This window comes from Salvia miltiorrhiza, chromosome 5, assembly GCF_028751815.1.
Source record: "Salvia miltiorrhiza cultivar Shanhuang (shh) chromosome 5, IMPLAD_Smil_shh, whole genome shotgun sequence".
Classification (NCBI taxonomy): domain Eukaryota; kingdom Viridiplantae; phylum Streptophyta; class Magnoliopsida; order Lamiales; family Lamiaceae; genus Salvia; species Salvia miltiorrhiza.
In genome coordinates, this window is record NC_080391.1 from 15,319,925 (window position 1) to 15,464,103 (window position 144,179).

At 37.3% G+C, this 144,179-nt stretch overlaps 9 protein-coding genes and 1 long non-coding RNA gene across 15 annotated transcripts; 4 read left to right on the forward strand and 6 right to left on the reverse strand.

The window, feature by feature from the left end:
- Positions 1 to 4,826: 4,826 nt before the first annotated feature.
- Positions 4,827 to 15,407, reverse strand: LOC131025564 (uncharacterized). The gene is made up of 2 exons (XM_057955361.1): positions 15,229 to 15,407; positions 4,827 to 8,457 (listed from the first exon to the last, which is right to left on the reverse strand). Exons 1-2 carry the CDS (start codon positions 15,405 to 15,407, stop codon positions 4,827 to 4,829), a joined length of 3,810 nt encoding a protein of 1,269 aa, XP_057811344.1.
- Positions 15,408 to 27,479: 12,072 nt separating this feature from the next.
- Positions 27,480 to 30,507, reverse strand: LOC130986314 (piriformospora indica-insensitive protein 2-like). 2 transcript variants are annotated; one of them, XM_057909691.1, is made up of 3 exons: positions 29,969 to 30,507; positions 29,177 to 29,483; positions 27,480 to 28,747 (listed from the first exon to the last, which is right to left on the reverse strand). In XM_057909691.1, the coding sequence occupies exons 2-3, from the start codon at positions 29,384 to 29,386 to the stop codon at positions 27,560 to 27,562; spliced, it is 1,398 nt and encodes a 465-aa protein (XP_057765674.1). In that variant the 5' UTR covers positions 29,387 to 29,483; positions 29,969 to 30,507; the 3' UTR covers positions 27,480 to 27,559. The 2 variants fall into 2 exon arrangements, with proteins under 2 accessions (XP_057765674.1, XP_057765675.1); XM_057909692.1 differs by having other exon boundaries at positions 29,177 to 29,471; positions 29,969 to 30,244.
- A 907-nt stretch (positions 30,508 to 31,414) lies between these two features.
- Positions 31,415 to 36,746, reverse strand: LOC130986315 (nuclear matrix constituent protein 1-like). The gene is made up of 8 exons (XM_057909693.1): positions 36,183 to 36,746; positions 35,436 to 35,645; positions 35,087 to 35,340; positions 34,728 to 34,998; positions 34,564 to 34,647; positions 32,270 to 34,263; positions 31,924 to 32,110; positions 31,415 to 31,829 (listed from the first exon to the last, which is right to left on the reverse strand). The coding sequence occupies exons 1-8, from the start codon at positions 36,456 to 36,458 to the stop codon at positions 31,599 to 31,601; spliced, it is 3,507 nt and encodes a 1,168-aa protein (XP_057765676.1). The 5' UTR covers positions 36,459 to 36,746; the 3' UTR covers positions 31,415 to 31,598.
- A 9,931-nt stretch (positions 36,747 to 46,677) lies between these two features.
- On the reverse strand, positions 46,678 to 47,883 carry LOC130986316 (clavaminate synthase-like protein At3g21360). Its single transcript, XM_057909694.1, has 3 exons — positions 47,495 to 47,883; positions 47,175 to 47,428; positions 46,678 to 47,114 (listed from the first exon to the last, which is right to left on the reverse strand). Exons 1-3 carry the CDS (start codon positions 47,858 to 47,860, stop codon positions 46,769 to 46,771), a joined length of 966 nt encoding a protein of 321 aa, XP_057765677.1. The 5' UTR covers positions 47,861 to 47,883; the 3' UTR covers positions 46,678 to 46,768.
- Positions 47,884 to 52,100: 4,217 nt separating this feature from the next.
- LOC130986317 (probable transmembrane ascorbate ferrireductase 4) lies at positions 52,101 to 53,345 on the forward strand. The gene is made up of 4 exons (XM_057909695.1): positions 52,101 to 52,379; positions 52,463 to 52,514; positions 52,658 to 52,854; positions 52,930 to 53,345. The coding sequence occupies exons 1-4, from the start codon at positions 52,230 to 52,232 to the stop codon at positions 53,242 to 53,244; spliced, it is 714 nt and encodes a 237-aa protein (XP_057765678.1). The 5' UTR covers positions 52,101 to 52,229; the 3' UTR covers positions 53,245 to 53,345.
- A 1,145-nt stretch (positions 53,346 to 54,490) lies between these two features.
- Positions 54,491 to 59,451, forward strand: LOC130986318 (protein CHUP1, chloroplastic). 4 transcript variants are annotated; one of them, XM_057909696.1, is made up of 9 exons: positions 54,491 to 55,535; positions 55,704 to 55,795; positions 55,885 to 56,643; positions 56,723 to 58,042; positions 58,132 to 58,263; positions 58,415 to 58,596; positions 58,698 to 58,809; positions 58,971 to 59,114; positions 59,201 to 59,451. In XM_057909696.1, the coding sequence occupies exons 1-9, from the start codon at positions 55,427 to 55,429 to the stop codon at positions 59,297 to 59,299; spliced, it is 2,949 nt and encodes a 982-aa protein (XP_057765679.1). In that variant the 5' UTR covers positions 54,491 to 55,426; the 3' UTR covers positions 59,300 to 59,451. The 4 variants fall into 4 exon arrangements, with proteins under 4 accessions (XP_057765679.1, XP_057765680.1, XP_057765681.1 ...); XM_057909697.1 differs by having other exon boundaries at positions 54,747 to 55,535; positions 55,707 to 55,795; XM_057909698.1 differs by having other exon boundaries at positions 54,749 to 55,535; positions 55,704 to 55,798; positions 55,894 to 56,643.
- A 2,812-nt stretch (positions 59,452 to 62,263) lies between these two features.
- LOC130986319 (uncharacterized) lies at positions 62,264 to 63,249 on the reverse strand. Its single transcript, XM_057909700.1, has one exon. It carries the CDS (start codon positions 62,855 to 62,857, stop codon positions 62,405 to 62,407), a length of 453 nt encoding a protein of 150 aa, XP_057765683.1. The 5' UTR covers positions 62,858 to 63,249; the 3' UTR covers positions 62,264 to 62,404.
- A 17,181-nt stretch (positions 63,250 to 80,430) lies between these two features.
- Positions 80,431 to 83,304, forward strand: LOC130986320 (uncharacterized). Of its 2 annotated transcripts, none has more exons than XR_009089233.1 (3): positions 80,431 to 80,840; positions 82,115 to 82,588; positions 82,876 to 83,304. It is a non-coding gene; the product is annotated as an uncharacterized LOC130986320 (long non-coding RNA). The 2 variants fall into 2 exon arrangements; XR_009089234.1 differs by having other exon boundaries at positions 82,124 to 82,588.
- A 15,228-nt stretch (positions 83,305 to 98,532) lies between these two features.
- Positions 98,533 to 101,325, forward strand: LOC130986321 (uncharacterized). Its single transcript, XM_057909701.1, has 6 exons — positions 98,533 to 98,672; positions 99,209 to 99,271; positions 99,362 to 99,441; positions 100,068 to 100,176; positions 100,260 to 100,419; positions 100,497 to 101,325. The coding sequence occupies exons 1-6, from the start codon at positions 98,670 to 98,672 to the stop codon at positions 100,997 to 100,999; spliced, it is 918 nt and encodes a 305-aa protein (XP_057765684.1). The 5' UTR covers positions 98,533 to 98,669; the 3' UTR covers positions 101,000 to 101,325.
- A 7,308-nt stretch (positions 101,326 to 108,633) lies between these two features.
- LOC130986323 (transcription factor CYCLOIDEA-like) lies at positions 108,634 to 109,959 on the reverse strand. The gene has a single exon (XM_057909702.1). It carries the CDS (start codon positions 109,623 to 109,625, stop codon positions 108,783 to 108,785), a length of 843 nt encoding a protein of 280 aa, XP_057765685.1. The 5' UTR covers positions 109,626 to 109,959; the 3' UTR covers positions 108,634 to 108,782.
- Between the last annotated feature and the right edge of the window lie 34,220 nt (positions 109,960 to 144,179).

Consider the following 144,179-nt stretch of genomic DNA (forward strand, 5'->3'; position numbering starts at 1 on the left):
ACTCATAAGTGGTCCCCCACTCTATAGAGTAAGGAGCTTACTCAACCACTATGGATGCTCTTATTAACACTCTTTTTTAACTTCAGTTTTTATTTCAATATTTCCATATCACAGCATGATTTCAACACCAAATAAAACTTTCAAACCAAACAAACACATATAGTATGAGCTTTATATATTGTGTATACAATTGAGAAAACAAGAGATGAAATATAGATTGAGCATGTATGGAACTAGCCTTGTGATCCATAAAAATTCGAACTTGTTTTGGTTGTTGGTTGTTGAATGTTGAGTCTTGCTGTGATGAGAGTCGAGTCTAGAGGGGAGAGTAGCGGCGGCTTCTCGCTAGGAATCAGAGGTAGAAGGAGATATAGAGAGAGAACCATAGGAGATGGGGCACGCGGTCGGCGATGGCTTCGAGCTCCTGTCCGGTCGGAGTGTGCAGAGAGAGAGAGAGATGAGGCAGAGGGATCTATTGCTGTTGTGTCGGCGGTAGTGGCTTGATGCTGCTGTTGTATAACAGAGATAGAGAGAGAAATAGGGTGAAGCTGGTGGTCTTCGCCGACTGGAGGCGGTGCGTGGACGCGGTCGCCAGAGATTCCCATTCTCACTTTTGACATCATACTTTTAGGGTTCGATGATGCTCAAAAGTTTGTCCTCATACGTCAGATGTATGGTCTTTCAAACTTCAGAAAATGATACACAAAAATTCGATAACCAATAACTAATTTCATTTTTAAGCTCCAAATCAAATTGTAATACCCGGGCTTTTAATGACTTGTTTAATTGCTTAAGTTTGAGTAATTAAGGTTTTAGCCCACTCCTTTAATTTTATAGAGACATGAGAATTTATTTAGAACTACTTTGATTTACAGTTTTTGAGAAGTCAGTATTTTATATCCGGATGATGTGGAATTTTGTATCCGTATTTGAGTATGAGTATTTGAATAATTTGAGATAATTATTTGAATGAGAACGATGAACTCGGAAGTCAGATATGAGTCCGTTAAGACGCTTTTGAAATTTTAACATTTTGACGATGAATAGTAATAATTGCTATTTCGTTTTTTTGTCGACTTTCAAAATCTTATGTGCGCGTCGTCGAGAAATATTCTTAGTTTTTCGATACGAGTCCAATAATGAAAGTTTTTATTTTTGGACGACGAGTAAATAGTAAATCGGAATTTTTCGATAAACGAATAGAGCTCGTTTATTAGAATTTCGAGAACGAGCTTGAGTTTTCTATATTTATATAGAATTACGAGTGTAATGAAAGTGAGTACAGGTTGAGAGGGCGAGTAACGAAGAGTATGGGTAGTTAGTCGTTAAAACGAGACGAAACAAGATATCTAACGATTAATAAAAGGATTAAATTCCTAAATATCTACCTACCCTACCCTTAACCACCCCACCCAACCGCCCAAAGCCCCCACTTACTTAAATATCTTGGCTAATGCAGCCAAACACTTAATCACTTTAATCACACACACACCACACTCACGCCTATTTCCATTAAAACTTGGGTGTGGAGCTTTTGAGCTCCGTTTTGAGCGAGGAGACGAGCCCCGATCATCTTTTCAAATACGTATCTAGGTAGGTGTCATCCCTACCTTCTTTTTTATGGTTAAATTTTCGAGTTTAGTCGACGTCGAGAAACGTCGATTTCTAGACTTTATTTTGAAACGATGTCGGATCGTTGTGAATTTTTAATATGTTGTTCCTAGCATATAGTTGAGCATGTTTAGTGAAGAAAGAAAGAACGGAACGAACTGTAGCTACGCGACCCATGAGGGCAGCCCCGTTGTTCGCCGTTTAGCTCGTCTTTCGATTTTTGTTTGATCGTTTTGACTTGATATTTGTGCTTAGGAGTATGCTAGGATTGTTATATTTTAAATTCGTATTTTTCCAAGCATGAAATTGTGTGAGTTTTGTAGAGCATGATTGTTAATTTCGTGAAGTGTGGGACGATGTATGATAAGTATTTTTTGCGTATATGTGTTCTAGGATGTCACTTGAGCATGCTAGTTGAATTTAGAAGTTTTTGAGAAATGATAGGAAAGACAAGGATGAGGACCGAATGTTTTGCTGAGCATGAGTAAGTGTTGAGCTTTTGAGCTGGAGTGAGAATTTCAGCTCTGCCGAGATTGTCAGCTCTGGCGGCGGAATTCAGCTTTGTCGAGTTGGTCAGCTCTGGCATGTGAATTCCAGCTCTGCCGAGTTTGTCAGCTTTGTCGAGTTGGTTAGCTCTGGCGTGTGAATTCCAGTTTTGCCGAGTTTGTCAGCTCTGGCGGCGGAATTCAGCTCTGTCGAGTTGGTCAGCTCTGGCGTGTGAATTCCAGCTCTGTCGAGTTTGTCAGCTCTGGCGGCGGAATTTAGCTTTGTCGAGTGGTCAGCTCCGGCGTGTGATTTTCAGCTCTGCCGAGTGGTCAGCTCTGGCGTGTGATTTTCAGCTCGGCCGAGTGGTCAGCTCTGGCGTGTTATTTTCAACTCTAGCGTGTGATTTTCAGCTCTGTCGAGTGGTCAGCTCTGGCATGTGATTTTCAACTTTGTCAAGTTTGTCAGCTCTGGCTGCCAAGTCAGCGCTGGCAGGGCAGTAGAGTTAAAATTGTTAAGTTTTAATTCCTTATTTGAGTTTAGGTTAATAAATGAGTTTTCTTTTATAATGACCCTTCTTCTCTTCGATTCTTCATAGCAATGAAGGTCCTTTTGGTAAGTAAATACGTGGGGAGAGAGTTATATTCCCCGTTTATACGAGACGCAACGAGGTGGGCTTTTCTACGCTAAAATCAAGATGTTTATGCGTTTTATGTATTGATGTATGATTGAACTGAAAACCTATTTTGAAGTTATTGCATTGCCAAATATTTGATGTTTTAGTATGTTATCTATCTGCTTGAGATGAAGAATTCGGTCCTATGTTAGTGTAGATACTAGTAAGGATTTGTGTACACTGAGGTGGTCGTGAGTCATCTTTCAGGTTGGCCGATCACAGTGCTGCAGAGGGAGGCCTCCCTCTCAGTACTTGATGTTATAACAGATATGATACTTTAATGATGAGATAGCTAATACAGGGCCTTACTACAAATTCCTGCTTGAGATGAAGAAAGTCTGCGCAGACAACTTTGAGGAAATGAAAATGAGTTTAGCTAATACAAGGCCTTACTACAAATTCCTTGTGTTATGCATATGAAATGGCAATGACAATATTTATAGCTTTATAAGAATGAGATGTTTGGCATGTGTTCACTGAGTGCTTTTGTACTCAGCCCTGCATATATTTTCTAAATGTGCAGGTTGGGCCGATGTGGTGATGGTGCTGCAATGAGCGGAGTCTCCAGGGTTGTTAATAAATGAAGTTAACCTGTCTAGAATATGTCTTCATACATATGTCTAGCTACTTTCCGCTGCAAAATATTTTCGATGTTATGTTATGTTATGTCGTACTTTGAGTCATAAGGGAATGGTTTCATATGATGTATAACTTGAATTAATAATATTAATTAAGCTATTTATGTAGTCTTTCATAGACTATTTAATTTGAGTTTTCTTTAGTTGAGTATGTTTTACGGTTCTAAACGATGCCCCCTTTCTTCCCCTTATTCTTTAATCTCATCCCTAGTCGTAGATCACTCGACTTAACTATCCTTAGTTAAAGCGGGCTGCGACACAAATAATGCTTAAAAGATCAATGCTAAAAAAAATTATGTGATCTTTTGAAGTGACACCTCGCTTTTGACGTTCAATACTCGTAAGTCAAATTGATGTTTTGAGCTCGAGAAGATGGTGATTAGAAACTACAAATTACATGATGCTTGGAACCCATTCATGCTCCAAAACATATATACATAGTCCTTCAACCTCCATATGAGACATGATTAGAAGTCCCATAATTTGAAACAATACTCCCTTCGTCCCAATCCAATGAGCCATATTTCCTTATTTGGACGTCCCATTTCAATAGACCACTTCTTAAAATGGAAAGTTAATACATAACAAATATCCTCAAATATTTCATTATTTACATCAAATGTCATTTGCCCCACACATAATGATATTTTTGTTATTTGTCTCTCCTACTTTCTAGACAAATATATCATCGAAAAAGTTATTTTCTCTCTTCGATTTTAATATAAACTATTTGTTTCTTAATATCCGTGTCCAAACCCTGTGATCTATTGAATTGAGACGAAGGGAGTATAATCTTTCTACCTCCAAATAAGTTGACGGTCAAAAAGTCTAATGTTGATTTCTTCATTCTTTTTGTTGGGAGAACACAAAAAGCAACCGGTTTCTGCCGATGGCGAGACCGACCTACTAGAGAAACCATCAAACGAAGCAAATAACTACGATTTTCCTAATTTCCTTACATTTGAATCCCATTGTCGGGAGAGATGTATATGGCATACCGATGATGGGAACGATTTCAAGTCGAGTCGGCACAATTCTTCATTCTGTGCAGTGTCATAGGTAATGACCCGATGGGATTCCAACCTTACCTCAGCAGGTACCACAACGTTTGACCCATATACCAAAGTAAAAGGGGCTTCTCCCGTTGCAGTCTTCGGGCTAGTTCTGAGTGCCCATAAGACTGTGTCTAATTCCTCGGCCCATCGTCCCCTACTTCGTTCGAGTCTTTTTTTGATCCCTTCACATATGGTGCGGTTTGCCAGCTCTACTTGCCCGTTGGCTTGAGGATGGGCTACTGAGACAAATTTCTGCGTAATATCCATCCGAGAACAAAAATCCTCAATCCTCTTGCTCGTGAACTGGGTTCCGTTGTCCGAAACCAAGATCCTCGGCACCCCGTACCGACAACAGATGTTTTTTCATATGAACTTCTCCATTGTGCTATCATCAATTTTGGTGACAGTCTCTGCTTCGATCCATCTAGAGAAGTAATCTACGGCAACTATAAGAAAGCATTTACCCCCCGGGGCAGTCGGTAGTTTGCCCACGATGTCGATTCCCCATTTGTCGAAAGGGTGCGCTGCATACATGATCCCCATTTCTTCCCCTGGTATATTGATTTTGGGGGCATGTTTTTGACAAGCCTCGCATTTTTGCACGAAGGCCTTCGATTCCTTGCTAATTCCGGGCCAGTAGAATCCTGCTCTGATTATCTTTCTTGTCAAATCCCTATGTCCACCATGGTTACCGCAGCACCCTTGATGGATCTCCTTTAAGGCAAATTGTGCTTCTTCGGGGGCCAGGCATTTCAAAAACGGGTGTGTGAAGGACCTCTTATAGAGCTGATCGCCAATGATGCAGTAATTCTCGTATTTTGCATATCTCGAAGTATCCTCTTTCATCCGTTTACCATTTTTCAGATAGTATATGATGGGTGTTCTCCAGTCATCCTTAGTTTCGATGTTGCACACCTGCGCAGCCATTTCCCTCTTAGGTTCGAATACCAAGGTAATGTCCTCCCTCCAGGTTTGTTCGACTGCGCTGGCCATTCTAGCCAGGAGGTCCGCTCGCTGATTTTCCTCTCTCGGCACTTGCTGTATTTCGAGTTTCTCAAACTTCTTCCCTATCTCCTGGACCTTGTTAAAGTACTGCTTCATTCTTTCTTCTTTTATCTCGTAGCCTCCATTCAACTGTTGTGCCACCAATTGAGAGTCGGTTTTGATCACCACATTGTCGGCTCTGAGCTCCCTGAGTATGTGAGCTGTTCTCAACACTGCCTCATATTCAGCTTCGTTATTAGATAACTTATCCTCGAACTTGATAGCAAATTGATAGACTTCCCCTTCAGGCGAGGTGATGTAGATTCCCACCCCACACCCTTCTTTGGTGACCGATCCATCGACCTGCGCTACCCATGGTCCCCTCATAGGCCACCGTATTGCCTCTTGAATAAAATCCGCTAGTGCCTGTGCCCTGATGGCAGTGCGCGGCTCGAACTCGACCTCATACTCCCCCAGTTCTATAGCCCATTTCACCATCTTCCCCGCCAGATCGGGTCGTCCCAGGATTTGTCTAAATGGTATTATTGTCCTCACAATGACCTTGTGTGATAAGAAGTATGGCCTTAACTTTCTGGCCGTGATCATGATCGTGTATGCGGTCTTCTCGACTTCGGTGTAGCGCAGCTCCGCACCCTGGATGACCTTGCTTACAAAGTATATGGGTTTTTGTTGCCGATTCTTCTCCCGGACCAGCACTGAGCTCAGAGATTCAACTCCCATGGAGATGTATAAGTATAATGGTTCCCCCGGAGAGGGCTTTGTCAATACTGGTAGTTTGGTCAGGTAAACTTTTAGGTCTTCGAAGGCTCTTTGGCACTCACCACTCCATTCAAACCGACTTCCTTTCCGTAGAACCTTGAAGAACGGGAGACTTCGCTCAGCTGAGCGTGAAATGAACCGACTCAACGCGGTAATTCGCCCATTGAGTGTTTTGATTTCTTTGACATTCCTGGGTGAGGTCATGTTCAGAATAGCTTTAACTTTGTCATTATTAACTTCGATCCCCTCCGGTGTTACCCTGTAACCCAAGAACTTTCCTGACTGCACCCCGAAGGTGCACTTAGTAGGATTGAGCAAGAGTTTATTCTTGCGGACTACTGAGAAGGTTTCCTCCAGATCGGCCACGTGGGAGCTGGCCTTAATGCTGCGCACCAACATGTCGTCGACATACACCAAGATATTTCTCCTCAGCTGTGTCCTGAAAATTTTGTCCATCATACGCTGGTATGTGGCCCCTGCATTCTTGAGGCCGAAGGGCATGCTTTCCCACCCGAAGACTCCTGTGCACATTGCGAAGGCGGTTTTGGCTACATCATCCGGATGCATCTTTACCTGATGATATCCTTGGTATGCGTCCATCATGGACAAGAGTTCACACCCTGAAGTAGCATCCACCAATTGATCTATTCGAGGGAGCGGGTAACAGTCCTTAGGGCAAGCTGCGTTGAGGTCTCTGTAGTCCACACACATTCTCCACACCTTGACCTTCTTTTCTACCATGACTGCATTAGATATCCATTCGGGATATTGGATTTCCACGATATGTCGTGCCTCTAGGAGGGCTTGGACTTGTTCCCGAATAGCTGCATCCTTCTCCGCGCCAAAGTGTCTTGTTTTCTGTCTGACTGGTTTAACCATTGGGTCCACATTAAGACGATGTTCGGCTAGCTCTCTGTTTATCCCTTTAAGATCAGAAGTGTTAAATGCGAATACATCCGCGTTCCTGCGCAGGCATGCGGTAACTTCCCTTTGCAGGATTGGTGCCATTCCCGCTCCAATTCTGGTAGTGTATCCTTCCTTGTCAGGGAAAAGTTCAATGAGCAAGCATGCATCACTCGTGGAAACGAGTGGTTGTTTATCAACTCCATCTCTGAGTTCCATGATTTCTCTGCGTTCGGGGTTTGACGCGGTGACTATCCCCATCTTCTCCTTTCTCTGATCATTAGGTTCCCCCGGGATTTTTGCTTGCTTTCGTTTCTGCTTTCGGGTGTTGGGATCGTTTCCAACACTATCATTATGTTGAGTTAGTGTTTGCACATGACATTGCTTCGATGTAGCTTGATCCCCCCACACCTCCCCAACTCTTCCACCATCTATCGGGAACTTCATTTTGAGGTAGAATGTGGAAACTACTGCCTTGAAGGTGTTAAGCGCGGGCCGCCCCAAGATGATGTTGTACGTGGGTTTCAGAGCGTCTATGATCAAGAATCTGATTGTTCTGGTTTTATAACCCTGCAATCGTCCCAAGGTAACTGGCAGTTCTACCATTCCGATTGGTACTACTGACTCTCCTGAGAATCCATAGAGTGGTGCATTCGTTGGTTCAACATTGACATCTGAGCCAAGGGCCTTCCAGCAGTTCCAGTACACAATGTTCACCGCGCTGCCCGAGTCCACGAAAACTCGGTGGACCAGGCATTCAGCCACGTCTGTTGAGAAGACTAAGGCGTCATCATGGGGGTACATTAACGGTGTGGCATCTTCCGGGCCGAAGGATATGGTGGGTTCGCTGGCTGCGCTGGTGATAGCCATGACCTTAGAGTTAAAGTGTCCTGTTCTCACAGCCCTGACAAGTTGTTTCTTCGCTCTGTTTGATGTGGGTATACCATTTTCTCCAACGATCATATGAATTTCCCTCTGGAAGGGTGGTCGTTCTGGTGCCTCATTCCTTAATTCTCTTTCCCGCCTGTCATCTGGGCCATTCCTTCTCTCCCCCCCATCACGCCTATGGTTATCCCGGTCACGGTTGTGCCGTTCTCCGTTCATTGCTCTCGGGGGTCCAGTGACGAATCTGTCTAGTCGACCTTGCCTTACCAATATCTCCAACTGGTTCATCAGGTGTCCGCAGTTTGCGGTTGTGTGCCCATAAGCGTTATGGTATTCGCATAGTTGGTCATTTTTCCCTGGTTTGGGATCACCGCGGGTGTAATTCCATGGGGCTCGGAACCAAGTTTCATCTTTGACAAGATGGAAAATCTCGTCAGCAGGCCTGTCCAAAGGGTGACGCTCATGTGTATTGACTCATCCAAAAACACCTAACGGATGGACTCGAATTTATACGAGGTCGTCCTAGGGTGGTAAGGTGACTCAAGTCGTCTCACAAGGAAGACTTAGCAGGGCTCTAATCGTATTGCTCACAAGAAACTTAAAAGAAACCTAAACACTCTAATCGGGTAATTGGGTCTGACACTTTCTCTCCGATTAACTAATGCGTAATTAAAATAAAGCATATAAGTTAACTAGGCAAAAGATAGGAAGCCAATAAGAATGCAAGAAGGAAAACAAAGCTAAGGTTCTAAACTAGCAATCTAGAAAGCAATCATCAACTCAACACCATAAACAATGATTATCTAGGCGAAATAACATATTAACATTTAATCAAATGAATGTAAAGCAAACACACACAATCCAAGAGAATTCCGCAAGCAACTCAACGACGAACTAACTAGAACATGGTATTTGAACATTAACGAAATCAACAAGAGTTTCCAACTCCAACACTAAACCAAACGATCATAAACTTGTAAACATCAAAGATTAATAACTACCTAGGCAAGAAACTAAATCAAGCATAAGATTCGAATGCAAAGAAAATCTTAATCTCCATAAAAAGAAATCTCTAAACTTTCACCAACAAGAAGGGAAAAACGTAAGCAATAGCAACGAACTACGAATCACGTAGATTATCTAAACTCAACAACAATCATCTCTAATCCTTACATCCATCAAAAGTATAAAACAAGGATTCAATTAACCAAAGAATTCATATAATCAAGATTATCTAAACTCAACAATAATAATCTCCAATCATCACATTCATCAAAGCATAAAACACAAAACTTAATTAACCAAAAGATTCATAAACAAAGAGAATCAAAGGGAGTTCTTACAAAACATAGCAATCCAAGGAAATCCAATCGGATGAAATGTTAATTGACATCCAAAGCAATCCAATGAATCCACAATCGAAAGTAATTGATTTGAAACTCTAAAAACCTTAAGAAGAAGGTGGAAATCGCCTATGGAGGCTGCTGGGTTCGTGAATGATAAAGTAAAACCCTAGAAAGGGGTTTTTAAACGCAAAATCGTACTGTCGGATCTGCACAGAGGCGGCCGCCGCCGTGTAACGGCGCCGCCGTGAGGGCCTTTCGCAGAATGGGCACGGCGGCCGCCGTCCCACGGCGCCCGCCGTCTACTGCAATGCGCAGCATTTTTGTTTTGGTCCGTTCTCCCTCGTTTCAAGTCGGATTTTAGATCCGTTTTCGCCTACGAACTCGTATCGAGACGAACTTTGATTCTTCTTCAGACCATTCAACTAAATTCTGACTTTAATTTTGTTCACATATCAATCAATGTGAGCACAAAATCCTGAGACAACAAAATTAGCACAAAAGCTCAAATCATTCAACTCTTAAGTGAAAGAGACCAAAATAAAAGTCAATATAACACGTAAACACCCAGAGATTCATCACAAAATAGGGCTAAACAACCCCCCCACACTTGATCCTTTGCTTGTCCTCAAGCAAAGTCACGACACCAAAAGATAGTTCACAAGAAAACTTCCTCACCATTCACATCTCCAACCAATCTAAGTCTCTTAGCCATTCACATTACTCACGAGATGTTCATTGTTAAGATTTTAAGAAGCAACAACCACATGATACAATTCAATCCAATCAGACCCAATTCTCCGCTAGAGGTGAATTCCCTAATGTGATTGCCTTTATAATCAAATCCCATTTTCCTTGAAGATGATAAACATTCAAACCAAAAATAATTTTATACATCTTTCTTTTAAAGGTGATGTTATTCCATTCTCAATAGATGGGCCAACTTTCGTGAGATCAACACTTTTGGAGGTAATCCAAAATGTTCTCACGTGGTTTTCCATGCTCATAACACAACCGTCAGAGGAGCAGAGACCCAGAGCTATAGAAAACTTCACAACAAACCAACATTCAAACTCAAGGGATAAGATCGTAGGCTATCACAATGAAAACACTCCCTCTAGCATCTACCGGACAAATCACGTCAAGAATAGCTCATAAGGGTGTTGCATCCAAAACATTAAACAACTTACATCAAGAGAGGAATATGCATAGCCTGAGAGACAAAGATAGCAACCAAGCCAACACAAAGCATGAAATTTACTTGTGAACAAATCATCAAAGTGTGCATTATTACTTGAAGCCAAACAACAATCAAGATAAAGGAGACCATTTGCCCCACACAAGAAAGCCCAAGAACACAACAAAAAGACACCCACAGGATTCACAACTACCAACAAACACCCCCCCCCACTTAAAATCTGGCACTGTCCTCAGTGCAAACAAAAAGAGAGGTGAAAGAGGAAACTTCCCTAAATACCGATCCAGTGGTGAGTCTGTAGTGTCCCACGATGTCTGCCTCTCTCTCATCCATAGAACAAGCAGTCTCCAACGCAACAACCTGCACCAAACAACAGAAGCAACAAAACACAACACAAACAAAACGAAAGAAAAACGAAACAAGAAAAAGCAAGAAAACATGGGTTGCCTCCCATGCAGCGCTAGTTTTTAAGTCGCCAGCCCGACTAAGAGAACCCCTTAACCAAAATCCGATTGAAGATCCAGCTGCCTTAGCGCCCTTGTAAACACATGTTCTTGAATTGCAGCTGCGGGTCCTCCAAATGAGTCCTCCATGCTCGTATTCTGGGATGGCCCTCTATCCACACATCCCACGAGATTGAATGACCCAACCTCATCAAGCTTCTCTTCAAGGAGCAAGGCACACAGAAAGCCTTGCTCAATATCACCTTCCTCGTGCAGCTTATCCAGAGATTCCTGCTCAATGTCAGCCTCATCCTGCAGGTTAGCAAGGAATTCCTCCACGATCTCGTCCTCCTCCTGCAGCTGATTAAGGAATTCCTGCACAATATAGTTCTCATCCAAAGCATCAAATGCTTCAACATAAGAGCAGGTTTGAATTAAGTGAGTGGGGGTAGTAGGTTTTTTATCAAAAACAGAGAATGTTACCGCTCTACCCGCCCCCTACCATACTTACAGTTCCCGTACCCACATCGATGCGAGTACGGGTGGTAGCCATAAAGGGTCGGCCAAGTAGCACGAGATGCCCATTCTCGCCTCTAATCCCTTTTCCCTCATCAAGTACAACAAAATCAGTGAAAACACTAATCCCCCTCACGACCACCTCAACATCCTCAACAAGGCCTCGTGGGCTGCTAATGGAGCCGTCAGCTAGCTCTATCTTAATGTTCGTGCATTTCAGCTCTTTATTTCCCAACCTCTCAAAAATATCAAGCGGCATCAAATTGACTGCCGCGCCCAAATCAAGCATTCCCAAAACCTTTTCAACCCCACCTAAGCTAATATCAAAAATAAAGCTACCTGGATCTCCTTGCTTGGGTGGTGGTTGGTCTAGTGCAACAGTGACGGGTGGCAGTGGCTCACTGGGGCATTGGGTAGCCTTGATTGCCTGCACAGTTTTGCTTCTCCATCTCCCCATGGTTATTGGGGCCTTGTCCTTGACTACCTCAACGGCATGAGCTTGATGCGGCTGTTTGTCCTGGTTCGGGAACTTTCCGGTCGGCTGTTCTTGCTGCAGCTGATTCAGGGCTCCTGTAAGTTGCCCAACTGTAGTCTCGAGACGCTTGATAGTAGCACTCTGAGACTCCATGTTCTGTTTGGTCATCTCCATGAAAGACTGCATGGTGTCCTCGAGAGACGGCTTCTGTGGTTGAGCTTGCTTCTGAAACTGTTGGGGAGCATTCTGGTATTGCTGCTGCTGCTGCTGCTGAAAATTCCCTTGTTGTATAGGAAACTGTTGATACTGCTGATACTGCGGGGGCTGCTGTTGCTGATAAGCTTGAGTGTAGTTCTGCTGCTGAGCTCTCCAACCCGAGTTAGAATTTTGTTGCCCTTGATTAAACACGGGCCTCTGTTCAAATTGAGGCCTCCCCGGATAGCTCTGAGCAGCATAGACCTCTGCTTCTCCTTCAGGTGTGCATTCCCCCATGCGATGGCACGCGTTGGTTCCATGACCAAAATCGCCACATATGCCACATCCTTCTGCTGGTGGCGCATGAACTGGTGGAGCCTTCACCTGGTTCATCGTGAGGTGTTGTACTTGCCTCATCAGGTCCGCTACTTGCTTCTGAAGCTCATTGTTGGGAGCTACTGCATTGGCTTCAACCCTCCTTCCTCTAACTGATTTCTGTTGAGAACTCGCGGCAAGTGTTTCGAAAATCCCTTTGAGCTCATCAGCTGTCTTCCGGGCAATGTTGCCCCCTGCTGTACTGTCCACCATAAACTGTGCCGTCTGAATCAATCCGTCATAAAAGAACTGCATCAACATGACAGGTGATAACTGGTGCTGTGGGCACTGGCGGAGGAGCTCTTGGAATCTCTCCCAAGCCTCGTGGAGAGGCTCGTCAGCTCCTTGCATGAAGTTCATTATTTGGCTCCTAATCTCTTGAGTCTTATGATTAGGGTAGTACTTGAGCATGAACTTCTCACACGCCTCTCCCCATGTAGTGATGGAGTTCGGCGGCAGGGACAGCAACCACGTTCTCGCCCGGTCCTTGAGTGCGTAGGGTAAGCACTTGAGTCTCAACTGATCCTCGGTGAGTTCCAGCAGTGGGAAGGTCTGCACTTGGGTGCAGAAATCACGGATGAACTGCAAGGCGTCCTCACTGGGCATCCCATAAAAGAGCGGCAACAGGTTTGAATCATTGGGCTTCAGATTATAATTTCGGACCGCCGTGGGAAGCACTATAGCTGACGTGCTAGTGGTCCCAATAACTGGCCTGGAAAAATCTCCCATGTACTGAACATTCTGCTCCGCCATTGCTTCTTGGTCAGGATTGGGCCAAGCTTCTTCTTCTTTTTCAGAATGCACTGAAAGTGTCTCCTCAAAAGCTTCCAGAATGAGATTGGAAGCAATTCTCTCTTCACAATTTTTCTCTCGAAACTGTGATTCCACAAAACTTCTCGAACTGGACTCGGACTCCTTCTCCAGGCTTGAAAGAACCTCCCGAGGTCGATGAATGTTGTCGTAGTAAGGTGCAAGCTTTCTCTTCAAGCTTCTACGTCCTTGCATACACAACACGAACAAACAAATCAAACGCACCGGAGGGAGAAAATAACCGAGTCAAAAGAAATAAACAAAAATAAACACGGAAAACAATGCAACACAATCAAATGCCTAAAGCCTTCCCCGGCAACGGCGCCAAAATTTGACTCATCCAAAAACACCTAACGGATGGACTCGAATTTATACGAGGTCGTCCTAGGGTGGTAAGGTGACTCAAGTCGTCTCACAAGGAAGACTTAGCAGGGCTCTAATCGTATTGCTCACAAGAAACTTAAAAGAAACCTAAACACTCTAATCGGGTAATTGGGTCTGACACTTTCTCTCCGATTAACTAATGCGTAATTAAAATAAAGCATATAAGTTAACTAGGCAAAAGATAGGAAGCCAATAAGAATGCAAGAAGGAAAACAAAGCTAAGGTTCTAAACTAGCAATCTAGAAAGCAATCATCAACTCAACACCATAAACAATGATTATCTAGGCGAAATAACATATTAACATTTAATCAAATGAATGTAAAGCAAACACACACAATCCAAGAGAATTCCGCAAGCAACTCAACGACGAACTAACTAGAACATGGTATTTGAACATTAACGAAATCAACAAGAGTTTCCAACTCCAACACTAAACCAAACGATCATAAACTTGTAAACATCAAAGATTAATAACTACCTAGGCAAGAAACTAAATCAAGCATAAGATTCGAATGCAAAGAAAATCTTAATCTCCATAAAAAGAAATCTCTAAACTTTCACCAACAAGAAGGGAAAAACGTAAGCAATAGCAACGAACTACGAATCACGTAGATTATCTAAACTCAACAACAATCATCTCTAATCCTTACATCCATCAAAAGTATAAAACAAGGATTCAATTAACCAAAGAATTCATATAATCAAGATTATCTAAACTCAACAATAATAATCTCCAATCATCACATTCATCAAAGCATAAAACACAAAACTTAATTAACCAAAAGATTCATAAACAAAGAGAATCAAAGGGAGTTCTTACAAAACATAGCAATCCAAGGAAATCCAATCGGATGAAATGTTAATTGACATCCAAAGCAATCCAATGAATCCACAATCGAAAGTAATTGATTTGAAACTCTAAAAACCTTAAGAAGAAGGTGGAAATCGCCTATGGAGGCTGCTGGGTTCGTGAATGATAAAGTAAAACCCTAGAAAGGGGTTTTTAAACGCAAAATCGTACTGTCGGATCTGCACAGAGGCGGCCGCCGCCGTGTAACGGCGCCGCCGTGAGGGCCTTTCGCAGAATGGGCACGGCGGCCGCCGTCCCACGGCGCCCGCCGTCTACTGCAATGCGCAGCATTTTTGTTTTGGTCCGTTCTCCCTCGTTTCAAGTCGGATTTTAGATCCGTTTTCGCCTACGAACTCGTATCGAGACGAACTTTGATTCTTCTTCAGACCATTCAACTAAATTCTGACTTTAATTTTGTTCACATATCAATCAATGTGAGCACAAAATCCTGAGACAACAAAATTAGCACAAAAGCTCAAATCATTCAACTCTTAAGTGAAAGAGACCAAAATAAAAGTCAATATAACACGTAAACACCCAGAGATTCATCACAAAATAGGGCTAAACATGTATCCCCACCTCTGTTGCGTCGATCTGGCTGCGCAGGTCTCGGGGAGGGAGGCCTTGTTTCGACCGCCATGGCTGGCGTTCTCGGTGGCAGGCCCTTATATGGTATTCTCTGAGAGTGTTTTTCACCGGGGTGCATCCCGTTGTCACCTTTCTTCACGCGGAGTTTATCGGCTTCGGCCCTTCGTGCGGCCTTAGCATCCTCCAATTGCAGGTATCCTGGTAATATAGCCATGATGTTGTCGAATTACTTAGGCGGTGTTATTTGTAATGCGTCGAAGAGGGGACCTTGCTTTAATCCTCGAACGAACGCGTAACATTTGATCTGTGATTCTGCCTCTGGTGTGTCTAACACGGCCATGTTGAACCTGGCCACGTACTCCCTTAGTGATTCCTGTGGTTCCTGTTTGACATCCATCAAAGATATAGCGGTCTTTCCCATTCTCTTGGAACTAGCAAATTGTCGCATAAACATGAGGTATAAGTCCCCATAAGAGTAAATGGAGCTGGTCTTCAAGTTGTGGAACCATCTCTGGGCCATTCCTGATAAGGTGGTGGCAAAAATTCGGCATTTTATGCCTTCTCCATACTGGTGTAACGATGCCAGGCCCTCGAACCGTGCCATATGTGCCTCTGGATCAGTCGTCCCGTCATAATCGAGAGAGATTGGGCGATAGTTTACTGGCAAAGGTTCCAGTAAGATCTCATCTGAGAATGGACTATTGCTTAGTCTCGGCACCTGTCGGTGAGGTGCGTTCCTCCTTCTTCCCCCAGATGTGCCCATGGCCCTGCGCTTGTGTGGAATTTCCCTTCGAGGCTCTTCCTCCTGTTCCTCCGATGAATATGCTTCCTCGTCGGAGACTTCGTTTCTTACGGTCTCTTGGGGATGCTCTCTCAGTTCCGTTTCTAAGCTCTTCAGCTGACTTTTAAGGAATGATACTCTCTCTTTGAGTCTGGTGTTCTCCCTTTGGGTGCCCCGACTGCGCTGTGGAGTAGTGCCACTTGTAGAGTCGCCTACATCCTCGATTTGGACACTGTTAGTGACAAACTTCCTCTTGTTCTTCCCTTGTCCTTCCCCGGTATTTCCCATTTCCTTTTGCGTGACCGGGTGTGATATGTTAGGTAATTCGCGATCCCTGTCCTGGGCTGTGCTGTGGTGGTTTTCTTGTGTGTTACGGGCTCGACTTCTCCCAATGCTGTCGGGATAACGGGAGGGGGCTGCATCCCTGCCAGTTGCCGGATTGTGGCATAGTTGAGCATTGCTAGCATTTGTTCAGTGATCGTGACATTGAGGAGCCCTTGTGTGGAAGTAGGCACTGTACCCCCTGGTGCTGAAGTTCCGATCAGAGACTGTGTTGTTCCCGGAGTAGTCCCAGTAGGCCCCGAGGCGGGGTTGTTGAAAGTGGTGAAACCTGATGGTGTAAGTTCAGACAAGTTAATCCCTTGGGTCGAAGGGATCCCAGCCTTCCCGGTTCCTGACTCTCCCGCGACTGTGTCAAAATCCTTAGCCAGATTCTTACAAGGATCATCAATTCCCATGGTTGGTACCTGAGAAAAATAGATGCCTGCATAAGCATATATGAATAATTGTTATTGCGCAGCCGTACTGCGCAGCCCTGTCTCCTCTATCCTTGGGATCATTGACCGCAAGGGTGGGGCCCGTAAAACCCTAGAGAAACCCTGGAGAGATTCTTGAAACGAAAGATTCATAGAAGCCCGCGAACTTCGGCCCATCAAGCCATTCAGGATCAAACGTACGGATTTCTCGAAGAGAAAAGTTGCGTAGAAAACCCTTCCTCATAGATATTCATGAGGAACATCAAGTTTTTCTGGGAAATAAACCCAGAAAAGATATTTCCACATTTCATCACCAAAAAGGAAAAAAAACCATTATGACAATAAGGAGCTCAGTTATATGGTAATCATTACCAAAGAAAACAAACGTTAGTGAACATTGATATCAGGGAAGTGAAAGTTTTAAGCAATCTTTAATCATACATCAACAAAGAAAAACCCTCAAGATTATACCGGAAGCCGCTACCTAACAGAGGTGTTAGGCAGGTAAACAGAGATAGGTGTGAGTGAACAGGGGTTTATGCACAACAACATGTAAGAACAGAGCATGCATGTAAGATTTCGGAACTCTCAAATCAACCAAAACTCTCGCCCCAACTCAACTGTTCCCATGTGCATACGAATGGTAAGTGAACCTCTACGAGCGAAAAAACTCATCTAAAGAACGAACACCCCATCCCAAAGCTACGATTTACAACAAATACATTAGGATCTAAGAATCACACGAACTCAGTAGGCATCAAGAAAATTTTTCATGTCTTCTTCCAAGATTTTTCATGCATAACACGCAAAGAACTCAGATCAGAACACACGTTTGAAGATTTTCCCCACAGCATACTCGTACACCATAGATCTCCACTTATATCGAGCAAGAACATGAAGAACAGAACCCCCAAACACACCCAAAAACTCACGCCTTAACTAGCATTTTTCCCACAGACGGCGCCAGTTGGTGATACACGGAATCACCAACACCTAAACTAGAAGATTGATAGCAGATTAAAACCTGAGAAAAATAGATGCCTGATGTTTCTTTCACTCTTCAATGGAACAGTTCTTTACAGGGATCAAAATGTGCATGTGAAACTTAGAGAAAAAGATCCGTCGTTTGGCTATTACAGTCATGCTATTTATAAGAGAAGAAGGTGAAAGGGTAAAATTGTCTTTTCCTCCAAGGCACGTGCTCGGTACGTCCTCGATGTCGTTGTCACCGGTGATTGTCCTTGCTCCAACGGCTTTGCAGCTTTTGCATCTTTCAGAAAGTGGTTGGAGAACTTTTCGCCTGCGCCAACATCTTCAGATGTTTCTGCCCGCGCTGCCTTCCCAGAAGGGTGCCTCGGGCTGCGCTGCCTTCTCCAAGGGGCGCTCCGTCTGTGCTGCCCCTCAGGAGGGTGTCTCTGACTGCGCTGCCTTCTCTAAGGGGCGCCCTGCCTGCGCTGTCCTCTCAGGAGGGTGCCGGTGTCTGCGCAGTCCTCTCGTAGGGCGTCGAGGTCTCCGTTATTTGCCCTGCACTGTTAGTTTTCCTAGTTTGTGCAACAATCATTATAACAGTTGACGATAATGTTAGTAACGTATGAGGCAAAGGTCATAGACTGCGCTGATGAGGACCTTATCCCTCATCAGTGGTGTACACTTACCAAAATAGAAAATGGATACTCATTTGGTAGACAAACCAAAAATAAAATATGGATACTTATTTAGTGGACTGAGGAAGTATTAAAGGTGTGTTCTTTTTTGCTATAAATTTATTATGAGAAAATAAAGGATAAAAAAATCTCCCTTTAAGTTTCTTATTTTTTCACTCTTATTTTCTATAAAAGAAAATTTGCCATTCCTCATTCCTCATTTTCCTTTACAAAGAGGGATAATATTATCACCATAAATAAATGGATAATATTATTCCCTTTAGCGTGAAGAAAATGAAAAACAAATGGTGAAACCTTTTTGTAGAAAATGAGAAAAATCAGATAACAGATTTAAATAAAGATTTTTTTTATCATTTCTTTTCCATGATAAATTTACAACCAAATACAACATACCCTAACAGTAAAATTGTCAAATTATATATGACTAGTGTTATAGAAAGTGCATATATTTGAGGGACGTATCAAAAATAAAAGAAATACATAATTTGCTAATGAGGCCCAACTCAAGTGGCAAAGCTGAGCCACTCAAATACTTTCCCTTGCGAGAGATCTTGGTTTGTTCTCGTCAGCGAGCGATGTAGTTTTCCCACTTTTGTGTGGGTAGTATTCTCATTTTTGCGTGGGTAGTAGTCCCGCTTGCGTGCGATTATTTTCTCACATTTGTGTGGTGTAGAGGCCTCATTGCTTATTTGATTATATTTAGATTTATCTTGTAATTATAATTCAAAAAAAAAATATAATTTTAAGGGACAATAGAAGTATATAATTAAAATGACGGGATTTTGATTGTTATATGAATTTTAATTTCCCCATGTTAGATTTAATTTTGAGAAATATTATAATTTTAAATAAGTTAAAATTCGTGTATTTAGATGTGAAAAAAGACAATTATAGTCAAATAAAAAAAATCTTGAATTTCATGTAATAAGATTCTTGTATTTCTTAAAAGGGTAAATATCACTTTTTGTTCTTCGTTTGGGCGTTTTCTCAAAAATATATCACCTTAAAGGTAATTATAAAATAATACCCATCATTTCATTTTTTTTTTCTTGTTAATATATATTACGTGTTCCGACCAATTGCCAAGATGGAAGCATACGTGAAATAAAAAAAAAAAGAAAAAACTAGAAAAATTCCATATGTTTGAAAACACATATGAAGCATGGCGGTGGGTAAAGGGCGGCAGTGGAGATGGTGGTGGGCGGAGGAGATGGCGGTCCACCGCCGCCTCTGAAATTCCAGCGAGATTGTTCGGTCTCTCCCTTCCCCGGCGAAGGGCGCCGCCTTCGGCCCCGCCACCACCGTCATCTTTTTCTCTCACCTCTTGCCTCTCGCCCGTAACCCCCTCTCTATCTCTCTCATTTCCTCTTCTCCCTTGCTCTGCCCCACCTCCATCTCCGACGAGGGCCACCATCGGCAGCCACGCCGCAGCGCCTCTTGCTCGTGCTCCTACTCCTACCCTCTCAAAACACTAAGACCCCCAAAATCTACAAATCCCTAATTTTATTTTTCTCTCTCCCTCGCCGTGAACAGCAGCTGCCTTATCTTCTCATGGCGAATGGCGAGAATCGTCGCCGCCTTCTCCTCTTCTCTTGGTCGGACAACAACAACCCCATGGCCACCGCTGCCACTCTCCACCACCTTCATCTCCCTCGCTCTCTCATCGGAACGGGTTGCAGCCTCCGCTACCGTCGTCCTTCTTCCCCCTTCTTAGTCCCGACTGGACTCACGCCTCACAAGCACTCCCAACAAGAATCAAGCACAACAAGATCAAAGATATAAAGACTGAAGTTTTAACAAAATTTTAAGGTTTTGTTCTTCTATGTGTTGCTTCAATCCCTTCGCCATATTCCAATTGTAAAGGTTCAAGCTTTATCAATTCAGTAAATGCATTTCCTTAGTTATTATTTTGTAATTATCGTTAGGGTGATATATATTTGAGTAAACGCTCAAACGATGAGCCAAAAACTGATATTTACCTTTCTTAAAATGATGGTATACTTTGATTGTTATCAACTACTGTGCGCAATGTTTAGTTACTATCTATACTGATATAACACAAAATATAGACTGTGTATTATGTTTTTATTACATAAAATTTAATTTTAAGGATATCGTGTAAACTATATATTATATATTTAGAAAAATATATTAGTTTATTAAATATTAAAATACTAAAAAAATATATTAACTGCATTGCCTTATCTAAAATCTATTTGATATGAGTATATCTGAAATTCTTATGGGATACTAAAAAAATAAATATCATATAAAATCTAATTACTTAACTAGACAAATAATAATAATATATCACTATAATATAATTAAATTGATATGAGTATATCTTGTATACACTAATATATAAATGTTATCATGCTTTGATATGTATTTATTTGAAAATTCGATTTCTTAAAAAGAAATACAATAAAATCTCTATAAATTAATAACTTTTGGACCTAAGGATTTTATTACTTTAGAGAGATATTAATATAGCGAAAATTAATTATTTTTAATTTATAGACTATTTTGTTAATTTCAGATATTATAATTTTAAATTAAGTTGTAATGTATAAAAAAATGAGAGATATATTTAAATTAAATAAATGCATGTATTTATTAATTTATTGTGGCTAATAAAACTGAAGATTGCAATGACTATGAAATTGAAAATGATTCAACAATAGGTTATTAATTTATACTCTCTCCATCCATGGAATTAGTACCCATATTTCCTTTTTAGTCTGTCCACGAAATGAGTACACATTTCTCTTTTTGACAAGTGTACCCCACACAACCTTTTAATTAATACATTCAAAAAGTTGGACCTTTATTATACTTACACCACACTCAATACATTTCTTAAAACTCGTACCGTCAAGAAATGAGTACTCATTTCGTGGATTGGAGGAAGTAATAGTTACGGAACCTATACATTTATAAAGGGATTCTCTAAAATCCCTCCGTCCCATAAGAGTGTGCACTCTTTTCCATTTTGAGACATCCCACAGGAGTGCACTTTCCTTTTTTGGACTGGTTATTTCACTAATAAAAGTGAGCCCCTTCTTCCACTAACAACACACTCATCTAACATTTATGAAAACTCGTGTAAGTATCAATCATGCACACTCTCATGGAGCGGAGCGAGTATTATTACTATTTTATTAAAAATGACTATTTTTTGAATTGACCCTAAGTCAGAACCGAAGAAATTTGTTAGTTTATAGTTTTTATTAATTTATTGAGTATTATTTTAAAGAAATTTTATTATAATTGTACATTCAAATAGAATTGTAAATTTGTGGGTCCCTTTCTCTAAAAAAAATACGCGGGTCCCATTCTTCACTCACTGACTTAATTTTTTTTTTTTCATTTGTGGACTCATTTCTCCACTTGATGAGGAGTAATATATGCAGAGCAGAGGAATGACCTTTATCGGGGAAACGGACCTCGCCAGAGGAACAGATGTCGTCAGAGAAACGGTCTTCACCAGAGAAATGGCCTTCGCCAGATAAGTCACTCTCGCCAGAGGAATGACCCTTGTCAGAGAAATGGCCTTCGCCAGAGAAGTCACTCTTGCCAGAGAAATGGCCTTCGCCAGAGAAATCACCAAAAAAGTAGCGGAATCCCCCGCTTGGGGGCAAATTTACTATTATACCCTCGACCACGCGGAAGGCATGCTTTGAAGGCGAAATTACTCTTTTACCCCTAACATGTAATCTATAAATACTCATGCGCACGCACTCTGTAATTTACGCTATCTCTACTTTTCAATACTACTGCAGTCTTATTCTCGTGCTCTCAGCAACTTAGCAATTCTTTCACTTGGGGGCAAATTTACTATTATACCCTCGACCACGCGGAAGGCATGCTTTGAAGGCGAATACTCTTTTACCCCTAGCATGTAATCTATAAATACCCATGCACACGCACTCTGTAATTTACGCTATCTCTACTTTTCAATACTACTGCAGTCTTATTCTCGTGCTCTCAGCAACTTAGCAATTCTTTCACTTTTCCGATCAACCACTAGGTATAATTCACAATTCAACAATAATTCACCGATAAAATGACTATCCGTTCATTCATGCTTTACCACCACTAATTAAATAAACAACACAAATTTTCTTAAAACTCGTGTCTCTCATCCTTAGTACAATATTTTGTGGACGGAGTGAGTATATGTTATGTTTATATTTTTTACTTTTATCAAATAAAATAATATTAATTTTGCGTATTATGTATGCTCTTTCTTCTAGTATTATAAAAAGCTATGAGATTTTATTTTATTTTTGATTTGGGGCGGGTGAACAGTGGGGTTTGAACTCTAGACCTCACTGTTTATATATAAAAATCCGCAACACATGAATATCTCCTTTGAAAATAAAATAAAAATAATAACTGCGAGTTTGAACGTTCAATATGGAAATTTGATATATTATTCATAATATAGCTTAGGGAAAAAAAGAAAAAATCTTCTCCGAAACGAAATATATAAACTTCGCTATCCCATTTACATACAATTGGTAGATTAAATAAACCTATATTAGGTGTAAATAGTTGTAAATTTGTAATAATGCTATTTATGAAGCCAATTACGAGACAGCTAATAGCCAGAAGAAATGTAATGCCGGCCGGCCAGCCATGATTTTGGAGGAGGGAGGAGTGGTATAAATCGTCATAATACAAATTTCATATAGTAACGGGAAAAAAATAGTTAATCTAGAAAACGTTCGGTTGTCGAGATAGAATAAGTCTGAGATTATTTGAGATTAAGTTGATCCGAGATTAATTTTATTATAGAGGGTAAATCATGACTCACAATCCAATACTATTTTTACATGACATTGTCCCAAGATTGAATACTGGACTGTATCTACTCAACCAAAATATTATAAGATTAATCTAATCTAATCATATCTAATCCTTCAAATTAAACGATCCTAGTATAGGAATTAAAAAAAAATGGAGAATTAAGGTGGGCTTAAGTAGAGCTGGTAAATGATCGGGCGGGGCCAAACCCACAGTTCAAATGCAGTCATAGTATTAGTACGGGTGATTTTATTCATTGCCACAATTTTATAAATTTATTATTTTATCTTTTAATTAATAATCATTAAATTCTTTTTTAAATTAATAATAGTCACTAAATTATATATTAATAATAATTTAAAAATAAGGCTATCATATAGCCCCCAAAATTTCTAGAGATGGGCGACTATAAGCTCTTGCAACGACTTAAATCCGTTGGAATCTTACCCTCCAAAGAGTTGGAGAAGAGGATCGCTGGAACAAATGCCCCGATATGAAGAGATTCATCAGTAATTTTTCAGGTAAGATTATTTGTAGAGAGGTCTAACAATTTGAAAGTGTTGCCTTTTTGGAGATCTTTAGATATTTCACCGAAAAATCTATTAAACCATAAATGAAGATCTTGAAAATGTGACACGATCATAGTCTCATAGAGCGTGTTGAAAAATTGCAGAAGAAATCAAAGGAGATCGGAGAGTTTCGTACACCTACATTGCATAAAATTTTCATTCATCTAAAAAGTAAAAAAAAAAAAAACATCAACTAAACCACTATAGCATTTGGGATTTTTCCTAAAATATTATTGAAAGATAAATGGAGAATTTTCAGATTTTGCATATTCGTAATCATCTCATAAATCTCTCATCACAAGAGAGCAACACTAATTTCTCGAGATTGAAAATAGGTTTAGGAATCGGATTGATGAGCTTGTTAAAGTAGAGGAAAAAGTGTTCAAGCACGAAGGGATTTTGCTACTGATATTGTTGTATATGAGATCAAGATGTGACAACGTCACCAACAGACTGATTTTCTCCGCAGTTTTACAATGAAACTTATTGTACCCGAGATAAACCCGCCGCAAACTCTTCATCTCGCCGGATGCAAAGATTCTTTGGAATCTCACTAGAGAACTAGTTTGATGCCAGTGTCAACAACTACCCTCTTAGAACCCGCAACGCTCTACTCGATCACTTGCACTCGAGTAAGGCGTTGCAGGGGAGAGGGGTTACTCGAGGGTTGCTCGAGTCTTCGGGTATACTCAAGCAAGAGGCGTATTTGGCGCGTTCAAAGCACGCGCTTGAATTAGAAAAAGAAAATGAAATTTTCAAAATTTGAAATTTTTTTGGCTGTTGCACTGTCTTGGAACTCGGTCTTTTGACCGTTCCAATTTTTTTATTTTTTTTATTTCTCTTCTCCTCTTTAAAAATCCCCTCTCTTCCCTTTCTCCCTACCACATTGAACATCCTTCCTTCTCCAACTCTCCCCATCTTCAATTTCTTTATTCCTCTACAATTTTCATGGATCCACACAACCCCTACTATTATGATCCTAATTGGTGCCCCGATCTTTCCGCCGATTATCACCCCGATATGGGGGGAATCAACTTGGAGGATGCCCCACCAAGTGCCAAGGAAAGTGCCTCCAAACTGAAGAAAGGCGGTGGAAGGAAGGCTCCGTCATACTTATCTTCCCGAGCATACGGATCTCATCGTCCAAGTTTGGGTGGAGGAGACGAACGACACCATCCGTGAGACGGATCAAAAGGGGGAGGCGTATTGGGGACGGATCCGCGAACATGTCAACCCCATCATCGGCGCCAACCTTAAAATCCGGCAAATTCAAGGACACTAGGCCCGAGTGAGCGCGGATGTGCGTCTCTGGGAATCTATTTGGGTGGAGACGCGCAACCAGTGGCCTTCCGGCCATTTTGACGATATGCTCCGGGACAATGCCCAAATCCTCTTCAAGGGTCGGAGCCCACAAAAGGCCGCATTCAACTATTGGAACGCGTGGAAAGTTCTCCGGAACAACCCCAAGTTCAAGTCGATGTACCTCGCCGGAGACGTGCATTCCTCCAAGAGGACAAAGACTACGGAAGAGGGCGCCTTTAGCACCTCGGCGTCGGGCGAGGAGATCACCTCTTCACGGCCCATTGGCAACAAGGCGGCGAAGGCGGCGGCGAGAGCGATGAAGGGGAAGGCGTCGGCGTCGCAGATGAGCTCGGAGCCTCCACCCGAAATAGTGGAGAGGTTGGACAAGTCCGACCAACATATGAGGGCATTCACCGCCCAGTACACCAGGAAGAACGATATCAAGGAGAGGAAGCTCGATATGCAGCTCCTCAACACGGATACGACGCACATGTTGGACGCACAAAGGGCGTTGCACGCGTCCATGGTCTTCGAAGTGCTCAAGCGTCATGGTCTAGACTATGATTTTATTTATGTAATTTTAATTATGTTTTTAGGTGGTTTTTATTTTTATGTAATTTTTAGGATTTTTAATTTAATGGAGTTTTTAATTATTAGAAAAATGTGTTATTTAAATTTGAGTAATTAATTTAATTGAAAAGCATAAAATCAAAACTAAAAAAATCAAGTAGGCTATCATGTAACCCCAATGCAGCACTACTTACTCAATGTGGTCCCCCACTATCAAGTAGGCTATCAAGTAAGCCCATTGCGGATGCTCTTATCAAACTGGTTTCTAAAGGCTATATGATGGCTATATTTTTATTTTAGGATGTGTTTATTTTGGTTGTAAAATGTTTAATGCATAAGAAAAAATGATAAAATATTACTCCCTCCGTCCTGCGAAACTTGAGCATTATTCCTTTTCGAGTTGCCCCGCGAAGCTTGTGCAGTTTTCTTATATGACAAAAAAAAATTCCTTTATTTACCTTTACACTTTTTCACCCACCACATTTAACACACAAAATACCAATTTCTTAAAACTTGTGCCGACACAAAATACTAATTTCTTAAAACCTGTGTCGAAAAGAAGTTGTTCAAGCTTCATGGGACGAAGAAAGTATATTTTTTCCTCATTTTATCATCTGTTTAATTACTAGAGATAAAAATATAAGAAAATATTGAAAAATATTTTCACATCATTACTCAAATATAATATTTTTCAACATTGTAGAGAAAATGAGTGAAAAGAAGTTGCCCAATAAAATATTTCGTCTTGCCCAAAGAAAATTTTGTATGATAGTGAACATACGAAGATTGTGGAAAAATAAACGCAATCTTAATATTTAGTTTGGGACTATGGAATTGAAGGTAAAATAGTATATTTATAATTATTTTATATTCTCTCCATCCACAAAAAATGTGTGTTTATTAATAATTTTCGTCCGTCCACAAAGAATGCATTTTACCTTTTTATAAATTTCCTCTTATATTTTAAACTTCATTCATATTCAATAATTACAAAATACTCATTTTTTACTTTTACAATTTGGTGGGATACTACTCTCTGTGGGACCCGTTCAATACTAAAATCACATTTTTCAATTATTTTATTACAACTCGTGCCATCCACTCCATTTAACACTCTTTGTGGACGAAAGGAGTATTAATTTAAATAGAGAGCTATGCTGAGTAAAATGTGAGTTATGAATTGAATTAATCTTAGTAGACGAGATGTAATGTTTTTATAGCCCAAAAACACATTATAGTGTAGAAATTTGGGGGCAGGCAGGTGTGCAGTGCAGGGGCCCCGTAGGCTGAAGAAGGCCAAAACACAACACTAAAATCTGAGTTAGAAGAAGTTGAAAATCATGAAATAATACCTTGAGCAACAAATTCTGAAATAAAACCACAGCCTGAATTCTGACACCTTCAATCACTCTGGCATTTTACTGCCTTTTCTTAATCTCTATGATTTTTTATCTTCAAATGGTCCACCACCACTTCACTCTCATCTTCAACACAATCTATATACTTTCATGGACCACATTTCAGTATATTTTATGTATATACACACATGCATATATTTGCCAAAATTTATGTGACTAGTGCGTCTGTGTGTTTCAGAAACTCTACCCATATCGCCAAAACAAATTTACAGCCTGTTACTCCTATTGCATTTCATCTTTCGCTTTCCTCACATTTATAATCATCTCTACCATGCCTCCATCAAGATTCAAGAACCTCTTCTTCATCATTCTAATTTATTTTTTCCTTTTCTTTTTGTCGTTTTTCTTGCGTTTATCCTTGGTTTCCAAAGCCAAAAATTGTCTGGGATATTAAAAAAATCAATGCAACGAATAAATATTGTTGGAATTATAATGAGTTTTAAAATTAACTTGATTCCCTAGTTACCATTACATATACAACGTGGAATTTGGGCAATTTTAAAAATGTTGCCAAGCTAAAACCAAGAACGCCTCAACTACCAAAACTAATCCACTAACACCAAACATTTTGAATCCGAAAGAAGCCATTGATGATGAGGGATGATGGGTCCAATTTCTGTTGGAATCCAGATACTTGATCAATTGATGTGGACACGGTTTGACTCCAAAGGGAGCGTTGCTAGCTGACTCGAGCTCGACTTGATAGCAGAGGTTGGGGTTTCCCCATACCCCGAACCGCCGCCCCATCCGGCCATAGAAGAGCTCCGAGAAATTAAGCTCGCCGGTGAGATTGTTGCCGTGGAGATAGATTGCACTAACATTAGGTAAAGCTGCAATCTCTGAGGGTATATCCCCTGTTAGCTTGTTGTCATTGAGCCCCAGATACCTTAGACTTTTCAAATGTGTAAGAGATTCAGGGATGCCACCTGTCAAGCTCATATTGGACAGCTCCAAAGCAGTAATACACCTCAATTTTTGCCATCCAATGCCCATTATGTTTCCACCAATGGGATTGTTTGAGAGGACTAATTCTTGCAATGAGCTCAATTCTTCAATCGAATCACCCAATCCACCGCTAAGTCTGTTGTCACTTAGGTCTAAAAGGGTGAGATTCTTGAGATTTCGAATCTCTATTGGAATCTCGCCCTCTAATTGATTACAACTCAAATCAAGCTTTAATAGGGCGGTCAGCCTTCCCAGAGTGGCGGGCAGGGTGCCCGAGAGCGAATTCCCGCTCATATCGAGAATCAAGAGCCGGTTAAGCCCTCCGATGCTGCCCGGGACCCTGCCCGTGAAGGAATTCCCGGCAACATTCAAACGCCTCAACTCCACCAAATTGCCAATGCTCTCAGGCAGCTGCCCCATTAGGCCATTTTCCGTTATCACTAAAGATTGGAGATTTCTGAGCCCGCCAAAAACGTCGGGAACCGCTCCGGTAAGGCCGGAATTGGACCGGAACTCGATCGAGGTCAAAGTTCCGGCCCAATTCCCAGTGGGGATGGAGACGGCGCGGCGGCGCGGCGTGACAAAGCAATTGATGAAGGATAGTGATTTTAAATGCCTTAGTGCAAACAAATGGGGGCTGAAATCCACATCTTCACCACAAGTTAAAGAGTTGTCATGAACAGGTCCAATGCTCAAATCGGTCACGTACCAAAATCCATCATACAAATCACAAGAAACTCCCTGTGCATTAATAATAACACAAAGATTAATTTTATGAAGATGTTGATCATTTGTAGCAAGTTTTGTCTTGTATTACTGATTATAGCAGACAGATTGAGTCAGATAAAGATGGGAAGGTGCATAAGCAAAAGATATTTTTTGTTTCAGTCAATAAAACTAGGAATAGAAAGGGGAAATCTTGAATGTAAGAGAGCTTCTGCGAAAGTGGGCATGCCCAAAAATATCAGAAACGACATAGTTTTAGTTAGCAAGGAAGGGAATCCACAGCATTTTCAAGCATATAACGAAAAAAGTTGCAGAGCTCTGACTCGGATTTGACTGCTCTTGCAACTTAAAACGAGATCCTAAAAAAGCTGGATATTCTACTTTTCAATACAACCTTAAAACTGGATAAAAGATTCAAGAAAATGTGTAGAGAGAGAGAGAGACCTGAATGGGGGTCCAACCGCAGGGATCTGGATAAAGATCAGAACCATTCCACCATTTCCCGACGAAATCTTGAAGAGTATTATACAAAGCTTCTTGCTCGGCTCTCTTCATCGGAGAACCTAAGCTCTCATCTTGTCCAATGCACGGCACAGTGGAATGAAGAAGCCAAACAATAACAATCGGGAAACTCAAAGACTCGATCTTTTTCATGGCTTGTTGATGATAAAAATCGCACAAAAGCAGCAACCAAGAAAACACGAACAATGGGGCTTCAAGGAAACAACAAATTCCCCATCTGCATCACCACCTTAAATGAATCACAAGAATGTGAATAAATAAAAATGGCAGATTTTTCTCGAAATGGAAGCGCATCAAATAAACTCTGCGAGAACTAAATGCAGAAAGTGCGAATTGGAAGGAATGAAATGTGGAAAGATGGGATTTTTTGAAGTGGGATTGCAACAACAATAAAGCAGTGAGAGGCTACAGTTCGATTCTTGCAAGAGTTTTATAGCAAAAGCTAAGGTAGTAAATGAGGAGTAATGAAAAGGGGGCGTAGACTGTAAGAGCGGCAGAGTTTAGCAGAAGTCTGAGGAGGCCTAAGGCATCTTTTCAGCTAATAAGTTTACAACCACAGTTGTCAGTTCGTAAAAGAGAAAACACACATAGCAATTATGGTAACGTCAATAATACTAAGATCTAAACAGTGGCAAACAAAAATGATCAAGGAAAACTTTGCAGCTTCTAGTTTGTACAAACAAATCTACTTTCAAAAGGGTGTATCTCTTATACCTTCTCCGAATCAACCAAGTTGCTATAACCCGACTTCTTGATCGGATTAGTATCACTGTATATATGAGAAAACCAATGCAATGCAAAAGGGATGCTAGTTTAATCAATGGGTAAACAGTTGGGAGATTTATTGTTGGATATAGGTATCTAGGCTTCTGATTAAAGGATTTCTAGAGAGATGGGGTGGGTGGGTTAGGGGACCATTTTGATGCACAAATTAAAAGTGAAAGATGGGCATGTAAATACATGCAAGACAAAGGTAGTTTTTGTCTCCAGGAAACTTGTTCTCACCTTTGGGCTGTTGGGTTCAAAACAGATTTTGCTCTAGTGAAAGAGGACAAAAGGAGTGGGCATGAATTCAGACATGGTGAAAGACACTGCCTTTTTTTTTATCTTCTCTCTTTCTTGCCAGTTCTAAACACTTGTAATAATAGTGGGCTTCAATTAATACGTTTCATTTCATTACAGAGCCTTCAAAGTAATGTCAATTCTCAAACCCAATTACAAGAAAAAAGGCAGAGCTAAATTATTGCTTTTTGAACTGTTTATGCTCAATTTTGTGGCTAAACAACAGTAACAACAGCAGCACCACAACATATACATATATTGTATGCAAGATGTATGTATTCACACACAACACACACTAGTGGGAGTGTGTGTGTGTGTGTACTATGTTTTTTTTGTGAGGGGACCAAGGAGATAAATGCAGTGTAATGGGGAGTTAATGAGGCTTTGGTGTTGGAGAAAGGGCAAAAAAAGGCTACTAAAAGAGAGAGGGAGAAGGTGCTAGCCCACTCTACAATCTCTCTTTCCAGACCTAACATTGTGATAAGTCATTTTCTTAACTTTCTTCTACTCTCTCTCTTTTTTTTTTTTGCTAAGCTCCTTTTCTAATAAGATTAATGCTCCCAAATTTAGCATTTGATTTTATTTCTTCTTTGATGATTTGTCACTTAATGGGGGAAAAGGATTGGCCATTGCTTTTCTTGATTTGTAATTGTTATGGGGCTGATGAAAATAATTGTGGTCTTTTTCTTCTTCTTGAATCCAGGCCATTTCTTGCCATGTGCATGAAGAGGGGTCCGCCTATTTGCTACTATTAATTAGCTTCAACTAATATGAATAGTGTGCCTTTGCGACCACAAAAATATTAGATCAAGAATTATGGTCAATTATGAGTGAAGCAGACACATAATTGCCACCTTTTAACGTTAGTAGATTGAATTATTAAGACAAAATTTTGAAATTATTTGTCAAACAAACGGCTTAGCCCATAAATGAAGTTTATCACCCTAAGTAGCCCATAAATGAAGTATAATAATTTTGGGCACATTTATTAGCTTTAGGTAGATTTATTTACTGTACAGTTGCGATTTTTTTTTTGACAAAAATCAATTTCGCCATCCTTAACAAAAGCTGATTATTCTTGGTTTGAAAAAATAAAAATAAAGAAAAATGAGGTTTTGAAATAGAACCTGATTACAAAACCGAATATGCTGTAGGGTTCTAAACAAAAAAGAGATCCCAACAATTCGGAATCCACGACTTACCTATGGATATTACACAACATTTAACCTTGTGCAGTTCTAATACGTCTAAAATTAAAAGTTACAAGTATCAAGAAACGCCATCACGATGTGAAGAATTTCCAAAGCTTTCTGGGCACTGAAGCTTCACCCGGATTATCATCGTCGTAGTCATCTTCGTCTTCCTCTTCTTCTTCCTCGCGCAATGGGCTGTTGTGCTCATCTTCGTCGTTGTATTCTGGTGTTCCATTGACCTCCTCGCTGACTATTTCCACATTCTTCGCGGGCATGACAGGATTCGAGTTTTCATCGTTATTGGCTTCTGATGGCACAAACTGCATTGCGATGTGCAATGAGTTTAGAAACGAATGCTCGAGGAAGAGATGTGATGCAATCATGATATCAAGCAGAGGATCAAGCGAGACTTACCCTGACTACTCTATCAACCATGACCGTCTTTGTTTGTACACGTTTATAAGACACGACCTGAGCCGAATCCTCGACTTCTTCAATTGGTGTGGAAGTAATTTCATTATCCAGTGGTGCAGCCACATCACCAACTTCTTTATCTGGTCTTTTCTCAGAGTCTGTTGAGGCAGCGATACCTTTGCCCTTACTGGGGATAAGAAAAAGAAATCGAGATTTTAGACGTAGCAAAGGACCAGTATTGCTGTCCACTTCAAATATGCAAAAGGAAATCAATTTGAAGAATGATTCCTCAACTCATACTCACAGTAGTTATTTTCATGAATGAGTAGTGAGATTAAAGACTTACACTGTATGCCGTCGAAGGTTATAACGTGACTTCCCAGCATCTTGTACCACTGGAGCAGCTGTTTGCCGCCTCTTCCTGCGGCCACCCACACTCACGCTTTCTGACTGACCATCACTTTCATCGCCATCACTCATTTTAGAAGATGCTGCACGAGCTCGCTTTCTCCGAACGGAACCGACTCCTTTACCAGTAAAGCCAGAATCTCCTCTACTATCCTCGTTGGCAGAAGCAGGGGCGTCCTTATTTTGCTGCTCATTTGGCTCGCCATGTTTTGATGTCCTTCTCAAGAAAGCTTCAGCATCTTCAACTACTGCTTTAACAGAACGTGTTCTGTGGATTCCATCCCCTGGTTTTCGAGCAGATTTTCGTCCACGATGCGTCATCTCTGACTGCTTGGAATCTTCTGAAACTTCTGGTACTGCACGATCTATTTCAGGAGCATCAGATTGAGCAGAAGCTCCAACCGGCGGCATGCTGGATTCTCCAACATTTTGAGCAGCATTGACCAGTGTATCAGACAATGCTTGGTCCAAGTTTTGAGAAGGCACGTCTTGAAGTTTCTTGGTTGGAGACAACTTGAAGACTCTTGGAGTGCACTTCCTAAGAAGCCAGGAAATACGCCCACCAGAATCCGGAGATTTTCTATCATTCTCACCACGAGGTGTCTTAGCCTTCAAATCATATGAAGCAACTTTTTCCAGAAGTTGTTCTCCCATTGCCTGAAGGGGAGAAGCCTCGTTTTCGTCCAGTTCAGTAACAAGAATGTCAGCTAGCATGTAGTCGCTTGCCATGCCCCCACAGTTTTGACAACTCTTTATCCTCTCAAGAAAAGAAACAAATCGGCTTCTCTCGTTGATAAATTGTTGCCTCTGCGACTTAAGCTTTTGACTTAAAACGCCAAGTTCATTAATGTCATTTTGCATTTCTAGCTGCTGTTCTTCCAACTGTTTCTTATTCAGGGCAATATTCTCTCTATCCTTCTCCAATCTGCTTCTCTCTGACCTCATATTTTCAACTTCCTTATCAGCAACGTCCTTCAAATGATTTATACTGCTACGTTCTTTCTCAGTCTTCTCCTCAAATGCTCTCTCTCTTTCCTGAAGAGATTTCTCAAACTCCTCATGGTTATCTCGCATTTCTGCCTCAAGATCCCTCTTACGAGTCTCAAAATCATGAAGTAACTGATTATGCTCGTGCCGAGCTTTTTCTGATAACATTGACTGCTCATGCTTCATTGTGGCAGCAAATGATTCTTTCTCGAGTCTAAGAGTCTCCATCTCCCTCTTAATGTAGTTTTCGGTGGCAATTTTATCTTCTTCCAATTTCTTTTCCAAAGAATGTTTCAATTTTTCAATTGCTTTTTTGTCTTCGTCAAGTTGTTGCAACTCTCTAGTAACTTCAGCTCTTTTTTCATCAAGAACCTCCCACTCTTCCTCAAATCTCTTCCTGTCTAGCTTCAAATCATCACGTTCCTTACAAAGCAAATCCTTCTGATGATTGTACCTCTGTATCTCCTGTTTCAATTCCTCTATCAAATGATTGTGCTTCTCCCTCTCTTCTTGAGTAATTCTAAGCTTCTCTGTTTCATCATTAATCTGCATTTCTGTCCGACTAATCTCAGCTTTCATCTTCTCAAGCTCATCTTTGAGAATTTGTAAAGCTTCTTTCTCAGAATCTGTTTCTCGCCTAAGAGAGTTTAGATTCTTCTCCTCCAATTTCAGGGCCTTATCTTTTTCCTTCAACCCCTTCGACTTTACATCAATATCCTTCTCTTTCTCCTTGACTCTTTCTGATTTCTTCTCCAGAGCCTGCTCCTGCTTTTTCAATTTTTCCACCATATGGTTGATTTCGTTCGCCTTTTTACCCAATTCATCCATTTTGACTCTAAACTCAGCCTCGAGCAACTTTCTCTGCTCTTCCATTTCTACGTCAAGGTCCTGCTTTTTTATCTCGAATGCAGCTCTGTGCTCATCAACAAGGTTCTGAATCTCCACCTGCAAAGTATTATGAATTCAATTCAATTAAAGTATGCCATTTTAATACCGAGATGATGCAAAATCTATGATGTAAGCCACAAACAAATTTTCCAAAAAGAACCAGGACTGCACCACTGAGAAGTCACTACGCAAAACAGTTCTAATCCTTGAAGAGATAAAATGCAGAAAAAGGGTTACTACCAGATACCATTACTCAATAACCGCTAATTATTTGGTTCATAAGACGGGTTAACAAAATCAGAAAATGCAGCAAAACAAAAACATAAATCTGCACGCAAACTAAGGAAAGCTATTCACCCTCTCTCTCTCGCTCAGCTTCTCAGTCAACGCACTTAAATCTTTTTCCTTCATCTCTAAATTTGTTCTAAGAGCTTCAGCTTTCTGCAGAGAAGTCGAACCAAAGTTAGACATTAAAAAAGTATTAATTACAGTTCGAAAACTAGATATAATCAGAAGCTTACTTCCTCTTTTTCGATCAGCTCGGAAAGTTTTTTATTGACCTCGTCTTCTTTCTTCTTAAGGTTTAAATTTAGAAACTCAGCCCTCTTCTGTTCTTCAGCAAATTCACTCTCTTTATGCTTTAACATCCTATTAAGTTCAATTAACTTCTCCTCTCTCTCATTAATAAGTCTCCTATTCTGACAAAGTCTCTCTTCACCTTCTTGCAGCTTCCGTTCCCACTCCCGCATATCTTCTTTATGCTTCATAAAAGTTGCTTCGTGTGCATCCCGCCTGGTATAAAAGACAAAGGTATTTACAAATAAAAACATGAGCTACAATCAAATGAGGAAAGTGAGTAGGATCATCGCATTAATCATACTCAGAGATAAAGGACATGCGCTCCCTTTTAAGAACACTTTCCCGTGTCTCAACCTCCTGCAACTTCCTCTCCATCTCTAGACTCTTCCGGCTGGCCTCAGCAAGCTTTGCATCAGCAGCAAGCAACCTTTGTTGCACTTCCAAAGACCTATCTTGAATTCCGGCCACCAAATGATTGGCATCAGCCAGCTTAGTATCAGACGTTATCTTGATTTTGTCACGCTCCGCATGTATCTCACGCAGAGACCTCTCAAGCTGCAGAATGTAAGGTTTGGCATTTCATGAGGACAAACCACACATGCATGGAATTTACAAGCATAACATATGCAGATTCAATTAATTTACATCACCTCTGCCACACACTGTCTCTCAACCTCCAAAGCCTTTCTCAAATTTGTTTCCCGTTCCTCCACTTGAGTAACTGCAATCAAGTGAGCTGCCTTTTCACGTTTGAGGAGCTCCTGCACTTCTAGAAGAGATTCATGAAGTTCATCGTGCTTTGAAGTCCACTCTTTATTCTCAATTAGCAGCAATCCCATGTTATACTGATAATCGTGAAGCTGCCAGACAGAAGATTAGATAATATCAAATTTAGTTCCAGTACCTGCTGCATCTTAAAAGGACCAATATATGGCAACTTTTTTAATAATTCCAGATACAAAAGGTTCATACTTTCATCTTTGACAAGAGCTCATTCACCTTATCGATGTCTCAGCTCATTATGTTTATCATTCTTAGCATTATACAATGTTACTAGGACTTAATTTTCTGCTTTACTGGCAATCATTTTATTTCTCAGTGAGATGGCAGAATTTCCAGCATGCATTACACAACTATATGAAAATCTAATCACAAGTTCTTATGCCATAGTATTCCCTCATACATGTATATAATCACCTTGATCCACCATCTACCAAATTTCACGATTAACGATTATCACAAAAGAAATCGAACTCATAAGCGATACCAAACCAAGTAGCAACCTAATGGACATTGGGAATAAAATTAAACGAATAAACAAAGCAGTCTTATATAAGACCAAACATTCAAACTGAAAAAAAAGCCCCAAAAAAGAAGTAAGATTTTGCCCTTCTAACCTCGCTTTCGAGCCTCTGGGCTTTCTCAAGTAATGCCTCTCGATCGCGCCTCTCCAAAGACGCCTCATCCAGCAGCCCCACCTCCCGAAACCTTCGCCAATCATCCATATTCTCCGTCTCAGCTCTATCCCCATTGTCATTCAACAAGGCCCTTGGCGGCGGAGGGCCGTCGATAAAAGCCACCAACTTCTCCTTGCCGGCAGTAGGGTTTGGCGTACGTACTTCACTCCTAGGTGTTCTCGAGGGCCCCTGCCACTGCCGCTTCGGAGTGAACATTGCAGCTTCGATTTCCGATAGAACCTCAAAAATCCAATTCTTGGAAAAATTGGATGAAACCCTAATTGAGAAATTTGTAAACAACGGCTAGAAAAAGTGAGGTTTTAACGGTTACTAAACGTTAGCGGGTGGGTGTAGTCAGTTAAACACGGAGAAGCTATCAGTGGACGGAATATTCGGGCTCCGGCGAATATTCAAAAAATTGTGTGCTTCTTAAACAGAATGAAAGAGAAAGGAGAAACCATTGCGACGCGGAAAAGCCTCTGTTTTTCTGTTATGTAACCGTGCGGGGACTTTACTTTCGAATTCTTTGGCGGTTTGAATTTACATGTATACCCTTATTTCTTGCTTCATGCTTTTTTCCATTCATGGGCTTATAAAGGGTAATTTCGGTATTTTACAATATTAAGAAATTTATTTAAATTATGTACTCAAGACGCATTTCATTTGAGATACTACAAGTTTTTTTCTATTTTCTTTTTTTGTGCTTCAGCAGAAATAAATTCTTTTTTGCTACATTATTTTGTAAGATACACGGGCACAATATGTTAAAAAAGGATATAATTTTAAACGATTATTTTGAAAATCTTGTCTATTGGATTTGGAGCTCAATTATTTTTCGTTGCCAAACTTTTATTATTAATGTTGATGATCTTTTTCATTATTCCTTTCAAGATAAAACTAAAAGCACCATTCAAATTGCACGAGAATACCATATATAGGTCGATCATTTTTTTTTTTAGAAATATATAGGTGGATCATTAATTATGACAAATATACCTGGGAATACGTTGGAGAATAATTCACAGATTCGGAAATACGGCCGATAATAATTCACATTCATAATTCACACATTTTAAATTATATATAACCTACTTTTCCAAAAAAAAAATTATATAACCTAAATCATTGTATAAATGCGCCCGGTGACAAACATGATTTTCGTACCTCAATATCGCATGAATTGTTGTCATTTTCCCCCATGAATTGATTGATAATATGTGTTTGTATCCCAATTTTGAGTTTTGTTGAGTTTTGATTCATTGGTGTAGTTTTAGAGTGATTTCAGAGAAAATCAAGGATTAATTGGAGGATTTTGAAGACATGAGATCGAAGTACGTCTCGATTGGAATTCGTGAGCGCAAACGGTGACCAAATCCGAGTCCGGACGAGAGAGAACGGAGCCGAACAAGCGGACTGCGCATAAAGCCCAGACACCCGCGGTCCGGGCCGCGGCCACGGGCCCAACCGCGGGCCTCTGCTCCAAAATTGCCCAGTAACCTGCGGTCCGGGCCCGACCGCGGGCCTCTGCTCCAGAGCAGTCCAGAACGTTTTTTACAGTCACCCGCGGTCCGAGCCGCGGCCGCGGCCCATGACCGCGGCCTCCCCTGCTTCCAGCCGCGTTTTCAACCGCGGTTCATGCTGTGACCGCGGGAAAGAGGCGGGGATCCGCCTTTTGGTGGGCCCAGACGTGATTTTTAGCCCAAAACTCCATTTTTCCCCTCTTTTCTCATATCAAACATCACACACACCCATTTTTCCATCTTCCCCAATTCCTCAACACCAAACCCTAGCCTCCATTACTACATTCAACCACCAAGATTGGAAGGACATTGCAGAAGAGAGAAGATTGAAGGAAGCTAATTAAATAGGATTTGTCACCTCTTACTCTCTCTCTCTATTTCATTTATGAATTTCCTTGAATTAAGTATTTTGATTGTAAGCATGATAGGCTAAAATCCCCCCTTGATTTGGGGATTAGGCTCATGGATGATGTAATGAATTGATTATTATGCTCATTATTAGTCTTTGATTATACCTTCTTCATTATCTTTTCAAGCCCTAGTTTTATTCCTTGTATGAAGTGTTGGCCACTCTTTATGCATTTCTAATTTGTAATTTGATTCGGGAGATGATAATTGCAATAGATTAGGTGTTTGAAACATATCGACTCAATAAACCGGGAGGTTGAGAGTTGGGTGAGAGTTTATCGATCTTTGTTGTGCTTTTGGGAGTTATATGTTAGAAGTTAACCGGGGACGGTAACTATGACCCGTAATCTACCGTTTTAGTCGTCCGGGAGGGGGCTAGAACTAGTTGGGAGATCACTCTAGATAATAGGTAATATCAATACTAATGTTGAGCTAATTTGAGGTCCATTACTAATCCATTGATGTCTAGTCCCTAAATCGTCTTAATCATCATATTAATCCACTTGCTTATTTGATTTTATTTGTCTTTGAACTTGTTAAGTAATTAGTAGATAATCAAACCAATTACCTTATTGTTTAGTCTAAATAGCTATAGCATAATGACTTAGGATAATCAATAGATTGAACTACTAATCCTTGTGGGATACGACCTTACTTCCATATATTACAACTACCCGTATACTTGCGGCGTGGTGAAAATATTAGCGAACACCCGGCAATAATTAACACAACATATATACAAACTACTTAACAAGCTCAAACATTGATTAACTGAGCATAACATAATTGTATAAATTCGTCAAAAAAAAACATAATTGTATAAATTGATTTAAGGGTAAAAAAAGATAAGATGTTTGAAATTAGGTATAACATAATATCGTATAAATTACATTAAGGAGAAAAATAGACAAAATGTTTAAATTTAAATGCAGACAATTCTAAATACATATTACCTCTTCCTTTGACTCTTTCTTTGTAATATAAGTGTGTTCGACAAATATAATTTGTGAAAAAATAAATTATGTTGTGTGTTTCTTTCTATCCTCCAATATATAGTGTAATTCCTTAATTTATCCGTGAATATATTGTGTTTTGTTGAAGTTGACAATTTATTCACGTGAAATTTATTTCAATACAATGCAATGGTGAAAAAAGGATACATGATGTGATATAAGAATAAAAGGGGAAAACATCCCGACAATGGTATAAAAAATTTAATGATACCATCGTATCCTTTGGATTTAAGGAAAACATCGTTGATTGATGTATATATGTAAAAGTCAGTGGGAGTAAGATCGTATTTCTGATTTTGTATGTTGATGACATCTTGCTTGCAACTAATGATCTTGGTTTTCTTCATGAGACTAAGGAATTTCTCTCCAGTAAGTTTGAAATGAAAGATATGGGTGAGGCAAGCTTTGTGATAAGAATAGAAATATTTCGAAATAGATCACAAGGAGTGTTTAGGCTTGCCTCAGAAAGCGTATATCAACAAAGTACTGGATAAATTTAAAATGAAAAAGAGCTCAGCATCACCTGTTCCAATTCTTACAAAAAATAGAAACAATATAATATTATTGGGACAACCTAAAAAGGAAAATATGGCACGATTAATGGGACGGGGGGAGTATATTAGATACACACTTTTTAAAAGTTGGGTTGTTTTGCAAACCCCCTATATATACTACAAACATGTTGAAATATTTATCATCATGTTTATGTGAAATTTTATCTAATTTTGGATCTTTTGTTATGATCACCAATTTATTAGTTATAAAAACTGCAATTATAACAATGTAATTGTAGCAATAATCAGCAAGCAGAGTATCGTATCCACGAGGACTGATAAACAAAATCACCCTAAAATAAAATCTCAAACAATAATCAGGCAACCAAACAAATATGATGAATCAAAATTAAATCTCAACTAGAGCAAATAAAAATCAAATAGAAACTCAGATAATTAAACGACTGATCCTAGGGATGTAACTTCATTAATCAAATTCACACAATCAACCTATTAATCTTATTTACCAATTTAATCCAGTTCTGATGAGAGATCACATATATAATCACACGCTCTCGCTAGAACATTTTGTGACAGTAGATTAATAAATTCTCTATCTCCTTTAAGTCTCAATAAAATATACTAACTCCCAAAAGCTCACAAGAATAGCTCCTTATGATTCACTTATCTCCGTTAGGTCTCAAGGTTAAAATTAAATCATACATTCCTGAATCCGCTAAACAGTTATCTCTGCTAGGTCTCAAACTGAATAATTAGACATGCAAATTATTGATCATGTAATTAACACAAAATCAAGCACCAGGCATTATGAAACGAAAACTGGAAGGCAAAATATATCAATAAGTCAATCACATAATATTATCTCCAATGTTGGATAATATTATCTTCGGGCAATAATGTGAAAAAAAAAAATCAACATTTTTTCATCTATAATAAACATATGATAAAAAAATAGTAATAAAAGATAATATTTTCTCATTTGTTCTTATTTATCATTTTTCAAAGGAATTTTTATAACTAAAGTAAACGCACGTTAGTTGATATTCGAGGAGATGAATCGATCTATACATACCCTAGTGTCCTTTAATTGTATGATATCTCGCTCATAGATTGTACTCACTCTTGTTTTGATTCTTGTGTTATTAGAGCATCCACATCGGTCAATTCATCAGTGGGGACTCGAGTCAATTTTTGGATGAGTCGACCGATGTAAGCTCCCTCTTACTCGAGCCTTACTCATCCGTATGAGTAATGCACTTTCCCTTTCATTTCTTTATTTTTGTTTCTCTATCACAAAATGACTTCGTGGTTCGATGATACTCCATCTTCGTCCGATGGGGAGACGAAGGAAATCACGGACATCATCGTCCAATCGCAAAATATTGTTGCTCAATTTTTCACTCCCCAACCACAACCCCAACGACGGGTTATTTCCAATAAAGGGTTCGTTTATTGTGATCGTGAGGCTGCCCATCAACGGCTTCTTCAAGATTACGTCAACGACAATCCGACGTACGGCCTAACATCTTTTCGACGTCGTTTCAGGACACAGGACATAGTGCGCCTAGTAGTAACTCGTCTGAAGAGGCTTGATTGATCACACCTAGCTTCGAGGAGTACGTGCATAGAGATGCAATTCTCAAAGATAGGACGATGCATGCCATGCTCCAAGCGGATTTGATCGAGCACGTTTCAGACCTCTAGGGCCGGAATAGTTATTTAGGTGTTTATTTTAAGCTATGTTTTATTTTATTTTTTTAATTTTATGTAATTTAAGTTAGTTGCAATTTTAATTTCAAATAATTGTGTTATTTAAGTTGGTGCAATTTAAATTAAATAAAAAATGCATAATCAAAACTAATGGATATGAGTCATTTGGATGAATCTCCCCAATGCAGGCTACTGACTTATAAGTTGGTGCAATTTAAATCTATACCTATTATAAAATAGCCTTGTTTTACAAAATTTGATTTGCCTATTATGTCCCTATTTTTTATTTTATTTTAAGGGCTATAATGTAATTACGATTAAAGTTATTATTATTATTATTATTATTATTATTATTATTATTATTATTATTATTATTATAGAAGAATCTCACACTAATCACAATACTTTGTATTATTTTTAAGCGATGCTAATCATTTTTTTTCCCCCAAAATTTCATCTTTAGTCTATTCCTATTTGTAATAATGTAGTTACAGTTAAAGTTATTATTATTATTATTATAGAAGAATCTCACACTAATCACAATTCTTTGTATCATTCTTTTTTCCCAAAATCTTATCTTTATCCTATTCTCTCATTGATTTCCCAAAATCCCATCTTTAATTTATTAATTTTTGTTTCTCTCATTCTCCTATTTGTAGGTATAGATTAGTCCGAATCACTCAAACACAACTCGATCTCTTTCTCTTCACATGCACACTCACACAATCACAATTCTAGAGCAGTATTTGACATAGAAGAATCTCACGCTAATCACAATTCTTATACTTGAATCCAAAGTTTTTTGCGGTTGCTGGACCCCGTCTTGTGTGTGAGGCTCCACGTGTACGGGGTCTGCAGTTCACCAGGTAAGTATGTTTGTTTATTTACTGGATATTACCATTTTTTTAAGCTGATACATACAACATCTCGTAGATCTTATCTTTCATTAATACTTTGATGAAACACTCGCCGGAGAAAGATTTAGGAGAGAATTACGTGTACGGGGTCTGCGGTTCACCAGGTAAGTATGTTTGTTTATTTACTGGATATTACCATTTTTTTAAGCTGATACATACAACATCTCGTAGATCTTATCTTTCATTAATACTTTGATGAAACACTCGCCGGAGAAAGATTTAGGAGAGAATTACAGGTGTATGTCTACATTATTATTGTATGTCTATTTGGTTCTTATCGGTGTGATGGTTTTTAAAATGTCGGGTTGTAATTGAAATTTGAGATGCATGTTGGTGCTAGATTCATGCATGATTATGCTAAAACTATGAAATTTTTTTGGTGAAGATACAATCTCTGCTCCCAATCTGGGTACTAAAAGGTGTCTTATCAGTATGACAATAATGTGCGATTCTCTACCTCGTTGAGTGCAAATTCTTTTTCCTTTTTCATGAGATGTAGACTTTGTTATTCTATGATTCTATCTGAAACCACTTGACATTTCTTATACTCGTGTTATGGCAGTAAACTTTTTTAATTTTCAATCTATCAGGAGAGAATTACAGTTGTTATAGATAGGTAAAGTTCATGTTATTGTATGTCTATTTTTATCGTCAAATACCGTTACGTTAGCACGTTCAATCAAACCCATGGTGTTGGGCCACAATATTAGTTTTTTTGTTTTTTGCATTATTATTTTTTTTATAATTAAAAATAACATGAGTCAAAATAAGTAAAACTTATTTCTTCAAGAATCTTATTATTATAAATAGAGCTATTATAAAAGAAAAATGAAAAAGAGGAATCTTGTTTTACGTAAATCGGATTGATGCCTTAAAAAGTTTATGATCAAAGATAAGTAACTTTCCGTTAGATTGAATTCTATTGCACTTTCGCTTGAAGCCTTGAATAGTTGAATGTAAGTTTCATGAGTATACAAGATATATAGATGCAACAATTCATTATATTTAAATGGTTCTATAATGTATACATACGTAAAAGGTGGGGATGAGGCCTAAAAAAAATGGCTTTCTAATTTTTGTCATATTTTGGTATCCGATGCTTCTCACAATTCTATGTTTGCTATTTTTTTTTGATAATAAGTTTGCTATCATATTTTAATCAATTATGATTCAAACCTCAATATTACAATTTTTTTCTTCTTCTTTGTGCTGAAGTATGAGTCCTTAGAATTTTACTTGGAATTTTTTGTCTACATCAAACTCACTTCCAGGTAAAAAAAAATCTTAAATATAATGCCAATATAGCTTGATCAATCTCAAACATGTGTCCTTAAACTGTATCTTAATTTCATGAATTGGATTTTTTTGCTTAATTTTCTTTTAATTTTATATGTGATATTATTGCAATAGAGGTATATCAACAAAGAAGACTTTTACAAATGAAAGGAAACGTTCGAACTTAAAACAACAGAAATCATGTGATATCAATAGTAAGTAATACAATATTTTGAGAATTGTATTTATTTATTGATAAATAATGTTTTATTAAATTTAAATTTATTGTTTATGCATTCAGGTTCTATACTAAATGAATTAAAAAAGGTGTTTGATTGCATTTGTTGTGGAGCTACAAAATTTCAATACGAGCCTCTTATTTTTTTGTTGCGATAATGGAAAGGTTATATTTTCATTTTTTGAAATTCCCGAAGAATTATATGAATTGTTTACATCCGAATCACAAGAAGCTATGGATTTCCGAAAAAATATCCGCTCATACAATTGTATATTCTCATTTACTTCATTTGGAGTGAAATTGGATAAAGAGCTTACATCTTCAAGACGAGGAATTTATTCTTTCCGAGCACAAGAAATGGTTTATCATGATCATCCGGGATTGATAGCACAAGATTCAACCCCCGACTTTTTTCAATTATATTTTTATGATACAGGACGCGAGGTAGAGAACAGAATGAACATAATGCAAAATCAAAATATCTCAGAAAATAGTAGTGAAGAAAATCATAAAAATTTTGGAAGTCAATCCATATGCAAAAGTTTTTCGAAGATTGAAAGATTATCCTTCAATGGATAATGTTCAACTTCATGTTTCAAAAGATGTGAACTTGGATCAATGAGTATATAATTCTCCACATGTAAATCAAGTTGCAGCGATATGGGTCGAAGGTAATAATGATAACATACCATTTGAGCGAGATATTGTGGTTCATGCTCATTCAGGCGAGAGACATAGAATAAAACATTAATATGGATGTTATGATCCATTGCAATATCCACTACTTTTTCCAAGAGGCGAAACAGGTTGGCATCAAAACATCAAAAAGATAATTGCAACAACACCTTTCGTTAGTAACAAGAATCTCAATACTACTTCATCACTATCAACAAGTATATCATCTTCATAGAAGAACAAGGGAGTCAGAGGGTTTTTTAGAACAATAACTTAGGTTGATTTGGAAATTAGGACAATAACTTTCGGACTTGTAAAAATAGAACACTAGCTAATTAATAAGCGTTGCACCCGCATGACATTTATGGGCCAATTATTGGATTTTGGGACTTTTTTGTACGGACCAAGCACATGACAACCAGCACGGAGGGGTTGATTATGAGGCAAGCATGTTGAAAGACCTTAAAGAAAATCAACATATACTGGTGAAGGTACTTGCTAACAAATTGAACAAGCAATAGAAATCGAATTGAATAATCTTGCAAATGATTAGTTGCTTATTTTTTTTATCTATACTATATACTTAATTTAAGGTCAATTGTATAATTTAATATATTATACATATAATATATCTATAAATATATTATGGCTTATCCTTTATATTTTAATAGTTATTTAAGTAGTAGTATCCATTAGGACTCTTCATCATATAAGTTACTATTTTTTTATTATATAATTTTAATAATTTAGAATTAAGAAATACAAAGAATTACAATTTTAATTTTGCTAGAATCTTTGGAATTAAAATTAATTAAGATGAAACCTATAAAATAAATATGAAAGACAAAAATAGGTGATGTTTAATTAAATAAAAATAAAATTTTATTTTAATTTTATGAGTTCTATAACATTGTACTATTAAAATATTAATCAATAATTGGTTCAAAAAATACATTAAAATGAGAAATATTGCTATAAAATAAAATAAAATATAAATTTACACGCATAACAATTTATTTATTAAAGTAATTCCTTTTTACGTGCGAACGCATAAAATTCCAGGTATAGAATAACATTAAATGTCATACAAGGAGATTATGATGCAAATATTACAATGTTCGATGAGGTTGCAGCAGTATATATAGGATGCTCGGTGGATGAGTGTATTTCATCAATCAGTCACGTAAGTTTTTATTTTTTTCGTCAATAATTGTTTGTCAAAATAACAAGTATCAATTTTAAATAAATCTACTCATGATGTTAATTTAAATATCCAATTTCCCAGGATGAAAACGATTCTTCGTACTATAGAAGTCTGGGCACTCAAAATTCAATAGAAATACGTTTTATGACTACTATAAAGCATGCAAAAGTCAATGATAGGGGAAAGCTAACTCTTATAGCAAGTGCAATCCAAAAGATAGAATGTGACCCAATGAATGTTGTAATCAAATCGATGGTACCATCAATTGAAGAATCAAAAGATCATGAAGAAGGAAGGGAAGAAATAGTTAAGAAGGCACCCAAGACAAAACAAAAGGTCGGAAAGAAAAAAAATAGGCAAGAAGGCCATGTCAAATGAAGTGGGAGAAATAAAAAAAAAATAACTAAAAAGCCCAAGCAAACTGGCGTGGTGGAATTACAAGTGCAGTCTCATGAAGTGCAAGGAAGGAGGATACGAAAAATCACAAGAAAACTTCTTGATGATTATATTGACATTACAAGTGATGACAATGAAGATGATGATGATTGCACGTTGAAATTTTTTATCTCAGAAAGCAAAAAAAAAGAGAAAAAAATTTCTCCACCAATCAAAGTCAAAGTAGAGAAGATTTGATGTGAATATAGATTCACATGTAATAGTTTAGACTAATTAGTAGTTGACATATTCACTTTTTATTTTTAATTTTTTTTTTATCAGCAATATTTGACTTTTTCTAATTCAATAGGTAAATCAAATTTTATTCACAGTCATTTTTAAATAATATTTTGAGTATTGCATTAAATATGATGTTAACTATTAGCATAATGTTATACTATCAAGCATAATACTTTACTCTGGTAGTATAAATAAAAAGTGCATAAATCAAAACTAATGGATATGAGTCATTTGGATGAATCTCCCCAGTGCAGTTTCACAGAATTCTGGACTCAAGATATTACATTTATTTTGTAATTAATAGGGAAATCGTGTGTTGGACACAATTTGATGGGCATAGCATGCAGCTTATTCTGGTAAGAAGCTAGCGTCCATCTTATTTGCAAGTAGCAACTAAAACCTTTCTAGGTGGAAGTGCTGGCCTCCTACCATGCAGCGTAGCATAATTATCCAAGAAGAGCACATCACCCTTTTGCCACTTGAACTGGATGCTCTCCTCTTCTATTATCTCCTCACACCTCTTCACCACATGGGCCGGTATCTCTGTGCCGTCGGCCATGGTGGCGGAGCTCAGCTCCTTGCCGTGCATCCCCACCATGGTGTTGAACCACATCCTCCTCCCCTTCCTCCCCTCAAACACCCTCGTCAAGCACCTCGGCCCCAGTATCGTCTTTACCCCGCCATCCGCCAGCCATTCCACGTCCATCCCTAGTGCTCTCGCCCTGCATCCTTGTTTACTTAGATGGATTCAAAGTATTTCGGATAAAAATACTCAATCATACCTTCTCTCGGCTTCTGCAGGGTCGGTGGTGGCGAAGGCGTCCTGCCAACCGCGGCCCCTCATTGATGCCTTGTTGTCGCTGCTCAGAGCTGTGAAGGTGTACCTCAGCCCCTTCTTGTCCAACTCCTCCACGAACTCCGGGAACTCCTCCACCATCCGCTCGGTCACGCGGAAACTCGGCACGAAAGGCGTCTCCCCGCCTTCCGGCGAAGGAACTTCACAGAAGAGTATCACCTTCTTCGGGAATTCCTTGATCTGGACCAAAAACTCAGTAATAATATAAGTGAGGAATATTTTGTGAGGGGAGATGATGCTACTTACCAAGACCATCTCGTGGTGGTAGTAGATGAACTCCGAGAGGGGGCCCTCGTTGGCCGTCCAGACACGCTTGTGGATGTGGGTGCGGGGCGCGGGCCCCACGTAGCGGATGTCTTCCCAGCCGAGGGTCTCGACGATGTCGTTGAACTCGGCCGCGTTGGCCACGTCGAATCCCCTCAACAGAACCGCGCTGTTCTTGGTGATCATCTCGTCGAACCACTCCTTGTTCCTATCCAACACCTCCAACAGCGACTTCACGTCGCTCTTGCCCTCGCTCGCCGGCTGCAGCACCAGCGGCAGCGTCTCCCCATCCACCTGCTTCTCGCCTTCGCACTTCCCCACCTTCAATTCCTTGCACCTGAACTCCATCTCCCTCTTTGCTTATATATCTCTCACCGTGTGTTTGATGATTTAATACATTTACAAATACTGCTATTTATAGGAACCAACTGCTACTCACGATCATCACTTTGTAATCGATGTTATTTGTCGTTTTGGGCCAAGATTAATATTATTAATTCCACTCTAGATGTAGGGCTTTTAATTTAAAGGCATATATCATAGATTGCGTTAATTTTATCGATGGATTTTGCATTGCAGAGAATGGCATCTGTTGTGGCCTGTAAGTATTTAAATTAATCTCGACCGCCGTAAAAATTTGATGCCAACAAAGCTAAAGCTAGTGTGTAACGACGACACCAACAACGTTGTCGCAGACAAAATATATACACGACGACCATCGCATTTGTCGATTTGCGTGTTTTGTTTGAATTTGAGATTTGGCTTCAGCTCATGTGTGTTTACGAAGAATATGCATCTTGGGGTTGCAGAGAGCTATGTTATTATCTACACCCCAAAATTTGTTGTATGAGGACAAACAAACAAAATAAGGAAAAAATCATTCAAATCGAACAAGACTCAAATTCGGAATCAGCTTTCATTAATTAGTCTTTCCTGAGATTGGATAAAATCAATGTTTACCTTCCCTATATGCAGAGTGTATGAATAATAGTGTCACTTTTGTCCGAAAAAATTATAGATTTACATTAATTTTGAACTAATGTGGTAATTCGGCATACAATCTCTCGCCGTTGAGATTTTCATCCTGCTAATAATCCATCGAAACAATTAGAAGCTCTCCAATTATATGAATCCAACTGTGTCACGCTGCATCGATGTTAGGACGAAAAAAACAAAACAATTCCCTCAATTTTCTTTTAAAGAGATGTTTGCATATTATTTAACTTTTAGGATGATTAGATGTGCAGCCGAATTATCAGCTATGGGCTCAATTAATCATACAAACCAAATACTTAATTAAAGTAAATTATCTTATCGTCAATCATGCCTTATCACTGGATTGATGTGTCTTGTACTATCAAAATACATATCTATATACTATATTAAAAAGCTAAGATTTCACTTCTCCAAAAAAAGAGTTAAGATTTCAATTTGAAATTAATGTCAAATTAATTTCAAAATTGAGTGGTAATTAATTTTATAGTTATAATAAAATTTAAAGTTTATTTGTAAACTATATTTTTTCTTGAGTAAAATTTTGAAGTAGTCAAAATGAAGCATAAAACACAATTTATGGCCACACATTGAAAAACATAAAATTTGATCATTTTTATTGATTTGAACGTTTTTACCCTTAATATGACACTATTAGTGCCACATAAGTGCCAATGGAAATTCAAAATAAAACTAAGTAAAATGGTCCTTTTGGCACTTATGGCACTAATAGTGCCATAAGTGTCATACGTGCAACAGAAACAACAGTAATAGAATAAAGAAATCATAAATGGATCATCTAAACCCTAAATGGATAATCTAAACCCTAAATCGAACATCTAGACCCTAAATGGAACATCTAAACTCTATGGGTAAGTGTTTAAAATGGTTCCTTTGGCACTTATGGCACTAATAGTGCCATACGGAAATCCAAAATAAAACCAAGTAATAAAATGATGCGTATGACACTTATGGCACTAATAGTGCCATAAGTGCCATACGCGCAGCGGGCGATGGCTTTTCCCCGCAAGCGCGTAACCCATCCATAAGCTTCCAGCGGCTGTGCAATCATCCAGCAGTCGCGCAATCACCCCAGCGGCCGAGTAAAAAGGGCAAATTAGGCATACCACCTAATTAATGGTCATATTTTGATGTTTTAAGATTAGGGGCCAAAAATTGATTTTCAATCTTCATTATGACCATTTGACTACATTGTTTCTTTTTTCTCTATCTTCTTATTCTTTTGTTTTATTTTCTAAAATTATGAAATTTGACTAATTATAAAATATTTAATATGCATAGCAAATTAAAGATCACGATAAGAGCTCTAATTTGATTTATTTTATGTAAATATTTGATTTAAAATGTAAAAGTTATATTTATTTAAAGATTAATATTTTAAAATTTCTCTCTTGGCCTCTCTCATCTTTTGTTGAATAAATCTTTTTTCAATTCTTTTCTATTTTTTTTGCCTTCTCATAATATCAATTTTTATTATTGTGAATATTGTTTTTTCAATATTCAGCTAAAAAATATTAAGTTAAAATTTGTATTTTTATTATATTTATAAATATGATAATTGAGTTGATATTAATTTTATATAAATATAGAAATATAAAATCGTTTATCGTGTATTACACAAGATGCAAATGCTAGTATCAGTAAAATGGATAATTTTTCTCTTTTTACTTCTAATTATTACATTGAAAAACTAAAAAAGTAAAGAATTTATAATAGAAGGGCAAAATGAGAACTTATCATTTTATCATGAAATTTTGAAATGGGTACCACTTATTTGGGACAAAATTCATTTTTTAATAGGACATTTGAAAAAATGGAGGGAGTATTTTGTTTTTAGAAAAGCATATGAGTATCATATTTGTGTGACTGTGTCACCTATTATTTTCTCGAACAAATTAAAAGAATTGTTAAATCTATTTTGAATCAATACTACTTCGTCCCAATAATCTTATCCCACTTTCTTTTTTGGTTTGTCCCAATAATTTTATCTCATATCCTTTTTAGGTAAATTTTAAAAATTAATTAATTTTTAATTAAACATGATTCTAATTAATCCCCCCTCTAAATCACACCTTCACGGCTCTCTCTCTCTCTACCACCTTCCCCATTCCCCTCTCTAAATTCACTCCACCATTTCCCCTCTATAACTCCACCGGCGGCGCCGCTCCCTTCCTCTCTGTTCTGCCGGCGTCGCCTCCCCCCTTCCTTCTCTGTAACTCCACAGGCGCGGCCGCTCCCTTTCCTTCTGTAAATCCACCGGCGCCGCCTCTTCCTTCCCCCTCTATTCCGCCGGCGCCACTTCCCCCCTTCCCCCTTCTCCCACCTCCAGCCTCCGTCCTATCGCTTCCACCAATTGTGCCACCATCTTCGTGTTGTCTTCTGTGTTTTTTTTTCAAAAATTATGGCTCGTCGAAAATTAGGGCTCGCCTCTTCCCACGCCGATTCTCACTGTCAGTTGCCTCTGCTCAATTTGGGAAAATACCTTGTCGCGGCATGGCTTAAGTCGGCATCGGTAGCAAACGCGATGAGCTTGTGCAAGACATCAATACTATCATGGAGTCCATGGGTGAAGACGTGAGCTTGGATCTGCTTGAAACAAGCCATGGATTTGCAACTATCTTCTCCATTTTTCAATACATGAAAAAGGTGTTTTTTTTTGTGCTTCTGAATTATCGAAGTGTTGGGCGGCGGAAGAAATGAAGCAGCGGTCGCCGGAAAGGGGATTAGGGCAGTCGGTAATTTCAATTGGGTTTTGTTTGGCAGAGACAGAGGAAGGGCTGTTTGAGAAGGGGGGGGCTGTTTTATTGGTTTTAGATGAGAGGGAACACGAAGAGTGGTGGAAGAAGTGATGGGGCGGATGAGGAGAGTGGTGGCGGTGGCTGAGCAGAAGCTATAGGCTGTAGCACATGTCTCGTCGGACAAGAAGATTTGCAGATGCATAGATGAGACGAGAGCTAGTTACATTTTACCCTAATTAAGCTATACTTAATTTATTCTTAAACATGTTTGGCCTTATAGTTTATAACACTAATTCCACACTCCTTAATCTCGGTGCCCAAAAGAAATGGGACAACATTATTGAGACGGAGGGAGTACTTCTGTTCTGCAGTTCTGCTCAGACAAACAAGAATTTCAATAATTCAATTAATTACTCCCTCCGTCCACTAATTGTTGGCCTACTTTCCTTTTTGGTCCGTCCACCAATTTATGTCCTACCCATTTATAGTAAGTCTTTATAATTTTTTAATTGATGGGTCTCAATAAACAATACACTTTTTCTCCACTCAACTAATAAACAATACACTTTGTGGGTCCCTTTCTTCACTCAACTAATAAATAATATATTTTGTGGGTCCCTTTCTCCACTCACTACACTTTTTCTTAAAATTCGTGTTTTGCCTCCTAGGTCAACAATTAGTGGACGGATGGAGTATTTGGTGACCCACACCGTTTCACTATATTTGCCGAGTTATTAAATTATGAGTATGATACTCCACTCCAAATAAAGCAGGACCCCAACAATAAATACAATAAGTTTTCATTAATCATGTAAAAATTGGTGCCCTACTTCAAAAATTGAAGTTGAAATGACATGATGTCATATTTTTATTATTGTGTCGGTGGTCACCCCTCTCTCACTAGCACTATATCGACACACAGACACTGAGAAAGTAGTCTAAAAAATCGAGGTTACTTTGAGCCCATGGCCGCAGCTTTGTCTTCCTCATTTCCTTTTCTGATTTTTGCAAGATTTTCAGCTTGTTTAGTTGCACTTCTTGTAGTAATATGGCCTCTTCACTTCAAGGATAGCTTCATTTCTCACTCCCCATTGCAGGAAGACCACATTTACGCTGTAAAAAAAATCTAATTTCCTGATTCTTATAATGTAATGTGCATGTATGTTTTTATGGAATTTCTGTGAATTTTTATGAGCAGGTTATGCACCCTTTGCTAATGGTGATCGGCTTCATCCTCATCAGTGGAGAAGGTAGAAATTGTTGTTTTAGTCTTTTCGCAATTGGGGAAAAATGGATAATTAAAAGATTCCAAGTATCCTAGTGAAAGTTGTGCAAATTGAGGGAGGTATATTCTGATAGATTTCGAATTAGGCGTTTATTTTTGTTTTTTCAGCCATTTTGGTGCACAAATGGTTGCCTGGTTCAAGAAATTTGAAGAAATTGGTGCACCTGTGTCTACAAGGTGTGGCTTTGGCATGTGGGATTTTTGGGATTTGGACAAAATTTGAAGGGCAAGAAGGAATTGTTGCTAATTTTTACAGCTTGCATTCATGGATGGGAGTAGTTTGTATTATCCTGTTTGGGGCTCAGGTATTGTTAGGTTTGATGCGATTACCTTTTGCAACATTATAATATTATGATGAAAGTTCCATATAATGGGTGCAGTGGTTGTTTGGATTCATGAGCTTTTGGCACAGGGGCGAGGTACGAACGACAAGGCTAAAGGTGCTTCCTTGGCATGTCTTCGTAGGTTTGTACACATATGGTTTAGCAGTGGTGACAGCTGAGACAGGCCTTCTTGAGAAGCTCACTTTCTTGCAAACTTTGGGAAACTTGTCTAGGCGTTGCCCGGAGACGGCGCTTGTCAATGCTTTAGGCCTCGGCTTGGCCCTGCTCAGCAGTGTTGTCATTGTTGCAGCACTTACACCAACCCACCCAACTCTCTTCCAACTCAAAAACAATGTTGTTGTTGCTTTCTAATAATGCCAATGCTTCTCTTCTTCATTGTACAATTCACTTTGCATCATGCCTTGTCTACTTTCCCGATTTTGAAATACAACATTTCGTCTCATCAAACTCAATGAAAGGCCTCAATGATTTGCCCAATTTTTGCTACGCTTTTTTGCCTATTTTATTTTGAATGGGCCAGAAAATATTATACTACTATAATTTCACCAATTTTGTTAACTAATTTTTAATTTTTAATATATTTTATATTTCATTTAATGTAATATCGAATTTTAGTTATTTAAATTATTGTAATGTTTAATTTTAATTCTTTGTTTTTTACTTTTTGTGGTAAAATTTGTCAGTTGTTTTAACGACCTTTAAAACTGTCTGATATTGTTGGCCCAATTCCAGAACCACATGGTTGTAGCCCAGATATTTCTTTGAACCATTGTTGGCCCGGATGCAATCGGGACTTAATTTAAAATTTCAGATTTGATAACTAAATTATTAACTAAAATATAAGTCGAACTATTTCAAATCTCAATAATGTTAATGTTATCATAAATGAATTATTTTATATGTTGAATGCATCTACTTTGTACGTTTTGTCCAAATACTTTATAAATTCTATGCAAAGATTCTCACTTTCTCATGATAAGAAGATTTTTATTTGAACTTCATCCTATATATATAAGTGTTCACCCACCATTCCACCTCATCAATTTATTTAGCATGTCCTTATTTTTCCTCAGAATTTCAATTGTAACACACTTTCTCTTTTCTCCGTTATATTGGTTTGCAAGAAGCTACAATGCACTCATAGTCATATATCATTGCTTCACCCTTGAATATTTAACTATTACAAAATGACTTATTTATATTTAACAATGGATAGATATAGAGACACTTGATATTAATAAATAAACGAGACTTTTAAGGTTGGAAATCTAACATATAGTTGTAGTTTCTAGAAATTGAGGCGTAAGTCTCTGGTTTGGTTTGATTGCCTCAAATTTCTTCAAAAATAAATAAAAACAAAACATTTGAACAACCCTAAGCCCCTTGTAAATCTTGGGCTAAAGGCCCAATTATACACTTTACGGGCCCACGGCCCAATACCACCCGGCCCACTCTATTTATTCACATTGTTTGGAAATTGCAAGAGCTTTTAGGCTCGTCATGGGGTCCACCAGAAATGAATTAAATATTTGTCGGATTTTAGTGCGAGCACCCATGCTTTGTAGTCTCACATTTTGTCACATTTACAGAATAATACAAATGCAGCCAAAAAAACTTGTCAAATAATATACGCAAATTTTTGGTCTAATCTACTTTTGTTATGGATAACTAACTCTATCCATCCATCCATACGCACCAATCCACTCACACACAGCCACCAATTGAATGCCAATTTTACCTTTTTCGAAACTATTATAATCATAATGAAAACAAATCCTAGTGCTCTAAAATAAATCATTACTACAAAATTTCAAAAAAAAAAAAAAATTACTACAAAATTTCAAAGACGAAAGCAGATTAATTTACGGTGTGTTGCCAGCTAGAAGAAAAAAATCCCACTGGTAGCCATTATTTATGGCAATGCAGAGAAACATTGACAAAACCTCATTATTAGTTGTAACTAACCACAATTGCTCAATGAAACTGGAGCAGGATTCAGACAAGTCGCTTAATTCTTGTCCAAGACTACCTCTTTCATTTACTGTCGTCATTTTTGAGTCCATAAATATATCTTTCTTTTTTTTATCTTCAGTTATCCGCTGGTCAGCTAGTCAGACCCACCACCTGTTTGTTGAAATGCAATCCTCTTGGAGGATAACTGACCACTCGAATATTGGTGGCTCCTGTAGCTCCGTACTCCACAGATTGTGTTGCAAAATTCTATTTATCAGAACTTTGTTTGCAAGCATGTTTTTGCTTTTTTTCTCATTTTCTGTGAGGATAATGCTATTGATACCAAAATGTACACGCCTGTAAGAAAAAAAGGTCATGTCTTTTATCGTTTGATATCCTAGGAAAGAAGAAACCATCTTCATCGGAATTTGGATAAATCTAGGTTTCTGTTGTTTGTATGGATTCTTGGACTGAAGCATGAGATATGGGGTTGAAGGGATATGAGGGAAAGCCTTCTTGGGGCACTCTTTTTGTTAGTATATGAGTGGAAAACACAGTATTTTCCATCAACAATACCTACATGATTGTCAGGTTAGGCTTTGTGGTTGCTGCTTCTATTGCAGCATATGCAGTTAAGCAGGTTAGTGTCAAGAACTCGAAGCCGCCGGAGAATTCAAAGAAGCGCCAAGGTATTTCTTAGTTTTTCAGCATGCTCTTACTTGTTGAATGTTTTGTCTAGATTCTGTATTTGTCATGATATTGTATGCCAAGAATCAAAAGCAGCTTCATTTGTAGAGGCTTGTTATTTTGCATGCTTGTTTTGTGTCATTCAATTAAAATCTGGTTGCTTTGAGCAGTAGAAAATGATGAAGCACCACTTGAGAAGTCTTGGAATGAAGGGGAACAGGACAAGGAGCATGTTGTGTATTCGGACAGTGATTTCAAGGAGGTGGTTATAGCTATACATGTATACATGTGATTTCATGATTTTGTTTGTTGTAAATTCGACATTTTTGTAAGACATTCAAAACGCTGCAGGAGGAAGAGGAAGAGGAAGAGGATAAAGAAGAGGTGAAGTTGATCAACAGCATCATAAATCCTGCTCTAAGCAGCCCTCCTGATTTCGAAGATGAGTTCTTGCCCGAATTCGAAAGCCTTTTGTCTGGAGAGATTGATTTCCCCTTGCCTACTGACAAGTACGACACGGCCGTGAATATCAAGGCAGAGAAGGACAGGGTTTACGAGAGTGAGATGGCTAACAATGCAAGCGAACTGGAGAGACTGCGTGATCTGGTGAAAGAGTTGGAAGAGAGGGAGGTGAAGCTTGAAGGGGAGCTGCTTGAGTATTACGGACTCAAGGAGCAAGAGTCGAGTATCGCTGAGTTGCAGAAGCAGCTCAAGATCAAGACAGTGGAGATTGATATGCTCAACATAACCATAAACTCTTTGCAGGCTGAGAGGAAGAAACTCCAAGAGGAGCTGTCTCAGGGAGTTGCTGCTAGGAAAGAGCTTGAGACGGCGAGGAAGAAGATAAAGGAACTGCAGAAGCAGATTCAGCTTGAAGCCAACCAGACAAAAGGCCAGCTCTTGCTGCTGAAGCAACAAGTTAGCGGGCTTCAAACCAAGGAGCAGGAAATTGCAGAAGTCGACAAGAAGCTTAAAGCCGTCAAGGAGTTGGAGGTCGAGGTGATGGAGCTTAAGAGGAAGAACAAAGAGCTTCAGCATGAAAAGAGGGAACTAATAGTTAAACTGGATTCTGCTGAATCCAAAGTTAGAACCCTTTCCAACATTACTGAGGTAAATAAGTTTGCAAACTACATAATTTTGTACTTTTTCTAGCATATTCTTGATATGATCTAGTTTTGTGCTTCTTCAGACAGAAATGGTGGCCAAAGTAAGAGAAGAGGTCAATGAGCTGAAGCATACAAACGAGGACCTCGTTAAGCAAGTGGAAGGGCTTCAAATGAACAGATTCAGTGAAGTTGAAGAGCTGGTGTATCTTCGTTGGGTGAATGCGTGCCTAAGGTTTGAGCTCCGCAACTACCAAACGCCCTCCGGGAAAGTATCAGCACGTGACCTTAGTAAAAGTTTGAGCCCGAGATCCCAAGAGAAGGCTAAACAGCTCATGTTGGAGTATGCAGGATCAGAGCGTGGAGGAGGGGACACGGATATGGAGAGCAACTTCGACAATACCTCTGTTGACAGCGAGGATTTTGATAATATGTCTGTTGATAGTTCCACAAGCAGATTCAGCAGTCTTAGCAAGAAGCCTGGTTTGATCCAGAAGCTCAAGAGGTGGGGAAAGAGTAAAGACGACTCAAGTGCTCTCTCTTCTCCTGCTCGATCTTTTGCAGGTGGATCACCGAGCAGGAGCCTCAAACCTAGGGGGCCCCTCGAAGCTCTGATGCTAAGAAATGCAGGAGATGGCATTGCCATCACTAGTTTTGGAACTGGAGAGAATGATGAGTTTAATTCCCCTGAAACTCCAAAACTGCCTCCTAGTGATTCACTCAACAATGTAGCATCATCTTTCCATTTGATGTCTAAATCAGTTGAGGGCGTTCTAGACGAGAAGTATCCTGCATACAAGGACCGGCATAAGCTTGCGTTGGAGAGAGAGAAACATATCAAGGAGAAAGCTCAGCAAGCAAGGGCAGTGAAATTTGGTGACCCTTTGAGGGTGGATACCAAATCTGTTTCTCTGCCCCCAAAACTTGCTCTTATAAAAGAGAAACCTATCATCTCTGCAAGTTCAAATGACCAGTCCAATGAGAACAAAACTGATTCTCCGATAGTTAGCAAAATGCACCTTGTAGAGATTGAAAAGCGCCCTCCAAGGACTCCCCGACCACCCCCTAAAGCATCAGGAGGTGCCTCCGGTGACTCTAACACTAATGCTCCAAGTCGGGTGCCAGGAGGTCCGCCTCCACCACCTCCCCCTCCAGGTGCACCTCCGCCCCCGCCCCCACCCGGTGGGCCTCCTCGTCCTCCGCCTCCACCAGGAAGTCTCCCCCCCAGAGGGGGTGCAGGTGGTGATAAAGTTCACCGGGCTCCTGAACTAGTCGAGTTTTACCAGTCATTGATGAAACGCGAGGCAAAGAATACGTCCTCGTTGATCTCTACATCATCAAACACCTCAGAAGCAAGAAGCAACATGATTGGGGAGATTGAGAACAGATCATCCTTCCTGCTAGCTGTATGCTAAATTCAACTTCCTTTATTCAGTAATTATATCACTCACTTGACAAAGCTAACAATGCAACAAATCTTGAAATCTTGCAACAGGTTAAAGCTGATGTGGAAACCCAAGGTGAATTCGTTCAGTCTTTGGCTTCTGAAGTCAGAGCAGCTTCTTTTACAAACATAGATGATTTGCTGGCATTCGTGAACTGGCTAGACGAGGAGCTCTCCTTCTTGGTAAATTGCTTTGTTCTTGATGGAAAAATGTATTGTGCTTAAAAATGATTTGTGTCTTTGATGAAAACTGATCATGTTAAAATCACACACAAGTCTTTCATGCTTAAAAAAGATAGTGTTATTGAATATTTTGTGCTCGTATCTGTGCTAGGTCGATGAACGCGCTGTCCTCAAGCACTTCGACTGGCCAGAGGGGAAAGCAGACGCGTTAAGAGAGGCAGCATTCGAGTATCAGGACCTCAAGAAACTGGAGAGGCTAGTTACATCATTCACCGATGATGAGAATCTTCCTTGTGATGCTGCTTTGAAGAAGATGTATAAGTTGCTCGAGAAGTAAGTTCTCCCTAGCAAGATAAATGGCCAATCAAACTCTAAAATGAAGTTTAGCCTTTCAAACTTATTTTGCTTCTTTTCTGCAACTTTCCTCTTCACAGAGTGGAGAATAGTGTATATGCCTTGCTACGAACACGAGACATGGCCGTTTCACGATACAAAGAATTTGGCATTCCGGTGGACTGGCTTCTTGATTCTGGCGTAGTAGGCAAGGTAAGCAATCTCACAAACTGCAGTTAACCAACTCCTAGCATTCATGAGCAAAAATGGGCTAAGACATGCAACCAGCATTGATAAATTCGAGTTCATTTTTATGATAAAAATAATACATAATATGGTTCATCTATGCTTGAAATGTCTTCACTGGTGTGCAGATCAAGCTTTCATCAGTTCAACTAGCACGAAAATACATGAAGCGCGTTGCAACAGAACTCGATGCAATGAATGAACCGGAGAAGGAGCCTAACAAGGAATTCTTGCTCCTACAAGGTGTCCGGTTTGCTTTCAGAGTGCATCAGGTATCCACATTTTTAGATGCTAACGAAATGAAAGTAGTTGAAAAATACGGAATTGGAGCTCATGACCTTTCAAATAATTGTCTCAGTTTGCGGGAGGGTTCGATGCAGAGAGCATGAAGGCTTTTGAAGAGCTCAGAAGCCGCGCCAATACTACTAAAGCAGAGAATAAACAAGAAAATGAATGAGGAATTCTGAATTTATTTTTATTTAATATATATATATTTTTTAAAGATGCTCTTTTTGCATGTCCAGATTATAGTTGTACATTTTATCATATGTAAGAACACAAATTTGTACTTAGATCAGATATTAAAATAATATTATTCCCTCTGTCCTATAAGAGTGCATGATTGTTGGTGACATGAATTTTAATAAATATTAGGTGAGTGTGTTATTAATGAAAGAAGAGATCCAAAAAAGGAAAATGCACTCTTCTGAGATGTGCCAAAATGACAAAAATTACACACTTTTATGGGACGGAGGGAGTAATAATAATGAGATTTTGCTGCCCCTTTTTGCTTCCGTGCATGTTTCATGCTTATATGAAGAAGAAAAAGGAATTCTAATATTTAGGCATGATATTATTGTGTGATCTTTGCCTATTACTACGTAATATGATTTTTAGTCAACTTTAATCGGTAATTGTTTTCATCATCTTTGAATGATAAAGATGAGTTCATATGATATCATGAAATCATTTACGCAGTATATAAAACTACAACATGGTCACCATATATACTAAGCTTTAACATTTAATTATTTCGCCGTCATTGAACAACTCGTGTTATGTCAACTATTGATATATTTTATTCTATGTTAGTGACGTCTAAAAATGATGAAGTGAAAAATTCAAAAGCAAAACTTGGATTTGTGGTGACTGAAAAATCATAAACTGTAATTTCATGGTTTTCATCCGAGTTTTCTTCAAACAACCAAAACATACCCATAAAGTACAACCCATTAATTATAAACGTTACAAATAAGCACTGAAATTATATAAAAATTAATTTATAAGTTATACATGGTCTAATTGATCGATTTATACATTCCATTTATATAATTCTCTAAGGTTAGGTCAGCTAGAGCGAATGTAATTAATTGGATTGACCACGTAGCTGATAAATCCTGCACGAAGCCAACTTGCTATAACTACGACGAGGCTAAGAGGGTGTTTGGCTATGCTTATTTTAAAGAGTACATTTATAAGCTCTAACATCTTATAAGATGTTTCAAGAACCTATAAAATGTAATTTCTAGAGTTTATAAATTGTTAAAGTTTTTGAATGATTGAGCTTATAATCGAGAGAGAGAATTTTTTGCTATAGAGAAAATATTATTTGTTAAAGGGAGAAAATCGAAGAGAGGAGAATTATAAATTATATATAATGAAAATAATAAATTATAGTTGAATAATATTTATAAAATGATTGTTGCATATAAGACTATGAAAAAATAAGTTGGAGTAGAGAAACTTATTTTTTTGAAGAGCTTTTTAGAGCGTATAAGTTGTTTAGGAATTTATTTTGTCAAACAATTTCAAGGAGCTTATAAACTCCTAAACAACTTATAAATTATTTTATAGAGCTTATATATATATATATATATATATATATATATATATATATATATATATGAATGGGATCATATAGATCCCAATGCTTATAATAGATCCGTAGATCCAAATCTAGACCACACATTTATGACATGTGGCGCATCAAGATGCATAAAGGCATTTCAAGGCAAAATATGGAGATGGGTAAAATTGGAATGTAATTTTCGGATTTAATAATTAAAAAAATATATATTTTTTAGATTTTTTCAAAATAGATATATTTTAGATGCATATAGTTTCCCACGAAGATGCATAAAGTTTTCACATGAAATGCATGACTTTGAACAGAAAAATGCATTTGATTTTTACAGTTTTGGTATTTTCACCACCCCACCCCGCACCACCCCCCAACCCACCCCACACCACCCCCCAACCCTCCCCATTACCACCCCCCCAAAATAGTCATGTTTCACATGCATATAAAATCAAACAAAAGTGCATAAAGATTTTACATAAAAATGCATTAAATTATACAAAAAATGCATTTCATTTTAATAAATCTGGTATTTTCGCCACCCCATCCCTGCCCCACCCCCCACCCCACCCCCCACCCAATTTTTTTTTTTTAAAAAACTGATTTTCTGACCACTTACCCCCCACCCACCCACCACCCCCCACCCAATTTTTTTTTTTTTATTAAAAAAAACTGATTTTCTGACCACTTACCCCCCACCCACCACCCCACCCCACCTCCCCACCCATTTTTTTTTTAAACTGATTTTCTGACCACTGACCCCCCACCCACCCCCACCCCCCCCCCCCAAATTTATTTTTTTTTAAAAAAAAAAACTGATTTTCTGACCGCTAACCCCCCACCCACCCTCTAGCCCAAAAAAAATTACTATATTTTTTCAAAAAATGTAATGCATTTTTGTGTGAAAAGTATATGCATTTTTATGTGAAAGTATATGCATTTCTGTGCGAAAGTATATGCATGTAAAACATGTAATTTTTTTATGCATGTAAAAATCAATTTTTAAAAAAAAAAAATTGGGGGGGTGGGGTGGGGGGGTCAGTGGTCAGAAAATCAGTTTTTGAGAAAATAAAAAAATAAAATAAAAAAAATTTTTGGTAGGTGGGTGGGTGGGGGGTAGGGGTGGGTCAGTGGTCAGAAAATCAGTTTTTAAAAAAATTTTAAAAAAAATTTTTTGGGGGGAGGGGGGGTTTGGGGGGGTGGGGGTGGGGTTCTCGGGTGGGGTGGGGTTCAGGGGTGTGGGGGGTGGGGTGAAATCTTATGCATTTTTTTATGAAACTTTATGCATTTTTATATGAAAGTTCATGCATTTTCGTATGAAACTTTATGCATCTAAAATATACCTATTTTGAGAAAATCTATTTTTTTTTTTTAATTTCGAAAATTACATTCCAATTTTACCCCTCTCCAGATTTTGCCTTGAAATGCCTTTATGCATCTTGATGCGCCACATGTCATAAATATGTGGTCTAGATTTGGATCTACGGATCTATTATAAGCATAGGGATCCACATGAACCCAACCCTATATATATATATATATATATATATATATATATATATATTGAGAGGGCAAAAGCAACAACTATTATTGCAATAGTTTACCATGAAAAAAAAAAGATGAAACAAACTTACACAAACCACTGAAAAGAAAAAGAAAAAAACTCTACTCCAAAAATTTCCCCAAAAAAAAAAAAAGTGGACATCAATAAACAGAAGTGTGATTATTGTGCGCCGGAAAACTAATATTCTTCAAGGGCGTCATGGAGCCGTGGCGCGGCGACTTGGGCATCTCCGCTATCCTCTTGCCATCGTAATCGTAGTAGATGACGCCGGAGAATTCCGGCGGCTGGCACCTCTCCCCCATCAAGATCGCCTTCTGCCACACCCCATTCTCCTCGCCGGAATCTGCCGCCGCCGTGGACTTCTTGCCGTGGATCAGCGGCGACATCGCCTTCTGACTTATGGTAGCTATCAGCTGCTTCGGCGACGGCAGCGGCGATCTCGCCGCGTTTGGATGGTTGCTTTTCGACCTCATTTGCTTTGCATGTTTCGCACACAAACCTACCAAAAGAGACACCGAAACAAACAGGCCTATTGCTACTGGGATTGCTGAGAAGCTCTCACTTCCATGGAAGATTGGAATTGGACGAACCATTTTTTTTTGGGTATTGTTTTTGTGGGTTCTTGAATTCTTGATTAATGTGGTGAATGGAGTGGAGATGGAGAGAGAAAAGTATTGTATGTGTATATATATATATGTGTGTGTGGGAATATTGTTTATATGGGTAGGAGTTGGGAAGTGGGAAAGGACGAATTCAACTTTGATTACTTGTGGGATTAATAAATGATGGGCATTAGTGCTTGATGAAAATTTGAGGTGTTTGGGTCATTTCATGATTAGGCAAAATGGCATTAACAAATTTTAAGAGAAATTAAGTCGATTTGGAATAATGGGCCACTAAATTTTTGTCATGCTTTTGGAAGTTTGACTTGGTGGATATTAAAAATGAAATCAAGAGTATGTAGTAAAATATTGATGGTTGTTATTGTTAGAATATTTTTGGTGGACAAATGGATGGTTCTTGGTCACATACTAAAAAGGCCCCCAAGATGAGATAAAGTGATGAGTAGATATATCAGATTGCAATTTTGATTTTTATATGTAAGTGTTAAGTAAAGTATTTTTGTATACATTACTAATTAATGAAAATAGTAAGATATATAGATTAGCATGGATGGTATTGGTATAAGTAGATAAGCAAGAGACATGAATAATTAATTAGGCAAAAGTAGGCAAACAATATTTGAGGCAGTGCAGTTGGGTCAACTGCAAGTTAATTTAGAAGAAGTGGCATAGACCAAGTCATCTAACAATATATCATATCATATGTAAGGTAGCTTTGACTATTCTTGGCTGTCTTAACAATGACTTCGAGCGAGGATGTGTAGGAGTTGTCTTTGTCCCATTAATTTGCAAATTGGCAGGTTGGGGGCTTATCACTTTTTGAGAAGCTAACGCTAATTACTGATCGATTTCAGCTAGTAGTTTATTATTATTTTTTAGCACAGAGTAGTTTATTATTTTAAATACTCCTTCCTTAAAACATTTTCCTTTATTTTCTTTTTAATCTATTTTTTAAAAAATGTCCTCTCATAATCTATTTTTAAAAATAATTCCACTAATTATTGAAATGCAATTTGAAAAATAAACTGTAATAAGTACTAGGGATTATAGCCAAAAAATACACGAACTTTGATAAAAATTGCAATTTTCACCTGAACTTTCAAATTAGCCAAAATATGCCTGAACTTATATTTTTTTGTTATAAATTTCACCTGAACTTGCAATGATTGAACTCCGTCGAGGTGAAATTTATAACAAAAAATATAAGTTCAGGTATATTTTGGCCAATTTGAAAGTTCAGGTGAAAATTGCAACTTTTATCAAAGTTCGTGTATTTTTTGGCTATAATCCCTAAGTACTATAGTAAATTTACATTTCACTTCAGGTATTTCTGCACTAATTGGCCTTATCTATTTGACAAATTCAACGAGTACTTGAAAGTTGAAAGCTTTGTATACAAGGGTTTGGTTTTCCATGCAATAAATGCCTCATTAATTAAAAGCGTTGAAGACTTGGAATTTATTTACATGATGCATACAGGGACGGATCCAGCAAATTTTTATTACGAGACACAAAATATAAGTATACTATAAATATAAAATACGTTAAAAAATAGAGTAATATATAATAATTCAAGTCTATTAAAATTAAAATTTACGAGTTTTCATTGACTGAAATATTTATATGATCGACTATCAAAAATCTTTTTCGTAATATATACAATCAAACTATTATTCATCTATTACGATTCTGTATATTCATTGAAAAAAATATCCTTTCAAATTAAGTATATAATTATTGGGGATTGAGATTTAAAATTTTACTTATTTATTATATTCTTTAATTAAATATATATAGGGAGGGCTACGGTATAAACACTTCTTAATGTATAAATTATAAACTAATTAAAATGTATGAATTTTATGTAGAACACCTATGAATTATCTGTGTAAATGTCTGAATTACGGGATTTTTTTTTTGCTACCTTTGGGATTCGAACTCAGGACTATGAATTCATCTCACAAGGTAATGAATCAACCGTAAGTCTTGATGATCTAAGACTAAGAGCTAAAAATGGTTCCTATTTTATACTTTAAGAAGTGTTTTTATTTTAGCTCACCCCTATCTATATACATATATAGGGTGTGGTTTTAGTGAGAACTATATTATTTGTGGGAACGTGAGAACCATTAAAACTAATGCATCCATTATAAAAAATTAATGTATTTGCTGTTAAAATTAATGCACTAAGAAAAATAAAATTTTGCTCCCTCTAGGATTCGAACCCAGGTGATGCATTCATCCTACAAGATGATGTATCCACCGTAGATCTTGATGATCGAATGGCTGAAAATGGTTCTCTATTCTTATTTTATTTAGTGGTTCTTACTTGAACCTCTCCATATATATATATGCATTAATCATCTATGTTCTGTCTTTCTTTGTCTTTGAAAAAATATTTGTATCTTACAAAAAAATATGATACATTAAAAAAATTAATTATTTTTGTGTACCAAACTTGATTGTTGTCCTTAAAATAAAACTAGACGTGTTATAATATTATCTGATTATTACGGAGTACTACTGAACTTACGCTATGTTCTAATACAGATGTTACGATTAGGCCCAAACAACCTTATGCCCCATATAGGAAGGGGAGCCTTAATTTATCACTATGGGCCCAAACCCACCTTAATTTAACTTAGCATCTAAAATTCAGGCTCATTTAGCAATTAAGTATGCCTACCCTTTTTTTTTAAAGGCGAAAAATACTATATGTTTTCTAACTTTTCTTTTAGATAGGAGAAAAATATTTCCTTCGTCCCACTAAGTATGACTCCCTATTTTGGGATGAGATCTACTGTCCCACAATTTTATATTGGTCATTGTGTCCCATGTTTATATCTATTATTTTAAAAATATTTTTTATAAAAATAAAATTTATTTATAATACAATGAACTATATTTAATTTTTATTTTAAAAAATGAAAATTTTTAAAAAATATATACCATCACTTTTAATTTATCAACCTATATATTATTAGATAATAAAAGTGAAATTAAATGACAAAAAATAATTATATACCCTAGATTGATGGAATAAACCCTAGTTAATAATCACAAAATTAAATTAAAGCATACAAAGTTGAAATTGAAGAAAAAATATATAAGAAAATGAACAAAATTGAAAGTGGGACATAAAGTGTGGTACACTGAATCTCATTCCATTTTGGCACGGTAATTAATCCATAACTTTTTGTTAGATAGAGTAGTTTCTTTTTTTTCGGAAGGGGCCATTATTAATGGGACATATATATTAAAAAGAAAAGAGAATCATTATTAATGGAACGGAGAGAGTATGTCTTTAAAAGACTGTGTGACGATGAATTTGAATATGAGACTTTTAACCTTAGACATTAATCACACACTGTGCCTACTATTTTTTGTTTACTTGGATTGAAACCTATTGCTTTCGCAAAAGGTAATTAAGGTGTCACCGTTTGTGATGTTCTTGTTTTAATCCTGCTTGGTGGTTGAAGAAAATGCATCTGGTTAATTTAAGCACATACCTTGTCAGCTTGTCTCCGAATTTTTTTACTATGAAGAAGAAATTTTGAGTTACAATTAAGAAGAATAAGTGTAAACTTTTAGTAATTAGTAGAATTCGGATCTGATCCCCTTTTTTCCTCAAAAGTCCGGACGTACCTTTCAATAAATAGGAAATAGGAGTATGGGAATATTCAAATTAACTTCAACCTTTCTTATAATTAAGCATCACATCTTCTAGTAAAATACAGCTAAACATTGTTTCTACTATCAATTTAGACAATATACATATTCCATAATGTATAGGTAAGATTAATCTTGACGATAATATGAACTGTAGGGGGTAAAACAAGAAAAAGTTTAAAACTTTCACAATGAGGGTGGCGAAATTTTCACGTAAATATAATAGAGTAGGACACACCGTGTCTGATGTTAACCAAATTATACATTAACTAGTGTGTGTGTGTGTGAGAGAGAGAGAGTCTGAAATCAAGACCTGCTGCTGTATATATATATTGATGTACACCAAAGCCACGACACCGTGTAATTGAATATACATATAATATCAGTGGCCCCTCCATCTATATATATTATGATTTATGAGGTCAAATATTACAAAAAAATCCCCTTTTTTCTGGGTGCCTATGTTGGAAATATGGTTTTAATGCCATATCTGGAAATTATTATTTAATTAAATATTTATTATTTAATTAAAATAATGATTGGATGTTAATCTACATCTCGAGTAGATCAACGTGATATACTTGAAGTCTCAAAACCGATTTCCGATGAGTGAGATATTGTATGTCAAAGTTTGGATGTTGAAGAGGGAAAATAAATGCTATCCCACATTGGAAAACATAGAGATGTTTTTCATGTATAAGAATAGCAAAGCACATGGAGTTAATAAATTGACTTGTGGGCTTGCTAGTGGGCTTGATCTAAGTACTAGCCTCGCGCGCACACACACACGCGCGCCGCCGCCGACGATCGATCGGACGGACGACGCCGCCGCCGCCGCCGCCGCCGGACGGGCGGGTCGGGTACGGGCCGCGGCCAAGGACTTGGATCTTGGCAATTGGTGCTTTGGGACGACGCCGCCGCCGCCGCCGCCGCCGGACGGGCGGGTCGGGTACGGGCCGCGGCCAAGGACTTGGATCTTGGCAATTGGTGCTTTGGGGCCCAAACTATTTTTTGGACCAACTCCATTGGGCTTTTAATTTTTGGCCCAACAGAATTATTTTCTTGGCCCAACTGAATTAATTCCCAAGCCCACAGCAACAGTCACAGCAGCAGAACAAATCAGCAGCAGCAGCAGAAGCTGGAAACAGAAGCACGCCATTACGACTTCTGCATGGCAACTTTAGCACGCCATTACGACTTCTGCGCCCACCGGCCACAACTTCAACCTTCCAGCCGTAGGAGTGGAATTCAAGGTATTGAATTCATACTTACCACATGTCTATAAATAGACTTGTGGAGTGCATGCAGAAACAACGAACAACACCAACAAATTTCTGCATTCTGCCATTTTCTCTGCAACTCTCTGCAAACACTTGTGCTCAGTTCTTGATCCTATTAAGTTCGCCGGAGCTCGCCGGATTGTGGTGCTACATCCGCCGAGACGTAGTCGTTTTACCTTTGGGGAAGATACGCCAAACCGAAGAGCACTACCGGGGCGATAATCTTCTTGCGGGAAGAGATTCATCTCGACTCGACTTTATTTATACGTATAATTTATTTATACAGTGTATTTCAGTTGTATCAAATTATTTGAGTTGTAATTTCTCAAATTATTTACTTTGTAATATTTCAATTATTTTGAGTTGTAATTTCTCAAAATATTTATATTGTAATATCTCGATCGTGTACCCGGTTATAACAATCGCAAGAAGATTATTTCTCTGCCGTTGATACACGTTCGAGAAATGGCTCACACCGACGTCAATATGGATGGCTCCACCACCTCTGCAACCATCGGTTCAACCACGTCGTCAATATTTTCCTCGTTTGCATCAACGGGGGTTTCATCGTCAACATCAAGAACTATTGGTCTTGCCGAGAAACCATCAACGTTCTCAGGCAAGAACTTCAAATATTGGCAAGAGAAGATGCTATTCTACCTCACAACCGTGGGGTTTGCCGGATTCTTAATGGAGGATAAACCTCCAACCCCGAGTGAAGAGGAAGGGGAGACAAGCAAAGAAATTCGTGCCGGATATTTGAACTGGTGTCGCGGCGACTACTTGTGCCGTAACACCGTTCTCATGTCTCTGGACGAACGGCTCTATCGTGTTTTCAAGGTTCATGAAACCGCGAAACAATTGTGGGAGGCCCTTGATCTGAAATATCAAGTGGACAAGGCAAATACTACCAAGTATATTGTCGCCAAATGGTTGGAATATAAAATGGTCGACTCCCGGCCATTGATGGACCAAGTGGAAGAGTTCCAAAATCTTTCACATGAGGTTCAAGCCGAAGGGATGCCCTTGGCGGATGCATTGCTCGTTGCAATCATCATAGAGAAATTACCTCCTAGTTGGAGGAAATTTCAAAACCTTTTGAAGCATGAGCGCTCGGAGATGTCCGTGCCGATATTAATATCCAAGCTTCAAATGGAGGATCACGTGAGAAGTCGTGATCAAAAGGGAAAAACTCCAATGGAGGCAAAGGCCAATCTCACCGAGAAAGGCGGTCCCTTCAACAAACGTGGTCGCCCTAACCCTAATAATAAGGGTAAAGGGAAGCAAAGCGGTAGTCAACCATCAAAGTTTGATGGCGTATGTTATAATTGTGACAAAAAAGGTCACATGGCTAAGGATTGCCGCAAGCCAAAGCGGAAGAAAGCAAATGGCAACGTGAACAACGTCGAGAAGGACTTCGACGATTGGAACCACGATGACTTTGCTGCCATGATCTCCGAGGTGAATCATGTGGACAACCCGAACGCTTGGTTCGTGGACACCGGCGCTACCGTCCATATATGCATAAATCGTGAGTTGTTCCACAACTACAAAGAAGTGGAAAACAAAACGATAATGGAGGCTAGCGAGCGGACATCCCAAGTCCTTGGCATGGGAGATGTGATTCTTCAACTCACGTCGGGCGTGGAGATCACATTAAAAGACGTATTACACGTTCCAACTGTCCGAAAGAATTTAATTTCGGGCTTTAGGCTTACGAATAAGGATTTTGAATTGTTTTTCAAATCTGATTATGTTGTAATACGCAAGTGGGGAAAGTTCCTAGGGAAAGGCTATGCCTCCGAAGGACTTTTCAAACTTGGTGTAAGAGCTTGTAAGCCTGCCAAGGCTAAGATCAATAAAGATGCATCAACCTCTTCTGCTTACTTGATTGAGTGTTCAGATTTATGGCATTGTAGACTTGGACATGTTAATCTAAATGCTATAAAGAGATTAGTAAAAATGAATTTACTAAAAGTTGATGAATACAACTCACAAGAAAAATGTGAAGTTTGTGTTGAAGCCAAAATGGCTAAGTTACCGTTTAAATCGGTAGAAAGGAGCACTCAACCATTGGAACTTATTCACACCGATGTTTGTGATTTAAAGTTCGTGCAAACTAGAGGTGGCAAGAAGTACTTTATCACCTTTATAGACGATTGCACAAAGTATTGTTACCTTTACTTATTGAAAAGTAAAGATGAGGCTATTGAAGCTTTTATAAACTTCAAAAATGAAGCCGAGAATCAACTTGGATGTCGAATTAAGATGGTTCGAAGTGATAGAGGTGGAGAGTATGTAGCTCCGTTTGCTGAATTATGCAACGAAAGTGGTATAATCCATCAAACGACAGCTCCTTATTCACCACAATCTAACGGCGTTGCTGAACGCAAGAATCGAACTCTTAAGGAGATGATGAATGCCTTGTTGATTAGTTCAGGATTACCCCAGAACATGTGGGGGGAAGCTGTTTTAACGGCCAACTATATCTTGAACAAGATTCCACTCAAAGGGAAAGATGTAACTCCCTATGAGCTATGGAAAGGAAGGAAACCTTCGTATAAATACCTCAAAGTGTGGGGGTGTTTAGCCAAGGTAGAAGTGCCTTTACCAAAGCAAGTTACAATAGGACCTAAAACGGTGGATTGTATCTTCATTGGTCATGCACTTAATAGCAGTGCCTATCGTTTTATAGTGCACAGATCGGAGATACCTGATATACATGTTGGGACAACGATAGAATCAAGGAATGCTATATTCTTTGAAAATATCTATCCTAACAAGGATAAAGGTACATCGAACTCTAATGATGGAGTTGATGGTGATGCTACAGGTTCTAAACCTATGGAAGTAGCAAGTAATTCTACTCAAGTAGATGATGCCACGGGTTCTAATCATGTACCACCTAATAGGAAAAGACCAAGGTCTAAACCTATGGATGTAGAACCGAGACGTGGGGAACGAGTTAGAAAAGCTAATGTCTATGGACCGGATTATGTTGTCTTGATGCTAGATGGCGAACCGGTGACGATTAAAGAAGCTATGTCTGGCTCAGATGCAGCTCTCTGGAAAGAAGCCATCGATATTGAGATTGATTCCATTATGAAGAATCATACTTGGGTGCTAGTAGATCTACCACCTGGTGCTAAAGCTTTAGGATGCAAATGGATCCTAAAGAAGAAGTACAAATCTGATGGTACTATAGATAAGTACAAAGCCCGACTTGTCGTTCAAGGTTTCAGACAGAAAGAAGGGTACGATTTCTTCGATACCTATTCACCTGTGACCAGACTAACATCTATTCGGATGCTTCTCGCTATTGCTGCCTTGCACAATCTCGAGATTCACCAAATGGATGTGAAAACTGCGTTCTTGTATGGCGAGTTGGAAGATGAAATATATATGAAGCAACCTGAAGGGTTTGTAGTACCTGGGCAAGAGCACAAAGTATGCAAACTTCAAAGGTCTTTATATGGGTTGAAGCAAGCACCGCTTCAATGGCATTTAAAATTTGACAGTGTAATGTTGTCAAATGGATTCAGAATCAATGAGTGCGATAAATGTGTCTACATTAAGAATTCTAATAATGGATATGTTATTGTTTGTCTTTATGTAGATGACATGCTCATCATGGGAAGTAATTCCCGAGTGATTCAAGAAACCAAAGGCATGCTAAGTAAAAATTTTAGCATGAAAGATATGGGCTTAGCTGATGTTATCCTTGGAATTAAAATTCTAAGAAGACCTGATGGTATTACTATAACACAATCTCACTACGTTAAGAAAGTGTTAAAGAAATTCAACGCTTTTGACAAGCCAATAGCTAAGACACCATGGGAACCTAGTGTGCATTTGAGTGTACACAAGGGAGAACCTGTTGACGCGACAGAATATGCGAAGATTATTGGGAGCTTGTTGTATCTAACAAATTGCACTCGTCCCGATATAGCATGCTCGGTCAACAAGTTGGGCAGCTTTACAGCTAACCCTAGTAATGAACATTGGAAAGCTCTTGAAAGGGTTTTGAGATATTTGAAATATACTCAAAACTATGCGATTCATTATACTAGGGAACCCTCTGTACTTGAAGGGTACTGTGATGCAAATTGGATATCTGATGCCAAAGACTCGTTTTCAACGAGCGGTTATGTATTCACTGTGGGGGGTGGTGCTGTGTCTTGGAAATCCAAGAAGCAAACATGTATTGCTAGATCGACCATGGAATCAGAATTCATAGCTTTGGATAAAGCTGGTGAAGAAGCCGAGTGGCTTAAAAATTTCCTCGAGGATATTCCATGTTGGTCGAAACCGGTGTCGTCCGTGATAATTCATTGTGATAATCAAGCTGCTATCGGACGAGCACAAAACCATTTGTATAACGGTAAGTCGAGACATATTCGTCGACGTCATAATACCGTGAGACATCTGATCACTAGTGGAGTTATCACAATTGATTATATAAGATCAATTGATAACATAGCGGATCCTTTGACAAAAAGTATCCATCGAGATCAGATGTATAAACTGTTAGGGGGAATGGGATTGAAGTCCACAAATTAAGGATAATCATAGTGGTAACCCAACCATGATGACTGGAGGATCCCAAGAACTTGGTTCAATGGGACAACTAAGCTATGAAAATCCGTGTGTTGAACACTCGAATTGCCTATTCCTTGTAGAACAGTGAGTGTTCGGAAACCTGCACGTGGTGAGGTTAAGTCTTTGACTTTTAATGACTCTAGAACTCCTCGAAGAGGACAAGTAAAGCAGGATACTTGAGTTAAGAGTCACCTATGTAAGTGTGAAGTGGGGCCGCTTCGATTGAAACACTTATGAATCCAAAGAGGTGTTCCAAGGCCTGTAATGGACACAAACGTGAGAACGAATAAGGATTGAAGCAATATTGTGTCAATATTGTTGACTCAGTATACACCGAGGAGGACTAGTTCAAGGAACACAATCCACTAGGCCGCCGGTATACTCGATAATATTGACTATGGCAGGTTCAAAGCCACAAGCTACCTTTCCAAATGCAATGTTGTATCTTAAGAGGACTGAGCTAAGTGTTTGTATACTTTCGCATACTGTTTTCTCACTCATGTGGGGGATTGTTGGAAATATGGTTTTAATGCCATATCTGGAAATTATTATTTAATTAAATATTTATTATTTAATTAAAATAATGATTGGATGTTAATCTACATCTCGAGTAGATCAACGTGATATACTTGAAGTCTCAAAACCGATTTCCGATGAGTGAGATATTGTATGTCAAAGTTTGGATGTTGAAGAGGGAAAATAAATGCTATCCCACATTGGAAAACATAGAGATGTTTTTCATGTATAAGAATAGCAAAGCACATGGAGTTAATAAATTGACTTGTGGGCTTGCTAGTGGGCTTGATCTAAGTACTAGCCTCGCGCGCACACACACACGCGCGCCGCCGCCGACGACGATCGATCGATCGATCGGACGGACGACGACGTCGTCGCCGCCGCCGCCGGACGGGCGGGTCGGGTACGGGCCGCGGCCAAGGACTTGGATCTTGGCAATTGGTGCTTTGGGGTGGTGTTTGGGGCCCAAACTATTTTTTGGACCAACTCCATTGGGCTTTTAATTTTTGGCCCAACAGAATTATTTTCTTGGCCCAACTGAATTAATTCCCAAGCCCACAGCAACAGTCACAGCAGCAGAACAAATTAGCAGCAGCAGCAGAAGCTGGAAACAGAAGCACGCCATTACGACTTCTGCATGGCAACTTCAGCACGCCAGTACGACTTCTGCGCCCACCGGCCACATCTTCAACCTTCCAGCCGTAGGAGTGGAATTCAAGGTATTGAATTCATACTTACCACATGTCTATAAATAGACTTGTGGAGTGCATGCAGAAACAACGAACAACACCAACAAATTTCTGCATTCTGCCATTTTCTCTGCAACTCTCTGCAAACACTTGTGCTCAGTTCTTGATCCTATTAAGTTCGCCGGAGCTCGCCGGATTGTGGTGCTACATCCGCCGAGACGTAGTCGTTTTACCTTTGGGGAAGATACGCCAAACCGAAGAGCACTACCGGGGCGATAATCTTCTTGCGGGAAGAGATTCATCTCGACTCGACTTTGTTTATACGTATAATTTATTTATACAGTGTATTTCAGTTGTATCAAATTATTTGAGTTGTAATTTCTCAAATTATTTACTTTGTAATATTTCAATTATTTTGAGTTGTAATTTCTCAAAATATTTATATTGTAATATCTCGATCGTGTACCCGGTTATAACAGCCTAAAGATCTAAAGTTTCTGGTTTTATGCAACTTTATTTTCTACTAACCATAATTACAATGATAAAATCTATATACACAGCCATGGAACCTACACGTTGGTTTCATTATGTTGTTTTATAAAGCTGTTGTAACTTTCTATTCTTTTTCATTATCGCTTGGGTGAGTCTTTTCGATGACTTTCGTGTATGTATAAACATTAGTAAAGTCATGCCAACACCAGATAAATTCAGTGTGATGAATTCATGATAGAATATGCTAATTTTATTTTATTTTTGTTTGAGGGGTATAATGGCTAGGAAAATAATTTTTTCATGTTCATTTAAATATTGAAATTAATATTTAAAATCAATCCATGATATATTGATAACAAAGGTTATGGTAAGTGGTTGCTCAAAATTGAAATAGCTTATAAATTTTCAATGTATTTTTTTTTGTTCAAACACCTGAAGGGTGAGGGGGTTAGGCATACCCCCAACCTGAAAATGTAAACTATGCGGTAATTAAGTTATTCAGTTCTTTTATCGATCGGGATTGTGCATATTATATGCGTCAATTTTCTATCTTTTAGTACATACAGAAAGTGCAAAAATTGAAGCCAACAGAAAGAAAACAAGAATCCCAGAAATTAATCTGCAGCTACATATGACTTTGATCAATATCATAACAACCAATCAAATTAAGTATATTAAAATAATATTCTTTTAAAAGGTTTGCAAGAATTAATTTAAGGGCCTATCGGAGACAAGGGTTTCGCCACATCGGCAGCCAGCTCATCACGTGCGGTGCACACCCAAAAATAAATAAATATGTAATCAGAGCTCCCATTTTTGACCAAACAAAATTAATTATACCAATAATTAATCATATGCTATCTATTAAAAAAGAAGGCATTTTCCCTCATCTGCTGCCGTGCCGTCACAACTACTCATCTTTCTTGAAATTTCATTCATCGTTACATACATAGCGGCGAGTAAAATGCCCATAAAACTTTATTCATCAGATTCAAAATACATGCATTACAATATTTATCGATCAATAAGCGAAACTAAAAAAATTAAAACATATACTATATAAGAACAAAAAAAAGAATCATTCATATATCGTATCTTCTATATCCAATAAACTCTAAGCTTAATTAATTCTCATCATCATACAAATATACAACACGTTGACGATTCCCAAAAACTCAAATATATTGTGACTACTAAAAATTAATTGGTAATAACATATGACATATCAAATATGAGCACGCACGAGCAACGCTTTCGAGCTCGAGCTAATGGTGCAAGGGATTGGGACCCGTCGGTACCAAACGCTTCTCGACCCCGTAACGAGGGTCGATTTCGCTCCCCTCATCCGGCGGTAGGTGGCGCTGGATGAATGGAGTGAAATCAAACTTGTTGCTAGCTAGTGCTCTCCGACGAGGGAGCCAAGCCGGAGGCGAGGATGATCCGGCCACCGGCATGGGCTTGTCGGGGTGGTAGAATTCATGAGAGAGGAGCAAGAGAGAGAAGCAAAAGGAGTATAAAAGGAGAGGGATTTTCATGATCACAATAATGTGGGGAGTGTTGTTGGTGAGGGAGGAGAAGGGTTTGAAGAGGAAGCATGGAGCAATGAAATGGGGAGAAAAATGAGGCCACAGAATTTGTATAGTGGGATTGAGAAATTTTGAAGGGTTGACAGCTTGAATCTTATGGAGAAGAGGGTTGAAATTTAGAGGCCTTTTGTGCTTGCTTCCATGTGAGAATTAAGCTAGTTAATATTGTAATTTAATGAGGGAGAAAGAGTTTGGGGGGTGGGGGCAGTTTCCAATAAATGTTGCTTAGAAATCAAGAAACTAAAAAAGGGTCATTATGTGGATTGTCAAAATCCTGAATTATATATTGTTTGATTATGTTTTAGAATTGAATGTTATAACTATTTATATCTTGAAAGTGGGGAGCATATACGGTAGTCAAATTTTCTTCTCTTTTTGCGAGTAAAAATAGATACACTTTTTCAAACATCTACCTTCATTTCATTGTTGGTTCGTCCCCATAATATCTTCTTATTTCTTAATATATTTTTAGAAATAATTTCATTAATTATTACTTTTAAAATTATGAAATCTTTTATCTTCTCATCAAATACTGTCTCACGAATCTTGACATATTTGATTTCGGCACGGGAATTAAGGAGTTGTAAATTAAGTGTTTTAAGTGTGTAGTTAATAAAGTGTATAAAAATGATAAAGTATGAGATAAAAGGTAAAAAAGTGATAAAGTAGGAGAATGAAAGTAATAATTATTACCTTATTTGAAAATGTGTCAAGATTCATGGGATGACCCAAAAAGAAAAATGTGTCAAGATTCGTGGGACGGAGGGAGGAGGGAGTACATAATTAATTTTTATTAACTTCGTGCTGCCTCCCCTCAAAAAAATGTTTGAAGAACGAAAGAAATATATATATATATATATATATATATATATTAATTGTTGCGAGGAATAAACTATAATAATGCTTTGGAAATATGTTGTACGAATATAAGCTCACGGTCAAATCCAATAATCAAATTAGGAAACGAGGATCGAAGGTCACCATCGGTTCATGTCACGGTATGTACATATTATGCTGAATACAATGGTACAACTAAGTGCTCGTATTGTTATGTTAAATATTTTATTATCGTTTCATTTTAATTACTCTCTTCGTTTCAATAATAATGTCCCCAAAATAGGACATGGAGATCAAGTAAATAAGGAGAGAGATAGAAAGAGTAGTAAAAAAGTAAGAAATTGATAAAGTAAATAAAAAGAGAGATAAAAAAATAGATAAAGTATTTTTTTTTTTAGATTGAAACATTATAAATGAGACGCTCAAAAAAAAATTTAAAATGTTATTACTGGAAAGGAGGAAGTATATTATAAGATAACTATCCCGTAATTTTATAACTCGATTCTTTATAAGAAAAAAATCATGTGCATGATGGTGGTGAAATGCCGACATGTGGATTTTACATAATTCTTAGACCAAGAAATGCATGAACTGTTTGAGAAAGTGAAGAAATCATTAGCATTCACGGAAGAAAAAATAAAGATGAAGATTGACGAAGAAGAATAATAAAATGAATATCTATGGTGAGGGGCGGAGCCAGACTTTTGATTCAGGGGGGTTCAAAAATTTTTTAACGTACCTTTGAAAGTGTGGCAAAGTAAATCACTCATCTTTTATAATTTTTGCAATTTCATTCCCCAATTTTTTCGATTGTCGAATTGTTAACTTAAAGTTTGTGTGAATTATTTCTCCATGTAATATTCATGTTACGATGTATTTTTTAATAAAATTACTACATATTGAAAATTATGGTGCAAATACAAGATACAGTCTCTTTGTAATTCGGAAAAAAAAATTAATTGAAATTGTACGAAACGACGTCGTTTAGGCCTCACAAAAACGACGTCGTCTTTACTAATCCACGTAAGTTGCAATTCAACACTCTGACGATCTAAAAAAACTAGGGGACGTAATTGAAAAAATTGAAAAAATAGTGATTTAATTCGCCACAGTCAAAAGTCATGTTAAAATTACAAATTTGAAATAGTTTGTGATTTTATTTGCAAAAATCTCATAAAACTTTGTAAGATAAAGTAACTTTCAATATCAAATTAAAAAAATAAATCTCTAAAATCCAATCCAATCATGATATGTATAAATTAATTATGTGTTCACTTCTTCAAAACCTCTTAACTCTAAATATTGCATACCAATTACAGTTTAAAATAGCTCAACATAATAATAATATAGATAAAATTATATATTTTTTATTTTTAATATAAAATTACGAAAATACCCCTACTATTTTTTAAAATCCCAGGGGGGCCCAGTGACCCCCCTGCCCCACCCCTAGCTCCGCCCCTATGGTAATAGATTGTTCATGTCTCTCTCTCTCTCTCACACACACACATTCTCTGTTTGACATATGATCTTTAGCTCCTAATAATGTACAATCATGAAATATCACAAAGCAGAAAAAAATTATGAAAAAGTTAACGATTACGTTTGTGCGTATTCCATTGGCCACTTAAAATTCTTAATAATAGTATCTATTTTTGCCTACTTTTCCACGTCAATTATGAGGTCGATAATAATTAATTAGAACTTAATAGCTATTATAACACGTGGGTATTCATTGTTATTAAGTTATTATTATTTTTAAAAATCGCTTCAAACTTCTCAAAACTTTTTGAGAAAACATCGAACGGGTGTGAGATGATGTTATGGCGTTTTTCTAAATCTAATTAAAAACGTATACCTACATTTTTCAAAAAAAAAAATAGATATATAGTCACAATATCCTTTTGAATTTCAATAACATTGTTAAAGATACACAATATTCTTTTGGCATGTGATCACTTTAATTTTATTATACAATATTTCGAAGGACTGTTTATTTTCTTTTACAAGAATTAGTGTTGCCCTTGTGCTGCACGGGCAACACTTTGTTCTTTTAAGTTTTATGTTTTTCGAATATAAAGATTGATATATTAGTTCAAACATTTAAATGTATTATAAATAGAAATGTCAATCGGGTCGACTTATTCATTTTTCGGGTTATTTTAATTTGAATTAATCGATTTTTTTAGTCCGAACGGGTTATTTTAATTTGAATTAATTGATTTTTTATTTTTCGGACTAAAATATTTTCACCCAGATTCTAATCAATTCAGTTTCAGGCTAGCCCATCGGGTCCACAAGTTCACAAATTCTTTTACATGTATAATTATATTTATTGATAATCATATTCTTATACGAAAAAATTAATAAGCCGTGATTATGAGTAATACATGTAACAACCCTAATAACGACACGTGTGCAACTAGTCAAAGATGGTCAATGGACAGAAACATTGGTCCAATAGATTATATTATAAAATATTCACAGGGCTGGATATCTTGCTGGGTCGAACATGTTCACAAAGATAGATCCCTTATCGAGCTGGACCCTTTGTAAATCTAAGTATCTTATAAGGTCCGAGACATCACAAGGCTGAGAGTCTCAATATACTAAAAATACCCTACAGCGTGATGGAAATACATGGTCGCACCCCGTGCATGGCTGCGAACTTGATCCCCTGTATTGCTTAACATGCTTAACAGCCTTGCCATAAGAGGACAAATGGCGAATTGGTGGAGGTGTGCACTTGACTCTATAAGAGCCTAGCTACTTAGAAACTTGAATCATGGGAAAATGACATGAATGCCCCGATATGTAGAGTACATAAATAGCTCACTATTGTATCTTGTAGAGACTACGTGCAATATACCTTAGCAATTTACTTTCTCTCTCGAGCATTCTTCACCTGTTTCCGCAATATTCGTGATACTGTAACAACAGGATGATTTGTTGTTGATCTCACCATGTTATTCAAGATTTATAATTATTATCTCAACAGGCTGTGTTTTTGTAATCAAGACACTTCACTTTGTTTTAGATATAAAAATTAGTTTTATTTTAACCTAAATTTACATAATATGTAATAAGTAATTAACTTCGTTATCGATAAAAAATTGTTATATATTTAACATAAATGACTATCTTTTTTTTATGTCACAAATGTTTGTTATTAATCGGTTGAGAAAACCAAAACACATTCCACAAGTATCAAAATCGTATTATAGTATTAAAAGTAAAGTAATAAAGTTTGAAAATAAATTATTAAGCAAAGTTCGATTAATCAGGCCAACCTACTCGATTTTTGGGTCATTTTCAGTTCGGACCAATCGGACTAAAAACTTTCAGCCATACCCCTCATTTTTATCGGTCTATTTGAATCAGTTCGTCAATTTCACACTTTATTGACATCCCTAATTGTAAGCAACAATAATAAATTTATGCATCAAGAGTTGATGTCCTACAATTTTAAAAATTAAGAAGCATCTAGTTTCAATTGATTTTAAAATTATAGTAAATTATTATAGGGAATGGTTCCAATAAGATCCCTCGTATATAGTGAGATCTTAGATTAATTTGCAGATGTTGATTTAATGTATCATATGACTGATATTTATCTGGGGGAGGGGGGGAGGGATTTACCTGGATTCAAATCCTAGAGGGAGAAAAATTTACTAATTTTTTTAATATCGCTATTCAACACTACGTATTACCTTATTCATCATTATATACTGAGTTATTCATTAGTTTCACATCTCGCGAAAAATAGCAATCTCACTAGAACCTAACCCAATTATTATATTATATTATTTGGGTAATTTTAAACATAGCCCCCAATTGTCTCCTCATAGCCTCTTATTAAAAAAAATAATAAAAATAATTAAGATTGTACTAATATACCCTTATAACCCCACTTAAAAATTATAATAAATAAATAAGCTTATAAAAAATAATTTTCAAAGACTGGCGTACAATCTCAAACTTTTCATAACCCCAACTCAAATAATTCCAACTTATTTTTGTAGCCCCCACTAAAAATTTAAGAACATGAATCAGAATAATGGAGAAGAACATAAATACTTTTGTAGCCCCTCCCTGGCCGCCATACGCTCGTCGGCACGCCGGAGCCGCTCATGGGCCTCAGACCCAAGGGCGAGCGGACTACCGCCAAATTCTCCGCACCAAAAAGGGCTTTCGTGGGATACGGTGTGACGCCGTCGAATCGCTGAGGATTTTGAAGCCGGTGCCCTTGGATTTTGATCAGTGTACGCCGGTGAAGGACAGGCCTGTTCGCTATTTTATTAACACGCCGCAAGTGTACGGGTGCAATTGTGTACAGTAGCAAGCAAGGTCGTATTCCACAGAGACTGAATTAACCAATTCCTATCCTAAATTATTCTACTCTATCTGGACAAACGAAATTAAGAGTTTTGTTTTTAAAACTAAATAAATAAATAACAGGAAACAAAATAAATCAAGCTGTGAAACAGAGAAACAGATAAGAGAAGATTTCTCAAGGCAAAGGTTTCAACAGATTCTCCTCGCTAACATGTTCAATTCAATTAATAAGATGATTCCTAAGGCAATCTCTAAACTAGTCCATACCCACTCCCGTGGCATACAAACCGTTGATTACATGCAAGGCTACCATCCCTGGATCGCACTTGTAACATGTAACTCCCAAAAGTTCCTAGGATTAACGCCCTCACAATTATCAATTCCCTTTAGAATTAAAATAAATGTGTTCTATGTTCTTAGTTCAGGTAATAATTATCATCTCCCGATCTCAAATTAAAACCTATGATTATGCTAAATTGGTGGCCAATCAATAAAGCAAACAATAATAACAAGAACATAAAATGGAAAAACAATCTCAATTAATTGAATCAAACAGTCATAAATTCAAACCATGTCTACTCCTTAAACCCTGGGAAAAAGGGATTCTAGCCACACATAGACATATGAACTAGAATACAATTCTCAATCAAATAAATAAACATTCAACAAGAAAAACCGTAGTAAAATCGAGAATCTTCAGTCTTGCTCTTGCTCTGTTCTCCGTCTCTCTCAGCTCTCAGGAAAACTAGTATATGATATAAGATGATAAAAGGTTCAGAGAATAAGTTCTTGGGGAGTATTTATATGCCCTAGGTCTTGTAGCTCTCAAAAATACCCAAAATCGCTAAAAAAACGAATTTTGGGCGGAAATACGGCGACTCGCGCGGCCACGTCGCGCGGCCGCATGGCTGGCCCGCGTGACGAAACAGAACTCCTGACAGCTTTGCGCAGCGATTTTGTTTTGGCTCGTTCTCCCTCGTCCGAACTCCGATTTATGATCCGTTTGCGCTCACAAACTCGTATCGAGACGAACTACAACTTGTATTTCAGACAATTCTTCCAAATTCTTCTTCATTATTTCTGAAAATTCGTTCAAACACAAGCAAGTAACAAGTTCTTGACCATAAACGAATATAAGCTCAAATAGACCATCAAACACACAAAATCCTCACAACTAAGCATAAAAAATGACACACCAAGAGGTAAAAATGCATGTTTATCAAGGTCGTCGAGTGCGGTGAAATTCTCCGGGAATTGTTTGATGTCGCCGGCGATCAGAGGGCGGGCGATGAGGGATGGGAGCGCCGTCAGGTCCTCGGCCGACGGCGCTCTCCTATCGAAAATGATGGAGACGCCGATGATGAGGAAGAGCTGCGTCATCACGCCCTCTGCGTATAATACTCTCGAAGCAGAAGGTGAAGCCGGTGAAGTTGCGGGAGCCGTTGGTGTCCCCATTTGGGCCCGAAACGATGGCGAAGCCGTGTCTGGGGCGGAGGCCGCTGCCGCCCAGCAAGAGAAGCTGTCGGATTTCGATTGGTTTAAGCTGTCGCCGACTCATAAAAGGGCGTGAAGCCGCTCCAGGCGCCCGGACCATATGTTCCCGGTTCTGGGCCCGAGCATGTGAGCTCCAAAGAGGAGATTCTTGGGGATCCCATTGACTAAGGAAGAAATTCAGGCGCTCAAAGAAAGCAAATATGGGTGGGTAAAGATTGTATTTTTAGTTGATTGTTGCCATGTGGCTTGGTTTGTTTGGTTCTGTATGATCTGTTTTGCTAGTGATCTAGTTGTTAAGGGGTCGCCAATCAATAGTTAACCGCTTAGCTGCACGTGCACTACGGTTATTCCCTGATCCCATTCAAAGCCCCTTCTGGATGTTCTCCTCTTCTATTGCCTATGATTGGGCTCTGTAGTTTTATGATGAACCAGGCCTCTTTGTTGTTCTGCACTCAAGCTTATGGCTGCTAAACCATAAGGGATGCTTGCAGGTGTGCGCACTCCCGGAACTAGGGTCGAAAGAAGAAGTCAGCCCGGAGTTCCATTCGTCTCTCACGCCGCTTAAGCATTTTCTTGTTCAGGATTTATATCCTGATAATCACGTGATCTTACGGGAGAGTTCTCGATCACCGGCGCTCCATGAAGGTTTTGAAGTGAAGAAAAAAGGTGACAAGGAGGAGTTCAAAGCAATTATTGGTTGTAGATGGTTTGTTTGGTTCTGTTTTATCTTTTTTGCTAGAAGTCTAGTTGTAATCTGCAGCATAGTTTTGATTAATGTGACTATGGTCTTCTTTTTCCTGCATGCTGCGTATGTTCTCGCGATGTTCTTCTTTTCTCTGGGTCTGTTCTTGCTTTGTTCTCTGTGTATAATTAAAATTTTGAATTAGAGGCTATATATACTGATGGAGTTATTAGAGTTATTTATAAGTAAGAATCAAGATGGGGTTATACGTGATTTATCTGCTAAGAGATTTTACGCGTTATTCTTTTCAAATTAATTTTTATAAACTTTACTTCATTACAAATTTTCAATAGGCTATAAGGGTTGATGAGGAGTAATATGTGCAGAGTAGAGAAAGGATACAAATCAGAGGAATCATCCTCACCAGAAGAATCATACTGGTCAGAAGAATCATTCTTACCAGAGGGATTTCATCCATCAGAGACAACTCATCCACCAGAGGAATGGCTCTTGCCAGAGAAGTCATCCTCGTAAGAGAAGTCATCCACGCCAGAGAAGTCCTCCACGCCAGAGAGGTCTTCCACGACAGAGAAGTCCTCCATGCCAGAGAAGTCATCCACGTCAGAGAAGTCCTCCACGCCAGAGAAGTCCTCCACGCCAGAGAAGTTGTCCACACCAGAGAGATCACCTCCATCATAGGTATCACCAGAAACGCGGAAGACTTCCCGCGTGAAGATGAAATTCCGGATATACCCTTCGACCACGCCAAATACATGCGTTTACACCAATTTTACCATTTTACCCTTCCCTGTACTCTATAAATAGACCTCATACTCGTGTATCGTAATTACGCTATCATTCGCTTTTGAATACAACAGTTATATTTTGCTCTCGTGCTCAATTCTCCGATTGTTACTTTGCTCTTTCCGATCAACTTTACTAGGTACCATGGGATCCTCTGATGCTCACCGGAACTTGGAGAAGGAGTTTGACTCCGCTGCTGTCACTACTGAGGTGCCTACCTCGTTGTTCACTGGCCTTCAGGGCAATCCTACTTTCACAGTGCCACCAGGTTTTTAGGCTATCTCAGCCACGCCGACAACAGGGCTGAATGTCAGTGCACAGAGGTTTGCTTTGGTCGCCCCGGGTTCTGATCTGCCAAATCTGGCTCCCGCGTCTGGAGGAGGATCGATTAACTTTGGGCTGGCAGAGCAAATGATGGCCTTGCTCAGCTATGCTAACATGCGGCAGGCACTGGGAACCCCGATGATGTCCGTCATCCCTACTGTGACTACCCCGGTGGGAGCAGCCAACCTGCAGGGCACTGAGGCCCCACCTCCCGCTGCTCAGGAGGCAAATATACTGGCGATCAACAAACAGGCCGTGATGCCTGGAGAAGGACAAGGGGACGCTGTTGACAGAGAGCTGGCTATATCAGAGGGGAGCCGCGTTAGGCTTAACAGTGTTGTCAGGAGAGAGCGGGTTGACGAGTCTGATAGTCAATCCGTCTCCCTGGTGTTTGAGGAGGAGAGACCGAAGGAGAAAGCACGGTTGAAAAAGCAAGTATCACAATTGAAACATCAGCTTGAAAATCTGGAAGAATCGCTGAGGGAGAAATCCCAGAGGGAAGACAAGGAACAGAGATCTGAACGGTCCTACAGAGTAGAGAAGTCTCATCGCCTGGAAAAATCACGATACACCGAAAGAGGAGAAGAAAGGGAGCTGGAGTTTTCCTCTGGCAGGCCAGGGCATCGGGCTCACAAACGTCATGACCGAGATATGCCAAGGGACAGAAGGGAGCAGGGAAGATATAAGGAAGACAAGAGGGCTAAGACGTCAAGGTTTCATCCTATCAACAACCGCAGTCCTTTCTCTGACGATATCTTGGCAGACACCTTACCGAGAAGCTACAAGCCCATCTCACTGGATTATGATGGCACTACCGATCCAGAGGTGCACCTCAATCGGTTTGAAGGGTTGGTTACGCTGCACATGTACACTGAGGGCATCAAGTGCCGAATTTTCTCAACTACTTTGACCGGACCAGCTCAGTTATGGTTTGGAACGCTTCCGCCGAATTCTATTTACTCTTTTGAAGATTTACAGACTCGCTTCCTACGACAGTTTGCGAGTTCGCGGAGGGTAGGAAAGTCAGCCCTTTCGCTGATGGATATCAAGCAGGATCAAGGTGAGACGTTGCGGGAGTATACAGCAAGATTTAACCTTGCTGCTCTGGAAGTGCCAAAGGCAGAATCACAAATAAAAAATTGCGCCTATGTCAGAGGACTCAAGCCGGGGATCTTCTTTGACGAATTGCAAATCCGACCAGCAAGGGATTTTGATGACATTATGGCAAGGTTGCCAGGTTACCTGCAGTTGGAGGATGCCAAGATGGCGAGAAAGGTGGAAAATGATAAGCATAGGGTCAAGAAAGCTGAGGAAGCACCTGAGAGACAGAGACACCAAGATAGGGCCCCATTCAGAGGGTTGCCTCCGAGGGTATTGCCACCCCAGGGAGGAATGCCATCTCAACAACGCACTGTAAATGAGGTTACGCGGTTTACTGAGTACACGCCCTTGAATAAGCCGCAAGATGAAATTTTCCATTTGATAAAAGACCAACCGTTCTTTCGGGCACCGGGAACCTACCGGAATGGGCCGCCACAAGAAGGGTCCAATAACAAGTTATGTGAGTACCACAATGCCTTCGGTCACCTTACAAAATATTGCAGACATCTCAAGCACCAACTGGAGTTGTTGGTGCGCCAGGGATATCTCGACCAGTTCATGGACAGAGGAAATGAGGGCCAGAGGCGGACTGATCAGAGGGATCAGCGAGATCAGAGGGATCAGAGGGATCAGCGAGATCAGATGGATCAAAGAAATAACCGGGATCAGCGACAAGAGCAGGGGAACAACAGAGATCGCAGGCCTGATGACAACCGGGATAATCGCAGAGAAGGGGCAGAGAGGCAAGCCCCTCCTCCACCGTATAGAAGAGAAGTGCACATGATTTGCGGAGAGAACGGGACGCCCACATCAAATCGGGCTAAAAAGAAAGTCATCAGAGCAGTAAAAACAGGGTATTATCCTAAAAGGGTCATAGAAATTACGGGTGCGGCAGAAGAGCTGGCGATTACTTTTGGAGCAGAGGATATACGTACATTAATGTACCCGCATGATGATGCGCTGGTCATCACGGCGAACATAGCGGGCTGCATGGTTCACCGTGTCTTCGTCGATTCAGGGAACGCCGTGAATATTTTATACAAGGAATGCCTCCAAAACATGGGAATAGAAGTGCACATTGAGCCCACAAATGCTCATTTGTTTGGGTTTGGGGGAGAGATGGTCATGCCGTTAGGTTATGTGGAGCTGCCGTTGATCCTCGGCAGTGCAGCCAATAGCAGCAGAGCAAGGATGGTACGATTTTTAGTTGTGGACATGCCCAAACCTGCGTACAATGTCATACTCGGACGACCTGCCTTGACGGCATTCAGGGCCGTGATCTCTATGTTCCATTTGAAAATGAAATTCCCAGTCGAGAGGGGAAGAGTAGGAGAAGTTTGTGGGGACCAAACAGCGTCGAAAGCATGTCACGTCCAAATGCTTGCACACTCATCGGGCCAGAAGAGGGAAAGAGGGACAGAGGGATCCGATACACGGAAGAGGGGAAAGGTGGGCGAGGTGCATGCCTTAGCAGAGGAACGCCAAGAGTTGGCGGATTTATTAAAAGACAGAGATAGCACAGAAAAAACCGCGCTGGTGTCCACCAGTGATGTCTGCAACATGATAGAATTGTTTCCAGGGAGAGAGGGTTTCCAGACAAAGATTGGGTCTGCCATGAGTGATCAGGTCAGAGAGGAACTCATTGGTTGTCTTCGAAGAAATGCAGACGTGTTTGCATTCAGTACCACCGACTTAAAGGGGATTGACAGAAAGTTGGCAGAGCATTGCCTCAACGTGGACCCTAAGGTGAAGCCGGTAAAGCAGAGAACAAGAAATTTTGGGGCAGAGAAGGACGCGGCAATAAGGGAACAGGTCTACGGATTGTTGGAAGTAGGGCACATTATGGAAGTGCAATACCCGGAGTGGATTTCAAACGCGGTGATGGTACCCAAGAAAACAAATACCTGGAGGATGTGTGTGGATTTCAGAGATCTAAATGCTGCCTGCCCAAAGGACCATTATCCTCTGCCGAGGATTGATCAGCTGGTGGATACCACTTCAGGGTGTGCTTTATTGTCCATGATGGATGCATACCAGGGATATCATCAGGTCAGGATGAATAAGGGAGACATTGCCAAAACAGCATTTTCCGTCTGTTGCAGAGTGTATGGATGGAGAAGTATGCCTTTTGGCTTAAAAAATGCGGGAGCTACATATCAGCGGATGATGGAGAAAATTTTCAAAGAACAATTGGCAAAGAACATTTCGGTATACGTGGATGATATGCTTGTGCGGAGTGTCAGGGCAGAGGATCATGTTTCTGATCTGGAAGAAATCTTCACGGTGGTCAGAGATCATCGGCTTATGCTGAACCCAGCGAAATGCACCTTTGGGGTCACAACAGGGAAGTTTTTGGGATATAAGGTCACGCCTGCAAGGATTGAGGTTAATGCAGAAAAGGTCAAAGCTATTATGGACATGACGCCGCCCAGAGGAATCAAAGAAGTGCAGACTCTGAATGGGCGCATCACTGCTCTGAGCAGATTTATATCACGCTCGGCAGAGCGCAGCATGCCGTTTTTCAAAGTATTAAGGAAGGGAACTAAGTTTCTGTGGACAGAGGAATGCAGAGCGGCGTTTGAGGATCTTAAAGTCTATCTAGCCAAGTTACCGACTCTGACCAAGCCGGTGCCGGGTGAAACATTGTATCTGTATATAGCGGTGGGAGAAGAGGCGATCAGCTCTGTGCTTATCAGAGAAGAGGGAAGTCACCAGAAGCCTATCTATTTCGTTAGCAGAATCATACAAGGGCCTGAGCAAAATTACACAGAGATTGAGAAGGCTGCGCTGGCAGTCATGGTCACGGCCAGAAAGTTGAGGCCCTATTTCCTTTCACACCGAGTGATAGTACGCACGTCTCTTCCCTTCAAACAAGTTTTGGGGCGCCCGGATTTGTCGGGAAGAATGGTTAAATGGGCTGTGGAATTAGGGGAGTATGATGTAGAGTATGAACCGAGAACAGCGATCAAAGCGCAAGCATTGGCAGACTTCATACAAGAAACAACTCGTCGTCCTGTACCAGAGTTTTGGGTGGCCTTTGTGGACGGATCCGTGACGAAAGAGGGATGTGGGATCGGGGTTTATATCACTTCACCGGGTTATGGGACATACCAGTTCGCCATCAAATTCACTTGTCGGTTGTCCAACAATGAAGCGGAATATGAGGCCGTGGTCAGAGGGGCTCACATCTTGTCAGAGCTCAAAGCCGAGTGTGTCATCATAAAGACAGATTCCCAGTTGGTTGCCCAACAGTTTTCAGGGACTTATAGTATCAAGGATCAGCGAATGAGGGCGTACCATTCGAAAATCAGTGAAATGAAAGAAAAGTTCATGGAATTCAGGATCGAGCAAATTGCCAGAGAGGAAAATACGAAAGCGAACTTATTGGCGCGCATGGCTAGTGCGGTGGAGCAAACTTGGAATGATGAAATTATTTTACTCTGTGATACCAGAGAGATGGAGACTTCGCAGGTTTTCTCGGTAGAGATCAGGGATGATTGGCGGGCTCCGATTATACACTTTCTGAAGACAGGGGAGCGGCTAAGCAGAGAATCCAATCAGAGGGCTCGCTATGAGAATTACTGCTTAATCAACGATCAACTCTTCAAACGATCTTTTACTCAGCCTTTACTAAAATGCTTATCTCCAGAAGAGGCTAATTTTGCTCTGAAAGAAATTCATGCAGGTTGCTGTGGTGGGCATACGGGATTTCGGGATCTTGTACGCAAAATTATCCGGGCCGGGTTCTATTGGCCTCACATCAACAAGGAAGCCAGAGAGTTCGTCCGCAAGTGCGAAGCTTGCCAGAGACATGCCGGGCGAATCAACGTACCAGGGGAGCCTATGGGTGTCATGTACGCGGCATGTCCGTTTGACAAATGGGGCATTGATATAGTCGGAAAGTTGCCTACATCACCGGGAGGAAAATGCTTTCTTATCGTGGCAGTAGATTATTTTTCTAAATGGGTTGAGGCTGAGGCTGTGGGCAAGATAGATGAAGTGACAGTGGAACGTTTCATTTGGAGGAACATCTGTTGCAGATTCGGGGTACCGAGAATCATTGTGTCTGACAATGGGACTCAGTTTACAGGGCAGAGGATAGCAGATTTCTGTGATCGAATGGACATCACTCAGCGCTTCGTCTCAGTGGCTCATCCACAAGCAAATGGCCAAGTAGAGTTAGCCAACAGAACAATCTGTGAAGGGATTAAAAAGAGGCTGAACCAGAGTCGAGGGAAATGGGTGGAGGAGTTGGACACCGTTCTCTGGGCCTACCGAACTAGCCCAAAGACGGCCACAGGCGAGGCACCTTTCACGCTGGTCTATGGATCCAATGCAGTGATACCAGCGGAGGCCAGACTGGAATCATACCGCATCATCACTTATGATACAGAGCATAACGCCGACCTTCGAAGAACTGAGCTCGACCTTGTGGAAGCACAGCGGGAAGAAGCGCAAATCAGAGCAGCAAAATATAAAAGTGTCATCAAAGCAGGGTACGACAAAAGGGTCAGAGCACGGAAGCTGGTCAAGGGTGATATAGTATTGAAAAGAGCAGACGCATTAAAGGCAGTGGGCAAGTTTGAAGCAAATTGGGAAGGACCATTCATCATTACAGAGGTCTTGGGTGGCGGAGCGTACACATTGTCGGATTCAGACGGCAGAGCTCTCCCCAGGCCATGGAATATAAACACACTCAAAAAGTTCTATGTATAACTGCTACTTAGCAGGAGTAATCACTTGTAGACCGGATACTCTTTTTCCCCACAGGGGTTTTAACGAGGTCCGGGGCCATGATATCAATAAAACAGATATGTGGTTCTAGGGAATTCCCTGGTGTTGTGTTTGTTTATTTCAATTATTGCTTTCTTACATTACATATGCTATTTAACATGTTCATGCAGAGCATTGCACATGTCACCAGAGGGGGGAGTAGGGTATACACCCGTAATCCCCAATTTTCAAATTCAAAATACAAACTGCTTCTTAGCAGGATAAGGGAGAAACAAATACAAAAACTGCTTCTTAGCAGGTCAAAGGGAAAGCAAAACATCAGGAGCTGACGACTTCGCCTCCATGTGTCAACACTTCAAGCTTTTCTCCTCCATCGGGGGATATTCATGCCAGATCTACCTCAGATCCACCCCGGATCTACCCCACACCTGCAGAATACCAAGAAAAACAACAAGTCAAAATGCCAAAAGGAAAGAATACGGAGGAAAAGACCAACCAACGTCCAGATCTCGGGAAACCGGTAATAATGCTCTCAAGTACGGGAAGTCCACTCTTTACAACCACAAAGCTAGAGACCTGCACTGGAAGCACAGAGGGAAAAGCAAAACCTTCAAGGATGCGAATGTTTTGAGGGGAACTTCCCTTACTTGAGTGCTTTACAACCAAGATGGGAAAAGATACGGGAAACGAGAGACAAGGGACGGCAGATCTAGGGTCTGAGAGGAAGTCGGAAAAGGGCAACGAGGGAGCTTCCTGTAAGAATCTTGGAGATAAAACCCTCAGGCGGGGGGAGTCCTGTTTTTTCAGTCACCAACGGGCGCCGGTGTACTTTTGCAAAAGGACTCACTCCCCCGACTGAGGGCGTTACAACCAAGATAAGAAGGCATTTTGAGCCAAAAAGACGGGAGATCTAGGGTTTGAGAGGAGAGCAGTTTGGGGCGGCGGAAAGAAAATAAGGGATTCTGAGCTAGGTCATGAAGGATGGAGGGGTATATATAGAGACGGTATTGGGCCTAAGAAAGGGGCCAAGGGGTAATGGGCTCACGCGAGTTTATGGGTCGGTGATGGAACAAGAAGTAATTGGGCCAACATGTTCATAACAGAGTATTGCACATGTCACCAGAGGGGGGAGTAGGGTGTATACCCGTAGGTCCTAATTTTTAAATTCTAAAATTTCTTCTCAAGGAAAGCAGAGGAATCACGCTCCAGCAGCGCAGAGGAATCACGCTCCAGCAGCGCAGAGGGAGGGTTACCACTTAATCATAAGCCGCGAAAGTTGGTCGTGCCATCCGGGCCTTCCATGCTCCGCGCAGAGGTTGCACATAATCGTAAGCCACGAAAGTTGGTTGTACCCCCCCTGGGTCCTCCATGTTCCGTGTAGAGGTTGCATTTAACCGTAAGCCACGGAAGTTGATCGCACCCCCCGGGTTTTCCATGCTCCGTGCAGGGGGTTACTACTTAATCGTAAGCCGCGAAAGTTGATCGTGCCATCCGGGCCTTCCATGCTCCGCGCAGAGGTTGCACATAATCGTAAGCCACGAAAGTTGGTTGTACCCCCCCTGTGTCCTCCATGCTCCGTGCAGAGGTTGCATTTAACCGTAAGCCACGGAGGTTGGTCGCACCCCCCGGGTTTTCCATGCTCCGTGCAGGGGGTTACTACTTAATCGTAAGCCGCGAAAGTTGGTCGTGCCATCCGGGCCTTCCATGCTCCGCGCAGAGGGTTACTACATAATCGTAAGCCGCGAAAGTTGGTCGTGCCATCCGGGCCTTCCATGCTCCGCGCAGAGGGTTACTACTTAATCGTAAGCCGCGAAAGTTGGTCGTGCCATCCGGGCCTTCCATGCTCCGTGCAGAGGGTTACTACTTAATCGTAAGCCGCGAAAGTTGGTCGTGCCATCCGGGCCTTCCATGCTCCGCGCAGAGGGTTACTATTTAATCGTAAGCCGCGAAAGTTGGTTGTGCCATCCGGGCCTTCCATGCTCCGCGCAGAGGGTTACTATTTAATCGTAAGTCGCGAAAGTTGGTCGTGCCATCCGAGCCTTCCATGCTCCGCGCAGAGGGTTACTATTTAATCGTAAGCCGCGAAAGTTGGTTGCACCCCCCGGGTCCTCCATGCTCCGCGCAGAGGGTTACTATTTAATCGTAAGCCGCGAAAGTTGGTTGCACCCCCTGGGTCTTCCATGCTCAACGCAGAGTGCTCAAGCTTGGATGGGAAGCAGCAAAGGAGTGCTTGGATGGGAAACAACAAAGGAGCACTTGGATGAAAAGTAATCACGAAATCAACCAAATCCTTGAAAGAGGAGGCGGCGAAATCTCTGGCAGAGAAATCAACCAAATCCTCGTAAGAGGAGGCGGCGAAATCTTTGGCAGAGAAGTCAACCAAATCCTCGTAGAAGGAGGCGGTGAAATCTCTGGCAGAGAAATCAACCAAATCCTCGTAAGAGGAGGCGGCGAAATCTTTGGCAGAGAAGTCAACCAAATCCTCGCCAGAGGAGTCATCAAGATCCTCGCCAGAGGAGTCATCAGAATCCTCGCCAGAGGAGTCATCAGAACCCTCGCTAGAAGAGTCATCAAAATCAAATCAAACCAGCAGAGGAGATGCGGGAATATAAATCCAACATGAAAAGAGCAACAAAACAACACAAAGAACAAAGGGAGAAAAGCAACGCAAGTAGGGAAGAAATTTCATAAAAACATGCCAAGGAGGCGCAGCTGTACATCCAAGAACGAGAAGTAAGTACTAAGTTTGTACAAATTTAAGAGTTACAAAAATTTCCTGTAAATCAGGGAAGAGATAGGAGACATCAAGAGGGAGGAGCAGAAGAATCTTCAGCGGGAGTAGAGGAAGCAGGAGCAGAGGCAAAGGAAACCGGAGGAGGAACATCACTGGCAGGGATCTGGCTAGCAGAGGTTCCCTCTGTAAACACGGGCAGCATGCCAGCTTCCTTCACCTCGGGGAGACGGACCCCCAAGTCCAGCAGTTTCACAGCTTCTTGTACAAACGTTTTCTCATCTCGATACAGGGTAAGAAGCTGATCCATTGCAGAAGAGGAGGAAGCGGAATCTTCAGAAATGGAGGCCGCCAGATCAGAGGGCAGAGGAGGCACCACGCCATACTGAGAAAATCTTCGGGTGCTTTTGTTGGTGGGATCCCGCAGCCGGTTCACAAAGCCCGCCAGGGAAGCAGAGAAAGCAGGCGTATACAATGGAGCGGAAGGCAACGAAGCAGACCCAACCCCAAAGGCGAAATAGGGAATGGCCCTCTCCAGCACTGGATACCACCATTCTGGTTTCTTCGGAGAATTCGCAGGGATCCCCATCAGCTTATTTATTTCCTCATCATTGAGGTTATCCATTAAGGCATGCAAATCCAGGGTAGCGAGCTGTTCCGAGGTCGCCCCCGCCATCTCTAATGCCTTGGAGGCGGACTGCCGTATCACATAGGCAAAGAGGGGTCCGAAGTCCTCCAGGTACTCTTGAGTCCGCTTGAAGGCCGCCAAGGTGCCTTCCAGCATCAACCCCAGAAAGTGTTGACCCTGCGGAGACAAGAAATACTCCAGGCGTTGATCTCGCGCCCCCAAGACATAAGCACGGTTCTGCGCTTCCACGAGCGTCTTCTTCCAACCACGCCGGGTCTCCTTGTAGGCTTCTTCATATCCCGCCTTGAACCTGGCCAGGTTCTCATGGCTTTCCTTGGTCGTCCTTGTCAGTTCAGAAACCAGGGAGGATTTCTCCACCTCTGCTTGGGACAACTGAGCCTTCAGCTCAGCAATCTCCGCTTCAGCCTTACTCAAACGCTCCACCACCCCGGCCACGTCGTCATCACGCTTAGCGATATCCGCTTGTTCCTTCTCTCTCTCTTTCTCTGACATGTCGTAGTCATGGATGCACTTAACAGCCCCCCACATCCGAGCCTCCACCTTCAAGAAAACAAAACGGGTTCCGACAGAATAATAAAGAGGTTAGTAACTTCGTTTTTTCTATGATAAAAGTATAAAAAGCAGGGTACCTGAAGAGCCAACTGGCACAGCTGAGTAACTAAAACCCCCCGGGTCAGCTTTTCCACTTTCTCCTGGTCCTTTGAGTGGACACGAGCTATCAAGGCATCAATCAACTCCTGCCCCGACAAACTCGAAATCGGCCCAGGAACAACATCTTCTGGCTCATCAGTTGGGGGCACCACAGCTTTGCCCTTGCCCTTTCCCCCGACAGAAGAGGGAACCTTAGAACCACCAGCAGACTTCTTCGCTGGCCCCTTGCCCTTCTCCACTGCAGACGAGAGGACCTTCGAACCACCAGCAGACTTCTTCGATGGTTCTTGAGACTTGCCAGCCTTCTTCAGGCTCTCTTGTTTCTCTTTCTCACCGACGGAAATCAGAGAACCTCTCTTCCTCTTCTTTGAAAGCTCGGAGAGGGTGACACCAGAGACCGAATCAGGTGAGGGAACTTTGTCGGTAATGTCCACAATCTGGACATCCCCTTCACCGGCACCAGATTTATCACCAGTGCTGGGGCGGCCACGCCTGCGAACAAGGCTACCCACATCAACCTCCTCGGCATCAAAGGTGCGGGAGACTTCCACATTTCTCTCTGGGACCTCTATCACCGGGGGAATGATGACCAGCTCGGCCCCAGCTGGTTGTTCTGAGGGAGCAGTTCGGGAAACAGAATCCCCCGAGCCATGCTCCCCACTGGGAACAGGAGAAGCAATAGTGGGCAGATTGTCCCCGCACTTCTTTCTCCAAGACATGTCTGCAAATCAAAATTCCACATCTTTAAAATCAGGGTAACAAAAGTTAATGTATTTTCTAATTCATATTCTTTACCTATTGATTTCTGGGGATATAGGGGAAACAGGCCATTGTATGCCAGAGCCGAATTATTCTCAGCAAGGTATTTACAGTCTAAGGGCTGGGCTTTGTTCATAGCATTCAGACGGGCTATGACCTCCAAGTCAAAGGCAGAGGGAGCTTCTGGGGAGGCTGGTCTATAACTAGTCCGGGGATTGTGCCATTCTAGTTTCCGAACATGATAATCGCGCCAGGTGCCGAACAGGGTGCGCACATAACAATAATAGCTCAAAAAGCCGCCATCAGAAGAATTTAGAGAGGAAAGGAAAGAAGTGGGACATCTTCGAAGACCTGCAAAGCTATACAAAGGATTGCCCTGCATGCGAAGAGATTGGGTCTGACAGAACAGTTTGGCGGTGTCCTTAACACCGTGGGCTCGGCAAAGGATATGGAAGGCGTATAGTCTTCGGATGGCAGAGGGAGCGACTTGGAAAAAAGGGATACGAAAATGGTTGCAGACATCAACCAGAAAGGTAGGAGGAGGAAGCCTTAGGCCAGCGTCTATTTGGGCTTGCCAGATGACTATTACCCTGGGGTGGCGAAGGCTCTCGGGAGGTGTTGAACCTTTAGAGAAGGCCTCGAATTTTAAACCTTCGGGGTGACGACACTTACGTTCCAATTTCTCAACCGCCGCGACGCCAAGGAGGGATTCAGGAACACGCTTTGGGGGTTGGGGGATCTTCTTACCCCTTTTCTTAGGCTGAGAAGAACTGGGGGCAGTTTGGGAGTCATAAGAGGCAGAGGGGGAAGGGAAGTTATCAAGATCCTGGAGTTGGGGAGAGGAAGATGAAAAAGTTCGGGAAGAAGGAGAGGGCGAACGCGAGGGTTGAGGAGCGGAAGTGGAAGCCATTATCAGAAATATCAATCCTAGGGTTTTCTAGCACGCTCAATCAGAGCACCAAATAATTACACCACTACGCTACAACTAATCACAAGAATTGGGAGAGGAGGGTATGCGAATTACCTAGGTCAAATAAAGTTTGATTGTAAATACCGGAGCGGAAGGGTCGCTGAAGGTACGCCGGAACAGGAGGGAGAATCGCCGGAATTTGCAGGCGAAGGAGTTTGAGAAAACCGGAGAAGAAGAATAGTGAAAAACGGGAGTTCGAATCGACTAAGTAAAAATATACGCGGGCAACTACCAACATGCGGGATGAACGACACGTGGCATACGGAAATAAATCGACGGCTAAAAATCCTTACGGAAAGACGAAAGGACGCAAAGGTTAAAAAGATAACCTCGGGGTACGGGAAAAGCACTGTAGCTCGGACAGACATTTAATGCGGGTGACGTCACCCATGCGGGCGAGTCCTCTGACTAGTTGCAGTAATCCAGAGTGAACTAGCCAGACCAGGGGGTGGGAGTAACAAAAACACTGGAGAATAATTTATAGGGTTTATCTTTGCTTTCTTATAGTATTAAGATTCTCGTGTTTTCAGGATTTGCAGGGATCAGGGAGAACATCATAGCACCAGCTTTAACAATACTCCAATGGTTGAACACGAAGAATACCCGGTTCAACCAGACCAGAGGGGGGAGTGGTTGATGAGGAGTAATATGTGCAGAGTAGAGAAAGGATACAAATCAGAGGAATCATCCTCACCAGAAGAATCATACTGGTCAGAAGAATCATTCTTACCAGAGGGATTTCATCCATCAGAGACAACTCATCCACCAGAGGAATGGCTCTTGCCAGAGAAGTCATCCTCGTCAGAGAAGTCATCCACGCCAGAGAAGTCCTCCACACCAGAGAGGTCCTCCACGACAGAGAAGTCCTCCATGCCAGAGAAGTCATCCACGTCAGAGAAGTCCTCCACGCCAGAGAAGTCCTCCACGCCAGAGAAGTTGTCCACACCAGAGAGATCACCTCCATCAGAGGTATCACCAGAAACGCGGAAGACTTCCCGCGTGAAGATGAAATTCCGGATATACCCTTCGACCACGCCAAATACATGCGTTTACACCAATTTTACCATTTTACCCTTCCCTGTACTCTATAAATAGACCTCATACTCGTGTATCGTAATTACGCTATCATTCGCTTTTGAATACAACAGTTATATTTTGCTCTCGTGCTCAATTCTCCGATTGTTACTTTGCTCTTTCCGATCAACTTTACTAGGTATAGTTTATGCTTTTCACCTCGTAGTTTAGGTGTTGGTTTCATGAAACACCAAGGGTATAATAGTAAAATTATAATTATTTTTTATTTTTATTTTTAATAAGAGGCTATAATGAGAAAATTGGGGGCTATGTTGAAAATTACCCATATTATTTGTACAATTAATTTTACATATCTATTACTTATATAATAATTTTTAATTTACAATACAATTAAAATTAACTTTAATGTTTTCATCATCAGATCGTATTGGTAAGGTTGCAACATTTTATATAGTGATTTAGCCATATTTTTTGTTTAGAAACTCCAGCTTATAATAATATAAACACAAAAACTTATAGATACATATATATAACCTAAAACTAAAATTATAAATTATTTATTACTTTTATAAAGTTATTATATTTTAGCAAAAGAATAGTTTAACATTTGTAAACACAAATTTAAGTATTTAATTTAATAAATATAAAATTGCATACAACTTCAATATTTGTGGATCAAATGTATTTGTGCGGTATCTCTATTTGATCATCTGATTCTTCTCTTAAAGTTGATCCTTGGATGATATTTGAGTAGTCCTTGAAATTTATTAAAGAAATATGTCTTCAATCTTCTTGAACTTGATCTTTGAGCTTTATGACGTTGATGCAGAGGACCTTCGCCTTGTTTCCGGAATAAACGTTGGGCTTTAACTTGAGCTTTGAGCTCTGTAATGTTGATGCAAAGGGCCTACGTCTTGTTTATGGATCGAATATTGAGTTTGACTGGAGCTTTTGCCTTTATAATGTATTAACATTGATGCAGAGAGTATTTGTCTTATTTCTGGATTGAACGTTGGATTTGATTGGAGCTTTTTGGATCGAATGTATTAACATTGATGAGATACATTAAATGAGAATTCTCCTCCAGCTCTTGAATTCATTTTTGTGTGTTTAGACTGATATGAAGACCTCTCTATTTATAGTTGTATGAAGAGTTATTCTTTGGGTCTGAACCTGCATGATTATGGGCCTAGAGATGACGTGACACGGTTTCATTGACTCTTAAATATTGATATAAATCAGTATTAAGATTTGGCTTATTGTCAAAAGACTGATAAGAAAAAAAATGAGAAAATATTATATTTTTCAAATTATTTAGCATATGTAAATTAGAGATTAAAAGATGAGAAAATGTTAGAAAATATTTTTTCACACCATTATTCAAAGATAATATTATTCAATATTGAAGAATAAATGAATAAAAATGAGCTGTTCGAAAAAATATTTCATCATATCTAAAAACAATTTTCTACCATAGTGTACTACCCAAAAAATCACGCGATAGACACCAAATATTTCGGAGGAGTGAGTATTTTCTTTTACAAGAATAACTAATTTTATTAAACGAGCAAGTTGGGCTTCTTAAAAATATTAATAGGAAAATTGAAAGCCCATTAGTAATAATGAGTTTTGGGCTTATTCAGTTACAGCTAATGGGCTTGGCGGCGGCAGGAGCCAGTGCAAACTATCAAACGACGTCGTGATCCAAATTTGCCTGCACGATAAACTTCTAGGGAATATAAATGTAACATCATTTGATTCAGAACTCTTATCAAAATCAACCAAAGCATAAGGAGGGCTCGGCTAAAATCATCAAATTCCTTTCGACGAGATAATCAAATCAAGATGGTATGGAATTCTTTCTCTGTTGCTTTTGTTAGCCATATGATTTTTGAGGGGTTAGGGTTAGGGTTAGGGTTTGGAGCTATGGTTTTTCGATTGATTCATGAATTTAGCATTGACATACTACGGGAACCGGGAAAGTACTTGATTGGTGCTGTGTGAAACTGAGCTTGTTTGATTGATTTGAAAATTGTATTTATTATGCGGGATCAGCTGCAGTTCTTAATTTATTTTACAATGATTCGAGTTAGGTCTTCGAAATCGAACGTGTTTTTCTGAGCTTTAGAATTCAATTATTCGTAGGTACGTAGGAAAGATGATTTTCTGGTTTCCCCTTGGGTTAGATTGTTTCTAATATTATGTAGATGCTGGGCGTCTTCAATTTTTCATATACAGATCGCAGAATCTACAATGTTTATTGTGCTTTACATTTTGGATTTAACTGATGTATTGTAAAAATTTCTTAATTGATGCTTCATGCCTTTTATTCTAATGAAAAGGTTGTTTTTCGAGTGATTAAATGTATATTTTGGTTCTTGCAGTCTACTCTTGCAGCAGCTCGGGCAGATAACTTTTACTACCCACCGGAATGGGAGCCAAAGAAGGTGTGTTTCTGTTTTAACTTCTTCACATGCATTGCTACAAGGATTTATATTATTTATATGCTAAGAATCTTTTGTTGCATTTGTTGGCAGGGTGGGTTGAACAAGTTCAATGGTCAGCATGCTTTGAGGGAGAGAGCAAGAAAAATAGATCAAGGCATCTTGATTATAAGGTACTGAACGAAGCTAGATTAAATTTTTAACCTCTGTTGGCCCCTTGACTGTCAAATTCGAAGAGCATATTTATTGGATCTTGGGTGCTTCACAGACAAAGGGAACTTAGGGAAGTGATGTTGAGATTCGGACTGGATATGGTTTTGACTATTCATATTGGTTATGTAAGTTGTGATTGAATGTCCTGTCCTGTTTGATTCAGTAATATGGCATAAGTCTTTTGGACACCCAAAGATCAGGTTTTACTTATTCGTGAACTTTATGAGCAATAATGAATATTTTGGTACTCCGTATCTAATCGTTTTTCTTCATCATTTTCGAATGCTATCCTACAGAATAAGTTAAGTTTTGAAGTACAAGTTTGTTCCCAATATGTAGTCTAGTATTCACAAACGAAAGGTGTGATTTCCCTTATGATGATATTTTGATCTGATAAAGAATTTGGCTGCCGAGTATTATATTTATGGTTATCATGACTGTTTCTAGAACAATTCAATAAATGATCATAGTTACTTGCTGAAGGAGCACCAGGCTTTTGTGAAGATGATGCTGTTATATAAGCTCATGCAATCTGTATATTTTTGAGATTTTAATATGTATTTATCATTTGCTTTGGTTTTCACAGGTTCGAGATGCCTTATAATATTTGGTGTGGTGGTTGTGAGTCCATGATTGCAAAAGGTGTAAGGTTCAATGCAGAGAAAAAGCAAGTGGGGAATTACTACTCTACAAAGGTATTCTGTTTGCTTTAATTGGATGCTGAACAAGTTCATAATTTTATCAGCTCTGCTGGTTATGATGCATTCTTTTCCTGCAGATATGGAGCTTTAGTATGAAGTCACCGTGCTGTAAACATGAGATTGTTATTCAAACTGATCCACAAAATTGTGCTTATGTGATTATGAGTGGAGCCAGAAAAAAGGTTGAGGAATATGATGCCGAAGATGCTGAGACTTTGGCGCTCCCTGTGGATGATGGTGAGTGCTGTGAATGTATACAGACAAATATCAGACTTGAGCACCCTTAAACTAACCCGCACTCTCCTCTGTTTCAGATAAGAGTAAGCTAGCGGATCCATTTAAGCGGCTTGAACACCAGGAAGGAGATATAAAGAAGAAGAAAGAAGCAGAGCCAGTACTGGTACGCCTGCAGCGAATATCAGACTCCAGGCATTTAGATGATTATGCGCTGAACAAATCACTGCATGCAAGACTTAGGGATCAGAAGAAAAGAGTGGCTGAAGAAGAAGCTAGCGCTAGGAAATCAGGATTTGGGATAAGACTTCTCCCAAGCTCTGAAGAGGATGCAGCTTCTGCTAAACGTATTAAATTTGCTGCAAAGTTTGAGAAGAATAGAAAAGACAAGAGAGCACTAATTCATGCAGCCTCGATATTTTCTGGATCATCTTCTTCTGCCTCTGATAAACGACGTTTGGAGCTAGAAGCTAAGAGGAGAAAAATTCATGCTGCTACTGCGTCAAAGCTGTTAGCTGGAGGAGTCAAGCCATCTTCATGGGCTCGCAATTCTGTCCCTTCTCGAAAATCCATCCGATCCTAAAGTAATGACAACTATGTCGCCAACTTATCATCGTTCATTTGAACTCTGGCCAGCAGAAAGATGGATTGGTCGATATCATCATTGTTCCTGCCATCCACCACTGGTATCAGTATCATCAGTTTGTTTTCATCTTATATTTGCAAATTTACATTCCCAGTTTGTAAATAATGTGTATTACCAATGAGCCCAAGTTTCTTTGACCTCAACCACTCTTTGTTTGTATTTTCATGTATTGTTGGATTGAGATAGCATTTGCACCTATCCATTTTCCTCGCTGATAATAGTTTTATATGTTGTAGAAATCATAAAATTGTTTTGTTCCTGAATCCTTAAGTTAGTTGTTTACTGCAGTAGAGATTTCAGACATACTTCCTCCGTCCCACCATAAGTGAGACCTTTTTTTGGGCGCAGGAATTAAAAAATGTGTATTTTGTGTGTAGGTAAAAAGTAAAAAAAGTATTTAAAATGTAAGTCTTTTATCCAAAAAGAAAAGAGTTTCACTTATAGTGGGACATTCAAAATAGAAAGAGTTTCACTTATAGTGGGACATTCAAAATAGAAAGAGTTTCACTTATAGTGAGACGGAGGGAGTATTTGGTAAGTACCAAGTAGGTGGCTAAATACATATTCTTACTTTTCTATTGCTTCAATTTCAATTTTTTTTTTCCCCCTACTTTTCTCTTCAGGTATTATCCATCTTGATGTTTCCCCTTTGCGACGTAAACTTGATTAACCAAAAGTAAGTTCAAGTCTAATAAAGTAAACTCTTTCGTCTTTTGTTAACAAAGCATTGTATTTTATTACGAAGATATTGATGATTTTTAGGGCCGTTAACTTCACATAATTGATAAGATGCATAATTGAGTATTTTTATTCTTAATAGTAGGATTTTTTTCAATCTTACCTTTTCAATGAGATAAAAATCAAGCAAAATTAATTCAAATGATAGAAATAATCAAGGGCTTTAGGATATAATCCATCAAAGTAAATAAGGGATTAGTCAAATTATTTTTATCTATCAATACTAATCATTCAAAGGAAACTCCCCTTATAATTAAAAATCTTCTTTTTTCTTTTTGTTCGTTTTTGAACTTTTACGGACTTAAATTGTAAGGAGAAGACATACATACTTAACTGCAAAAGTTATTGACACTGTAAAATGAAGTGACAAACAAAAGAAAGAAATGTTTGAAGTGACAATGAAAATGAACAAAAAAAAAATATCAAAACTGAAAACCCCCAGTAGGCTGACGGCTGAGTGTGATTCTGGCAATGATGGTAATTGTCCAAAACATACCGATTAAACATAAAAACATCAAGTCGAATACTGATGTACTTAATTTTGATCTACATTAAATATTTTGCGTCAGTGTTTATATATACTTGCCCTTTTATAAATGGGCACGTTAGTCAGGGCCCGGGCTTTTAACTTAAGCCTAGACTGCTCTACTTGGTCGGTCACCAACTTCTACTCCTAGATAAACATACCGATTAAACATAAAAAAATCAAGTCGAATACTTATTAATTTATTTTTTATCTACATTAAATATTTTTCTTAATAATGATGATTTTCTCATTTATCTTAGTGGTTTTGTACTATGATTCTGCCTAACTATTCATTCCAATTAATTTACTACAGTGTAATAAGTTTAGATAAAAAAAAGTAAATATTTCAGCATCATGATCAAGGAAAAAGGTCCCTCCTGTACATAGCAATGTCATGAAAAGCATATACTATTCGTAAAGAAAGATATCTAATTTCCTCAACTTTTCAATTCGTAGCCAAAAAAATGCACCCCTTTTTAAAACATAGGTGCTGCAACAAGGAGATGAATAAATTTCAAGCGTATTCTAAGCTACCTAACACTTCTCCCTCACCACGCAACCCCACCCTCTGATTCAACTGCTATAACTCTTGGATAGTAGGCTACAAAAATATTATACTACATATCATGCCAATTTTTTTGAGTTGAAGATTCACTTTTTCAAAGTGCTAGACTTTTAATTACTTTTTCAGCTAAATCTTTTCTTTTTCTGCTATAATCCAACGATATAATTAATTGCCAGCAGCTTGTAGCCCATCTCTTTTTTTGGTATGATTGTGAAGTACCACAAAATATTACCGATATATTATATTTGTGCGTGTGTGTGTAAATCTGTAGGTAGATTCTATAATCTTGATATTGGGTGGCTATTATTGGACATATATTCCACTTTAAACAGCTTACATCAAACCATTCACAAAGAGACAAATTTAGCAATATCATTCTTGCTTCAGCTAAGGGCCCTCTTTTTTCTCCAAAAATGTGCATGCGCATGCCTTTGTTTTGTTGTGTGTCTGTGTGTGTTTGACAAAATCGCAGGATATGAGGATTTCTACATCCAAATTGATTAGCCTATATAATATGCCTAATTCTCTATCATTTTCTACTTATGTATACACCCTTTTTCACATACATAAAAACTTTTCACAATTTACATTCAGTTGGATCGGAGAAGCTTGGCGACTCAAGATCCATCTTCCTAATTAACAGGTGATTTTTTTAAAATGTTATTTCGATGATTTAGATAACTGAAACGACTAAGTGATTTCTAAGATTAATTTCTATGACTAATCTAATTTCTTGTAATTTTGTTTGTATATGCATGCACCATTCAAGAATTCTAGTTCAAACTTGATTCACGTTTTTCAGGTTGATTTGATGCTAATTGTTACGCTAAAACGAACTCAGAACTCCCAGGGATCTTAATTAGGGTTTCAAATTATAGTACAAACAAGTGGTGTTAAGGTGAATCTTACCCATTGATCAGCTCAAGAATTAATAATATAATGATTAATGACGACGAGCATTCATAATCTTGATAGTTCGAATATTGCCACGAATATAATGATAGTTTCGAAGGATAAATTGGAACTTACATTAAGTAATTAAAAAAACTTCATTTATCACAGCAGCCAGTTTCCACTGTAATAAATAAAACGTAAATTTATGCACCTACTGAAATCTAAATGAATTTATTATATTCATAGTAATATATGTAGGAATTATATATAGGATTGAAGAAATAATGGTGGGGTTGCTCTTTGGGCAGATTTTGTTTTTATGAGGGTTTTAATCTTTTATCAACCTTATGATACCTTAGCTACCCTATATTGATACGATTTTCATCAAGCTTTTGTTGTTTGTTTTTTATTGCATTATGGTCCTCATTATCATATTTAATTTTTGCTGTCACAACCCCACAATAATTTAAAGTTGACTCGTCTGCATCATGTGGTCCAGTTTTTATATATACAGATTTTAGTCCAAATTCATTCAGCATTTCTGCATGTGCGTAATTTTTTTTTTTCTTGGAAAATTTCTCTAAATCCTCAACTACAGAGAAAGAAACTAAACTATATCACTATTTTTTGCTAAATGCCAAGTTGTGGCTCGACTACATTAATTGCGCTGCAGCAGAAAAATACAAAACTTTATTTTCAATGATGCAACTTTTTCCCATCTAAAGATTTATGGGAAGTAGGGTTAGATTTTCCAGTCCAAAGGAAAAAGACTGATAAAGCATAATATACTACTTGATGCAGAGAAATAGGATATCACTATCGTACGTATACATATATATATGTGTGATTTTGTCGACAAACTCTCTCTCTCTCTCTAAATGCACGAGTAGGAAGTATTGTATTTGATTCTTGCTCATAGTGTAACTTCGTTATAAGATGCAACATGAAAATGTGATGAAGGAAAGGAGACTTGACTGTTTTTCATTATTTTTTAGTATATATATGTATGTGTGTGTGTGTGTGTGCGTGCGTCTTATTTAAGGTATCATTTTGCAGTGAGAGTGGAAGGGAAATACAAATCTGGATTTTTGCAGTGAGATACATATAGATGAGGTATGTAAGCAAAATGACTGCAGCACAAGCTAAGACTGTCGGATCGATACTAGAATGTCTAATGCCTTGTTGTTTTCTCCCACAATCATTTTGTCTCTCCGTTGACTGCATTTATTATAATTATAAAATTTTGAAAGCTTTCATCAACATCGTCGACAATCCTTACACATCGAAGCTAATTTTCTGCACCAATGTGTTTGGACTCAAGATTTGCAAATATATAGCTAAATTCTTTGATAAAAACAAACTACGGTTCATGGTATTAATTTACTCGGACCGCACGCACGTATTACACGGATTGAGATTGATCGCTGTATCCTACTTTGTGACGTCCCACTTTTAATTTTATTTATTTATTTTCTTATATTTTTTTTTAATTTCAATTTTGTATACTTTAATTTAATTTTGTGATTATTAATTAGGGTTTATTCCATCTAGTTAGGGTATACAATTATTGTTTATTATTTATATACTTTCACTTTTATAGTTAATAATATGTTGATAAATTCACAGTTATGGTATATAACTTTTTTAAAATTTTAATTTTTTTCAAATAAAAATTAAGTATAAATCGCAACATTATAATAATTTTTATTTTCATAAAAAATATTATTAAATTAATAGATATAAGAGTGAGACATGACACACATAAAATTATATAAATGCACAATACACGCTGCACTCTCACATACTTTATCACAATGCAACAATAAAAAATATATATTTTATTGATACATACTATACAAACGTTACGTAAATTTATAATACTAGAAAATTCATGTATGTGGGTATGTTTTGACTTAATAGTTATATAGTGTCTAAGGTTAAAGGTCTTAGGTTGAGTTCATCTTCACACGATTTTTAAAATTATGTATTTATTTTCATTTATTCTAATATACATCTTTTAAAAAGTTATGATTTATATATATAAAAAAAGCTAAAAGCCTGGATTATTTTTAATTATCACAATTAATTGTGACCATTAACGAAACTTTTTGCAAAATTTCACTCAGAATTAGAAAATTACTAATGGATGGAATTAACTTTCAAGTCGTCCGTCCAAACACTCCATAGCTAAGACATTTGAATTTTGATAAGCGCATAGCAAGTGTATATAGTAAGCCAAAATAGTACTAATTGTCTAACAAAATTAGCTAAAATGATAAAAATTATGAAGTCGTTCAAATATCTCAAAGTTACTATTCATCTTAATACACATGGAATTAACTTATACTATTTTTTTTAAGGTTAACCTTCAAAAATAAATCCCTATATCCCATTGAATATCAGAAATATATCCCTAGCTAGTTGAAACTTTAAAACCTTCAGAGCTATTGATGATTCTTAAATGTTTATTTCAAAACGGCTGTGTTTTGGGCCAACTTTCTTGTATTCATTTACATATTACAAATCCTGCATTCATGTAAAAATCTACCCATTTTTAGTACAAGTATGATTTTCCTTCTTTTATGGCTGGATTTCCGATGTTTCTAATACAGCTCTTGACAATTTATTATTATTATTATTATTATTATTATTATTATTATTATTATTATTATTATTATTATTATTATTATTATTATTATTATTATCACCCGATGTAGAAATTATCAACCATTACATTCATAGATGTGCTTTAGGAAAATTCTATCAATAAATATATATGAGAGGCAAATTGAAGATGGCAAAACAGACTTGGCCTTGAAGATTTTGATAAACTCGAACTCATAGTTTTTTAGTCATTAACTTACTCGTCAATCCATGAACTAATTTAACTTAGCAACTCATGCTAGATAACTCATAGATTTTGTGTTTTTGATAATTATAGTGTTCGACGGGATATGGATCATCTTATAGCTTAGCTAGTTTTGCTGTTTTATCTTCAGATTTATGAGTTGGAATTTTCATATTGACTCCTAAATATTATTCTAATCTAGAATAATAATACTACTACCTTTACTCTCTAGCTAAAAAAAGGTAGTTGTGTGTTTATTATATGCTGAAATAAAGGATACAACTAATGAACCAACTCCTGATTTATTAGTATTTAGTAAGGGTCTTTTTTCAGCAAAATAACGTACATCACGAAACTTCCCAAATTTAAATTGAAGCGTTCAATATTGTCATCATAACTTTAAATTCACTAAGCTATTTCTTTCTTTTATTATTTAATTCTTCATATTTGTACATTTCTTAATTAATTAATTTCTTTTTTTCCCATAAGTTATTACTCCAACAATTCTTCAGCAAAACACTTCATTTCTTTTTTATTAAAATATACTTATATGTATACGTGTATAAACATAATAGATAAAATATCAATTTAATTAGTTTATCATCTAGGAGAAATACTGATCATGCTGCTGTGATGCAACTAGATAAAAGAAGTAATCAACATGATCTTTTATATAATGGACTATTACAGAACTATATATATATGACTAAAAGTAAATTTTCCATCTCTCTCTCTCTCTCTCTGTCCTAGTGGTTTTCATAAGGGTGTGGCTGGATACATCCTAGGTTAAAGGTTAATTTCTAATGCTGCAGGGTTTGAAGATCATATGAACATATGAAAATTTCCAGAAAATAAGGAAAAACAACAAAGACAGAAAAATAATTAATATCAGTGTAAATTAAAGGAATCAAATTTCGCAGCCCAAGTAAAATAATAAAGGTTCTCTAAAATTTGTTAGACATAAAAATGGGTGAAATACATTTTTAATCCTCTATTTATAGTTCCGTAACTAAAGGGCTTGACAAAAAATGTTGTAATTAACTATCGTAATTACATAGGAAACTTTATTTTTTTAAGGAAATCAACACACACAGAACTTCAAATTCTTCATATAAACGTGAAGTGTTTTACCTAATATATAGAGGAGACATGGCAGACCAAGATTACAAAATTAATGGAAAAGAGAAATGTATGATTAATCCCTTGTCTACCTCAACCAATCTATTTATAACAACAGTCATATATTTAGTTACTTACATTATAGCTTTCACTATTCTCGAATTCCGGTTGTTCACCAGAATAATTGAACTTTATTGCTAGTAATTTATGTATACAATGTAATGTAACTATATATTAATTCCAAATCGTCTCACGTAAATGAGAAACTGATTTACAGGAATGCGCGAAACAAAGATTTTTCAAATTCCATCTTTGTAGAAATAGCTTCATCATCCAGGTATACTACATTTTGATCAAGAGTTTCTTTTTATCTATATATAGTCATATTTTTTTTTTGTGAATTTCTTATAGCAATAATTAGTATTGTTATATATTCCATCACATTATTTCATAATCCATCAAGCATTTCTTTTGATTTTAGTAATTTTATTTCTCCGCAAACAATATGTGATAATAGCTTGAAATTATGCTCTCAAAGAATTTAAGCAACTCACTTACTTTTGCAACATGATCTTTTAAAATGGCTCTATAAGTTTGAATTCTTTATTTCACTACTCATATTGAAGTTTAATGTGTAGCCACAGTAGATTTTGCGTTTGCAAAATTTTAATTAGATTTACATTCTTGATTCCTAAAATCTGAACAACTTGATGATGATCACACTCATATGTAAGATAAAATATATGAGATACAAACGAGATCAAATTTCCTGCATTAACACAGCAATCTAAGAAACACACATTGTGAAAATTAGCAAGTTGGTGTTGAAGATTAATTCAATAAGTTGGTACCAGAATAATTGGGTATGATTATGATGAAGATTAGTACAACAAAACCATTTTTTATTTTTATATTGGTACATGATTATTACATGCAAGCTAGGGATTTGAAAAGAGTGAAATTGAAAGGGATGAGGCATAAATATTTTACACATACGTACCTCATCCAATAATGTACAAGGCAGCTTAAATTATTGATGAAACAGTGGAAAATCTGGGGAGGTGGGTGAATAAATGGAGTTGGGATTACCTGCATAATTTAGTCTGTCAATGCTCAACATGTCCCAGTTTCCGAGAAATCCCATGAAACTGGTGGTGGGATCGATTAGAGCAGCAGAGGTGGAACTCCCGAGAAGGTTCTCGATTGTTCCGGCGTCGGAGGGCGGGTGCAGGAGAGGGGTGTAATCCGGTTGGACGCGCTTGCCCATCATCTTCTCCTCTGTTCTGCAGCGCGCCCTCGCCCTCGCCTTCTCCCTCGACTCTCTGGTGCAGCTGCCTACTTTCCTCTCGCCTTCGTCGGCGTTGGAGCAGTTCTCCTCGATTCCGGACACAACCTCACATTCCGACACGAAAGACTCGCTCTTACCATCGCTCACACTCATGGAAACATTGTTTCCGAGGTCCTTGATGGCCTTCTTGGATTTGGTGAAGAGCCACTCGATGGTTTTGCTGGCCTTGTCGTAGCCCAACATGTCTTGGAGATCGAAGAATTTCCTGGCCACTTGAAGGGAGAGCCTCATCCTCCTGTCTCGAATCCCCTGCGCGGTGCAAATCTTGCTGTGCCGGTCTTTCTTGCCGGTCCTCTTCCTCGGCAGGGGGAGGCTCCGCCTCGTTTTCTGTTTCGCTTTCGCCGGATCCGAGGCTTTCTTAGGGTGATCTGATGGAATCGGCTTCGGGAAGATTTGGTTCAAGGGCAGCTCGTGTTCATCGAAGAATGGGGAGGGAAAGTTTGAGAAAAATGGGGATTCGATAGGGTTTTGAATTTGATCGAAACAAGGCCTTTTCTCAAGAGGGTTATCGCCAAATGGGAACATTGTGTCTGTCTTGGGCGTTGTGAAATGTTTGGGGTCTCAAGTGGAGAATGCATAAACTCATGAGAGAGAGAGAGAGAGAGAGCTACTGCAACTTTGTAGTGAAAGTTAGGGCAAGAGCGTGGCTAAAGTGTTGCAAGTACAATTTAGAAGATGATGGCAACACAACACTAGGTAGAAATGGAGAGGAGAGAAGGGGTGGTGGTGGTGGGGTCGATCGTATGAAATCTCTTCTTACACAATTGTCTTGTGTTAATTATGTCTAATTTATACTTTACTAAATATTATATGCTCTATTTGTTTAGAAAGAATGCACACACTTTTTTTGGACATTGAATTTTAAAAATATTAGTTTAATATGATGTGAGTAGACAGATGCTTACATATGCTCTATTTATTTTATTACAAATGTTTCATTACTTTTGGCATTAAGATTAAAAAAGTATGTAATTAGTAAATAAAGTGAATAGGTGAAAATTATTTAAATATTAGGTATAGAGAAATAGTATTATGTTGTCAAAAAATAAATGAGACATTTCATTATGAAAAGTGAGATATTTGTAATGTAACGAAAAGAGTATTATTTATAGTGTTGTAAACGATGGAGCATAGATAGTGGCTAGATATTGGTGCGAAGTAGTTACACGTACAAAGGAAAACCTAATTCTTTCCACCCTAGTTAATTAGTTCGTCTTTCTTTCTTGGTAAATGCAAATCCAATAAATTCTTGCATTTCTTTTGATAAATATGAAACCCAAGGTTAAGATCTGTTATCCCATAACTCGTGGAAAAAAAATTCGATTACTTTAGACTGATGCACAGCTAGCTAGGTTTACCAGTTTAACAAAAATTTTCCACGAAATTGATCATTAGAGGAAAGTGAAAAAAAAGGAGAGGAATTACCTACCCATTTTGAAAGGCAAAATATATAAAATGCTCATCGTTTACAAAGTATATATATTATACCTATTTAATTAGGATTTTTGCATCAATGTATTTTCTAATAATGTCCGACTACTCAACTCGCAGTGATTAAGTATGTCGAGCATAATGCATTTTCTATGAATGATCGACTGCTCGACTTTCAATGGCTGAGCTTATCAAGCAAAATTCGTGATTTGAGTAATATAGAACAACAAAATGAAGCTTCGAGTCCATTAAGTATATGAGCAACTTTATTCTTTCAAATTAAAAATGGGTAGTTTGTATAATTTTATTTTATAATGTGTATTTTTTGTCTTTTGATTTTGGAAGTGGGTAAAAGTTAGCATAATTAACCCCAAATAACTCTAATATCTAGAATTGGTTTTGGATGAGATTCACAAGATTTGTCTCTCATGTAATATAAATAAATTACTTTTAGGGTTGTCGATGCTCCAAAACTTTTTGTAGGAAGGTAAATTTCATGAAACACATTTCCAATTTTTTTTTTCCTTCTTTAGTTTTGTTCATCTGATGAACTTTTTTAAATCCTATTTTAATTATATCCGGCATAACGAGATTTCAATAGAATTGCACATGGTTGTATGAAATCTAGAGAAGGGGAACTAAGTTTGGAAAGAATATCATTGCCCACTCTAAATAAACATGGTAAGATCATATATTTTGCAAAATTCTTATCAGATCTTTTTTTTTTTTTGAGATACTTATCTGATTTATTCTTACCTTGCTTCTATCACATTTATCTGTAGAATGGTGCAACAGAAAATTTCATTTCAGCCATGGTCGGCTGGGATTTTAACTAAAGAAAGCGATGCCTATATATAGGTATATTATTGGTGCATGGGTAGATTGTCAAATATTATTAATTATACTACTAGTATTTATGGCCTTATCTTTTGTCTTTATTAACTTCCTATTTCTCTAAACAGTGTAAATAATCATATACCTAAACGTTTTTGGATATCCAGTAGTATTTTGCCTCTCTAAACCTCCTCTTTCTGCAATTCTGAGATAACATTCTGCAAAATAGTTATTCTTTTGGATCCTTCATCAGTTCCCTCTCTTTTAATCAATTGTTCTTTTCACATTATATATATATTTTTTCTATTACTATATTTAACATGTAGAGTTTCTTCAATCAACTATTCTAGAGAGATCTAGAGAGAGAGAGAGATGTTGAATTATATGTTGTGATTAACTCACATGGGAGCAGGTGAGGATAGGGCGACCCGTACCTAGAGGTGATGGATGAAGACTGATCTTAGGTGCTTTAAATTATATATATTTGGATTTTCTTTTAACATATTCCAGCAATAAATCATTTTGTTGTTGTTTAATTTTATGGAACTATAGTCGGACTCCGATCGAATAAAATCTTAATGCCATCAATATATATTTGTCTAGTTTTTGTTTAATTTTTGTCGAATTTTGAACCATAATTTTTTTAATATTCGAATCAAGTTTTAGTGTAGACAAATTAAAATTAAGCTCCAGTAGCTGAATTCTTTTTTTTATAGGAGTAGCTCAACATTTTTACTCAAATTTAATTAACAAATATTCCAGATATCAAACAAGATATCTGTTAGTCCAAGAACAATATCTATAATGAAGTTTCCACAAAGACTCAATTAATTTAAGAGGTTGTCTTGTGTACACTCGGGTACCCTACATTCGAGTTAACCTGTATTTAGATCCTGACCTGTATTTTAATTCAAACTTACATCTTGATTCAAATCGTGTAAATGACACTATTCGATTATACAAATGACACTGCATATAACTGACACTATTTTGTTATACAAATGACACTGCGTATAAATGACACTATAACATTGTAAATGACACTATGTATAATTGACACTATTTAGAAATATAAATGACATTTCTTGTAATTGACACTATAAGATTGTAAATGACACTATAATATTTTAAATAACACTATAAGATTGAAAATGACAGTATAACATTTTAAAATGTTACAGTGTCATTTATATAATTGAATAGTGTCAATTATAAGCAGTGTCATTTGTACAACTGAATAGTATCATTTACACGATTTGGGTCACGATGCGGATTTGGATTAATATGCGGGTCAGAATTTGGGTACGGGTCAACCCGGGTGTACGATACACCCGGGTGTACGTGTGTTAATTTAATATAGGGTTAAGATATTAAGTTAAAGTGAGAATGCTATCTTTCGTGAAAAATGATAATAATAAATAAGTCAATTTAAATTTACGAATAATTTACTTGTAATGCATTAATAATCGTATTTAATTAATATGGTGAAATTTCGCTCTATTCAGAATTCAAACCCGAATTTATGGTGGATTTCACCATTTCGGATGAATTCATGGTTCTAGATTCGAATCTGGTGGAGAGTGAAAATTTTATTTTTCGAATTCAAATATTTTCACAGCAAATTCATTTATATTCCAACAAGAGTTTATGAGAATTCATGATTTGTAGTTTTTATTTTAAAATAGTGGTTTATAGCCCACGAAAATATAAACTTAAATGATTTTGTAAAGTTTATGTCATTTTTACTTTATTTCGGGGTTCAGAAATACCATCAACTTTCAATTTCTTGTTATATATAGGACTCTAAATCTTTATTAATTATAACGGGAGTAACGGATATAAGCATAAAAAAAATTATCGATCGGCGTTTCTTAAATACTCCCATCCAAATAGTTAGTAGTAATTACGACCAGCAGGGGCGGAGCCAGGGGGGGCTAGAGCCCCCCCCAAATTTTGATTTTTTTTTTTTTTTTTAATAATATGTCTAAAAATGTTATTATTATTATTATTATTATATTTGTATTTTAGTAAAAAAATGTCTAAAATGTATTGAATGCCCCCAAATTTTTTTTAGTAAATGTTGAACTATATTATCTATGAAAATGTTGTTATTATTATTATTATTATTATTATTATTATTATTATTATTATTATTATTATATTTGTATTTTAGTAAAAACTGTCTAAATGTATTGAATGCCCCCCAAAAAAAAATTTAGCTAATGTTTTGAACTATATTATCTATGAAAATGTTGTTATTATTATTATTATTATTATTATATTTGTATTTTAGTAAAAAATGTCTAAATGTATTGAATGCCCCCAAAAAAATTTTTAGTAAATGTTTTGAACTATATTATCTATGAAAATGTTGTTATTATTATTATTATTATATTTGTATTTTAGTAAAAAATGTCTAAATGTATTGAATGCCCCCAAATTTTTTTTTAGTAAATGTTGAACTATATTATCTATGAAAATGTTGTTATTATTATTATTATTATTATTATTATTATTATTATTATTATTATTATTATATTTGTATTTTAGTAAAAAATGTCTAAATGTATTGAATGCCCCCAAAAAAATTTTTAGTAAATGTTTTGAACTATATTATCTATGAAAATGTTGTTATTATTATTATTATTATATTTGTATTTTAGTAAAAAATGTCTAAAATGTATTGAATGCCCCAAGAAAAAATTTTAGTAAATGTTTTGAACTATATTATCTATAAAAATGTTGTTATTATTATGATTATATTTGTATTTTAGTAAAAAATGTCTAAAATGTATTGAATGCCCCAAAAAAAAAAAAAAACGGGGGCTACCGCCCCCGAACCCCCGTAACAATTCAGCCCCCCCCCCCCAAAAAAAATCTTGGCTCCGCCCCTGTCGACCAGTGTTACAAAACTTCATTACTTTATTGTAAAAATTACACAAAATTTGCAAAAAAAATATTACAAGAGGCATCTGATATATAATCAAATCAGCAATTCGCGGGACCTCTACATCACACAAAAATAGGAAAACAACTGCACGTATGCGGAACACTATCCACACAAAGGCACGTGCGAGATTGAACCCAAGACTTTTCACAAATGAGCAAAATTAATCATAGAAGAATTCCGATTGTTAAGGGCAACTTAGCTTATTTGAGATTGATTCTCTTGATTTCATTTATTTTCTTCATATATATTACTTCCTCCGCCCCACTTCAATAGTCTTATTTTCTTTTCGGGACGTCCCACTTCAATAGTCTTATTTTCTTTTCGGGACGTCCCACTTCAATAGTCCCATTTCTATTTTTGGTAATGATTTTACACTACAAATAATGTGGTCCCACACGCCTTTACTCACTTTTACACTCAAAAAACAAATTTTTTAATTTTCGTACCCAAATAAAATGAGATTATTGGACCGGGACGGAGGGGGAGTACTTATTAACTATATGCATATACTGGTTATTGGTTTAAAAAAATATATATATATGCATATACTATTTTTGTTTTTAGGCATGTGTAGGTGGGTGTCCTCATAGGCCAAAACACATAGGGACTATGGGTAGGACAATTATTTGAAGCTGTATTTAAACCTGCTTTATTTCCATTGAAGGCCATGTTTCTTTGACTGTATGACTATATGTCTCTTTCACTACTAAAGTTTATCTGAAACCCTATCTCCCCCTCTCCTTTTTTTTGTTTTTTTAACTCCATCCACCACTTTCTAATTCAGTAACATGAGTGATAGAGAAGAGAGAGATAGTAAAAAAATTTGCTACGACAGATAAAAATTTCAAAACTACTTTTACAAACTTATGTTGATTTGAGATTATTCAGAATTAAATGAGCCAAAGATTATTATCCAAGCTAAATTTTGTTATACATAAAAGTTAAAATTCATAAGTTATAATTAAAAGTTAAAATTCATAAGTTATAATTAATTATATATGACATTGTTCCGAGATTAAGTTATGGACCGAATCCATCTAAGCAAACAACATATTTCCTTCGCCCTTGAAACATTTTCCTAATTAAGGGGAGTCGACACTGGTTTAAATAAAAGTTAATTGTGTGTTTGATAAGTGGAGAAGGGATCCCACAAATTGAAAAAAAGTGATGATAGAAAAAATGATGGCAATGATTAATGGACTAATTAAAATTAAAATAGGTAGGTCCATTAGTGACAATATGTATAAATATGTGAAAATTGTAAAGATAATACTTAGTGAAATTATTTTCAAAAATAAATTATGAAGATGTTTTTGGAACGAATGAAAAAAGAAATAAATAAAGATGTTTTAGGGAGGAAGAGAATATAACTACATATCATGAGACTAAGAGGGTGTTTGGCTAAGCTTATTTTAAAGAGCTTATAAGCTCTTGGAGCTTATAAGATGTTTAAAAAGCTTATAAGATGTAATTTTTAAGAGCTTATAAGTTGTCAAAGTGTTTTGATAATTGAGCTTATGAGCTAGAGAGAGAATTTTTTTGCTAGAGAGAGAAAATCGAAGAAAAATGAACTTAAATTATATATGATGAAAATAATAAACTATAGTTGAAAATTATTTGTAAAAGGATTGATGCATATGAGATTATAAAAAAATAAATTGGGGTATAGGAACTTATTTTTGGGGGAGCTTATAAGCTCTTGGAGCTTATAAGCTGTTTAGGAGCTTATTTTGTCAAACACTTTGAATGAGCTTATAAGCTCAGCCAAACACCCTCTAAATTAGTATAATCCAAATCAAACATCACCTTAACTTGTGATATTTGGCTGCAAGTAAACTTGTTGGACTAAATTTGTGTAATCCAAATCAAACATCACCTTAACTTGTGATATTTGGCTGCTGTTAAACTTGTTGTTAATCATTATACCACATCAGTTTCGCTCTTTATATGGTTGCACTTTTCCCTAATTGTTTCTAGCTGATCTAGCTAGTTTCACGGTGCAGTTACAAATAATTAATATGAATAGTACATCAAGAAATTCACATATAAAACAATGATCATCAACTTAATTAGCTAGGGCTTAAGCGTCAAACCCAACTACTTGCGTATATGTACCAAATTTTCTTGTTTCGTATTTAATAATTCAATAATTTAAGAACCGTTCTTGTCAAACGACTCAAACCTAGCTACTTGCATATACGTACCAAATTATTTTCTCAGCGTGAATTATTCTCTCTATTTGTATTTTATTTTCTTGATTGTCATTCAATTACTGTCACCATGTAGCAAGCATGAAGAATCTTTACTGCATTGACTCGATGTTGGCTTAATACATGCATGCTGAATCTCATCCCAAAAGAATTTTTTCAAATCACAATCTGAAAAGGAAAGGAACTGCCTACCACATCTAGCAAATTTTCATCTCTCTTGGGTTACTTTTAAAATATATATATATTCTAGAATATTAATCCCCCAAAAATTAATTCAAATATCGTTGAATGTACATGTATTGAACTAAGCTCAAGCAATCATCCGACGAATTGATCTTGTTCGGATCACGATCTTTAACGAAATTTATATATAATCACAAGTTTGATCTCCATGTTAACCATCTAATTAATTGCAATTTTGGAGGAGTCAATCGAGCTAGTTAGATATTCAACATATTATTGAAGTTCAATTGGGTCCGACTATATTGATATTTAATTAAATTTATGATGAGCGTGTAACTAAATATTGAGACGATGCATTCTAAGTTGAGCTCAAGTTGGAAAAGACATGTGTTTGACTTGAGGCAAGTCTGTCATATTTGAGGCACCCCACTTCAGCCCAACTGCGACAGCTACAAACCAGATTAACTATAGATAGCCTTTTTGATATGCAGTATTATACTCCCTCCGTCCCGGCATTTGGTATCCAGTTGAGAACGGCACGGGTTTTAATAAAGTGATTGATGTATTGTGAGTGGAATAAGGGTCTCACATTTTATGTGCGAGTTAAAATAATTAAAGTGGAGTAAGGGCCCCACCTGCTTTTACTAAAAATAGAAATGGATACCAAAATGTGGAACGGCCAAAAAAGGAAAGTTGGATACTAAAAGGTGGGACGGAGGGAGTATTAATTACTCTCGTAATATTCTATTCGATTGGGTGAACACTGAACACTGGTATTTAATCTCAAATAGTGCTATATATATATATATATATATATATATATATATATATATATATATATATATATAGGGTAGGGTTAATATAAAAACCCCTCTTAAGATGAAAACTAGGAACCAATTTAAAGTCATTGATTTAAATAAAATAGAGGGCTGAGATTAAATTACAGATGCACAATTTCGATTGCATAGATGCACGGTTTCAATTGCATAGATGCACAATTTCGATTTGCTTGAGTATTTTGCATTGTTGGTTTCAATTGCATAAATTGCATATTTTTTAAGTGCACAGTAAAATATAATAGATGCACAGTTTCTTTTGTTGACTAAATCCTAACCATTAGATCTAATATTTAAAAGGTCAAGATTAGGTTCCTAGTTCTCATTTTAACAGAGACTTTTATTAGAACCTCTTCCTATATATATATATATATATATATATATATATATATATATATATATATATATATATATATTGGAGAGGGATAAAATAAGTACACTTCTTAAGATATAAAATAAGAATAATTTTCAGCCCTTAGATCATCAGATAATTTTGATATATATATATATATATGTGTGTGTGTGTGTGTGTGTGTGTGTGTAGCTAGGATTATTTTTAGTATCTCTTATAATAAAATTAATCTCAGATAATTTTGACTATTCAATATCGGGTAATTTCGAATCAATTTAATCTCTAATAATTAAACGCTTTATGTATATTATTTTAAAATAAAAATATTTATTTTCTTTGAAATATAGCGTAGGTGATAATTAAATTATAAGTCACTTAATAATATTAATTAGAATGCAAATGTCCCAATTATAGAGTTCAAAATTATTCTAGACCTCTAACTTAGGGCGCTTTGCAAAATTAGGCCACAATTTTTTGGGCTTGTAAATTTGGGTCATTTATTATTAAATTCGGCGTAAGTGAGATACACTTGGGCCCGATCGGGCTATTTTGCACGTGAGACGTGCGCGACTTCACAACTGGAGCTCGAACGCTGATGTGAAATTTTATTTCATTCTTTTATTTGGCATATTTATACACATGTAAATATAAATCGTAATATAATACATAATTAAAAAAACACAAATAAAAAATGAATTAAAAAATATTTTTAAAATACACAAATAATTGTCTTTGCTCGACGACACATCGGAGAGTCGAAATTAAATTGTAGGAATATATATGTTCTTCAAGATATCCTAATGCACCGTGTAAAAATATACATGTTCATCAAGATAACAATAATTATTTATTTATTTATAAAAATACATCTTATACTATATAATAGGAAAATATTAATTTTCTATTCTACATGACAATCTAAATCTCACTATTTGAATTTTTCTCAATATTTTTTTTTAAAGCAATTCCATCCATATAATTTCTGAAATAATCCTTTTTGACCATGTATCATGTTTATGGGGGTTGAAGTATTGCAAGCATTTCGCACAATTTTCTATCAACATATCAAGTTATCAACCTTCGATTACTCGAGGCACAGTGGAAGTGGTGAAGCAGAGAGTATTGTCACTGTCACTGAGAGAGCAGCTCAGAGAGTATAGGGTTTACAAGGTCAGTTTACATTCAAAGTTGAAATCAACTTTTGAGTTTTCTTCCTAAAACGAAATCACTGAAACGAGGAGGCATATTCCGAAGTCGAAAAGGCCGAGTTGAGTGAAGCTCCCAAAGCTTGACAGTGCCATCAACACTGCTAGAAGCGAGCAGCCAGTTTTCCTCGAAACTTCTGGAACACCATTGCAGACAATTTACACTCGCCTCGTGAGCCCTTTCTTGCCTAAAGAGCAATTTGAATGGCGGTTCAGCAGCCATCTGCAGCGGATCCCACCGATGACCAGTGGATGGAAAAAATCGGTTGCTCGTGATAACAGTAATAGGTATATGTGTCCAACATGCTTCATTTGGATGCTTCCTCAAAATATCGGAACCCCATATCAAGATAGTTTGGTCGGCACTGCAGGATGTCATCCTATCTTCGATGGCATTAAAACAAATGCACGATACAATATTAGTGTGACCCCTTCATTAAATAAGAAAGATCAAACATCAATATACTTTATAGTCTCTCCCATTGGAAAACATAAACTGCATATCGGATCGTTAGAATGCAGCTTTCTGATCCATCCCAAAGGAGATCGACTAATGGATGCCATAGCACCATTGCGACGTCTACTGTGTGTCCTTCAAGATTTGATACATGATAAAGGTCGCCAAATAGCCTCCTGATGTCAATAGTAAAGTCTCGCCCCCCAGGGCAATATATTTTTCAGTTGAGTTCCATGATGCACACCTAATGTCACTGTCCAAAAACTCATTTTCGGAAATACTGAAAAAATTCTCTTCGATAGCTTCCAAGATAGTACTGTGAGAGTAAGAATCGAACAAAATCATTAACAACGTAGAGGGTCCCTATTTGCAAGATCTAAATCTCTAAGTATCAGTGCCAAAAAAGTTTGCCTTCTGTTCGAAAAGACCAGTGGCCGGATCCATTTACCAGATGCGAACTGTGTCTTCTTCGGTTGTGTCACCTTCGCTGCAAGAAGCGAGTAAATTAGGTTTCTCACCGATGGCCGGTTTCAGTCCAAATTCCAAAGCCTTTTATTGTGGCCATGAAGTTGTTGTAATTCGCGAAGCTCAAATTTCGTCATCCACTAATTGCAAGATTGTATTGTAGTGTTTTCTCAGAAATCAAATACCTTTTCAAATTTCTTTTATTTACACTCATTCTCATTATATAAATTCTCAAATGTGTTAATGGTGCGAAATGGATAGTGAAAATAAAATGTTAGCCACCAATTTAATTGAGTTCAAATTTTGTTTGTAGGCCACTAAGTTAGGGCGCTTTGCAAAATTAGACCACATTTTTTTGGGCTTGCAAATTGGGGCTATTTATTATTAATTTCGGCGTAAGTGAACTTCATTATAGTCCGATCGGGCCCAAATGTGGCTCATTTACGCCGAAATTAATAATAAATGGCCCAAATTTGCAAGCCCCAAAAATATGGCCTAAGTTTGCAAAGTGCCCTAACTTAGTGGCCTACAAAAATTTTGAACTCACCAATTATAGGTCCCAATCAATAGAACGTCCAATGTTGTAAGGATGTCTTTGATAGACTGAAACATTTTAGGAAATGTGTCTTGTTTGAGTAATATTTAGTTCAACCTTCCTTTTTTTAGGCTTCTTCAATTGAGGAAGCTAAGCTAATTGTGCCTCACCTGAGTCACCCATGATAATTTGATAGAATCAACTTCCGTGAGTATTTTTTAGCTTATGGCTATTTGGTTTCTCAACTAGCTTTATATCCTTTTTGTGAGCTATTGGAGATTTTGGGTTTCTCTGTAGTCTTGACAAGTACAATTTGGTGCCACTATACGATGCACCATAACTTGGATCATATATGCAGTTCTAATTTTAGGGTTTCTCTAAATTGAATGAATAGCTTTAAATTTTTTAGAAGCTTTGTGATGAGGACTAATTTTAGTTGATGAAATAAAAATCTTCACCTGATCTAAAGCAATAAACGAGACAAGAATTTACGTGGTTCGATCATAAGATTTACGTCCACGGATCTTCGAAGTTTTTCACTATGACTCAAGATAGTTTACATTTTACATGTGGTAGATGAATCAAAAGATAGCCCCCTCTTTCATCTAATGATAGAACTTCTATTTATAAGCATAAGAATAAAACCTAAGGCCTTTTTGGTCCCAACTTAGATAATTGGGCCTAAGCCCCTTTTTACATTAACCTTGGTCTTTGGCTTGAGTCACCTGCGCTGGGAATCGAGGTGGGATGCCTGCGTTGGGAGTCGAGTTAAGCACTACTAAGCACAGCGCTGGTGGAGGATTTAATCCTCATAACAAAGCTTCAAAGAGTCAATCTTAGCATAGAGAACTTATTGTCACTCTTTTAAAGTTGTGTGTTGTTGAGAAATTTCAGCGAGCTGACTCTTCAACTAATGAATTTCACCAATTTTTTAGATTTCAACTTGTAAGTCTTGTAACCAGCTGCCAATGTGCCAGTGACTTTTCTTTTAGAACATTCAACTCATCAGATTGGTTTTGCGCATAGTCAACTGAACTAGACTCTAGCTAATCATTCTTAGTTAGCTGAAGTCTTTCAGTCAATTGTCCAATCTCAAGCTGAGTTGACTCACATAGCTCTATCATTAGTTTGTACTCAACCATCACCTACTTAACTTTCTCCCATCTAAGACAGTTTCCCTCTAATTCTAATTATGAGCATTACTCAGATAAAATAATTGTTTGTGAGTGAGTAATTGAAGAGAGTTGAAAGGGTACCTCAAGTTCCTCGTGGAGGCTATTATAGCTAACTAAGTTCAATTAGCTTTCAGGTGACTAGATCAATATATTATGAGTAAGCTGACTTTGTTCAAATAGTTGGCTTGTCTAAGTGATATCAATTAGCTAGTTCACCTACTAACAGTAAGTTGTGTATTAGTTGGACAAATAACATGTTAATTTGTGTGAATTAATGTGGTGGTTACGATACCTGTGCTAGTCAGATTATGCAGATAAATTGATTGGGTCAGCTAATGAAAGTGTGTTGATGATATCAAGCCAACTATGTGAATTAGATGACATGTTTGTATGCTGAAGTGATGAGAGTTGAGAGTTTGTAAAGCTTTTCGCAATAATTTTTCAGTAATCTTCTATGTTGAAATCGTTGGATATTTATAGAAGGAGAAGATGATACAGTCGTTGGAGGAACTTGTTAAAATCTCGATTCTACGTGACATTAAATTTATTACCGTTGTGGTTAATTATCATTGCTTTCAGAGGTTCACAGTCATCAACTTGGTCTGTATTAGTTGGCTTAACCAATTAGCTATTATGTACGTCTTTGACTGCGTTATTCTTGTCTCATATGTAGCATTTGATGATCTTTCCTATTAGCTAGCTTATAATCAGTTGACCTATTCTTGGATTTCAGCTAATACTTGGCTATCTTGGTTGGGCGATTGTAAGCTAGCGATCTTTCTTCAAATTGTGTTGGCTTAACCAAACCTTGACCGTTAAGTTTGCCCTTAGCTGAAAACACGTGAAATGAAAAACAAGCTCTCTAGTGTGCATGTGTTGACCTAGCGGTAGGAGGTTAATCCCAAGACCTGAGGTCCTGGGTTCGAACCCTCCGTTGCGCATTCTTTAAATATCTTTATATATTTATATAATTTATAAAAAAAAAAAAAAAAAAAAAAACAAGCTCCCTAATATGTGAGCTGTAACATTATAAAATAATTATAGCATCATAATTCCAATGATTTTGAAATCTAATGAAAACATGGAATTTTCCATCATACCTTACTAAAAATCCCAATATACCTTAAATTCAGTATTTAACGTTATTTTTCAGTACAGTAAAAGTGATATGTCAAGTTTTCGATATGTCTCCCCAATCCTAATCATTACAATAAGTAGTGTTAAAAATCGTATATAGTTAAATATCATAGTCCCTACATCCCATATATTTATGCATAAAATCTTTCGACACGAGTTTTTTAATAAAAAAAATATTGAAAAAGATGTTGAGGGTATTGATAGTGAAAAAATTGTCTCATATTAAGGATTAAATTGTCAAATTATAATGAAATGCGTCCCAAAATAGAAAGTATATATATTTGAGAATCGTACTAAAAAAGAAAATAAATGCATAATTTTAAAGGACATGTAAATATATGTCACCTTTATGGTCAAAATAAAAGCCTACCGTGTCGCTTTCTCGGCCCGGCGTTTTATTGTCATAGTAGTACAATTTCTAGATGAATTGATTTTACTAATTATAGGTTGAAATAAGTTGATATTGTATACACAAATATAAACTACATAGTTTAGAAAGTGTAAATGTTTGATGCTTGTTATGTTTTAAACTCAATGAAATTTTATTTTCTATATATCGATTTTACTATCATTTTTTAAAAATTTAAAAACCTATTATATAATTTAATTATATAACTTTTAAACTTCCTTTTGAGGGTTAATTTACTTAGGTTTGTATTAGTTATATATATAAAGAATGTATAAGAAAAATTGGAGATTTGTAGGTTAAGTATTACATAAGGTAGCGGCTGCAGATTTCTATTAATACAAAAAATATATATATTACATTAGCAAATAGCCATAACGAATTGAAAACGAAACAATGTTAAAGAATTTATCAAGATACATAAAAATAAAAATAAAAAATAGATTACATTATCAAATAGCCATAACAAATACGGGCGAAACAATGTTAAAGAATTTATCAAATCAACATGCGAATTACCTAATTTTTCATCATGTTGGTATTTAGATTAATATTTAAATTGTAGAATAATTAATCTGATACTGCACGGCTGCACCTGCACATATGTAGGAGTATAAATTAATCGAAAACCAATTGTTAGAAAATGAAATGGGCGTAGTACGAAATACACGTGTATACAAAGAAGTCCACATGATTTGATAAATGATAGACACAACACAACTGTTGTGGCTTAATGGGCATCAATACACACATGTTTTGACACCTCACCTATCGCTGCACAATTTGGACCACAAAACTATAATAAAATGCCTTCATCTATATTTTTCGAATTTTTCTAATAAATGATGCTATGCTATACAGTCACAAAACAGTCATTGGCCGCCCACAAATTAACTAAATAATAATAAAAAAAAAAACTTATTTAACTTATTTTTTAAAATAAAAAATTTAATTAATATTTATATTGTCTATATTATAGTTAATTTTTTTGTAAAGTTTTATTTTTTTTAAAAATACAATAAAAACAAAAAATGCAATTTTTTTAAAGAAAAGTAGGTACAATATAAATAATACAGTAAAATAATTAAAATTTTATTTTAATTTAAAAAATAAATTAAATAAATTAAATTTTTTAATATTAACTAATATGTGATTGGTCATAATTTGGTTGGATAAATTTATTGTTTCTTACTTTCTAACCGTCCAAAACATTCAATGCAGTGAATTATATATTACTCCCTCCGTCTACTAATTTGTGTCTTAGGGGAAGAGTTATTTATCACTTTTTCTAAATCACGAATTGGTGGACGGATGAAGAGTATGTTTGTTTCTTGAATTGGAAAAGCAAGAAAGATTTTAGTTTTGATTATAGGAATACTGAGATAAAAAAATCACATGTTATCAGTCTTGTTGCATTTCTAGTAAGAACAAGGACGAGGAAGAAATTTTTGGATCGGAAATATATTTATGGCCAAATTATTTGTTTGCATGATTTATTTCTTTCAACCTAGCTAGCTAATCCAGTCACTTACTGAAAAAATAGAGATATTGAAAAACATTCCATGATTAGTAAAATTATTACGCTCTCTCGTACTATGCATGGACTATACTATATTTTATTATTTTATTTAAAAATATCAAAATATATGATTATTTATGAGTTAGATGAATTTAAATACTTCTTCTTATCATTTTGGGACGTCCCACAAGAGTGTATTTTTCTTTATTAGACCTTTCTTTTATTAATAAAGATGGGCTCTTTCTTCCACTAATAACGTATTCACCTAATATTTTGTAAAATTTATGCCACCAACAATCATGCACACACTTATGGGACGGACGGAGTATTAGTATTTGATTCGAAATAGTGAATAAATAACAATATTATCAACTCATTGAGTATAGTATTAAATTTAATGAGAATCCTATAATAATAATAATAATTAAATTTATAGATTATAAAGCAAATAAGTGAAGTCAATTTTGAGCAAACTACTAAATCATTAATAAAATTAATAGTCCACACTTAATACAACAAATTTGGACTCTTAAAATTCTAAACTATATTATTATTAAAAGTCTGTATTTAAATAGCCCAAAACTAATTATAAAAAATACAAACAAATTTAAAATAAAAAGATAATAACAAATATATGTCTGCAGATTAATAATTAAATAATTCAAACACAAAACATAACTAAAATTAAGTAAATCTAAATAATATTTTAAATTCTAATTTTTAGATATTTAACGAAATTCATCTATAAATTTATATTAAAATCAATATAAAATCCACTTTTTAAACTTAAAAGTTCTATAATGAATCAATACAATCATCTTCTCCTTAATTGTATTAAAAACTACTATAATTATATATATATATATATATATATATATATATATATATATATATATGGGAATGGCTAAAATAAGAGCATTTCTTAAAATATAAAATAAGAATCATTTTCAGCCCTTAGATCATCAAGATCTACGGTTGATTCGTAATTCTGTTGGATGGATTTATGGTCCTGAGTTCGAATTCCAAAGGTAGCAAAAATTTATTTTTCACAATTCATACCTTTATGCAGCGAATTCATACGTATTCTACATAAAATTCATACATTAAAAATTGCTCTTATTTCTTATTTTAAGATGTGCTCTCACGGTAGCCCACCCCTATATATATATATATATATATATATATATAGGGAGAGGTTCAAATAAGAACCACTAAATAAAATTAGAACAGAGAACCATTTTAAACCATTCGATCATCAAGATCTACGGTGGATGCATCATCTTGGTGGATGAATGCAGATCCTGGGTTCGAATCCTGAAGGGAGCAAAAAATTTATTATTTTCGGATGCATTAAATTTAATAGCGAATGCATTAATTTATATAGTAGATGCATTGATTTTAATGGTTCTTATGTTCTCACGATAAGTGTGGTTCTCATTATAACCGCACCCTATATATATATATATATATATATATATATATATATATATATATATATATATGGAAGGGCTAAAATAAGAGCATTTCTTAAGATATAAAATAAGAATCATTTTCAGCCCTTAGATCATCAAGATCTACGGTTGATTCGTAATCCTGTTGGATGGATTCATGGTCCTGAGTTCGAATCCCAAAGGTAGCAAAAAATTATTTTTTCACGATTCATACCTTTATACAGCGAATTCATACGTGTTCTACATAAAATTCATACATTATATATATATATATATATATATATATATATATAGGGTTAAGTACCAAATTCCCCCTATCGACGGCATTCCTATTGCGTACAGGACCCTATAGTCATGGTTAGAGCTTCTTACTACCTCCACGTGGTAAAATCGCATCAAATTTCTCCCGCCATTTAACGGACGTTAACACTGTTAGAATAAATATTTTTTTATTATTTTTAATTAAAGTGGGCCCAATCGTTGTGTTTTCTGGCAATGATTCACATTCTGCGGTGGAGAAGCTCTGCTTCTTCCACCGGAGCTCATCCCTCGACTTCTTATCTCCACCATCAGAATCCAGACAATTCACGACCTCTACATCAACCACCACGACCACCGTGGCAGCCGACGCCAACACCAGCCCCGCCCTAACCGATGAAGAAGTGAACCAAATCAATACCGTAATCGGTCGCCTCTGCGACTCAAACCACCTGAAAGAAGCTTCCGACCTCATCTCCGCCACCCCTTCCACTGCCAAGCCTTCACATTTTTCACTCCATCTCTCCACTTTTATCAGCCGCTCGCTTCCGAACCCGACCTCACGCACCCAATGCACCTGCTCAACACCCTCAAATACAACCCTAATGCATTGGATCCGTCGATTGTAATCCTCGTCGCGAAAATGCTCCTCACCTCACTCTTCGAAAACGGTTGGCTGAAGATGGCCGTCAAGGTTTTCCAGTGGGTGGCGCGGCCATATTTCCCCGACGGACCTTGATCTCTACAGTGTTTTGGTTAATGGATTTTGCAAAAATGGGATGATGTTGGAGAGTCTTCGTGTTTTGAGAATGATGGCGGGTGAAAATTTGGTGATTGGGGATGAGATTAGGGACCTGGATCATCTCTACAGTGTTTTGGATAATGGGTTTTACAGGAAGGGGATGATGTGAATCGTTGTCGGAAAACACAATGATAGGGGCCCACTTTAATTAAAAAAAAATATTTATTCTAACTTAAAGTCAGTTAAGTGACCGGGGGGAAGAGAGGAGAATTGGTTAGGGTCCTGTACGCGATATGAACGCCATCGATAGGGGAAATTTGGTACTTAACCCTTAAAAATATTATAAATAAGCAATCGGGATATCTACTTATTTTTACATCAACAAACGAAAACAACATTTAAAAGAGTTTAATGTTCAATATTCGAGATAGATGAGAGAAAAATAATAATTTTAACATTTTTAACAATCATAATTTATTCGTCTCAAATTAAATTTTATTATTTTTACATCAAATTAAAAATCTTGTCATGATCTTTCATTTAACATTCATATTGAATATTTTGTTTTCATGAATCGAAGTTGACAATTTATAGAAAAGAATAAAAATAGAAAAAAGAGAACAAAAGAAAGAGAAAATATTTACGTTAAACTCATTTTCCATATATTACAAGTACGTTCGCTTGTGCGAATATCTAAATTGAATGACATTTTAAAGGAATAAATTAATAAAACTATTAAATAGAATTAAAATATAAACAAATGTAATGTATTTTTTAATTAATATAAAATCATCCACACCAATATTTAAATTAAAGAACGTGAATTTAAAAATATATAAAATTTAAAAAAAATTACTCCATCCATCCTTATAAAAAGTAACCATTTGTAAATGACACGTGTTTTAATAAAGTAGTTGAATATGTCGTAAGTGGAGTAAAGGTCCCACTTTATTGTGAGTATAAAACTTACCAAAAGTAAATTGTATACATTTTATGAAGACGGATGAAAGTGACAAATTGGGTACTTTTTATGGGGGGGAATATACCAATCGGCTATTTTTTGTTGAAAACTGAAGTTTGATAAACTGATTGTGAATAGTGAATGATAGAATCAGTTTAAGGAAATGGTTCAAGGCTATGACTGATAATGAGTCAGGCAAGTAACTTCAGTATGAGGAACTGGTCGACAAACTGAAGTTCAGTTAGGAGTTCAGCCTTTTCAGTTTTGAAATCAGAATATTGTTAGAAATCTTACTGGCTGTCAGAAGACTTGTCAGTTAGATTGATAACACTTTTGGTGGAATCGATTTATGAAATAGCTAGCCTTTAGTGAAAAGATTGTCAGGTTTAGGATTTATCCTTTAAGTTATCAATTTTCAGTGTAAGTCAGAATGAGTGCGCAGATAATAACTGAAATACTAAAAGCAATAAAGAACACAAGGATTTTTACGTGGTTCGGAATACTGATTTCTACGTCTACGGTCAACAGATCACACTGACAATCGATTAAACTCGTGCTTATGGGTGCACAACAAACCTTACAACTGAATAACCTTTTTCAGTGCCAACACACTGAGTTGGACTTCTCTTCCTTAGCTTACCTGTGCTAAGTAAGCCACACGTCTAGCTTGCGGGTGCTAAACAACTTAGTGTTCAGACAACTGTCTCGAACACTCTCTCAAACGCTATTTTCTCTCTTTTGAAAAGCGGTTCGAATTTCCAACTAGGATTACCGAGAACAAGATCTCAGTAATCAGTTTCTAGGCAAAGGATATGAGTGTATATGCCTAGAAAAACTAAGAGAATTTATGTAATCAGTTAGACTGATTTTTACAACAGTGGGTATTCTCTTCTTCGATTCAAACTTGGTTGCAGTGAGTTAGCTGGCTCTTGAGTTCGATAGATTTTCAGCTTTGTGCGTTGAATCGGTGAAGAATGTGATAAAACAAAAACCTCCACTATACATTAATCATGAAATAATAAGAGAAGAAAGAACTTGAGTGCTCAAAATCCAGATGAACGAGAGCACTTCAAGAAAAGAGAGAACTTGGAGAACACTTCATATATCTTATTGCTTAAGAAAAAAAATCCTTCATATTACAAACAACTACAAGGGGTATTTATAGGAATTACATGGAAGAGGGATACAACAGTCTTTTCTATATCTCACGTACTCCTCATGCATATGGATTGGTTGCCGTCGTTGTCCTCTGCAATTTGTCCTTCCTCTAACTGATTTGCAGCTTTTCCAGTTAACTGATAAACTTTACTTATCTGCGCAGGTAGCTCTCACTTACCTGCGCAGATATGTCGAGGCTCCTCTTTAGATGGTTTGCATGTTCGGGATGCACTAGTTCTTTGTGTCTCCCGGCGTAGATAAAACCTTTATCCACGCATCTGGTCCTGAATCTGCCTGTTAGTCTTTATACTTTCTTAAGCTATTCCAATGATATTCTTTGTATCTGAACCTGCGATGTAAATAATAAATAAATAAATATATAATATAATGTCCTGAGCTGATAAGGATTTACTCATCATCAGAATGAGGTTGATCCTTGAGCTCCATTTATAGGCAGCATTCTGAGAATAGATCCGTTGGCGGAGGTTCATCTTCATTTTTCTGTCGTTGTGACTCAAATTCAAATCTGGGCTAAGGTCCTCAGTCTTCATCCTCTCTAAAGTGAAAGAATGTACGATTTTTTCTTTCGGGAAGATGGTGCTACAGAATAAAGCAGCATGTAAAGGGAAACTCCGCACTCCGAATGATGATTCGGCAGATCTTCGCATTAAATACAGTTTACCTTGCATGCTTTCCATGTGGATTCATTTGAAATGAATGAGACAACCTTAAACTGAGAATCAGTTTGGGACAGAGAATCAGTCTGAGGTTCCAATCTGATACTTTACTTCAGTATCAGTCTTGTTTTATCCGACGTGGCATGTATCAGTATTTTCCTAACACTTGATACTTCAGTATGCATGTCCTTCAGTATGAGTCAGCAGCCTTGAGTCTCTTGGTCTTCAGTTTTGACTGGTACTTCAGTTTTCAGTCATCGATCTTCAGTCTTCAGATGTTCAATCTAGCTAAAACATGGACTCTAACACTTGAGTCCAGAATTACTCTAGTCTAGAGAAGTTAAACTAAGTGTTTTGAGATCATCAAAATAAGGATAGGATATTTCTATTATTTCCCAACAATGGTATTTGTAAGGATAAAATATAATAAAAAGATATGGACCCATAAAATGCTCTATTTTTGTGGACGCCTAGTAATTGTGCCTCGTTTTTTGTGGACGGATGGAGTAATATTTTATCTTAATAATTTGTAATTTTAAATTTCAAAAAAATAATTTGTAATTTTATTTTTAGAAATAAGATTCACTATTTGTGAACTCACATTTAATTATTTCAGCAGTTTTGGATGTGACATAATATCATACTGCGCTTATATTTTGGTACCATAGAGGTTAATTGAAAATTTGAAAATGGAAGCTAAGAATGTTCAACAGAATGATGACGTGGCTCCACGCCTCGATCACTCTCCACAGGGACCGATAAATATGGCTGCAAGTCGTACGAGCACAAATAATTTGCTCCTCGTCGTCGGGCTCTTCATTCCTCAACAACATGGGCAACGGTGCACTATGGAAATTTTCGACCCTGAAATAATGCATTCTTGGGCAGTCTGCAGCTCACGCCGAGTATGTCCGGTGACATCTTCAATATTCAATACCCACTCGCCACCTCCCCTGAATCGGCCTCGAAATCCCACACACCATTCTAAAATCAACATAAATAATTTTTAGAATAGAAGTACAAAGGTAAACATGAAAAACAAAATCAAAATTATTGATTACCTTTGTCTCAAACAAATCCTGTAAAACCATCAATGCTAGGCTTACTCCTGATAGCCCATCTCAGAAATCTAGGGTGTCGTCTGATCACCACTAGATGTTACTATCATTCTCCCCAAGCCCGAGACACGCTCCAATGCCTAAAACATAAAGTCCACGAGGGACTATAGAAGTGATATTAGCTTGCTCCTCCCTACATGAGTCGTATAATGTCTTAGGACTTTATACGAATATACGCCCTAGGAAAATCTGTCAAATATCTCCAAATCGCCAACTAGCACCCAAACTCATGTCTCTCCATTTTCTATGGATGAAAGGAGAGTATATTACATAAAAATAATAAGTCTATATCTATTTGAGTTATGAGACTACGACACATTAAAAAATTAGGTACATACATATGTACTAAAAATTATGTCAAAAAGTAAATAATTGTATGTACTTTTTCTCATTCATCCACAAAAATTGTACAGTAAACTTGGAAGACATCATTTTTAATTAAATGATTGGAAATGTATTTTTTAGTGTAAAAGGAGTTCCACAAAGTGTAATTTTTTTGTCGTTTAATGGTGTTCGGCCAATCAAAATGAAAAATTAAAGAATTGTATTTTTGTAAATAATCTTGAATGAAGTTTAAAATATAAAGAGTAATTTCCTAAAAATTAAATAATATAATTTTTGTGTACAGTAGTAATAAAACTAATATTCGTGGGCAAAGGTAGCAATATATATGATTATAGGGTGCGGTTATAGTGAGAACCACAATTATCGTGAGAACATAAGAACCAATAAAATTACTGCATCTGCTATACAAATTAATGCATCCGCTATTAAATTTAATGCATCCGAAAAAAATAATTTTTTTGCTCCCTTCAGGATTCGAACCCAGCACCTGCATCCATCCACCAAGATGATGCATCCACCGTAGATCTTGATGATCGAATGACTTAAAATGGTTCTCCGTTCTTATTTTATTAGTGGTTCTTATTTGAACCTCTCCCTATGATTATATGTATATATATATATATATGTATGTATGTATATATATATATATATGTATGTGTGTGTGTGAGTTTAAGTTTTTGGATTAAGATTATTTATATATATGAAACACGCATTTTCACTGTATATAATTATATGTGTGTATCTATTTATATGATAAAATATTTATTTTATATTATGTTTCGAGATAAAAAAAATAGATTAGATTAATATATATTAGACTAGATTAATATATATTTTGTAGAGTATCACGATTCACGATGGTCTACGTGTTTAAGTTTTTGGAGTAAGATTATTTATATATATGAAACACACATTTTTTTAAAATGTGTATAGTCTATATATAATTATATGTGTGTATCTATTTATATTATAAAATATTTATTTTATATTATGTTTTGAGATTAAAAAAATAGATTAGATTAATATATATTAGATTAGATTTTAATGTTATTAGATTAATTAATATATATTTTGTAGTGTATCACGATGGTCTACGTAAATCGCACATATAATAATAATAATAATAACAACAACAACAACAACGGTGGGCCACTTCACACTATATCTGAATACATTAAAGAGTAATTTTAAATATAGCCTCCAATTTTCTCACTATAGCCTCTTCCATAAAAAATAGTAAAAATAATTATAGTTGTACTATTTTATCCCTATAGCCCATATTTAAATTTTCTAGAAATATTAATAAATTTATCCAAATAAATTTGAAAGAAAAATACGTATAACCTATTCATAAATTAGCAGATAAATCACTCATAATCCCTATTTTGAATTTAATGAAAATAATAGATCTATATAAACCCAAAGTCAAAAATCTAAGAACTGTTTCAATAGGCTGAAGAACGAATAAGCATAAATAATCATAATGTAAATTTGACCGTCCAATTCATTTTATGGAATTTGAATACATGGAATGTATTTGTTATGTTTGAACAAGGGGATCAATGAATGAATTTCTCAATGTTGTTATGTCTTGAATCTCCCGCTTCGCACTTCGGGGATCTGTAATATGTAACTCTAGCCGCATAATAAAATTTGTGTATTCTTTACGTTTTCTGTTTGATTGTGATCTTTAATCCTATTCTGTCACAACACTCAATAAATTCCTCCCCTCTGTGTACAGAAACAAACAACATGCTCCTAAAACTAATTACTCCAAGTACAACAATCAAAGCCTCATAGTTACAGCATTCACGTCATCTCTATATCTCGCAGGTCTATTCTCCTTCTGATCCTAAATTTTACCCAAATACGGCCTTTGTGGCAGCATCATCTGCAGCAGCGTAAGCTTCACGATCAAGTAATTATGATGTCTTCTGCTTTTTCTCAGTGCTTCAGCCTTCACCCTTAAGAATGATGTTCCTAGATTTTTTTAGTTGGGGCTATAGATGGAGATAATTCTATCATCCTTTTTAGATGATAGATAATTTTTTAGATTCTATTATCCTATAGCCCCAATGATGTTCTTAGATTTTTTTTAGTTGGGGCTATAGATGGAGATAATTTTATCGATTTTTTTTCATTGGATTTATAATTAATTTTCTTTAGATAAACTTATTGGGGCTATAGGGGTAAATGAGTACAATTATAATTTTTTTTAAGTAGGGGCTATAGTAAGAAAATTGGGAACTGTGTTTAAAATCACCCTATATTAAATGACCATTGTGAATCGTAACTCTGGGCATACAGATCAAGTTTGGCCCACTAAAATAGTAATGGGCTTACATTCTCTTATTATTCGCCGAATTGACCCAATCATAGAAGTGATACTATATATTAAAAACAAAAGGGTGTGATCCAATAATTTATTTAGTGTAATCAATAAAAACTCTCTTGCACATTTGATAATATATAGTATTATTTATTATTAAACTAAATCTTATATAATGATCGATAAATTTATGCTATAACCTCTTTTCGATTCTCGAATCTATTTACTTGCCGAAAATGTTAAAAATAAAAACTTCAAATCTACTGATGTCCTTATAACTTGAGTCTAAGATTAAATAGTAACATGTTACTGTTAAATCTAATGTTGTCTGAGCTTCGATACTTTATTAAACCAGCAGCTCTACTTTCGGCAAGGCATGAATTGAAAAAAGTACTAAAACAGCATGTTTTGGCATGATTAAAAGCAAAGCCTTAGTTCTAAAGAAAAAAGAGATAAATAAACAAGAAAGAGAAAAGTCTTTACTTTTCACATTTGCTTCAATATAAAAATAAAAATGTTGCATTTGTTTTGACGACTCCATTAGTCGGTCGAATTTCTGTTATTAATTCAACTAACTTAAATTCCTTCCTTTAATTGGAGTTGATTGGGCGGATAGTCTCAAAATTACTTTACAAGTTAGAATCTAAATAACATTTCATAAATCATATCCATAACTTTAATTACCTTTAAAAAAAACGTTACATCTTCAGATTCATCGGCAGGAATCCACGAACCACTTGTTGATCCACTGTCCAAAGACCTCAAAGGTATGGGAAGCAATCTTTCAATGGCTCGGAGTTAGCATGGCGCAGCCATATGACGTGTCCTCGCACTTTCAGTTCTTTACTAGTTTGAGTGGCCGGAAAAGAAATAAGAAGCTCTTGATGGCTCTTTGGTGTTGTACTACTTGGCTTATTTGGAAAATGCGTAATGAGAGTAGATTTGAGAACAAAAGATGGGAGAGTGCAAACTTGTTTGGAGAAATCAAAGCTAGAGTGTGGAGTTGGGGTAGAATTTTTGGTTTTGTTAACGATGGAGTTGGGATTCATAGGTGGATGTCGAATGATGAATCACCGATGATTTTGTAATCTTCTTGGTACTACTGGTGCCTTTTCGTTCTATAATATTTACTTTCCTTATCAAAAAAAAAAAAAAGTTATAAATCATCGATACGTTTTATGTTAGTGTTTGATTTTGTTCCAATTTGGATAATGAATTACTATGTAATTATAGCTGAGTTAAAACAACATGACCTAATCATGGTTGACGTGCAAACTGTTGAAATTGAGTTGACAATTATGTATCCAGATCTAAAAACCTGCACGCTTTCATTAGTTTATTAGTTAATTATTAAATAAATTTAGTTTCAACAAGCCTTAATAGAGTTTAACTTGAGAGCTCAAGTAGTTTTATTTTATATAGTTAAAGTTTGCGTTTGAATATTAATTAATATAGTTCAAGTTCGAATTTGAATATTAGTTAGACACAGTTTAATAGGTACTCCATCCGTCCCATAAAATTAGTCCCTTATTCTATTTTGGGATGTCACAAAAAGATAGTCAATTTTTCTAATTAATAGTATTATATAAAAATATTATTTTTACTAAATTAACCTTATTTAATGTTTCACTTAAATGTGAAAATGATGTGCGAAAATAATAAATAAAGGTATAAAAATATAAAAATATAAAAATTAAATATATTTTTCTAATATACATGAAATGTGGAGGGGACTAAATAAAGGTAAGCAAGTATTTGACATTTTTAAATGTGGCCTACAATTGTCGTTAATTTTTGACATTTGATTTGTCCAAAAGAATTATTTGGGGAGAAAAATGATTTTGGACGAGTGTGACCATACTAATATGCTGACCAGTTATATCTTACATTACTTTCCGACAAATAGACAAGATTAGTTTTTATAATTCATGACATTTAGACCACTTAGATATTATACGGTCCACTAACACGAAGCGTCCCTTTCATCAAATTCTCTTTATTTAAAAATAGAAATTAAAATTGGCGCACAAAAAAGGTACTATAAATCAGCACTCTTTCCCCGAGCTTCAAGAATTTCAATTACATTTTTAGATTATTTAACACATTCGATATATTAAAATTATAAAATCAATATTAGTGTATAACATTTGGGAAAACGTTATAGTTTCAATTAGTTAATAGATCAAAATTTGAACTTTCTAGTTATGAAAGAATGGCCATACTATATAACTTGAGATAGGTATAATTTAATTGACATCTTTTAGAGATTAATTAATAGTACGTCATAAGTTAGTAAAAAAATTACTACGTCATTAGAAGAATTCTTATAATAATTTATAGAATAATATGTAAATATATCTTTTTTACTTCTCAGTGATCTAAATTTCTCCCCAACTATTTTTTTTGTCGAGGAAATATAAATCTTTATCATTAAATCAATACATGTTTTTCTCAACTTTTTTACTTTGTCGAGTTACTGCCCATTACTCCACATTTTTCAGGAAAAGGGGAAAAATGAAAAAAAAAAAAAAAAAAAAGGAAATTTCATTAAAATATTTACTATTTTTTTGGGAGGGTTGTTTAACATTTAAATGTGTACTTATATTGCATTTGTGTGATTGAAAACCTAAAGCCGAAAGGCACTTTTGCAAGATTTTGTTTTTTCTTGCAGAAAAGCTCGGAAGCTTCATATAATATTAACAATTATAACTTATAAAGCGTTCAACATAAGAGAAAGAAGATTATCTTTTTCCTTAAAATAATAATTACAAAGAAATACTTTATGACTCGTTAAAAACTCTAGAGGACTGAAATATATATACACACATATTTGATGCTAAATCTAGTGCTTTTATAGGAAGGAACATTTGAAAAATTAATCAGATTCCACTAGCTTACTCAGATTTTAGCTTTTATGTGTTTACCCACTTTGTGTCTTAAATATGGACCACTTACACTAATTATTCAAGCCATGGATTCTATTCTTTTGCATCTTAGCTCAATTAATTGTGCATCATTAGCACATAAATTAGTAATGATTGACTCAACACCCACACCCTTCAAGCACTTAAAAGGAATATATATATATATATATATAGGAGTGGGCTACCGTGCACATATTATTTTTTATTAAATTACGTTTTATATAAAAAGGAAAAAGAAAAAATCCTTGAATGCACAAGAAAGCAAACTAAGGGCCCGAGACTCGAAAAGAGCTCGTAAAACAAAAACATCAACGCATAGGACAGCTAAGTCAAAAGACAACAGTTGGCAACAAAATCAAAAGTCGTCCAACTCCATTTCATCCGACCAACGGCCGTGCGCGATATTGTTCATAGCACGCATAGCACTATTGTTGCTATGATCAACCACAAAGTCCCTCGGCTTATATCCCAGTTCCTCCGCATTTCTTAGACGACCTTTTATGTAATCTACCGGATTCGGATTCAGTGGCACGCGCGAACGTTCCATACCCTTTTTAGGACGACCCGGTCCACGCTTAGGTGGAACTTGCTCAACGAGCAATTCCATCCCTTGGCTAACCTGCGCCTCGAGCCTGCTAATACGATTAGCAATATCCTCTTGATCCGGAATGATCCCCTGAGACTCCGTCCTATCCTTCAAATCAGGAGTAGGGTCCTTCTCCCGTTGTGTATTCATGGCAGCTGCTTTCTGAACCTGTAACTCATCACTATCCTCCGACTGCATATTTGGAGAAGTAACAACCTCTTCCCCATGCTGACCTTTGCTGCTCCCGGAGTCTTCATCTCCTATGAAAGTCGTAGCTCCCTTACCAGCCGACAAATCATGTCGCTTAGTGATGCAATGATCCTCCTGAAAATCATCAGCCCCATCCGCATTCAGACGCTCCGCACTAACCTCCCCAATTTCATTTAGAGACATATCGGGAGACTCAACAACAAAGTTTTCGTCCACCCTGTCACTATCTGTTTCGGCCACCTTCTCATCATCTTTATGAAACACGCCGTAACGGTTTTCCAATCCAATCTGCGGGAGATCACTATCCTTGACATTAGGGTAATAAACCTGTTCCTTAGGCTGCCAAGCAGGCTTCGGATCCACCTTAGCATCTTCTTTATGATTCTCCTCAACTTGATCAGCCGCTTCCTCATTCTTCTGCTTGCCTTTTGCTTTCACGGCTCTCCGACATTTGTCCGTGGAATGACCAGTGATTTTACAACGAGAACAGAACAACGGCAAAGATTCGAAACCAAATTCAATGTAGAAAGAATTATTACCATCATCGATGTACATTGAATTGAGAAGGGGCAGCGCCATATTGATTTCCACAAGGACCCTGGCGAAGTGCCCCACTTGGCCATTAGCAGAAACATTGTCAATACGCAACGGATGTCCTAGGGCTCGACCAATATTAGCAATGATAACTGGAGTCCATAATTCCACCGGTAGATAATACACCCTTACCCACACTTGCGCAAGAGATGAGGTTTCTTTATAAGGATCAAAGTATCGGCACCATTCTCGAAGACGTATGTGACCCGTTGAAAGCTGAATGACCGCATTTCCTTTTGCCTTCTTTTTTGCTTCCAGCGTCTTGAATTTGATAGTAAAGAAACCCTTTGCCATAGGAATGAATTGGCAATCCGAGCACTGCCAGATACGCTGCAACTCTAGCGTAATATCCGCGAACGTACGCGGCTTGTCGCCTTTGCGAAGGATCATCCTACCGATCAAAGCAAACTGGAATTCGTCAAGACGTTGTTGATACTCTGATTTAGGGATCGATAAAGTAACGACCTCCCCCTCACGTTTCGAATGAAGTGTACGAAGACCATAAGCAGGAAAATCCGGCTTCTTGATCATGGTAGGCCGAACTTTTGCAGCATAAGAGATAGATTCTCTGGACGACCGTTTAACCTGTTTCGAGTCGTTTAATCCTCCAGAAGGCTTTTCTGTATCAGCATGAGGCGTCGACTGCTGTCTAGCAGCCACCGCGCCGGATGGTTGCCGATACAGAACAGGGGATTTCGATCGAAACCCGTCAAAGTTGGATGAAACCGGGGGAAGGTTGAGGCCCCCCTTTTCACTATTGAAAGCCGGCGAACTCAAGTCCATCACCGGCGTACTCGATTGAAAGCCACTGTTGCTGGATCTGCACCGGTCGCCGTGCTGCTGCTGCTGCTGGATCTCTTCGACCAGTAAGCAAGTTAAAGTCTCCGCTGCTGCTTCTGCACCGGTCGCCGCGCTGCTGCTGGATCGCCGCTGTCGCCGCTGCTGCTGCTGCTGCTGGATCGCCGCGCTGCTGCCGGATCGCTGCTGCTGCTGCTGGATCGCCGCGCTGTTGCTGCCTCGAACACCAGACCGTCTGCCTGGCTGTTGTTGCGGTGCAGCTGGGCCGACTGCTGCAGGCTTGCAGCGCTGCTGCCGAAGGAGGGGCGGGGCGGTCCGGGCTGCGGCGAGAGAGGGAGCTCTGGTCAAAGACGCATATTGCGTAGTCCACGGAAATGCATATTAAAATAAGAAATAAGAGCAATTTTTAATGTATGAATTTTATGTAGAACCCGTATGAATTCGCTGTATAAATGTATGAATTGTGAAAAATAAATTTTTGCTACCTTCGGAATTCGAACTCAAGACCATAAATCCATCCAACAGGATTACGAATCAACCGTAGATCTTGATGATCTAAGGGCTGGAAATGATTCTTATTTTATATCTTAAGAAATGCTCTTATTTTAGCCCTTCCCTATATATATATATATATATATATATATATATAGGGAGAGGTTCAAATAAGAACCACTAAATAAAATTAGAACAGAGAACCATTTTAAATCATTCGATCATCAAGATCTACGGTGGATGCATCATCTTGGTGGATGAATGCAGATCCTGGGTTCGAATCCTGAAGGGAGCAAAAAATTTATTATTTTCGGATGCATTAAATTTAATAGCGAATGCATTAATTTATATAGTAGATGCATTGATTTTAATGGTTCTTATGTTCTCACGATAAGTGTGGTTCTCACTATAACCGCACCCTATATATATATATATATATATATATATATATATATATGGTCAAGTTAAACAGAGAATTATTATATATTTCATTTTGAACAAGTCTATACATTTTACGAATAGGTCAACATAACTAACGAACAGACGTATTTAGTAAAAAAAAAAGAAAAACTCACCACCAGCAGGATTCGAACCCGGGACAAATTGTTGTTCATGCGGTACATTAATTTGTTCGTAAAAATTGTAGATCTGTTCGTTTTTATTTCACGAATTCTCTATTCTCTAAATATTTAACATTCTCTGTTTAACTTTTTTCTCTCTCTCTCTATATATATATAGGGGAGGGCTAGAACAAAAACACTGTTAAGTGTATAAAATATAAATGTTTCTTAATATATATATATACTCCCTATACTCCCGCCCATTTTTCACATATGTCGTTTGGTGATTTTCATTTTTTGACGATTTAATTGACGCTTTGAATTTTTTTGCTAAACATACCCTTATTTATTTCATCAAAGCTCGTTCCCATTTCCATTCTTTTTTATTTTTTAAACCAAAATAGAATATCATTAAATGAGGTTAATTTTGGTACAATATTTATTTCTTAACAAATGTTCACGTCTACAAAACGATATATTAAATGAATGGGAGGTAGTATAAGATTACATTATAGTGAGAATGATTATTTTCGTGAGAAATGAAAATAATGAATAAGTCAAGATAAATCTACGAATAAACTGCTTGTAATGCAAAAGTAGTGTATTCAGTTAATATGGTAATTTTTTTTTACCTCCTCCAGCATTCAAACTCAGGTTTAAATAAATACTAGAACATCAGGCTTTCTGGCGTTCATAGGCTTAATAGCATTTGCGTAAGACGGTCGAACGGTATCCAATTCCTTATTCTTCTACTTAACATTCAGAATGTCACCTTTCGTACCTTCCGTGCTGCTGTTGTTTTCCTTAGCGAATTGTTCCGATCCGCCAGATTCTCGGGGAACCCTAATAGAGGAGCCGCCAATATCTTGAGAAACCCTAATAGGGCTTTCTGTAACCATAGGAATGTTTGGACGATTGAAGTTGTTCGAAACCTGTGGTAGATTCAGTCTAGAGCAGTCAGAAATAGGCGGAGAGGCCACCGCCTGGCCGATTTCCGGTGAACTCATCAGAAGTCTATGCTAGGGTACGCTCTCATCATAATATCACTTCATCAAATAAGATCTTATCTCATAAAATATGTGTGTTTTTTTAATTGAATAATAACAAGTATATTTTATTATTTTCTCATAGGTTTAATTCGGATTGTGAAATATTTTTTTCTTTAATGCTAGAATGTGTTAGAAATTGCAGTTTCAGTTATATAATTTCATCGGATCATCAAGAAATATATGAAAGAAATTGTAGTTTCAGTTATTACTAGTACGCTCTCCCGTGCGATGCACGGGTTACGATTACACTAAAGCATCAATATAACTAAATTAATAGCCGTCATTTAATATAATAATTTTGGCTCGTAAAAATCCAAATCGTATATTATTAAATTGTTATATAAATAAATAAATAATTTGTACACATAATTAAATTAATATGTATAATATTTTAAATTATAATTTTAAAATATATAACTAATATTTTATTTACAAATTCATATCAAAATTAATACAAATTTCCTCCTCCTTAATTGCATTAAAAATTATTGTAGTTTAAATAATTATATTTAAAAATCATGTAAACTTTTTTAAAAGGAAAAAAATAAAATATGCTTATGTTTTTCACCAATAAACGAAAATACAATGAAAATAGAGTACGATATTCAACATTATAGATAAATGAGAGCGAACAAAAATTAATTTTAATATTTTAATCAATCATAACTTAATAATCTCAATTTTATTTTTTATAATTTTTATATCAAATTAAAGATCTTTTTACAATCTTTAATTTAACATCCATTTGCATTATTTTTATAATAGAAATTAATGATTTTTTAAAAAGAATTTAAAAAAAGATATAAAATTTGAAGGGAAAGTTTATGAGGAGAGAGAAAAATTGGAGGTAAACAAACTCCTCTTTTATACTCCCTCCGTCCCAATGAAAGCGGTGCATATTCCTTTTTAAATCGTCCCAACGAAAGTGGTGCATTTTTTTTTGGTAATAATTTTACACTACAAACAATGTGGCCCCACACACCTTTACACAGTTTTACACTACAATCTTATTCTCCTTAAATTTCGTGGCGAAAAGAAGAGCACCGCTTTCGTTGGGACGGAGGGAGTATTATATATAGATTATTATTTCAATAATGGTGTTATTGATGAGTCGTAAGTTTATATGTGCCAAGTAATCTGAATAAATATGACAATATTTATCTTTATATGCATTTAAATTTTAATTTGTGTTGCTTTACGAACAATTTTTTTTTATTTTTTTTATCAATCGATTAGTGGAAAAACAGGGGTTGAACATGATATAATTGTCATTCATTTTTAAATAATATACATGATCTTTTTAAATTTAAATAGACGTGCTATTATAAAATTAAGCAGTTCAATTTATTTTTTTATTTTTAAATAGTATCAATACTGATTCTCCAATTAATAATTTTTCAATGAGCCATTTTGATGTTTAATATATAGTAAATGAAATCTAATATAATATTTAATTAAAAATAGTAGTAGTAGATATGTTAATACAAATAAATATAAAAAACAATAAAACATAATTAAAGATTTAATAAATTTAAACCATTTCTGAAATATAATTTTTAAGATGATATAATTTATTATTCAGCTATAAATTTTTATTAAATTAATTTAAATTCTACTCTAAAAATAATACTTTTAAATTGAAGAGCTTTGAAATGAGCTAATGTGATTTAAAAAATTACTAACGTGACTTCAATATTAAAAAAAAAGAGTGGAGAGTGGAGAGAGGAAATAGGAGAGAGGAGAGAGGAATAAATTAATTTTATGATTTCAAACTATTATAACTTTTTTATGTCAATTTTTTTAAATATAATTTTTATATCAAATTAAAGATATTGTCACGATCTTTAATTTAACATCCATATTGAATATTTTTCACGAATCAAATTTGATGATTTCTAGAAAATTATCAAAAGAAAAAAGAGAAGTGAGATAAAATTTGGTAAAAATCATATAATAAAGATGGTGAGAGAAACGTGTGATAGAAGGAGAGAGAAAATCTGGCGGTAAAAAGTTACCGTTAAAAACCGGTGTTTCATATATATATAGATTAATGCATTACAAGCTGCTTATTTGTAGATTTATATTGACATATTCGTATATTAATACCGACTTATTCGTCATTTTCCTTTTTACACGGTAAATTTGAATAAATTAATATCAATAACAGGATTTGAATATCTGAAAATTCAAATTCATTCTCATTTCTCGCCACATCTAGATATTCTCATTGACTCTCTCTCTCTCTCTCTCTATATATATATATATATATATATATATATGAGAGAGAGAGATGCAACACCTTAATCTAGCCAAAATCATATAATAAAAGGAAATTCTAGCCATATGGATAAAATTGTAAAAATAGTACTCCTTCCGTCTCACAAAAACATGAACAAAGAGAAATGCACGGGTTTTAAGAAATGTTAGTTGAGAGTTAAAGTAAGTGGAAAATGGGTCCCACTTTAAAAGGTGTTGTGAGAGTAATGAATTAATTAAGGAAAAGTAGTGGTGGGCCATGATGTACTAAAATGGAAAGGTTCATGTTTTTGTGAGACACCCCAAAATGGAAAAACGTTCATGTTTTTGTGAGACGGAGGGAGTAACATTTTTTAATCAAAATATCATTGTAGTGCTTTTTTCGATTTACACGATTTTGCAAAATCATATAATAGTCGTGAAAAGTGTATAATAGTGTATTTTAAATAATTACATACTCTTACTATTATTACACACTTTTTTGTGAAAATGTGTAATAATCGCAAAAATATGTAATAATCAGTCGGGGGCAACAATGATGAAGACGCGACAGCAGCGTCGATTCTAGCTAGAAAGCCGAGAATTGAGATGGATGATGAAACCTATATAGATTAAGAATTTCAGACTGAGAGATAGAGAGGGAGAGAAAGAAATTGCAAGGATAGAAAGAGCTAGAGATAAGTGGAGATCGAGTTAATTGGGAGAGAGATGGGGTGGAAACCCTAGAAACGCGAGCTAGCGGCAACAGTAGGTGGGGTGAAGGGGCGCTGGTGAAGAGCAGGTGGATGGGTGGAGGTTGGAGGTGGTAGGATTAGGATTTTGAGAAAAGGGTCATGACATGAGATGTGCACAAGTTGACAGGAAAGTGGCGCAAAG

Coding starts and splice junctions, on each gene's coding strand:
- LOC131025564 (XM_057955361.1), bottom strand. CDS start 15,407: ATGGCTATATTACCAGGATACCTGCAATTGGAGGATGCTAAGGCCGCA. Junction 8,458..15,228: donor GCCATGGCGGTCGAAACAAG/GCCTCCCTCCCC, acceptor CCCTTTGGACAG/GCCTGCTGACGAGATTTTCC.
- LOC130986314 (XM_057909691.1), bottom strand. CDS start 29,386: ATGAAAAAGATCGAGTCTTTGAGTTTCCCGATTGTTATTGTTTGGCTT. Junction 28,748..29,176: donor GCGGTTGGACCCCCATTCAG/GTCTCTCTCTCT, acceptor ATTAATGCACAG/GGAGTTTCTTGTGATTTGTA.
- LOC130986315 (XM_057909693.1), bottom strand. CDS start 36,458: ATGTTCACTCCGAAGCGGCAGTGGCAGGGGCCCTCGAGAACACCTAGG. Junction 34,648..34,727: donor AGCTGATCGAAAAAGAGGAA/GTAAGCTTCTGA, acceptor ACTTCTCTGCAG/AAAGCTGAAGCTCTTAGAAC. Junction 32,111..32,269: donor AACCTTCGACGGCATACAGT/GTAAGTCTTTAA, acceptor TCTTATCCCCAG/TAAGGGCAAAGGTATCGCTG.
- LOC130986316 (XM_057909694.1), bottom strand. CDS start 47,860: ATGGAGTTCAGGTGCAAGGAATTGAAGGTGGGGAAGTGCGAAGGCGAG. Junction 47,429..47,494: donor ACCACCACGAGATGGTCTTG/GTAAGTAGCATC, acceptor TTTTTGGTCCAG/ATCAAGGAATTCCCGAAGAA. Junction 47,115..47,174: donor CCTGCAGAAGCCGAGAGAAG/GTATGATTGAGT, acceptor ACAAGGATGCAG/GGCGAGAGCACTAGGGATGG.
- LOC130986317 (XM_057909695.1), top strand. CDS start 52,230: ATGGCCGCAGCTTTGTCTTCCTCATTTCCTTTTCTGATTTTTGCAAGA. Junction 52,515..52,657: donor CATCCTCATCAGTGGAGAAG/GTAGAAATTGTT, acceptor TTGTTTTTTCAG/CCATTTTGGTGCACAAATGG. Junction 52,855..52,929: donor TTATCCTGTTTGGGGCTCAG/GTATTGTTAGGT, acceptor TAATGGGTGCAG/TGGTTGTTTGGATTCATGAG.
- LOC130986318 (XM_057909696.1), top strand. CDS start 55,427: ATGATTGTCAGGTTAGGCTTTGTGGTTGCTGCTTCTATTGCAGCATAT. Junction 55,796..55,884: donor CGGACAGTGATTTCAAGGAG/GTGGTTATAGCT, acceptor AAAACGCTGCAG/GAGGAAGAGGAAGAGGAAGA. Junction 59,115..59,200: donor TTGCTTTCAGAGTGCATCAG/GTATCCACATTT, acceptor TAATTGTCTCAG/TTTGCGGGAGGGTTCGATGC.
- LOC130986319 (XM_057909700.1), bottom strand. CDS start 62,857: ATGGTTCGTCCAATTCCAATCTTCCATGGAAGTGAGAGCTTCTCAGCA.
- LOC130986321 (XM_057909701.1), top strand. Junction 99,272..99,361: donor CGGAATGGGAGCCAAAGAAG/GTGTGTTTCTGT, acceptor ATTTGTTGGCAG/GGTGGGTTGAACAAGTTCAA. Junction 100,420..100,496: donor GGCGCTCCCTGTGGATGATG/GTGAGTGCTGTG, acceptor CCTCTGTTTCAG/ATAAGAGTAAGCTAGCGGAT.
- LOC130986323 (XM_057909702.1), bottom strand. CDS start 109,625: ATGTTCCCATTTGGCGATAACCCTCTTGAGAAAAGGCCTTGTTTCGAT.